The sequence below is a fragment of the Drosophila bipectinata genome, chromosome 2L, assembly GCF_030179905.1.
Source record: "Drosophila bipectinata strain 14024-0381.07 chromosome 2L, DbipHiC1v2, whole genome shotgun sequence".
NCBI classification, from domain to species: Eukaryota; Metazoa; Arthropoda; class Insecta; order Diptera; family Drosophilidae; genus Drosophila; species Drosophila bipectinata.
The window spans coordinates 2,458,352-2,568,452 of NC_091736.1; the positions used below are offsets into that span (position 1 = coordinate 2,458,352).

The following is a 110,101-nucleotide window of genomic DNA, read 5'->3' on the forward strand; positions in this document are numbered from 1 at the left end:
AGGGCCCACAGCGATGCCCATATCTTCCTTAATTCTCATCCGATTCTCAAGCAGAGTACCTTAAACGATTTCTGAATCGATTCTCCACCATTCTGCATCAAAATCCCGAGACGAAATATTTTTTAGATTTTTAGTCCATTTTTCGTGATGGGATCCCTTGAAAATGGGGTTTTCCCCTATAGGTCCCACAGCGATGCCCATATCTTCCTCAATTCTTCTTCGATTCTCAAGCGGAGTACCTTAAACGATTTCTGTATCGATTCTCCACCACTCTGCATCAAAATCCCGAGAAGAAATATTTTTTAGATTTTTTGTCCATTTTTCGTAATGGGATCCCTTGAAAATGGGGTTTTCCCCTATAGGTCCCACAGCGATGCCCATATCTTCCTCAATTCTTCTTCGATTCTCAAGCGGAGTACCTTAAACGATTTCTGGATCGATTCTCCACCATTCTGCATCAAAATCCCGAGACGAAATATTTTTTAGATTTTTTGTCCATTTTTCGTGATGGGATCCCTTGAAAATGGGGTTTTCCCCTATAGGGCCCACAGCGATGCCCATATCTTCCTCAATTCTTCTTCGATTCTCAAGCGGAGTACCTTAAACGATTTCTGGATCGATTCTCCACCATTTTGCATCAAAATCCCTAGACGAAATATTTTTTTGATTTTTTGTCCATTTGTTGTCCCCCTTAAAAATGGGGTTTTCTCCTATATGGCCCACAGTGATGGCTTTATCTTCCCCAATTCTCATCCGATTCTCAAGCAGAGTACCTTAAAAAGTTTCTGGGTCGATTACGCACCCGATTACTCGGATCTTTTGGATTGTTAACTTATACACAAACATTTTTTCGTTTAGAAATGATAGAATAAATTTAATTTAAAAGATTTAGTCTCACTCTTCTGTTACACTTCTCTACATAAACCAAAAAGGTTTGAAACATGGCTATGGGTAAGAGTAAAAAATGTATATAAGATTTAATAAAAGTCCAGGAGTCCTATCGAGAGTCTTTTTGATAATCCAGATAGTCAATTAAATACAATTCCATACCTTGATAAACCTGAATAAATGATTTTGTTTATACCGATTAAGTTTCATACCGTTTATTTAACTCACAAATTAATGTTCCATATTTTACAATATTTTGAATATCCAATAACGACCATTTGATAGACATTTTTTATACAAACGATAAACATAATATCTCAGATAATATGTGGCAATGCCTAATATTAAATTTATTTTATGGAATAATGTGTGCATGTCAATTTTTACTAAACGTCAAACGAAACGATATGCATTTTCTATATACTTTCGATAATATCTATATATTCATGTATATACGTGTGTATACATAGTTTTGTATTTAATTTTGATGTATATTAGCTAATAATAAATATATATATTCTTTTCCTCATGGAGTTTGTTGATTTATTATTTTAGAGACAAAAAAACTTGTCACGCTGTGATTTATAAGAATAGTCCTTAAGTTTCAGTAGTGCCCATTGTAAATATATAGAAAAGTTTTGGTTCCCGATATCAAAAGTACCAACGAATCCAAAAACAAAGCCTGGTGACATTTTGCAAGCCAAATCAAATCATAAATCATTCAACGATTGTATGTACAATGATCTGTGAATCGATTTCAAGAATACTGATCATTCCGATGTCGCTTCTTTGATTTATGGATATATCTTCTTACTTTTTATTTTATCAAATTTTAAGTAACGTTTGGTGCATTGTTTAGGAGGTGGTTCGAATTATCCAATTTCATTTATCTACTATCTTTACTAAAAAACTGAAAACTAAGAAAAATAAAACAGATAATTACATTTCCTGTGAAGTACACAAGACGAGAATGTATTTCGCTTTTCGGTAATCTGTCTTTTACAATGTTTACGTTATAGTTTTACGATTAAAGTGTGTTTATTGATCTCAATATAACTATATCGGTTTTCATTAGTTGCGATTCATTTAGCTGCATCATTCGTAAGCTTAAATAGTTTAAAGTTACTCATGCTATCGAATTCATTTATTTTTTTTTTCTGCATTTTTAAATTATATTTATAAGTTAAGTATAATACATTTTGTACAATTTTAAAAATTAAATTAAATAATAAGAATTGATGTTAAAACGGTAGTCCGCACACTGACACACTGACAAAATAATAATTAGCCCTAAGACATAGAGTTTCCTACATAGCAACGTATTTGTAATCATTATTCCTAGCAGGATATAGATCAACAAGTATTGGAAGGGCATTTACCAAAGTATAATACATGTTTTCGGATTTACGATTAAGTCGATAAGGTGCCATTTGATTTTTATTACTGTGGGTAACTTGGTAGCTTGGTCAATTTAGGATCTGGCCTAGAGCTAAGCGCCATTCAAGGGTGTCTTTACGCGTCTAAGTATCTGTATTTAATGTGGGTTTCTGTTTTCTATTCATAATTCAACATTAGTTATGTTTGCGTTAAGTATCTCTAATTCTCTGATGTAACCGCCATCCGTCATTCATCCATCCATCCATCCACTCATCCACCTCCAGCCTGGACTTTAAACTAAGTTGCGTTTTTTTCAAGCGAACCACACTTTTTGTCCCCCTGGTGACCCCCGCGTTGCGACCTTTAGAGCTGCACCTGGAACGACTGCGCCGGCGCCTTGGGCGGTGAGATGAACGGATTGGTGCTGTGCCTGGCCAGCGGCGAGCGGGAGGTGCTGGCCACCGGGAGATCCGGTGAGAGTTGCTTGGCCGCCGCCACATTGGCCGCCCACTCGGCATCGAACGGATCATCCGGACCGCCACCGGCTGCAGGGGCAAGGGTCTGGGCGCGACCCACATTGGCCAGATAGCTGGGACGCTTGGGCGCTGCCGGCGAAGTGCTGCGCACCACCTGACCCAGCCATTGGTCGGCGTTGGGCAGCTCCGTGGAGGTTTCTATGTTCTGCTCCGAGCGGGTGGGCGACTGCGAGTGGAGCGTCTGGTAGGTGGGCGTGGTGCTGACCACCCGGGGCGTCACCTGCGCCGTGGGCGTGGCGCTGTACGAGATAGAGTGCTGCTGCACCTGCTTCTCGGCGGCAATGATGTTCTGGTTGATGCTGCGATTGTTGTTGAAGTTGAGGTCGTCGCCGGTGGCCATCAGGGTGTCTGACTGGCTGAGCAGCGAGAGACCCTGGCTGAGCTCCTGGCACAGCTGGCTGACGGAGTCGGCGGCCACGGCGGCGGCGGCAGACGGATCAGCGCCTGCTCCGGACTTTGCTGGCGAGACCTCGGCAATGGGCGAAACGCTGCGGAGCGGTGTCTGCAGCGGATTCCCGGCAGCGGCGGCCAGGAAGGCCCTCTGGCGATCGGCGTTGGACGGAAGATCGTTGACGCGCAGTGACATCTGGCGCTTGAACGGCGACTGGCTGCCGATCGTGCTCAGCCGGAACGAGCTCTGGCGCTCCAGCATGTTGGGCGTGGCGTGTGGCCGCTCAATGGCGAAGGGATTGTACGGTTTGACGGTGGCCGCCGGCGGACCCGGCATCGCTGACCCCGGCCCGTCCACGCTCCGCTCGTTGGTGCCCACCGTGGCCATGGCCAGGCGCTCCGTCAGCGTCTGCTGCCGGAAGGAACCGGTCCGTGTGAATGTTGAGTTCTTCGTGTCGAAGGTCATCGTGACGCCGCACTCCTTATCCCGCCGCTGCTTCCGTTCCAGACAAACGGCAAAGGCACAGCCCACGGCATGGCTCAGCCGCTCGCCAGAGTCCTTGCACGCCAGGAAGCCATGGCACATCCAGCGCCGAGTTGTACCGTCCCGACAAATGTAGCTGAAGCCGCGTTCGTGGTTGCGATCCGGAGCGCAGAAGCTGACCTTCTCGATGGTCTGGTCCACAATAAGGCCCTTGGTCTCGTCGTCCACCACCCGCAGGCCATCCCCACTGACATGAAGCAGTCCTCGGACAGGACGACGTCGCGAGTTCTACAAATAGGACGCAATTTAATAAGAAATAAGGACATTGGAGGTGCTAGTCTCACTTACCCTTAGGACCTTGAGGGCCTCTTCGCAGACCTGCATTCCACGCGACTCAAAGACTTCGACACAGCCCAGATACTTGACCGAAAAGGAGCAGGTGGCCGATCGCACGGCCTCCTCGTCGGCCTGCCACTGATGCGGCTTGGAGGACTCGGGGACGCGGTCCTTGCGACGCCGGAAGGAGTCGCGAAAGGAGCGACGCAGACGATCCATTTTCTTGGGGGATTTCTTGCTAAACCGGAAGGAGGCGGATTTCTAAAGGGCACAAACAGGAAGCATTAAAAAAATTAGTTATTACACAATATACAGAGAGAGAGAGAGGTATCGAAACAAGTGCAAGTTCAACCCTATTTCTGGGCTTCTAAACTTTATAAATGGACTGTCGAGATCGGAGCTGGAATGAGGAAACCTACCCCATTTTTAACGTCACCGAATTTTCCGCGTGTGAAGCCGCGCTCGAGTGGTTCGTGCGTGTGTGACGATGAGTTTCCCATGCTTGCCGGCTGACTATATAGTATGTGGTGGCTCCTGCCTCAGCCTCGATCCAGGGGCGTGAGTAAATTGTCGTGAATAACCGTTACAAGCTGGCTATAGAAAGCGTTGCCAGATGCCACTGACAGTCACTCAGATTCTATTATTTTTTCTTCAATTTTGAATTGTATTTCGTTTTATTGATCGATTTATTGGCTATAGTCGGGGCTGCGCAAATTTATTTGTTCATTGAATTTGAGTTATGCTTTTTGATTAAATTAAATTGACGGGCGATCTGGAAAATGTTTAGAGATGGTTATTGTAGAGGGGGGTTACAACAAGTCTTTATCAGCGCTGACGTCTCCAATATGCAGTGAGTCACAAACCGTATCGATGGTACGCATGAAACCACTTTCGTTTATCTTTTCCCAGCTTTTATTTTTTTGTATTTTATTTTATTTATTTTTTCAACGCCCCCTCGATTGTGCAGAGATTTCGATCCATTAGCTATCTGAATATTGGAACCACAACCAGAGAGATACCAACCAACCAACCTCCCCGGCATGGCCCGAACTAGAACTAAAGTCAAGAGGAACAATTAATGCCAACGGCCTCCAATAGCTTATCGCGTCCGGACTCCGGAGTGGGCGCTGCGGGGGCGTGGCCACTCTCGAGTGTCTCACGTAATTGTTTACACACATATTTAATATTTCATTTTTTTTTTTTAACGTTTAGCATTTATTTGCTTTGACTTGGTCGGAGCTTTTGTTTTCCCAGCGCTGCGGCGACACGGTTGACATTTTTGTGACTTTATCACATGCCTCGTATTGCGGTAAACTGTTGATAAACTAAGCGTCCGTAATTATCGCCAAATAATAACAAAATACTGTGTATTTTTTGGGTCTTATTTTCGCCAAAAAACAATCAGTCTAATATCATTATTTCAGCTGACTTTTGATTTTGATGGAGAGATCAACAAACCAGGAGAGGAATCCCAAACCTTCCACTGATTTTATTTCAAGCTCATGTGGCTCATGATAAGCTTGAATAAATATATCTAGCTCTTAGCCAGATCTAATAAATATTATCTAATTATCTAATATTTATTTGATTTAAAAAAGGGGTAATCTCTGCCCCTAAACTGCCTGTCTAAATCTGCCTGTCTAGATCTCTCGGAACTGAAAAGCCCGAGTCACTCAAGACCCAAAATAGTCTGTTATTTTCCTAAAAGTTTTCCCAGCCTTCTAGCCATGATGAATTAGCCCGGTCATGTTAATTGACCAACTCAAACAGTGTCAGAGAGCGAGCTGAACTAATTGGGCTTATTTGTCCAACTTATTTTTGATTTTCCAAACTGAGTTTGGAGCTCCGACGTGTTTCGAATTCCGCTGCAGTGTTGACTTTCCTTGTGAGCCACGTTAAGTGGTAACTGTAAATGTTACGAAACCAGTTTTCGCCCCCCAGTTGGCTGACCAGGCAAGGGCAATCCCACAATTGGTATCTTTGACTTTGGTTTCGGTTTTTGGCTTTTTTCCGTTTTTTTTTTTTAGATTCATTAGAAGAAGGGCGTTGACTTGAGTTCGATGCTGCCCGACTGCATTTCTTAGCTCTGAAAGGTATCTAAACATTCTATAAAGTGGGTCAAAGGTCTCTATCTTATAAGTAGATTGTTCTGGTCAGTAATCTCAGCCATTTGGCTGTGGGAACACCTCTACTAACCACTTTAAAAATCACTAAAAAAGCACTAAGCCTATTCGAATGCCAATAGTGATTCATGGCTTACGCAGAAAAACCACAAAACACCAGATAAAAGCCAAATCACGCACTAAAAGTAAACATGATTTCAGAAATGACAACAATCGAAGGGAGGTGGCGGTGGAGGAGCACCATCCGGAAGGGTTCATTCAACCAATAATCGAGACATAAAACAGGTTCCAGTCGTAAAAATCTGTGTACGTGTTTGTTTGAGAATCAGATCACAGACTGCAGTTGGCTGATAAAAAATTCATATAAAATACAAGAGAGGAGTCTTTATCAATGTTTACCAGATCACGAGATATTTATTTTATTTATATGATATGGTAATTATTAAAACAGCAATCTAAAGGTACTTTCCATGACTAAAGCAAACAGAAAAGGCTTAGTCTTATAGTTATAATGGCTGTTTATTAATTGAAATTCGTCTGGCACTTCATTGACCTCTGACCATTCTTTAAGGCCTGCTGGGACACTCTACCTAATTAATTCATTAAACTTTTTTTTTTTAGAGCCCAACTATAAATCATAGGCCACATGTCTGACCATCCAGTGGGTGACATGTCGTGCCAGAACATGGCAAATATTTCCAGTTTCTCTCTTTATTTTTTTTTTAATTTAGCATTAAACAATTAACCCTGGGATGACAAAACAAGCGCAGTCAACGACACTTCTATATGGGCGGAATATATTGTAGTTACTTTTATTGTATAACCACAATTATCATCGAGCTTTGATGGGTGGGTGGAGTGGGTAGGCCCACCCGAGGTAATTAAATTTCGTTTTTGCCCTCAAAAGGCCAACGACACTTGTTGCATTCCCGGATGATGGATGCTGATGGGTACTCGATGATAGGAACTTGGGGTTATCACCTATATGATGGATATTTTAAGGCCTTTCTAACCTAAGCTCATCACGTACTAGTCTTAAAGATACTTAATATTTTGTTCGAATTATTGGAAGAATACCCACAACATCACTGACACTGCATTTTGTTCACACGCTGCTTTGATGGTCAGAGAAGGATACACATTTTATGGCTTCTTGTTTCCTTTTTTTTGTTTTTTTTTTTTTGCTAGTACTCGATATAAAATTATAATTATTCCAGCCATACGCTTCTGTCTGTCTCTCATTTTTTTCCAAAGGGACTACGGGCCTTATCAACCACCATCGAGTCGGGCATCGACTCCTCGTCCTGTCGGGGGTTGCCCTCTACTACTGGAATTTTTAATTTTTAATGTTCTTCCTTGTGTCGGTGGTCGTGGGAACTTTTCGTTTTTTTTTTTTGGAAAATAAATTTGAAATATATCAGACAACGGTTTGTATGAATATTTAGTGAAGCCATTAAACGGTGTGTGTATAAAGAATACCTTCCTCTTTTATGGCTAGTGGGAGCTCCACGATAATGACTTCAATTAGGCAGCATAATAAGGTGCATTGCGCCGAAATAAAATTAAATTATAGCCCAGGGAGGTTTGCAAAAGGATGTGGGTCAGGGTCAGAGTCAGAGATTTTATGGTAATAAATAGAAGAATTAAATAGCCATGAGTAAGAGCTTTAACTAACTATGATTTAATATCGGATAGAGGTCGAACAAACAGGGCAGAGTTCAACATCTGTGACAACCAGAGAGAGTTCACTTCAGCCATAAATCTCTAGAGAAACCCTCCAAAGAAGTACGCAAGAATCCACAAACCAAAAACCTAAAAAATAATAAAAGAATTTCACAGCATCTGGCCGAGAGTGGCGAACTTCTATAGAACCATGCGAATATTTCTTCTGTGACGCATCTACCTCCTCCCATAGTTATTCCAAAACAATGACAATCCTTACAGAAGCCCCGAAAAGGGTGGAAAATAATTGCCAGGAGATTCTTCAAGTTCATGGGATTTTGGAGAAGGAAAATGCAAAAAGGATCTCCGTATCTTGGGAATCCTTAGCCTCTCGCTTGGGTTACTACTTCTTCATGCCCGAGTGGATGCTTAGATATTTCACACGCTGACCCAAAATGCACCCTTAAGGACCCTCAAGGCGAGGGAAGGGAGGGAATTCCTGTGCATGCACCTATGTGTGTCCTATGCAGGCGAAGTCCTAATTGGCGGGCAAAGGACACAAAGGAGGGCTGGGTGTTGAGCGTTGAGGGGGGTTACTGTGCGCATAATTATTAGCTGTCAATTGGGCGTTGATCAGACCATTATGAGGTGTACTACCTGGGCTGGGAACTAAAAAGTGTGAGAAAACTGATAGAAGGTAGAGGGATGCTGGGGAGATGCAAAAAGCATCTGTTCGCCTGACATTCAAATTCAAACTCCACAGTAAACCAATAAGCATTTCCAATATTCATTTGCCTCACATCCTCCCCAACTCTCTCAACACATCCTTTGAAAAAAACAAACTCCAATCGAGGAAGCACTTGAGAGAGAAACCTCAAAAACCCAACGAACGGAAGTAAAAATGCAGGCACAAAAAAATATAAAAACAAAGGGCATACCAGTATATATGTTCAGGTCTATATACTCCATATACATACTCCATATACACCACATAAGAAGTATCCTGCAGAACAAGAGAACTCGTCGCGAGTCGAAATTGTTTGCATCTGTCGGTGGAAGGACGAAATGCAGCCGCCATTCGTGCCACATCCTTTCTGCCTTCACTCCGACATATGTTCGGTGCACGTGGCGAAGGATACTCGAAGGATTTTGAAAGAGCCTCTGTCTAGTTAGGGTCTCGCACATGCCGCAGTCTGACTTCGATTTGGCACGATTTTCAGGTAGATGCCAGATCCTTGTTATTCCTTATTTGTTTGCCAGCCGGCAGATGTGCCTCAAATAAGGTTCAATCTTAGGCATCCCTCAGATAGTTTTTTGGTTACTTTTTCTTAGGATTTTTGTAGATTCATTATGCAAATGACCATGTCGATGACTCAACTTCGAGTGACACACATAACAAAAGTTATACAAACTTCTTGGACGGGGAACCTGTTTCTTACAACGAGTTTTGTGCGTCGAGGAACATGGTAATTCCATTAAAATATGCAATTGAATAAAGCCAAGAGAGAGAGAACATGTATCTTTCAGAGCCAATCAGTCATTCAAGGCATATTTGTCATTAAGAATTCAAAGCTCATAAAGCGAGGGGAAATCAATGGAGATTTCAAAGAATTTCAAAAGCCTGGTAAACACATTCCTAGAGAAGTTCTAGGCAGGAAAATTATGAAAAATAGCTACTAGGCTGATCTCAAAAGAAAGACGTATAAGGTGTAATGTGCTCCAACGTCATGCGACAGAAGCAAACACTACACCACTTTTATCTGACAGTTTTAAGATCTTTTTTAAAAATCCTACCTCTTGATAAGTCTGACTAGCTTACAAAGTTGTAGTTTTCGTGGAAAACTACGTGACATCACCGAAGCACAGTTTTGTTTGGATAACCGCTAAGTTTAGATGATTATCCAACCGATTTATGGCTGGAAAGGTCGCAGAGTCGGACCCAACCAAGCCTGACTCTCTGCTCTGATTGTCATTGGTAGCCGATAGGCTGTGTTTTCCCTATTTTCCCTATTTTCTATTTGTCAGAGCTCCTATGTTTATTCGAAGCAAATAAACACTCGAACAGCTGTTGGCCAATTGCTTGCCAATTTCCGGGGCCAGCGCCCAAAAGTAGGCTCCGAACAGCTACCCATGGAAATAATCGATAGGAAACTAAACAAACAACCCATATAGAAGCCATTCCAGTGCTCGAATCTATCTATAGTGGGAGAGAAGTAACCAAATACACAAAGGCCTCCCCCTTGGACTGGGGAACAGGTGTGTTGAGTGGGTATTTGAAGACATTATTGGGAATATATAATACACATAAACATTGTCGAAATTATGGCAAATAGAAGAAGGACAAAGCTCCTAAATTAATTACATTTATAGATCTTCCATCCAAATCATAAGACAGGAAATTAAGGGGAAAACTTCCAGTAACTTATTCGCGACCTTTGACATTCAAAGGGCTCTGCGGTTTGGGGTTTGAAGTTTCCTTTTTGAAGTAACCGGAGTAACCACATCCAAGGCCGCGTTACTGCCAACGTGGCGGGTCTTTTTAGCCATTTTCTGAGAAACTTTATGGTTAGTTAACTATTGGCAGGCCAGGAACTTTGATTTGCGAAGCACCCCAGATTCAATTTACTGCCAAGCTTGAGACCATTTGCAAAGTGCTTTTCTCCAGGTGCCGGGGTAATGGAGAGTCTCCCTCGGTAGACATTAATTGCAAGATTTGCCATAAAAATGCGCCTAGTAATCACAGCCTCATTTAAGTATCGGCTTAATGACAAAACGTTTACATGCATAATTATCCAATTTTTTTGCATTTTTAATTTCCTGCCTTAGATGCACAATGGGAGGGAGGCGATGTCCCGACTCCAGAGTCGGCCAAGTTAATGGCCCAGAAGTGGCAGCCATGACTTGGTCTTGGACTCGTTCTTGACTTCTCTGTTGGCTGTTGGCTGCTGCTGCTGTTAATCATCCAAGTTGCTGCATAAAAATAGAAAGGAAATTCCATGAAATTAAAGTTTAATGCAGCAGCAGCAGCACCAACGATCAACTTGAAGTTGTAGCTGAAGTTGAAGTTGAAGTTGAGCTCTCTTTTTGTGTGTTTGTTGAACTTGGAGCTCGGTAGATGGTAGATGGTGAAGTCTCGTCGCGGGTCTTAGCCAACAGTTTAGCGAAAGCCGGGCCGGGCCGTGGAGTCGCCAACTTGAAGAATGCAGTCGGCTTGGCATAATCGAAAGGCATGTGAGAAAAGTTGCCAGCTACCAAACCGGTTGGGCTTCATCTCTTCAGTCCGACTGCACCCAGCCAGCCAGCAGCCTTATGTTCTTACTTTTTTGCCCTAACTTGTTACCAGTTTTTTTATCTTGTTCGTTGTTGTTTTTTTTCTGGCTTTTCTCGGAATGTTTCTGAATGGTTTTCTGCTGGAGGAGCTTTTGGTCTGAAGTTTTTATGAACTGCTGAGATTTATAATCTAACTGAAGAAATGCAGCATAAATCAGAAGGCCCTTTGGTCTAAGAACATTCCAACTAAATCAACTCCAACGGCATGTAATTATGCATAGCAAAAGTATCTCTATCTCATACTTTCCCCCATGTTGGCTTTTAATTACATTGTAATCATAATATATTTTCACCCACTCCCGAGTGGTTCCGTTCTCACCCACCCACCCAACCACCAACACCAATTCATAGCTCATTTCAATGGGAAATTTTTACCATTTCCACTTTTCTTTTTTGTATTTTTTTTTTGGGTTGTAATTTATGCAGTTGACAGTAAAACAATTTGGCACACCGCATACATTAAAATAAATTAACTTTTTAAAAAAGAGACAGGGGGATAACGACTTGAGACTTGCGGGTTTTTAGCAAAAAAAAACTGATTGTAAATATTGCCAATAGATTCGATATTCGAATTCGATATTATACGTTAATTTGACAACCTCTAGCTCGATTTCAATTGTTTATAAGGTTGTTGTAGTCATGCTGGATGAATGATTCATCGTGAGAGTCTGGACTCCAGCCACTCGGAACTGTATAGATACGTTCATGTGATGTATCCGAAAGCAGCTAATTGCGATTCGAATTTATTTCCTTTGTTAGCTTCCCTCCCAAATGGTCATGTTCAAGTGCAAACTCCAGTGATTTATTGAGTTTTAACCTCACTAACTGAATAATTGCCGATAAATATAGCTTTTAGAAAAAAAAACATTGTTCGTTACTAAGTAACTATGTCAGCGTAAACAGCTGTTCGAAGTCAGTACTCACTGCATATGGATAACGTTGTCAACTGAAACTTTAACAAAAAAAATGCCAAATATTTTTCCATTTTCTACAAATGTCATAGCAGTAACAACAAACCTGTCCAAGTCCAAGAATTGTATGCAAACTAGTTTTGACCTGGCCAGAGCTTCACAAAGCTTGGCTCGAAGCTTAGCTTGGGGTTTTTTGTCGTTACTGGTATTGTGATTTTTAAACAAAAATTTACCATTCATATGTATATGGGGATCGGTGTGTGTTTTGTTTCGGTATATATCCAAGCCGCGTAATTAATTAAATAAAATCCGGTTGGGGCCTTATATAATATTTTGGCTCTTTCGGCGTCTCGACGATATTTTTGCCAACGTTTTCAGATTTTTTTTTCAGATTCCAAGAACACCTCACAGCACAGCACACGAATTTGGGGGGAAAAATCGCACAAGTCACGAAGAAAATCGTAAAAACGCGATCCCCAATGGATGGATATACGGATATTGGCCAACAGGAGTGCCCTATCACTGAGTTACCGTTACTATGACCCCCCCTAAGGTGAAACGAAAGTGTCGGATATTTTGTTCACGCGGACATTGGTACAACCGTGGTCTACCGTGGTCGATATGGAATGGAAAACGGTACGCGTTTATCCGGCAAGCGGAAAGACGGTTTGCTCGATTCGGCGTTTCGACTCAAATTGCTCTACTGTACTGGGTAAGCGCCATCGCATCGCTCACTGCTCGCCGAAGAGAGAGTGAGCGTGCGAAGAGAGCGCGAAGAGAGACTTTGCGACAGCTGTTGCAGGGTAGGTGAGATTGTGTGCGTGGTTTTGCTCAGTTCCATTTCCATTATGTTTATTTACTACCAACAACGCAACGGCAACCATAGCCTATGAGCCGCGTTCTTCATTTTCTACAATAAGGGTCAGTGATATAGTACTGGGGATCATGATTCTACAGTCCTTAAAAAATATTATTTGAATAAATACAAGGTTGTTGAAAGAAATTTCTTAAAAATCGATCTTTATAATCCTCTTTTATTGATGTATCTTAGGGGCTTATATACCCTATATTATATATTTGGATATATTTTTTAGATTAATTAGATTATTATATTTCGATTCATTTTATACCTATCCTATAAACAGTGGATTTATTATTTAGATTTTTAACTTTAATCCACAGAGTTTGTACAACAAAATTACTCATACGCCCTGTGAACTTTTGAACTTTTTCCAGAAAATCTCTTTATATCTATGCCTTAAATAGATCAATCCTTTAAAGATCTTGCTTATCAACCTATTGTATTTAATAGTTTTAAAATAAAATATAAAAAAATAAACCACTCTGCGTATGATTAATAACTTTAAAATCCATAGACAGGAATTTTGGTCAAAATTTACTTAAACTTTATTATTCTAAAATATTTATTTATTCTTGTCTTTAGAGTACTTATTCTGATGTATCTCAAAAATACATCTAAAAGATTAATAGCTATTTCGTTACCCTCAACTGTGACTCACCTCCGCATAGGTGATATAGTGGTTGTTGTTGCTGATAGTGACGGCAATGATAAAACTGCGACGCGTTACTGCAGCTTGTAGATTTTGTCGAGAGGGAAAGAGATAGTTCAATACAAAAGAGCAAGAGGGCACATGGGTATCTGGGCTTAGGTAGAATCCCAGGTGCTCTACCCTCAAAGATCGCGATTTCTTACAGTAATCATGGCTTAAAAGATTTGCGGAAATTCTTAGAACTCACGAGCTCGCTTTCATTATGCAAGTCTAGGAATTTTCCCGAAAAATGAGGTGTTTCTGAAAACAATTAGTGGGGAAGGCGGACGAAGGATTAAACAATATTTTTAATTTTATTTTAATAACCAGATTTTGGGTTTTCTTTTAATCCGAAGCTAGTGGGCTGAAAGTGTTGTAGATCTGGAATTTCCAGACAGGATTTAGAAATGTAAATTGCGGAAATAGTTAAAAATTTTAATATACCCTATTCGAATCAATGTAGAGAACTTAAAACCAGTTGTTGGTTTCGTTGGTTCTGCAGCTGCCTTTTTTTTATTTTCTTAACGCGGAGAGTCAAGAGCGCGTGGTTATGGAAGTGATTATAGCGGCCCAAGAGAGTCGGCCAAGAGAGTTATCGCAGCAGATACAATACTTCTTGAGATACAATTCAGTAGAACAACCGAGAGGTTATGAAATGCCATCGGAAATGGAAAATGATCGGAAAGAATAAAAAACTGATTAGGCGAACAATAATCAAGACTCGTTAATCAACGTATTGAACTTATCGATTCGAATTAGTTGCCCAACCTAAATTCCGTGACAACAATGGGAAATGATCGATCGGGCTCTGAGAGTTAGGGGAGCACAAGATAAAGAGCACGAGACAAGGTCGTACTCATTCAAGAGCAAATCCGTACGACCAGGTAGGTTACGAACGTAGTTTGATTAGATAAAGTATATAGATACATTTGCATGTGTGTGAGTAAGCAAAGAGCAGAGAGAGGTATTAAGAGAGTAGACCGCAGTGGAACGTGCGAAAAATTGCAATGCAGCAGTGAGTAGTTTAATCCAGGTAACCTAGGTGACCCATAAAACCAGGTAGTAAAAAAAAACCGATATCAAGACTATTTGGAACAAACCATAGCTACCTACACACGCTATCCAATCAGGCCCGACCCTATCTTCAACTTTAAATGCAGAAAATAAAGAAAATTGCTGCAAACTCTGCAAAAAATAAAACAGAACCCAAGTATCTGTTTTTTATATTTCTCTTATCAAGCTTGCAGTATAAAAATAGTAAACGATTCTCAGCCGTTTAGTTTTTAAAGGTGTTACAGCTTTGTACCTGCAGATAAACCTTAATGAAAACAGCTAGCAGAGTGAATGTGGAAACCCATTTGGATCCCAGACACACCCACCCACGACCAGGCCACCTTCCACCCACCTCCCACCTGACAGTCGCTCGAATGAATAGACAAAAGATAAGGCCAGACAATGAAATGGGTAAAAGGAAAGCGGCACTCCGGGGGACGGGGGGTAAATGACCACAAGCTGAGAAATCAAAGCCAGTCAAAAGGGGGTTGTGGGGTTGTGGGGCAACCAGACAAATGCCACATGTGCAACCTAATCAAAATTTCAATCAAAATGCGCAAAACGCTGCAATGAAAGGTCCACAAAAGGCAACAAATACCCTCTAATGGCTTAGAATGAGTAATCCAATCCAATCCGGCCTGTAATTGTGATTAAGAAGGCAATTGGGCTTTTCGATTACAAATTGTTGGGTCGACAGGATTAACCAATCAATTGTTGGCCAATAATTGAAATAATTTTGTGATTGAAGTTACTTGATTGTCCTGTTTTTCAATAAATAATTCACTTTTAAAAGCTCAATAATAGGGTATTGCACTTGTTTCTTGTAAAATTTTAAGTTAACTTACCCTTAGAACCAATATTCCTTGTCTAGAACCTGTAATTAAAGAATAAAAATTGATATATCTTCAGTTTAAAAAAGCGTTAAATAGTTTTAAAGCTGGCAATGCCTTCTGTAAAGCCTCTCTTAAATAGAACTTAAGAGCTTGCCCGCAGCAGCTACTTGAGTGACAATATCAGTGACGTTTACAAAAAAGTTCCCACAGTCATTAGGGTCATGGTGTCTCTGGCCATTCGGTCTCGTGTTCACAATTTGTTTTTAATTTAAGAATGAATGTTCATGTGCATGTGCATGTGTATTTATATTTATATTTATGTTTGTTTAAAGCCCCTAAGATTCGCAAGCTGTTGCATATAAGGCTGTGCAAATGTTGGCGTGTGTGCTTATGAGCATGGCTTGAGTGGGTTCTTGAGACGTCGCCGGTTTCAGCCGCAAAGCTCGAGGGTCTAGAGGGCTTAAAAGCTTAAAAGCTTTTCAAGTTTAAGCCCGGCTTGCGGTTGAATGAACTTAGTCTTAAAGGGGCTTAAAGCTCTAATATGAATTACTAGAACCTTAAAACAGTGGTCGGCACATAATACATTGATATAATTCATGACGTTTCATACATTTTATACTGTGTGTGAGCAGCAGAGCTCAGGCGGAGAGATTTCCTATGCCCCTGGAATAAGGACCTGCCGACCACTGCCTTAAAACCACCAGAGGTCCTGTTTTTTTAATCAGCTCGATTAATTGTATTTACTCTATCAGATTTAAAGCTAATATTTATCTAATCCGATAAAAAGTGGTTTGCTTTGGGCAATTGCACAGCTTTGTGGGTTTTTTTTCTCCCACAGTTCCATAAATAAAGAGGTCCTTTTTTTATGTACCTTCGAACACATAGGGGTGGACAGTTTTTTGAGTACTTGAAGTGAAACTCACACACATTTCACACCCCAACAATTAGCCAAGGGTTGCACACGCCCTCCTACCCCCTAGACCGCCCTAGCCCGCCCTCTTTCGCCCCCTGCATCCTTCTCGATTTAAACCCAGCTTTCAAGTGCCCTCTGATAAGGCTGCCAATGCAATTAAAAACCATTTAACGGATTAGACGGCAATAAAAAGAAGATTGCTGTTTAAAAAAAAAAAGGGGAATACCAGCATTACTACAGGTCGCTGCTAGCTGGAGGGGATGAAGCAGCGTGTGAACCGATTTCGTTGGAATTTAATTTAATTATAATCCAGAAACTAGGATAAAGTCGGCAAGGAATGCCAGGGCCATGGCCCGAGGTCGAAGGAAATAGTTAACAACTATATTGGAAATTTCTTAAGCAAATCCATTTATCCATTTTCAAGACCTTGGGCCTGAGATATGCCCTACACCCTAAACCCCTTTAAGCCAAGCTTAGTTTAATGTTCCATTGAGGAATATCGAGCAATCTCACTTTCTCCCATTAGGCCAGCTAGAGCATATTAGCCATAACCATAAATATCTCAATTATGGCTCAGTCTTGACTTGCCATTACGCATCCAATTTGTTGGGGCATCATCAGCTTCATGCCCCGCCTGCCACGCCCCCATCCACAAGCTACAAAAATGGCACCTAAAGTTTGTGTAATGCAATTCCATTTTACAGCATTTCTTCATCGGATACTAGTCTGGTTCTTCCAGCTGCAGTCGCCGGAGTCATGTGCCGGCAATTTGGAACCATTCCCGATCCCCCGATGCTGGATGCTGGTTGTTGGATGCTGGATGCAGATGCAGATACAGACACAGATACAGATACAAAGCTGACAACGACCGCGGACACCAATTGGAACGTGCCGTTTAGCTGTTTTTTTTTTTTTGTAAAAATTGCATTAATGCAATTCATTCTTTTTTCCAGGCCAGCACTCACCCTATCCCTCGAGGGAATACCAAATTGTATTTATTTTAAGACTTGCAGAAAACTTTTAGCTTTAAGATTTAAAGAAGGAAAGTTTTATAAAAAGTCTTTTGGATTTCTTGATTTGCTAGTCTGGGTAATTAACTTAACATTAAGTGGATCAATCTAACACTAAATTTAACCTCAAGAAGGTGAACCAGAAGGTGAATCAATAAAGAAAATAGTATCCGGATCGGACACCTTAAGGTGTGGTTTCCTTGATTGGTCTTCTATGCTTTCGTGGCGGGGCATGCCACAAGATTAATGATGGCGTTAAGAGCGCCTAAACTTCTTCCACCGGCCACGCCAAGTCAGCCACCTACACAAGTCATGGATACATCCATACATCTATACTGTTTTTTTTCTTAATCTTCCTCCTAGCCAGAGACCATAAACCCAAAACCGACAGACACTTAATGAGGCAAAAAAAACAAGACCCTTCCTCTTCTATACTTCCTCCTGTATATAGTAGTATCTTGTAGATTTTCCTTCCCATTTCCCATTCGACTGCGACTTCGACCACGCCAAAGTCGTTTCCTTTGCCAACGCAAATATCATCCACATCATGGTAGTACCTCCACATCGTAGTTGCTTTCCATGATGCTTTTGTTATTGTTGTGGTTTTGGCTTTTTCAATTGCACTTGAGGAGCTTCTTCATCATCATCGTCATCGTAGTAGTCATCAGAACACACCTTCAAGGTGGAAAAACAATAATAAGAAGACTAAGCATAATAAAAGCCGGATGTCCATTAAAGCTCTTCTCTCTGCTGAAATTCTATATTTTTTCTCATATCGCCTGTAGGTTGATTGGTTTGGATATAAGGTGGTGTCTGTGGGTGTTGGCGGATGAATTTGTTTCCACTCATCTTTCAGATTGAAAAACCCCATCCTCAAGGATATGAATTTTTAAGGTAAATTTGATTGGAATTGATTGTTTAAAAAAGTTACTTCAAACAGGCCTCATCTTAAAGGATTATACAATATTTATTGGGATAGGACTTTTACTGCCACGCGCCAAAAAAAAAGGAGTCTAACCAGCAGCGTGGGTATACCAGGAAATTCGCACGCCCACGATACAAGATTATATTCCGAGTTCCCACGGGAACACAACCCACATTTGATCCTGTAACCCCCAACCCACCCACTGAAGGAGAAGAAAAGCTGTTCTCAGCAGTTACACTTGTAGTTACAAGCGCCTGCCGCAGCGACGCTTAAGGATAATGTGGCGTACGCTTGAGGCGGCCTACAACTACTGCCAGGGAGTGTCCTTGTTAACCCTGGTCGCCGGAATCCTGGCCAGCGAGGGTGCGTCCGGAAATCATGCAAAAACGTGTCGAGCACGAGCCGCCAAGGAAAACGAAAACGAGGAAAACTTTCCAAGTTTCTGGCAGTTTCGTGTCTGGCGGTGACAGTTCTCATTCTCATTCTAATTGCTTGCCGGTCCGAGGTCCTGTCCTGGGTCCTGCTTCGGAGGCAACAACCCCATCAATCCGGCTAAGCCGCTAACTGACATATTAATTGTTCATAAAGCATAAACAGTCACCACCAAAAATTTAATCCCCCTGATTGGACGTCGGGGGTTGCTTTCTGCTCTGAAACTCGCAATTGTGCAAACGATGCAAATTTTCCCCGGGCTGGGAACATTTTCTTCATATTTCACGCCAAACAACAAATTGCCCTTTGACCTAAGCACATCCCAACGTAGCTCAAGTGTCTGTGGCATTGTCCTTGCCCGGCAGACAGTTGCCTTAACGCTCCACTGCCTCCTTCGGAGTGCTCCTGCTAAATTGCTCATTAGCCGGCTCACGAAGTACAGGAGCAGGATAGGAGCTCCACCAGAACGTGAGAACCTAGGAAACTGTTTTGACTTGGCAGCTAAATTCCTGACAAAGGTCAGATGTCAAAGGGCCGAGTAACAGTTCCTACTTTTTGGAGTTTCAACTCTCTATGTAGAGTATAGAGTAGTGTAGATGCCTCTGCAATGCACTTTAATCATCGTCCCCAGCCCCTCATGGCTGCCGTAATTGGTAAACTGTTCAGCTGATATCACAATTTAATTATCGCTCATTAATTGCGCGACAAACGAAGCTGCACCCAGCACTCTCCCGAAGATGAACATGGCTCTTCATGGAAGAAGTACCATCTGGGAACCGCCTACAATCGAATTAAAGTTAATTTTTCATGCTCTACAAAGAGTTATGCACACTTTGCGATTGTCAACCGACCCAGACACGGCGGAAATATCGGCTATGGGGAGCTACCACCACCACCACCTACCCGGTGCATCCCCATTCACATCTAGTCTCTAAGTGGGATGCAGTGGTGCTGGGCGGCTGGTGTCGTGCTTGGTTGCTCATTTATGACCAACCATAGCGCTTGGGCAGAGTGTATCTGTCAGATACACGTACTCGCCACGCACACAGAATGCAATTGCGGAGCGGAGTGGAATCGGATGTTGTTGATTCAAGGCTCCGGAGTAGCAGCTTTAAGTCACCTTCTGGTCGTTTGATGCTTCAGTGAGCTGCGACTACCGTCGCTTCCTGCTGCATGCAACTGGGCTACCTTTTGGGTAGGGGGACTGACTCTGGGCACTGATTTTATTCTGTTCCCCACACTGAACATGGCCAAGTCGGGGGCTTTCCCGAGGGTCAGTTGGTCATGCTTGGGGAGCAGTTAATTAATGTAAAGGTATCTTTAACTCCAAAAACCTATTTGTACCTTTAAAGTCTTCCATCACTGGATATTGCACTGGAATAGTAATATGTCATGGCCCTCTAGGGTTATCCCACAAATATATGCATATCGATATCCCAGTCGCATTACGTTTCTTGACATTTGCCATTACGCCTTCACGCCTCTGCATTGCCAATGACGGATGACATTTTCCATTTGGATGATTGCTGGAAGACGCATCTGTAATATGCACAGAATGCGCAAGATACAAATGTATCTATATGCCGCGCAGATGTCGCTAGATTTACGACCATCCCGTATAACAAAGGAGCTTTCGGAGGAGGAGGAGGAGCTCCTAGTCTAGTTTCTTCAAGCCAATGCCAGTCATGTCGTTGAAATCTTGATAAATATTTAGACAAACAGTCGCAGCTTTGGAGCCCTAAGTGGGGCTTTATAGTATATATTTTGGTGTTAATGAATCAAAGAGGAAACCCACATAAAAAAAATCTTTCAAATGTTTCCCTAGAGTGCGTTTTTATTTATTTCTCTAGAGAGTAATATTAATTTTATCAAAAATGCTTGAAGGTTTAAGACTTTTGTTTGGATATGATTAAGAAAAAGTGAAGTAGTTATATATAAGACTAGTAAGTATCCTTTAAAAAGACAACTAGAGAGATATATAGACAAAGACAGTTGGATTTAAATAAATATAAATGAAATATCGATTCATTAGAGTTCCAGGGTGTTATTCCTCTATTATATAGGTTACATATAGAGGTTAGAGTTCTGAGGTTCTGAGCTTATATTCCATATATTTATAGCTATAATCCATTCCTCGTGACAATGCCAAATCCTCCAAATGCCTCAATTGAAAGCATGTGCAGAACTGGTATGCAAATTGTATCTTTCCCTTTCCGGATGATGTTTTTCGACCCTACCCCAATAGCATCTCAGTTGCCGGGCAGACCAGAAAGGGGAATAATTCATTCCGAGGCAGACGCCCCGGACAAATTGCCATCTTAAATTATATTTGACATTTAATAATAAAAGTTGATGAAGCTCCAGTGCTTATTTTTCTTAAATATTATCGAATTTCTGTCTGACGCCATTTGTCAGTCGAATTTGATTGTTTTTTTCATCGAAATTTCCAGTTTTTTTTAAGGCTTTAATTAGCAGATTTGTTTTTGTTCTAATTAACACACTCTTTCACGGTTCAATTAACGTTTTCGAGTGCAAGGCACTGGCCATGTCTTATCTGAACTTATGAATATGATATTTATGCGAAGTAAGGTCGTTGTATTGTTGAAAGGCTTTTCGAAAGTAACCAATATACCAAGTTACCGAATGACTAAGAAGAGCTTTACTGTTACCAACCGTCAATGCCGACTAAAGGGGCTTAATATATATGATTATGATTAATAATCAGATACCAAGACAAACAAGCCACTAACGTACATAGATACGGTTTGGTTTGCCACCCGAAGGCGGCAAATGATACAAAATTCAGATTTTTTAACAAAGTTGGTTCTCATTTTTTGTACATGGCCGAAAAGGCTTTGGGGCAAATAATGGAAGTATTCGTTAGATACAAATTCAAAGCGTGGGCTTTAGCCAAATAAGGCGAATTAAACTGGATCTCGAAATGCCAAAAGCACAACATTTTTTAACAAGGCAAGGCATGATTTTTGTTTAAAGTTCTATACAAAGTACATCCAGTATTGGGGTCAAAGGATGTGAAGAAAATGAAATCAAAATAAACGCGTGCTGGCAATAAAAGTCCAAATAAAATAACAAAAACAAACAGACTGTCAACGAAGAAATCCCAATAATGCAATCGTCGCAGGGTCTACGTATAAGTAAACATCCAGAAAATAAAAATAGGAAAGAATAATGAAATGGAAAGCAGAGATTTTGAAAGGGTTTTATAATTATTTAAATACCCTTTATTTGGTTCTTAAAAAATAAAATTCTAAGGGGGTATTTTAAGAGGTTTAAGGGGCTTAAACTAGTCATAGTCTATAAGATTTGTAAAGTATACATTTTAATAAAATAAAGCTCAGTACCCCAAGATCGTACAATATCGTATAATAGAATAATATGTACTCCTTAGGAACAGGGAATTTTTTTGGGGATAGTCAGGACTGTTATGCTTTCGTTATAATAGGAAACAAGGTATCAGATCACGACTATATGTGGCTGGGCGCTTTAAGGCATCTTAGTTTTTCAAACTAGTTATAATATATAACATTTAAAAGGTATTATCATTAATATAATAAAGCTCTACATGCCAGGATCGCATAAAAAAGAATAATATGCCTCATATTTCTACTCTTAAGATTGTCATTCTTTCGTTATTATAGAAAATAGTGTAGAAGATCGCGTTTTTATGACTTTAAAAACTATAATACGTCTTTTTTTAAAATTATTAATAATCTAGGTATAATATTGAATGCCAGACAAGATTTCTACCCATAGGCTTGTCATGCTTTCGTTATTCTAGGAAATAGTGTATAAGATCGTGTATAGGATATCTTAATCTTTGTTTCCCAAACTAATAATAATCTAGTTATAATATTTAGATCGTGTAGAAGACTATAAGACATCTTTATTTTTCAAAAATATTTATAATTTAGTTTTAATATTCAATAAAATGAACCTCAATATGCCAGAATTTAATATCCCAAGTTACATAACCCCTCTGGGAATCCCCTTTTTAGGGTTCTCTGGGAATTTGTCAGGACTGTCGAGCTTCCCCTATTTTTGAGAAATAGGGTATCGGATCGCGACCATATGGCGCTGGGGTCGCGTTGCCTTGGCAATGTGACAAAATGCAAATGCGGCAACCTCTGCTCGGCTCGGCTAACGGTAAGCTTGGGGAGCTGCAGAAAAACCGTTTCTGTTCTTGATTAAATATCCCCACTACCACAACCATACACATACACACACACACACACACACACATATGGATATCCAACACGCATACTGATGGCTCCTTTACGTGAAGGAGGAAATCGCAGGAAAATATAAAAAGAGCGCCAGAACTGGAGCTCGGAAAAGAAAATCGATAATTTGGTGTTTTGGCCATACCATGCTGCCTTTTTTTGTGACTTTTTTTTTTATAGTAGTGCCACCAAAAAAAAAAATTGTGGCCCAGAGAGTAGAACGAACGAGAAATTGGAGCAGAGTAATTGCGATTATTTTCCAGGTGAGTGTGCGTGTGTATGCGAGTGTGTGTGTGCCTGTGAATTATTTCATCCAACTCACCTGTGACGATTTATTTGTGAATTATGACTCGAGCTCTGGGGCTGGGGCTGGTGTGGAGTTCAAGAGCTCTTTACACACTCCGGCGGCTCGAAGCAATTTATAAATATTTTTGTACGAGACGAGGTTGGTGCCGAAATGTGCCGAGAAAAACAAACAAAGCCACAAACTCCAACTTTCGGACTGATTACACAACGCCAACAACAATAAAAACGGAGTCGGTGCGAAGTTTCGAGCGATGGGGCCTCGATTCAATAGTGGCTTTCAATGGATATATCTCAGCAGTACCGAAATACTAAGATCTTCCAGGGTTTCAATCGTGATTTTCATCCTAAAAGTGACACCGGAGTTGTGCCAAAAATTCGCGCACCAAACAAATCCCCTACACACACACACACACTCGCACGCACGCACACATACACGCGGTTCTGGGGCAGGTCCGAGGAGCGCGCGAGAGAGCTCCACCACGCGGCAGCAGTTGAAGTCAACTGAGCTGGAGCTCGGAAACTGACTGTGTTGGGGCTCGGTACACAAAACAACAACAAAAAGAAAGAAACCCGAATATCCATACGAATCCAAAGCAGCACAGTCGACCTCGACGACGAGCTCCCCAAAGAGAGGGACCGAAACACTCGCCACAACGAGCGCGAAAAAGACGGGAGCTTAGGCCTGGGGGGTGCGTTTCTGTGCGCTCAGCTGAGAGAAGCTTTGAAACCATTTTGGCCGAAAGTTGGTATAATTTTGGGTAATATAACGGTAAATGACAGAAGGGTGTTTATGCATCCCTGGTATGGTAGAGCTTGGCGGCAAGTTTGAATTTTAATCGTTATTGTTCTAAGTTTGTAGAATAGAAGGGCTTATAGCGGTAAGGAAGTGCTGGCACTCCGTCTAAAATTAATTTTTCGTAATATCCTTTGTATTTTTCATTAAATCTTACTCTCCACAATACCATAACATTTATAATTTAACTAAAATTCTTTGTTATCCATTCGGGATTTGGAATTAGTTATCAGCTTTGGGACCCTTGTCACCTTTGGCACCCATGTCACCTTTGGCGCCCTTATCATCCTTGCCACCAAAGCTGCAAATGGTTTTGAAAGAGGGTTGATTGTCCAACTCGGTGTCTTCGAAATCGACGATGTCTCCAACGCGAACAGGTCCCTTCACGGTGCGCAGAAATTGCATCTTTGGGAACTCCAGTAGCTGGACACGAACTTCGGTAAGGATACCCCGGGCTCCAATGCGTCCCAGGACCTTAATAACACGAGCTTTTGAAGCGACTTGTTGCGACATTGTTAATTTTTGAATAAAATTCGAAGAAATTAAGACGTTATACCTCAGAGGGTGTTGTTTTAAATGATTTTCAGAAATACTCAGAATTATAAGAACTGACAGTATCTGCCAAGCATTCCGGGTTAGATATTTTATTTAAAACCTAATTATTAATTTTGAACACTTTCAAACTTTCCACGCAGCAGGACATCCCTCATAATACCAGCGAGTTCCTCGTTCTTTTGAGCTCGCATCTCGTCGATGAGGGACTCCTTGAACCCCGGATCTTTGGCAGGATCTGAAGTGTCCTGTGTTTTCTTCTTCTCCAGCTGCAGTTGGGGCACTTCCACCCCGAAAGTGGCCCCAATCCGCTCTACACTCTGAGCTCCCGTGTCTCCGATCTTCGACCAACTGTCCGTTCCAAACCAAATGCAAAGGGGTTCATTGAAATCAGTCACCTGGCTTCGGAAAGGTTGGGCCGGGCTGCCAAAGCCCAGGTGGCAGATGGTGTCCTTGAGAACCTTCGCCAGCTTGGGCATACGTTGGGAATAAAAGAGCAATGCCCCACCGATCAAGTGGGCCATGGAGCGGAGGCACCGGCAGGTGTGCTTCCTAACTGCCGGATCCAGGCCAGCAAAGATATCGTACTTTCCACCCACAATCACCACCGGGAAGGGCAGGGGCTCCTGATTGCCCAGATCCTCCTTGTTCTGTTGGCCCAGTCGCTCCAATGTTCTCTGTTCTATGATCTCCCTGAGCTCTGGGGACAGGCTCTCCATCATCTGCTGGGCCGTGTCCTTCAAGCCCTTGTACGCACACTCCAAGTCAGTCCAGAAGCGCTGGGGCTGCGAAAGGTCCAGCATTATGAAGACTGCGAACTGATGCAGGCCATGTGTCCTCATGGGGACCTCTAGCAGTTGATCGGCATTTTCCAAGGATCCCAATTCCCAGACATTCATCACCTGGGGGGTTTTTCCATTCCCTAACCTTCGGGCGTAGCTGTACTCCAGGGCCAGGGTGGGTCGCGTTGTGTGCTCCTCGCGATCGAAGAATTTGTTGATGGCTGTGGTCTTGCCCTTGAAGAAGCGTTTAAGGATATCACAAAGGATATTTAATAATAAAGTATCATCTCTTACCACACATTTGCTTCCCAAGATGAGCACTGTTCGCTCCTTGGGCATTGTGGTGGCCTCCTTTTGCCTCAGCCGCTGCTGCTCCTCCGCCAGCCTGCCGGCAATATCCTGGATGCTGGGCGTACCACCATCCTCCTGGTTTTTTTCAAACATTTTTTGGAGACGCTTGTGGAGGCTATGGAATATCTGCGGCAAACGCATCCCAGGAGAAATATGATAAAAAAGCCGAAACTCGAGGGGTTGTTGTGGCTTTTAAAAGGTTGTCAGGGGTAACCATTGTAGGTACGGTAACGCCACCAAAAGTGGTAATAGAAACCGTTAGTAGAAGCCTAGATCTAGGCCTCTATGGTCTAAGGTTGGCCCACCAATCAATATAACACAATTCTGTTTATTTTCTATATATTTTAATCATAAGCCTTTCCTCCGACTTTCCACTTAGGGTTATTGTAAAAAGTGTGCAACAAAATAGAAATACTTTCCAACATTTGGCTAAAGGGCGGAATAGGAAACTACCAGCAATATACAGTGGCGAACAGGATATAGACACAAGAATACAAGTTGGCTAAAGGCTAAACGACAGTATGCGGCATCTGGGGTTCTTAAAAATAAAACAAGGTTAACAAGAATAGAATGTGGAATACTTCGGAATGCTCAATAGAGCCAGATCTCTTCCAGGATTCCGTTGTCCAGCTGATCGGCGGGCAGAGCTTTAAGCGTGCGCAGCGTCTCCATGTAGAAGGTCAGCTCCGAGGTGACCACCCCGTGCTGGGGTCCTCCGTTGTTGTTGACATTCAACTTGAGCAACTGTTCCCGCAGCTTGTCCTTAAAGTTACGGTGCACCACACCGTAGATCTCGTGGATCTGTGCTTCCGGCAGCACTCCAGCGATGGCTTCGTGCAGCTTCACCAAGTGCCTGGAGATGTGGCGGAAGGTCTGCGAAGGAATGGGCGGTCTGGCCTCCCAGGCATCCAGCTGGGCAGCCAACCTCTCGGACACGATGCCATGGATCTTGTTTTCGATCTCTTTGATGTGGCCCTGGTAGTCCCGCTCGATGGCCTCGTAGCCGCTCATCGCCTGGAAGTGCTCCTTCAGCTTGGGTAGCAGCCACAGGACCAGCTGCAGTGCCCGGGAAACCAGCGCCAGGTTCGTGCTAGTGATGGTCTTCAAGCCCGCCACCCTCATCGCTCCTGCTCCGATGATGAGCTGGCAACTGCGCGAGTTGAAACACCTCAGCAGGTCCACCACGTTCCGGGCATGGTAGCTGGCCAGCAGAGGCAAACGGTGAGCACTTCCCCCATACTCATACAGCATCCGGATGAGCATCAGCGAGGCGCTGACTAAGGCATAGGGCTGCTTCCCCTCCACCAGGAGCACAGGATTGCCCCCACCATTGGCAATGTAGGTGCTCGGCTCCGACTTGGCGTAGTCTCCGGCCGCCATCCGCTCGATGATGCGCTGGAACTCCTGCGGTATGTCCACCTGACGCCAGCGCTCCTGGTCCAGCAGCAAAGAGAGCTTCTGCTTGCGATCCGAGTGGAATCTTTGAGCGTAGCGCGACGCTTGGACTTTCAGGGCCAGCTGAAGCGGCACACTGGCCACTCCACAGATGCTCCGCGTCGTCTCACCGAATTGGTCCACAATTTCCGAGAGCTGGGTGAGCTCCTGCTCGCTGGCCGAACTCTTCTCCAAGCTCTGCGGAGAAACAATGTTGGCGCAGCGTTCGTGGCAGTAGTGGCACACGGCCTGAAGGAGCTGTTGCAACTGGGAGCGCAGCTGCTCATGATGTGCCGGGCTGAGGAAAGCCTCGGAGTCTATCAGATTAACTGCATCCTGAGCGCCCACAGCTGCATCCGCCGTTTGCTGCATTATACCGACCACAGCCTTGATGCGTTCGAGAATGGAAACCAGCGCCTGGCTGGAGCGCTGGAGCAAGGCGATCCACTCGGGCAGGGTGAGCTCCAAGGCCTGTTCGCCGTGGCCCGTCAGACTGATCTCCTGGTCGCTGTCACTCCGCGCCAGGACCTCGATCAACAGCTGCTTGATGATGGCCCTGATGGTGGCAATGGCCTCCTGCTGGTACGACTGAACGAAAGTAAAGTTCTGCTTTCGCAGAAGACCCATCACTATGGCCACCAGCTTGTCCTCCTCGGCGCACACGCTGTCCGTTTCCCTCAAGGCGTCGGTCAGCGGACGATTCAGATCCGAGGCAGCGTAGCGTTCGAACTCCGTGGTAAGCATCTTGTCTATCAGCTTTTCCATCTCGCTGAGCTGCATTGGAAGATGCTTGAAGCAGTGGACGCCTAGCAGTTCGGCGGAAAGGATCTCCTGGGTGGTGCCGATCAAATCCAATGCCGCCACATAGTCTTGGGTGCCCAGCAGGAGCTGGAGCATGGGCTGCGTCTTGTGCACCGTGGCCATCAGCCGGAGCTTGTCCAGGGTGAGGTTGTAGTGCTGCCTGCGCTGGGCATAGCGCAACACCTTGAAGCTGTCCACCACCGAGTGGCTGTGCAGCTCCGACAGCGCCGCCCTGAGCTGTCGCACTTGCTCTGCAGCTTGCTCCATTTCGGCCATTATGGCGTGCTGTGTGGTCATTGCGTGGAAGAAGGCGGCCGACTTCTGGGACACCTGCTGGGCAATCCTCACCTCCACCATATCCAAGTAGTGACTCAACTGCTCCTGCAACTGGCGCCCGGTTTGCTGGTGACTTTCCGGACTAGACGCAGATGTCTGCATATAGTTTGGAAAGACCTGCTTAAATGTGGGCGGGTGGTGCAGTTGCAGCTGAGATTTTAGGAAGATCTCTGGCACAGAGCCCAGGTGGGAGGGCGACTGAGAGCCCAATCCCGATACCGGTGTCCCTGGGGAACCATTCTCCAAGGGTTTGTCCCTTTCCAGCTGCTGCTGCCTTCGCTCGTGCCACCGATACCGTTTCCCAATGCTGCCCAGATAAACGGCGAAGTCGGCATGGGTTATATCCGGCAATCGCGGAGAGGCGGGTATATGGCTACGTTCCACGAAATGCTCGCCCCACTTCTTGGTGAATAGGTTGCTCTGCTTCCCTCGCGACGGATCGTTCAGCACAGCGGGCAGATTCTGGGCCGCCGAATAGACTCCCCACTCGGGCGGCATCTCCCGCGTTTGCTGATTCACATGATACTTGGCGACATGGGCGTCGTAGTCTCTATCCGATACTCCATCCAAGGGCAGTGAGGCACACACGCCATTGAAGCCATATCGGCACACAAAGGAGCCTCCTTCACGCGTGCAGTGTCGAGATCGCAGATGACTAAAAATGGAAGTAAAATATTATTTTGTTTTTTTTATTAAAATTCCAATGGTTTCCAGGCCAGATTGCGTATCTCGGAGTCATATTTTTTTTACGGAGTCAAACCACAACAAATTCCTTTCTTATCAGTGACCGAGTTTGGTTTCTTTTGAAAGTCTAGCTTACTAATTTTTACAAAACAGCTTTATACATATCACACTTTGTGAAAGGCAACTGGTTATCTACCATTCCTAGCTGCTCAGCATGATTCACATGCCACCAGCTGACCTTTTATGGCTGCCCCAGAAGGTGGGTCCCTCGAACTCCACTTGAAACTGACTCGGAGGTGGTAATGAGGCCTGGAGAACACCACTCACTTGACAAACTCGCCAATGGACTTGAAATGCTCTCGGGTGCAGTAGTAGCAGCTCTGCCAGCTGGCCGAAATTCCGCCCGCAACCCCACCACTTCCACTGGCGGTGGATAGCTTCCTGGAGGCGGCGGATCCTGGCTCAGGAGCGGCAGCTGAGTCGCCGGCTGGTCGCGTTGTGGCCATTACACATGCCCCGCGGTGCTGTTCCCGCGCCGTATGCTTCTCCACCGGATATTTCCTCGCTCGTCTCGTCACCCAATCGTTGACGTGTTATGTCAATGTTTGCTCTCTATCTGCGCTCTGTTCGGAACAGTGGTATATGTTGCATTTTGGGGTGCTCCAAGATAGCTCCACTCTCGTAGTTTATTCACAGTTGTAGGGCCAAGGCCGTTGACACCACCATTTGGGTGTTTTCTGTTGCTCTTTTATAAAAAAAAGTTAATGTTTTGGTGCGGCTGTTGATGAGGCACCAGTGTTGCCAGACCACATAAATGCAATTATACTAAATCTCTGGAGAAACTAGTATTTTTACAAGACAACTTAGAAAATATATATTATTTTAGTTATATTGTATTCATAGTCTTTATTTTGTCATTTATATTTTTATTATAATTATTAAAATAAAATATTTTTCATTTTTATACATATTTTTATTTAATTTAAATCCTTATCTAGTCCTATCAAACGTTTACCAACACTACCACCTGCCAGAAATCAGCTGTCTGTCGAAATTCAACGGCTCCCAACATTTTGCGGGATTCCATATTTTTAAATCTCTAAAGAAGCAGGACTACGGACGTTCATATATCAAGATTCAGTTTTCAACCAGTGGAATCATGCGTTTGCGGCGCCGTTTCATTGCTGTCGCGGTTGCCGTAGTCGTCCTGTGGTTTATATTGCTCCTCATGGGCTCGGGTATAATTATGGACTTTGATAGTCCTGGTCCTGGCTCCCAGGATGAGCCTGTGGAGTTGCTCTGGTGGTCTCGTCACATGTCCTGGAACTACGATGTGGAACGCCAGTGCGGCATATACACTTGTCGCATCACCAACAAGCGGAAACGCTTGAGAACATCCAGGGTTTGTGTTAAAACCTCATCCGGCTGAGATTTTGATAAGAATACTTGGGGGACGTGTAGTATATATGGGGGCATTATGTTCAAATTAAAGCTGAGATAGTCAGTACTGAAAATAAATATATTATAAACATATTTTCGCAGGGAGTGCTATTCTACGGCTCGGATTTGGATGTTGGAGACTTCCCACTGCCTCGTCGCCCACAGCATGTATGGGCTTTGCTGCACGAGGAGTCGCCCAGGAATGTGCCATTCGTACCACACAACGAGTTCCTTCGCCACTTTCACGCCACCTCCACATTCAGTCGCTTCAGCACCTTTCCCCTAACCACCCAGTACCTTCCAAGCGCCATGGCGCTCACCTCGAAGGACTATTTTGTTACGTTTGCCGGGAAATCTTCATCGGGATATCGCCCATCAACGTCGGTGGTGTTCCTGCAGAGTGATTGCGACACAATGACCGGACGAGAGGACTACGTGAAGGAGTTGATGAAATATGTGGAGGTGGATTCCTACGGAGCTTGCCTTCAAAACAAGAAACTGCCAAAAAGGCAAGTAGGCTGAGTTAATACTGTGCCCAGTCCCCCATCACATATCTCTCATTACTCAAACGTAAACTCATAAGCTCATAGTATACAGCTCACAATATATCTAGAAATTTAAATAATTATGGAGTCCCCTGAGTCCCAACAACTGCCACAGATTTGCTGCACCGAGTGCTGGGAGTCGTTGGGTGGTACCTTGCCTTCTAAGAAGCCTTCCCCTGTTACTTCAAGCCAAGCAATAGTTAATTCTGACGAGGCTAAAAATGGACAACAGGGCTCTTCTAAGGAAAACGATTCTGAAGAGGAAAAACCGTGCTGCTCCCGTTCGACTAAGCAACAATTTAAATTTTAAGAAGTTAAATATTAATCCAGAGCCCCATAGTTTTGATAGTAGAGCTGTTATATATTTTTTAATATTTATGCAATTGATCCAACACAAAAGTAATGTTTAGTTTTGGAAATCAATACTTTAATATAACCTATAACTTTTCATTTCTTACAGCCTCCAAAAAGACTACCTAAACAATCTATATTCGCCGGAGCTGTTAAAATTTTTATCTGGCTACAAGTTTATGATTGCCATTGAGAACGCTGCTTGTCCGGATTATATAACCGAAAAGTTTTGGCGTCCGCTGGTTATGGGAGTTGTGCCTATTTACTTTGGATCGCCTACAATAAAAGCAAGTCTAAGCCGAAAGAAACAAACAATTTATTAATATTCAACTTATATTTCAGTATTGGGAACCAAACAAAAAATCTGCCATTTATGTGGATGACTTTCCACATCCACGGGCATTAGCCAAATACCTGCACGAAGTGGCCGATAATGAGACTGAGTACGATTCGTACAGATTCCACAAAATTAACTGGCAAAGCCCCATTAAGAATAATAATTTAAACTACAACTTGTTAACTCGTCGATACCATATAGGAGATACCTCTCCTGGAGGAAGTCTCTTCGAAAGATTTGAGTGCTCAGTTTGCAGATATGTGATAACCACCGCCAGGAACGTAAGGGCTGACATTGCCCACTACGATTGCCCCATAGAACCGATCTACGCCCATTTGGAGTCACAGCAGGAGCCTGAGAATGTTGGCGACTGGAGATCCATGATGCAGGTGGGAAAGTGTCAAGCAAAAATCCTAGACACATTCTTTCGTCGCAATTACAGCTATACCAGAGCGGACTTTGATGCTGAACTCAATCGTAGAATGGACAAAAGCGACTGCGCACCTTAAAAATGTGTTTCATTTATTTAAATAGTTTGACTGACGGCGACAAATAGTTAACTCTGGTTTAAACCAAAAAAATTGTGATAATCTAGATTCTAGAATTATAAACTGGTATATTGTGAAATATTTTCACTCCTTCTCACTTTTCAAGTGTTCGTAAATACATTGACTATTTCAACCTCAAATTTATTATTTTATTGGCTTCTGGTATAGGTTCTAAAGAGGTCTTTGCAGACAGACAATTTAAAAAAAATCTAAAAAATATTTTGTTTGTATATTTTGATGCAGATTTACAGAGAATTGATCTACAAATCGTTTAAGGTGTGCCTCAGTAGAATCGGATGATTTTTGGCCAAGATATGGCCATTGCGGTGGGCCGAACGGTGCCCCCATGCATTTTTCAGGATTTTCAAGGGGACCCATCATGGAAATAGTTTTTTGATTTTTTGTCAAATTTCCTGATGGAAATCTAAAAATTGTTCAAACAAGTAATTTATTTTCATGTTGCTCAATAAATCTTGTCCTTGATCTCCACAACGGACTCCATTCCGCCAACAAACTCTTCTTTGTCCAACATATTCAGTTTCACCTTGATGAGACCTCGGGGCGAGGTAACGGCCCAACCCGAGGTGTCGAGCATCATTTTTTTTATGTAGTATTTACCCTTGGGTATCGGACAAACGGTTCCGCCCTCCAAGTCCAAGTCTGTGTTTACTCCTGGTATTAGAGATCCCTCCAAAAATCTATCGTAGTACAGTCGGATAACGTCGCAGAATGGCATTGGCGGCACCTCCAATGGCATAAGCTTGAATCCACTTGTGCCAGCATCCGAATACACACTCACTGAGCCGAAAATTTTATTAGGAATATCCTCTACGAACTCAATCGTACCGTTAATAGCTTTTTCTCGGCCAATGAGTTTCAGATCAGTCTTGAATAATCTCCCAGGATAATTGTTTACAGCAACACTTACGTAATCATACGGTTGATTCCAACTCTAAATATTAAATTAATATATATGTAGGTATGTTCCCAGAGAATATAGTATTCCTTTAGCTCACATTAACTGTTGAATTCCAGGAGAACACAATAATAAGCAAAAAGGATAATCTACAAAAACTGAAACAAGCCATGTTTAATTTTATATTTTACACTATTCTCGTTAGCGGTATTAGCGTTTTATTTATACACAATATCCAGTTGATATTCTTCTATAATTAGGAGGATTGATTTAAGCGATTTGATCTTTTGTCTCCGCCAATTTCATGTTTTGTTTCTCCACCCATTTTAAATAAGTGAACTGGCGATAGATACATAGTTTTTGTCACGATTGCAAATAAAAAATCTAAATACGACACCTATAATTTTACACTCTTTTTACTTAAATTATTTTCAATTTCATAATCGTACTGTGAATAGTTTCAACTTCACATTCAGTTATTTATTTAACTATAATCTGATTCTTCTTGGCCTTTAACAGAAGACGTGGGTCGTTCTTATATCGCACAAATATTTCGCTTTTGAAAACGTCAAATTTTCTCCGATTGGCATTGTTCTGCTGCTCAAGGACAAAAAATTGAAAGTGGAGAATCGATCTAGAAATCGTTTAAGGTATTCCGCTCAAGGATCGGACGAAAACTGGCAAAGATATGGACATCGCAGTGGCCCATAGGGGTACTCCCCATACATTCCCCAGTTTTCATGGGAGTCTCCATGGAAAAATTGACAAAAAATCTGAAAATATTTTTGCCTTGGGGTTTTGATGCAGATTGGTGGAGAATCGATCTAGAAATCGTTTAAGGTGTTCCGCTCAAGGATCGGACGAAAACTGGCAAAGATATGGACATCGCAGTGGCCCATAGGGGTACTCCCCATACATTCCCCAGTTTTCATGGGAGTCTCCATGGAAAATTGACAAAAAATCTGAAAATATTTTTGCCTTGGGGTTTTGATGCAGATTGGTGGAGAATCGATCTAGAAATCGTTTAAGGTGTTCCGCTCAAGGATCGGAAGAAAACTGCCAAAGATATGGACTTCGCAGTGGCCCATAGGGGTACTCCCCATACATTCCCCAGTTTTCATGGGAGTCTCCATGGAAAAATTGACAAAAAATCTAAAAAATATTTTGTTTGTAGATTTTGATGCAGATTTACAGAGAATTGATCTACAAATCGTTTAAGGTGTGCCTCAGTAGAATCGGACGATTTTTGGCCAAGATATGCCCATCGCGGTGGGCCAAACTGTGCCCCCATGCATTTTTCTGGATTTTCAAGGGGACCCATCAGGAAATTTGACAAAAAATCTAAAAAATATTTTGTTTGTAGATTTTGATGCAGGTTTACAGAGAATTGATTTACAAATCGTTTAAGGTGTGCCTCAGTGGAATCGGATGATTTTTGGCCAAGATATGGCCATCGCGGTGGGCCGAACTGTGCCCCCATGCATTTTTCAGGATTTTCAAGGGGACCCATCAGGAAATTTGACAAAAAATCTAAAAAATATTTAAAAATGAAATTCAAGTTTAATCTTCAGTTTTAAAATACATTTTATAATTTTGTTTTGAATCTTGCGATAGTTGTTGGACTGCTGCCTTGAAACACTCCAATAATTCGTTCATTCCTTTATTACTGGGACGAGCTTCAAAAATCCTTTCCATTCCCTCTTCTGCCGGTTTCTCTCCACAGAAATATAGTCATTCTTGTTCTGATTGGGGTACAGATAGTATGTCGAACGTACTGTCTTTTCCTCCGAATCTATATTTACAGAGGACGTCTTTGGAGAAACAACGCAGGACATGAATTTTTAAGAATCGTCCTTGTCGGTGCAGCATGTTTCCAAGGAAGATTGGGTTGGTTTGGGGGAGAGACTTATAGAGGATACAGAATTCTTTGCTGAAAGATTTGCTTAAGATTTAATTTTTTCGAGAATATTTTGAAAATAGGATACATCATCAGTCACATTCTTTGAAATTTGACTAGATTTTGAGTCAATTTCCATGGAATTTTCGATCATATTTTCCTTAGAAATTTTTCCTTGTGATTTCTCTTGGCGTACTTGGCTTGGTCCAGATCTATCAGGTAAAAGATCATCCTTAGAGTCGAAGTTTACTTGAATTTTGGTATGTTTCCTGAAAGGTGCGATGCCTTTGTTGGCTGCCTTTTTGAATTTCTCGGTCGGTTGTCTCCCCATTCGTTCCATCTCCCTAAGTAGTATTTTCTTGAAATCCCGTCGATATGGTGCCGCCGAATCCTTATTAATTATCGCTATCCGCCTTAAAAGTTCCTTCCGGTCTTGAGTGCACTGGGCCTTGGTTTTAAGTTTGCGACCACGGCCCTTCATGGAGGTTGCTTTAAAAGAGGTCTTGCATCGGGGCTTCCTGAACTTGGGTGTAATCGTCTTTGCTTTGCATCGAGGCAACGGCTGTCTTTTTTTAAAATCACCGCAAAATACGCATCTACTCTTGAATTCACAGAGCATTCGATTTTTTCTATTAGCCATTATGATGGTTGTCTGTGTAGAAATCACAAGAAATTTTACTTCGTTAAAATTAAAAGAAAAGTGAAAGTATAAATATGGGGTCTCATTTATTTTTGAGACCTGATGTTAGCAGTTGTTGTACACGACTGAAGTTTTTTTCGATAAAGTTTCATACGTGAGTTTGACAGAAATTTCAAAAGATACCAGAAGATATGGTTTATTTTAGAAATACTAAAACTAAAATTTTTTCTACAAGTATAACGTTGCGATACAAGTTAAAACGATACTTTGAATGAATTATATTTAAAATTCTAATTTCAAATAATGGAAAAAATCAAAACATTAAAAAAAAAGAAAACTTGATTTAGAAACCTCATAAAAAGGATTCTAGTTGTTTTTCTCTGACAAGATCCAAAAATGTCGTTTGTGGGTACTCTCCACAGGGGGCTAGATTCACAGATAATTATCCATCAATTGTATTGGAAATATAAATATTGCAACCCCAGTTTTTAGTCAAGTCAGAATTAAAAATATTGTATTACAATTAAGGTATATTTTATTAACAATTAAACACAATAATCAAGCATTTATTTGGAGTATTGTAGTTCTTTATAAGGTCCTCCTCCTAAGGCTTAAAGTTCTTGTCGCAAGTACCTTTGGAACGTAGAAGTGCCTCGAATAGTCCTTCGAAGAACTCTTTTAATGCTTCTTCTCCATGATTAAGGGAACCATATACGATACCAGTTTCAAATAAAGATTTTAGAACGGCTTTTACTTGTTCCTCAGGGAAAAATTCTTCTTGATTCCGCAATGATAATAGAAATGATATTGGATCTGTTACTGGAAGGGATGTATTGGGAGAGAATACGGCTAAGGACATCGAATTATTATCAACCGTTTGAAAGCCTAGGTTTGGCATGGATAGTGAAAATTTCGGGAATACCATATTCTGGGACATTATATTTTGCCCGAAAGTAATATTCCATGCACTTTTTCCCTGGTTTTGATTGATCTCCAACTCTGTCCTCGGACCACAGCCCTCAAATAAAATGTCTTCCTGGGAGCTTGAATTTCCACATGGAATAGTAAACTGAATAGATTTTCCGCTAGGTTCGAATGACTTTGCCATAGCCCGTTTGAAATCTTCACCAGATTGTCTTCCCAGTTGATCCATCTGATTCTGGACTTCCATTTGGTCAGGCTTTGCAGAGATCGCATTTGGGAGAAACTCATTCAAATAGGACCATCCAAATGGCCGACTATTTGGAGGAAAATCCATGTTGGATGCCATGGCAGTCTGGTCCGCCATTTCGACATCCGATGGTAGTCTACCAAGTCGATTCATCTCCCTATGTATTACTTCCTTGTAGTTGCGTTTATTTGGGAAAAACTGATCCTCCACTTCCATTCTTTCAGGCTTTTCGGAGATCGCATTTGGGAGAAACTCATTCAAATAGGACCATCCAAATGGCCGACTATTTGGAGAAAAATCCATGTTGGATGTCTGTTGGATGGCAGTCTGGTCCGCCATTTCAATATCTACCGATGATCTACCAAGTCGTTTCATCTCCCTATGTATTACTCTCTTGAATTTCTGTTTATTGGGGAAACACTGATCCTCCTCTTCGACTCGACGCTTTTTGGAGATCACATTTGGAGGGAGCTCTTTTAAATAGGACCACTAACCATACAGCATATAGACAACCCATTTCATACAACGAAAATGGACGCGAAAATTTCTTGCGACAGGCCCCAGCAGGCCCCAGAGCGGATTTCTTACGCTCTTTTACGCTCATCGTTCGTTCATCTTACGCTCATTCTCGCATTAAATGTTTTCTGTTTCTCAGTCTCTAAACGGAGCGCGATGAAGAAGGTTGGCCTGCGCTTCGGTTGATCTTTGTGTGTATGCGTGTCACACATTCACATACACGGGTGTATGTGTGCGTGCGATTTCGTTTCGAAGCCAGCGCACAAAATTTTGATTTTTCTTACTTTTCAGGCTTGCTACCCTAACCAAATTCGGGTATTCGTTATTTGATGAAATGACGAAAGAAATTATATTATTTTTTATATTATATTTTTTATTATTTCAGCATACATTTTTAATTTATTTAGGAATAAGATTGAGTGTTAGTAGTAAATGATTACTGTATATATATTTTTACGAATCATTAAAAATGAATATGAGAAAATGAGAAATGAGAAAATTTCAGAGTATATTTCAGTCGGAGTTACTCAAAACGCCTATATCCTTTAAGTTTTTCTTGTTCTGCAAGAGGTATCAGAAAACCAATGTAAATATGTATGTATATATATACAAATATATGTATATCTGTAAAAAATTCGAGCGGCGACTTTTTTAAAGTTCCAAAATATATAAGGAAATTATTAAATTGACGACAATAATTTAATTAAATCTCACAATAACCCAAATTAATAACAAGTGCCTGAAAAATTGTAAACAAAAAAGGTAAACAATTCCATCAGCTGTTTTCGTGTCTTCACCCTCCCCTAAAAATCATTCCATCGTTAGAGTAGGCATGCACAAGCCTCTTGCAGAACAACAAAAACTTAAAAGCAATCGGCGTTTTAAGTGACTCCGACTGAAATATACTCTGAAATTTTCTCATTTCTCATTTTCTCATATTCATTTTTAATGATTCGTAAAAATATATATACAGTAATCATTTACTACTAACACTCAATCTTATTCCTAAATAAATTAAAAATGTATGCTGAAATAATAAAAAATATAATATAAAAAATAATATAATTTCTTTCGTCATTTCATCAAATAACGAATACCCGAATTTGGTTAGGGTAGCAAGCCTGAAAAGTAAGAAAAATCAAAATTTTGTGCGCTGGCTTCGAAACGAAATCGCACGCACACATACACCCGTGTATGTGAATGTGTGACACGCATACACACAAAGATCAACCGAAGCGCAGGCCAACCTTCTTCATCGCGCTCCGTTTAGAGACTGAGAAACAGAAAACATTTAATGCGAGAATGAGCGTAAGATGAACGAACGATGAGCGTAAAAGAGCGTAAGAAATCCGCTCTGGGGCCTGCTGGGGCCTGTCGCAAGAAATTTTCGCGTCCATTTTCGTTGTATGAAATGGGTTGTCTATATGCTGTATGGTTAGTGATAGGACCATCCAAATGGCCGACTATTTTGAGAAAACTGCCTTTTCTGTGACATGGCAGTCTTGTCGGCAATTTGATTCTCTTTAGTAGGCTCTCTACCAAGTCGTTTCATCTCCCTAAATATTATTCCCTTCATATCCTGCCCGTTTGCTTCAGTTTCCATCATTGTTGTTGCTTCCCCATGTTGCTGCTGGAATAGATCATTTGAAGAAGCTTTTTTCCGATTGGATGACATCAAGGAGAGAACCGAAGATTCAGAATTCTTAGCCGAAATATTTTTGACAGTTGAAATTGTTTTTGAATCGATTTTCTTCGACTTTGATGTCCATAGTCGAAAGCAACTAGGTAAATATTTGTTGGAAACTGCCTTTGGTTCTTTCGCAGCCTTTTTGAAGTTGGTTGAAGGTTGTCTCCCCAGTCGATTCATCTCTCTGAGAATTACTTTTTTGAAGTCCTGTCCATTTTCCAACATGGTATCATTCTCATTCTTAATTATTTCAATATTTGCTAAAAATTCCTTTCGCTTCTTAACAAGCCTAGATTTCATTTTTAGATCCCGGGCCTTTTGGCGCGACATGTAGTTCGCGAATGCAGCCATCTTCTGAGACTCGTACTCCCCGAATGCAGCACGTTTGAAAACTGCGGTAGGCTGTCTCCCTAGTCTCTCCATCTCCCTAAGTATTACTAACTTGAAACATGGTTCAGAAGTCGATGGAGTGTTATCTGCCAACATCATATCTTGCTGCTGTGGAGCAAGCCGTTTCCATATTAATGAAGCCCATGGGCACTTCTTGTAAGGGACCTTGAAACGAAAGATGCTGGAACTTATTGGCTTAGAGAACTTCTTCCTCCCTTTTTTAATTGGTTTTGACCGTGTTCTCTCTTTTTTAGCTCGCATTGTTCAAGAATCAAGAATAATAACGAAAATTTAGCTTTTTATAAATTTTAGAAAGGTTTAAAAATTTTAACTAATTCTGATTTTTTAGATTTGGGAAAAGTTTTAGGGCTTGTGTGTTACCCGGTCTAGTTGTTGTGTACAAGTGAAAATATTTAGAATAGACTCTCCTACTTCATTGTGACAGAAAGATCAAAGCGACTTGTTTTTATTTTTAGAAATAGTTTATCTTTAATTTCTTATGCAAATAGGTTTCTTAGACAATCACAGATGTTTAGTTTACAACGATGCGTTCTATGGAATATATACAAATGCTAGAGAAAAAGAATTTCACGAAAAAATTAGGCTTTATCTCGAGGTTCTACCATCGTCTTCAATAAATAATCTCTGAATTTCGTTTGGCAAGTTTGGGGTGCTCTCTTTCTGGGTGATCCATTATCCGAGGGATTTCAGCAAAAGGACGAAAATAGGTATTAGAACCAAAGTGGGCTTCAATCCATAACTGCCACCTCCGGCATTGGAAGGACTTGCAGTGGTTGGCTGGCCTGGTCCTGTGATGTCAGTTGTGGGTCCATCCGATTTGGCGTCTGGATTGTAATCTCCGCATGTGGGGAAGTTCTCGGGTACGGGGACCATTTGGTCGTCGTTACCCACTTTGAAGACCAGGGCCATGCCAATCTCAGCATGGAACTCAATGTGGCAGTGGAAGAGCCAATATCCCGGGTTAGAGGCCTCGAATCTAATGATGGTGTAGCCACCATCTGGAACGGTCACAGTGTCCTTCACAGGCGGATGATGAAAGTTGCGTTTGAGTAAGTTAAATTGGTCTAGTTGTTTAACCTGTTAAATGATAAATGGTAAGTGTTAAATAATAAATTATATAATATTACTCCCTCACCATTTCGACGGTCACATTCTCTCCCAACCTCTCCAATCCCATGACTCTGAAGGCATTGCCGTGCAAATGGAACGGATGATTGGCATAATACTGGAAGCCCTCGTCCACAATGATTAGCTCCACCACTGCCCCAAGGTGCACCTGTAGCACATGGTGGCATTTGCAGAACTCCGTCCGGCAATCAATGCCCTGATCCGCCAGGCTCGTCTCGTTACAGAAGTCCGATTCCTTGAGCTGGCTCCTCGCAGGCAGCAACGCCAGAGATGGAAAGTCCAAGGTAATGTGATTCAACTGCGGAGTGTAGAGACGGTTCACTTGGGTCATTTCCATGTCCATGGCATAGAGGTCTTTGTCGTGGAAGTCGGGATTGTTTTTCGTATAGAAATCGTAGTAGACAAAGAACTTAAAGTCGGCCTCCGGCTTGAGGGTGTCCTCGTCTATGCCAGACACATGGTCATAGATGGGCAGGGCTCGCATCTCGGCCACAGTTTTGGTGTCCGGATATCCAGGACCTCGATTCATCACATTCAGCTCGATGCCGTCCGCCTTGTGGGCATAGCTGAGTTCTGCCGAGGGCTCCTCGTCCGGAGCTCCCTCATATCGGAGAATGGCCACCTGGAAGGCCGAGGTGAAGACCTCGCTGCAGTCCATCAGGCCCTTCAAGCGAATCCAGTAGTTTCCCACATCCATGTTGGCATTGAGAACAAAGTCGAAGCGCTCTCCGGAATATGTGACTATGGAGCCCACCTCCATGGCCTCGATATCGAAGCCATCCGAGTTTATGGCCGTAAGATTGTGGTGATCTATGGACACAACAATAGGACAGTTGAGGTACTCAGCATTGATGATCCTCATGCGGTAGCGGAAGCCCTTGCGTACATGGTAGACCTGATGAGGCACCAATTCCAGAGGGATCTGGTTTAGATTGCCTCTCTTCTGGCGGGAGTGCACTGGAAAAAGCTTGGTGGTCTGATTGTTCTTGGCCAGGCGAGCTTGACGCGGCAGCGTTTGAACGAAGTCCACCTGGGATTTGGGCAGTGGTTCCAGAGGCTGGGTGGTTCTACTCTCCTCAGTACGACGATGCATTTGCTTGGCCTCCTCCCAAATGCGATTGTAATAACGCCCTCGGCCATTGATGAGTAGGTTGTGTGGCTTGTTGTCACCACGGGAATGGTGGTGGAAGGCAAACACACTAACTCCCGGCTCATGGATCCAATCCTGGACAACCATCACATGATCACTCAAATCGAAATCGTAGAGTGCGCCATGGGGCTCGGCGGCTTTGGGTTTCCGGATGATGAGAGCTCCAAAGACCCCATCGCCGCGCTGCATTCCCGTGTGCGAGTGCCAGAAATGAGTTCCCGAAAGATCGGCTGGGAAGGAGTACCGGAACGTGGCATGCGGCGTGATGGGACACTGCGTTATGTGCGGCACTCCGTCCATATAGGGCGTCTTCTTTTGGTGCAGACCATGCCAGTGGATGGTGGTGCTCTCGCCCAGCAGATGGTTCTTCACATCCACCACAATCTGATCGCCTTCGCAGACTTCTATAGAGGGCCCTGGCATCATGCGGTTTACCACAGTGATGCTCCGCTCGAGGCCGTCGCCCATGACGCAGTGCGGCCGGGAGCAGTCTGTGAGGTTCCGAGGGCAGTCGAAGCAGGCCTTGGAGAAGGTCTGGTACCACTCCACCACGAATTTGTACCGGCAGGTCATGGGCTCAGCTCCCATCTGGCAGTCTCGGTTGCAGGGATGCTGGCGATAAAACTCGGCGGTCCAAATGTCATCGGAGGACTCCGCCGCATCAGCTTCCGCGATTTCTTCCACTCGGGATGCCTTTAAGGGTCTGCAGTAGGGACAGCAGTTTCTCTCCTCCAACCTGGATGGCGGACAGTCTTCGGTCAAGGCGGGACAGTTCCTCTTGTAGGTGTTTATGATGATCTGTCCATTGGCCAGGCGGCCACATTCCAGCAAAGTGCAATCGGCATCATTGTGCCAGGACTCACCCACAGCATACAGGGAGTGATTGTGCTGGCAGTGAGTTCTCACACATTCCCCGCAACAGCTACCCTCGACACTACGCAGCTCAGAACCCTAAAATGGAAAAATTATTAATATTAATTATTACAAATTAATTGAATTACTAACCACTTCGCAGTAGAACTCATTGCAGTCGACCTGGGTAACCACTATATGAGCCTGAGGATCCTTGGCCACTCCCGCTGCACAGGAGTATACCAGACAGGGATCCTTGGCAGAAAACCACACAGCTCCGAGTTCCTTGCGGTACGTATTATTGTGTTCCTGGTAAAGGCATATGGTATTGTCAACTGAAAAAGAATATAATATTTGTCTAAACGTTGAGGAAAATTGTATCTGAGTTTTTAATTTATTTATTCTATTGTCATCGCAAACAATTGCTTTTGTGTCTCTAAGCCATTGGTAAATACAAATCTTATGGCCATAAACAAAAGCAACCAAAACGGAAAGACAAATGCAAACAATTTGGAGACCAAAAGACCATTTTTTGTGCCGGCATATCACGCGCCCGAGATTCACAATTTATTACTCATTTAATTGAATGTATGACATTATTTTCACACTTTTGTATTCTTTAATCTCTTTGTATGGCTTTCAAAATTCAGAGTGCTATTATTAGTACTTAAATGATCATTACACGTGCTAATCGCCCGTCTCCGGGTGCCTTGAACTCGCTCCCAGTTTGAGTCATGAATTGGACGACAGGTGTTAATTAAAATGAAAGTGAGAATTGTTGTGAAACTTTACTATTTTTGACATTAATAAAATATCTTAATCTTAGATAATCTTAGATTAAGAACAAGTTCTCATTAACCAAACACTAATTTGGCTTTAAAAAAGTTCCCAATCTATTAATTTATTGACTGAATCGTTTAAGAAATGCGATTTCTAGTGCAAAATCTGACAAGTGCCGACATTCGTATGCAAATCAGTGCACACATCAGTTAAGCGGCGATAAAATGCAAATTAAAATGCCATCAAGATCCGGATCTGGTGGAATTCTCTGACCCGGTTATATGTAGGTAGTAGTTTATTCCGTAGACCAGTTAATTATAATTAAAGTGCCCTTTATAAAAGCTATGTGACTAAGCGTGACATAGCAATGGCCGATCCAATTGGGGAATATTCGAGTGGCCGGCTAATCTAGCAGACCTTGCCATTGGCCCATAAATACAGTCGGCCATAAAGGCGGCTTAGCCAAACAGCACGTCTCAAAGAAAACTTAGTTGATTGGCAAATCACAGCTAAAAATACACTCAAATTAAAAAACAATTAACTTTACGACAACAATCGACATGAAATGGCGATTAAAAATCAGATAAGCTGATAAGATGTTTTTGTTTTGCTTCCAAGAACAAAAAAGATTCCATTACTTGTGAAGTGAAATGTTTATAAAAAAAAGAACAATATCCATTGTAAAGTAATTTGGGGTAATGTTATAATTTAAGATTTAGGAGGGGCTATAGAAGATACTATTTTAGAGTTTATTTTTAGACGACCATTTATCTATTTCAAGTAGACTTTTAAGACTGAACTAAACTCATCCTGGTTTATATTTTTATTTCCCATTTTTAAAAGGGCGACAGCAGCTGCTTGGCATATAAATTATATTCGTATTATATGCGAATGTTGCACGTAGATATCACGTATACGTAGTATGTACACACACGTACTTTCATACATTTATTTATAACCAGATCCGTTAGGTGGCTGTCTGTCAGTTGAGCATTAAGGCCGCGTTTATTGACTGTTTTTTTTTTCCTTTTCTGTTAAGACCGTGCGCGGGTTTTGGCGGCGGAGCTGCATCGTTTATTGGCTCGTTATGTCCATTATTATGATTGCCTGTCGTTTGTTTTAACCATCAAGCACTCGCTTGATTATTTGCCGGACTTACGCAAAGTTACAGGCTTCTGCCAGGTGGGCCGGTACTTAATTTTCGCATGGGAGTGGCAATCGTTATTTACATGTATTGTTTAATTGTTAAGGCTAACACATGGGTGTACATTATTACCAAGTGATAATGATTTTGCCGGCAATAATGTTGGTCAAGGTTGGAACCCGTGAAATTAATAACTCAAGCTTTTGAAGCAATATCTTTTCTTGTAAAAACAAACATTGATCATTTTTGTATCAGATAAGATCATTTTGTAATATATTAAGTGTATAATTAAATTTTAATAAATAAATCTTTAAACTTACCCTTTGTTTCATTTACAGTTTGCAAGCCACTGGCCAGCCCCACACACATGGCTGTTAGGACTGTTAACGTTAACAGCGTCGCGTTTAATCTGCTGTTGATGACCCGCATTTTGTTGCTGGTTTTGTTATTATTTATGATAATGCTTGTGGTAGTTGTTGTTTTTGTTTCGGCCAGGCTCATTTGGTCATAATTATGGCTTACGCTTATTCAATTTGCGGTTATTGTTTTTATTTCGACTTTTTTTTGGTTGGATGTGACTGTCTCTTATTGAATATTTTGGAAGTTATTGAATTTTATGCGGAAGTTGTTGTTTATTTTAACCACCAATTGCCTGCAAATGAGAGAAATAAAACGAACATTGACTATTATTACTACAAGTTGGGTCTGAAATTACACTTAATATGGCTATAATATGTATTTATTCAACTAGCGAATTTTAGCATTTAATTGCAATGTTTTTCTTATTTTTACCAATTAACTGAATATTTGACTTGCTTGGCAGATGGTCCAGTTATTTGTTTGCCAAAAACGTGTTGCTTTGTCATAAAAATTATTGAATTTATATTATTTAGCGGGTTCTGGTTCAAGGCCCAGGGTCTGAGGCCTTGAAATTAAAGCCACGTTTGTCCTAATTCATTTAAGCCTTTTTTTATTGAATTAGAAATTCTCTCCATATGTTTACAAACAAATTGGCCAGGCCGTGGCCCAAACAAGTTTTCCCCCAATTAACAATAACAATTACAGAAAATTGCTTTACTTCCCTCTACTCCCAATCTCAATCAATAGAAATTCGCACGCCTAGCCCTATAACCAGCCCAGCAGCCTTTATTGACCTCCTTGGCCAGAAGAATGAAGCACGCACATGGCCAGAAAGGGCAAACATATGAGGGAATATATTGTATATTAAGTTAAGTATGATTTACGGCCTGACGGTAAATATCACTCATACGCTCCGTGGTACCCTTGCTGGTAGCCAGATGCCTTCGATGTGTGTGAGTCCTTGCTTGGTCCTATCAGCACATGGCCAGCACATGGATTCTCAGGCTCAACTCAAGACACTGGACCAGCAACACACTCTCATAAAGCACGTACAAATTTAATTAATTAGCACGCTGTTTCTTAAACACATACACACACAACACTCACGAAAAGCCGAAACTCACGTCCGGCGCGAGTCCGCCGTCCAGAAGCCAAAGTCCGCCGGAGTCCATGGAGACACTCCACCCCCCCAAGGCTGCCCCATATAAAGAAAACTGCGCATAAATTATGAAAAGCAAAAACACAAAAATGATGCCGGCAAGAAAAATACGAAAGAAAAGGCCCCATAAAGTTTTCTCAACGCTGTCATTATGCGAACTTTAGAAATACCATTAAAATTTTATTTTATTAAAAAAATTAAATAAGAATAAAAAGATAAGATAGAAAGGTTTGTACCATTCAAAAGAATAATTTAAAATATTGTTTTATAGAGTATTCAAAAATCTATTATGTTATTTCAGGTAAAAATTCTGGGACCCTCTCAAGACTATCTCCATGACTTCCAGTTTTATTTGGCAACACTTGAAACATCTTAAAGATTTATGTACTGTGAGTACCTTTAGGGCCCATGGACCCAACGCACTTCCGTTAATTAGGAATTAAGTGCCCTGCCTACATAGCACTTAATTCAAGTCTAAAAAGAAAAAACCGTAAAATGTAAAATTCAATAAAAAGCTATTAAAAGTATATAAGTAATTTGGCGGGGAATTTAATTGTCGAATAAACTTTGCTGACCCGGAACTAAGATCTTAATGACTGAAGCTCCGGCACGGACAAATCAATAATCAATCAAAATATTTCGATGACGACATGTCTTTTCACAATTAGGGCTCAAGAATGCTTCCCAAAGGTGGCTTTATTAATTATGATCGGCTTTCATGATATTCTCTAGTGGTCTTGACTGGTTTTCTGACAAACTGTAAAATCACTTTGAGCCGCAATTACATTAATACTCTTTGATTCGCAAACTGCGAAAGCCACGTGACATGACTCATGTGGACTAGAAGTGTTCATTTGATTTCGAGTTTCATTAAAATCCCACAGGGGTATTCCCTGCAAATTAGCACTTATGTGTGTAAAATGTGTAACTTTGTGTTTTCTTTTGCGGTAAGTTTATGAATATTTATATATATTTTCTTAGAAAATAGAACTTGGCTTGGGTTGCGGTTCCTCTTGAGTGGCCACAGTAATTGGAGATTCCCCAATCAATTTAAATATTTAATCTTGAGAAAGGGGAACAATCAAAATATAAGATAATCGAAGCCTATAACAAAGTTCCAAATGTGTGAATTTTTTTTTTAAATAATCTCGTATGACTAAGGGGGTCAGCCCCTAACAATACTCCTTCTAAAGTATCTACTTTGTGTTTATATGTTCCCTTAAGTGGACTTTCAAGTTGGTACTTCAACTTGAAATATATTATTTAATCAGACTTTTTCCCTTTTCAAGAGCATTCTGAGAGGTATTTATGCCTTCCATTGATTCAACATAATCAGATTACCAATGTTTTTGGGTTCGCTTTATGGCCAATTTCTTTTTAAATAAATTTCACCGTCAATCAGAAATTGTTGTTATGCAAAGTTGGCTTTTATATATTTTTGCTGAGCTACTTGTGTAGATATTTTTTTTTTTCTGTTAAGTACCTACTGCCGAATAACACGTTCATAAAAAAGTTGCATAATTCCCAAAGAGTCTTCCGTTTCACGTTTTTACATATAATTATCGGCTTGTTTATTATAATTTGATTTATTTGAGACCGTTTTTTTTTACGAGTATCTTCTCCGTTTGGCCATTTATTTTGACAACAATTAGCCGATGCTGCTGCCGCTTGACCGCATTTTTGGTTTTTTTCGTTATTTTATTATTTGTTGGCCATATGTTGAGGTAGGCAAGGGAAGAGTGAAATGCGATAAAAATTATGGCAATAGCAGAGATGGAGTGGAAGATTTTTAATCGGCTTATCGTTGGGCCGGAGATACTCGCTTGAAACGATTGGCAATCGTTGGGGGTTTCCCTACTACTCTCCTTGGGAAATCCCTGACATGTCAGGGATCCGTCTTTAAAGCCATGTTCTCGCCAACATCGTTGACCACTCAAAAGACGGTTTTCTTCTTCGGGGGAACCAGTATATGAAGAGGTGCTTTTCATTACAGGTCCGAACCAAAACAAAGAAACCAAAAATCAAAACAAACTTTGAATTGTGTTACGTGCCTTGGAGCTTGGAGAACAAAAACAGAAACCTTTTTTTTAGATTTGTATATGTTTGTGGAAAAAATTCAGAGGTAATTTATGAATCGTAAGTCATGTATTTCAAAGATTAATCTTGAGGGTTAAGTAGATTTTTCTTGTCGCTGATTGTAGTCTGTGTGGGTAAATGAACTGGGCAATTGTTTTTTGTTTTCTTGACTGGGCCTGGGCCGCCGACATGTTTTATCGGATTTATTTTCAATGTCAAGGCCATTCGTAAACGGTGGGAAAATATTTCAAATTATTCAACTTTAGAAAAGGTATGTTTGAGACACGCTAACTTCAATAAATTTTGGACCCTATTACTTGAAAAAGTTAAAGATAAATAAGCTTATCGTATGAGTCTATATAGTTTAAAACTATAATCTTTGTTTAGAAATTACGAAATGTTTTGTCTGTTGAATGTATATATACGAAAGTGAAAATTCAAACAAAGTGTAGTTTAATGAGAGTAGGAAAATATGTTTTAAAGGACATCTTGAGGTTTTTAGTCTAAGGACTTGTAGGTCTTTTCAAGAAAACTTAAACGAATTCAAACCTTATAGTGTTTTGAAAATTACAAAGCAATAATTTCGCCACAAAACGATCCTCACCGTGTTATATCAAAGTTAATGTTTATAAAAATTTTTATGGAACACACTTAATAAATTTATGGCCTACGTGAAGTGTGTTAGTCAGTGTCCGCGGTGGAGATCGCTCTTTCGTGGCTTTATCCCAGCAGGTTTTTGCACTTATCACACGTCGCTGGGCATTATGATATCACAAAATACTATTTGCTTAGCACCGACGCGATTGAATTTTATTGCCTGGGTACCAGACTGGGGTCTGCTTCACGGAATTCTCTCGGATCCCGATCACACGACGGAATCGGCTGGGCAAAGTCCTTACGGGAAATGGTCCGGGAAATCGCACCGGAAACCTATTCGTAACTCGATGCGTACCGCTCGCCGTCTAAACTGCAACTAACTCGCGACAGATGCAGCTAAGGCGCTTTTGAAGATAGCCAACCTCGGCCGAAGAAAACACGCTAAAACTGAGTGCGATTTTAGCCCAGTTCATGACGAAGTCGACCCTTTTGGCCCGCTCGTTTCGACGGCTTCGGCAGCTGATAACGCTAAGCACGATCGGCTAAGAGAGTCAGCGAAAGAGCGAATCGAGCTCTCTCTGTTTTGCCGACTAATTAAACCGCACCTGTCGCTCCGTGTTGGCCATGTTAACAGCGGTACTTTGTTACCAGAGATCTCTATTGTGCTTATCTCCGCTGATTGGTCGAATGTTAAGAGCTCTTTTCAGAAGCTGCCGACATGCTTCCGTGTCTTGATTAGAATTTTTCGCCTGTTTTTCTAAGGCATTCCATGAGATCTTTATTTTTGACTGCACTTGGAAAAAATAAGAGCATAAATTAGAAAATAAAAATAGAAAATAATAATAATCCCATTTTAAAAACAGTTTATAGGTATTTAAAGTTAATTTTTAAACCCTTTTTTATGAAACATATGATTTTATAGGTATAAACCCTTTTAAAATTTATTTTCCAGTGCTAAGGCTTCCACCGATCTTTGCATTTATTAATAAACAAACTGGCTGTAGTTGTCACAGCATATTTGCATTGATATTTTAATTTCAGACATCTGCGTCTAGTCTGCTCAATGCTTGTTCGATTTGATTACTTTTTTCCCCTTTTTGAATAAGAGTCTTAACTAATATTGGAAATCAAGTTGCCGGTTGGCAAGGGGAAACTGGATTTTTGCGAAATTGCTATATGCGCTCGACTTGATTGCTTCTTGGCTTTAAATAGAATATGAGTTAAATGAGTTGCCAAGCTGATAAATTTATGTTCATTTTTGCAAAGGTTATTGAACGTTTAATCATATATATTTGAATATATTTTGAATAATTATGCCCAGTGCATCTAAAATATATTCACCACACTTTGAGAGGAAAAAGCTCCGGCTCTCTGGGTCTCGGCAACTCCATCCGGCAGCATCCTGTTGTTTGGTCCTGGCTGGCCGAAGACACGAACTCAACAGCCGACGAGTCCTTACTGGCAGAACGGCATGTCCTTTTCGCTGGCTGCGCGCTGCGTTCAGTTGCGTTTCGGTTACTGGTTCACTTAATATTCAGTTCGCTTGAGGACGTGCGTGCGGCAGGACTTGTGAGCGGAACCTCGATACGGCACTTGCCTGGCGGTCAATTGGTTAATGTGGCAACAATCGAACGGCCATCGCCCGGATGGGCGAACGGATAGACGGATGGATCCTGTGGAATGCTGAATATGTGCCAATATGCCAGTGGGCCTTTAATATCCGTGTCGCGTTTGCGGGTGTGTGCCAGTGAGTCAGTGGTGTGAGACAGTGTCCTTCGGCGGACTAACAGGTTCTCCCGTCCTGTCGAGTGTTAAAGTGCGGCCAAAAGTATTTCCGAAACAAAAAAATACGGCAGAAAGTTACAAATCTGCTGTCGCCTCTGTTATTTTTTTCGTCGACAAAAGTTTTTGGCCGAAAGGATTAAAGCCCTGAAACGGACCTACTGGAAGGTAAGTTGTCTAGTTTGTTTTTGTTTTTTACGGGGCTTCTGTTTTTTAACTCCATTTGGGTACTTTACCGGAAGAAACTTCAGTGTTGTCCCTTAGTTTTTCCTTTTGTAAGTGTTGTTTCGGGTTCACGCACTGCCCTGGGAGCCATAAAATAAATCAGCTAACATGTAGGTGGCCCTTTGTGCCGACTTCAATTTATTTTGGTCTCCGATGTCCCCGTCTCTGGATAGGGAGATAATCTATAGTAATGGCATCTGTCGGGTATAAGTTATGGGGATTATGAAATTAGAATTCATTTTTTGGGTAAAAGATTACAAGCAAGATAGTTTATACAAAAATAATATAATTTAATAGAGAATTATGGATTTTAAAAGAGGTTTCTTTTTGCATTAGTAGTTTTTTTATAACTTATCATAAAATTTATTAGGAATTATAGAAGCATGTGCCAAATCCTTAGTAGAACTTTGACCTAATAAAACCACACATTGTTTAAAGGGTCAACTACTTTAACTCCCATTCTTAGGGTACTCTCTTTATGGAATATTATTTAAAATATGGATTTTTTCTCTCAAGGGTCATCGTTGGGCCACAGTCTTTTGTTTCTCAGTTTCCCCAGACACTATCCATTGGCTTGCCCTTCTGCCCATTGTAGTTGGCTGTTTTTGGCCAAAACCAACAGCAAAAAGGTTTAATTTATGGTCCTTTCAGATTGGCCCTATGCCCACGATACATTTGCGAGACACTCATGCAGTGCCGAAAAGTTTTTTGTTGGCTGTCAGCTACGGTGACATTTTATGTGGAAGGACCAACACCAACACCAACACCAACATAACACAACAAACACACACCAAGAGCAATAAACATAAACTAAAAATAGTCACAAGTGCCCAACAAAAAAGTGCCGTAAAAGAAGTCGCCAAGGAATGCCAGTTGCCATTCCTCTCATTTATCAAAGTTTCACTTTTATGCGAGATTCGTGCTAGCAATGAAAATCCGTTATGCTTGGTAATTGAGTTATGAGCCGCCAACCAGAAGACTAACCCAACAAAAAAAACACATCAGGACTGCTTAACACTAACTTACCCACGAATACAGACAACAGCAAAAAACAGTTGCATTTATAGAGCAGACGTCACAGATGCCTTAAAGCCTGCAAAAAGGACATAAAACAGGGCAAGAGACAACCACGAAGGAGTAAAGCTCGAGCCCGAGCCACGAGAAATGTAATTAAGGCGGCAGAGTGAGAGTGAGACAGTAGGGCCATAAAACATGTACGCAAACAAAAATTAAGGCATAAACTACAATTGTTGAGATTATTGCACGTCGTGAGCTTAATGCAGCAGACAATGAGGACTGGAAGGACTCGTCGTTGCGTCGGCAAATGGGATGTCCTTTAATGGCTTTTCGCCTGCTTTATAATTTCGCAATTGTCATTGTCGTCACTGGCATGTAATTTCGCTTGATCGAACAGCTATTTGCCAGCCCGGGCCTGGTGTGGCTTCTGTTGCTGTCTCTCTCTCTGCTTCTTCTGCGGCAAATGGGGCGTATACACGATATGAATAATTTATGTTTAAATTGGAAAATGACTCGCAAACAAATAAAATTCTAATTGCCGGTTAGAACACACGCAGAAATGAGGTTAAATTGGTTTAAAGTTAAAGGAAAAGCCACAAAAGGGTCTACGACCTACACTAAGAAAATGGAAAAATAAAAATTGAGAAAACGTAATAAGTAACTTTATATTTTTCAAATTAGTCAAGAGGCTACTCGAGTACCTATTCATTTTCATATTTGTTACAAATTAAGTTTCAAACTCGACCGCATCGGCTCAAAAATGCTTATAAGTTTTCCTTATTAATTTATGCGAAAACCATGAAAAGTTTTAAGCCCTTTTCTTTATTGATAAAAATGGTATAAAGTTGGCAGTTTTTGGAAAGTTTTCGCCCACCTTGATTTTTGATGACAGGTTAAGTCAACTCAAGATTTAAAAAATATAAAAATAGAAGAAAATGTCAGTAAAGGTAAACTTTCTTGAGTGGAAAGTGGTTAGGAAAATGAACCCAGTGGCTTTAGTAATGAGATTCCTAGAAAATACTGCCAGCTAGCCGTGGCCTAGGAGGAGTAGCAGTAGTAGTCTAGAAAAATATTTCGCTAGGCTGCCTGTGGGGACAGGCCACCAGTCACCATGTGCAGGGAGGCGGGGGTTTTTGGTGGCTTGGTTGGACTTTGGCCCCCACGGGCATCGGAAAATAAGCGGGGGCCTGCCATTGACAACAGCTGCTTTCATGTCTGCGACCTACTGACTTGTGTAGCCTACTTTCCGGCGTCGAGAGAGGAGGGGCTACCCCACACTTTCCCACTCGCACACTCCTTTTTCCACGCTCCTGCGGAAGCTGCGCTTAATGGCATCGCCGGCCTTGCTGCACTTGCCGCCCCGTGCCACGCATCAGTCCAACAATTTTACCCTGACGCTGACGTTGACACAATTAAGTGCATGAAAAATACTTTGAAAATTTAATTAAACCGCCCGCCATTGACGTCACCACATAACCGAGTCAATATACATAAGTATGTGGATTCCTTGTCGGCCCCCAAGGAATGCGCTCCCGAGCATCCAACTCCGGGCCATTTGTCATGTGCGCCGTGATCTCATCGATGGGCTTGTGGTCTGATTGCCATTCCGCATGACTTAATGACGGCTTGATAAGAATTCCCAGGTTTCGAGTACCCTATGTTAGTTATAAAAGTTGATAGCAAACGACAAGCAGCAATCATTCTGCAGATCGTTTCTGAAGGCAATAAGGGCAACCTATTTTCAAAGGTGTTGCAGTAGAGTGACTTTGAAACTATTTATTCGGTTACTCTTTATTTCAAATATTGACATATTGTGACTAATCATGTGGCATACAATTATGTCATCAAGTGTATGAATATTTTCCAGTTTTTCAAAGAAAATATTATTTTTTAATTACTATTTTAAACCGATAGTATTTCCCCTTGGGTAAAATGATCTTAGAGTTTTATTGTGGATTTATTTGTCCAAACCATAAAATGTGTTTTACATGAAGCTCTGCCAGGTTAAACACCACACAAAGGACTGATGTTTGAACAATTTAACAAAATCACATACATAAGATTCGACAGAAAGCAAATAATTTAACCAGAAGACCCAGCACGTGATGCAAACACACGGGGCGAGGCCTCACCTGGGCGAATGGGCTGGAAAATGCTCTGCCGAAATGTAATTTAAGTTCGTAAAACATTTACTTTATGGCAAATAAAATGTAGTGCCCTGGATGGGTGGGGCTATAAGGGGCTGTGTTTGCCTTGGGTTTTGCCGGCAAACATGTTTGCTTTTAATTAAAGGCCAGCAGGGACAGAGGCTGAAACTAAGCAAGCTTTTGCCAGCCCAACGAATTGCGATTTCCGATGCGAAATGAAATGAAATATTTTTCAATATATGTAGGGGGGGGTGTGTAGTGACCCAGAGCAATATAAACAAGTTGAGGCTGAAATAGGGTCACTGAAGGATCTGTTTCGCTCTCTGTGTGTGCATATTGCATAGCACATTATTTATGTGAAATCCATGTTCCATTATATTTCATAAGTGCAGTGCCGGCAATGGGAAATGAAAAGAAAATAGTTTCTCAGACAGGCTGCCAATGCCACGCCTCTTTCCACTCTGGCTGGCATAGTTCAAATATTTTTACATGTCAAATACGGAAAAAAAAGGGAGGAAATTTTCTAGCTGTATGTTTGCATTCAACAAGAAATAGTAGTCAAGGATGGAGGACGGAAAAAAAATAAGTTATACTCGAATGTGTACGCGTACACACGGTTTCAGGGCCATTATGTTGAAGAACTCCCAGGCAGTTGAAGAGACTTTCAACAGTTGCATAGCCAAACTAAAAACACAGCCCAGAGAACCCGGTCCACAGTCCGGGCCATAACTGCCAATGAGAGTTGACTGATGCGATGGGTTTTTCAGCCAAAAAATAGCAAGTAAGGCTGAGTGGAGGGGAAAATCAAAAGGAAAACATAAATCCCACTCTGTGCTGACAGCTGCTGCGGATGTCGACAATAAATCTTAATGCTATGATTTCACAATTCTATACATTTTTTGTGTGTATTTTTAAATGTATTTATCGAGGAGTGTTCCAGGCGAAAATTGAAGCAAAACGTGTTTTCAATTGAAACATTTATCTTTTCTTTACACGCTTCTGAAGGATAGTGTTTTTGATTTATTATTCAAGATTACAATTCCATTCGTGGCTCTATTACGGAAGAAAGAAGCTTGAGTGATTCGAGCTTGCTATTTAAAATATCTTTCACTGAATCATTTATTTCCTGCTGATTACTATCAAAAAGCATCATGTGTTTTTTGTTTGTTTTCCTAATAAACTGAATGCCCTCCCTAATTATTTATGCATCCATCAAGCATATTTCATATGGCTTTGTTGGGTGGGAGTGGAATAATAAATCGCATAAATTACAATTCAATTTCTTAGGGCCTATTATTTAATGCCTGACAGGGGGAGTGAATCCCCGAAGCAGCCACGCCCCTCGCACAGGCTCCGACTTTAGGCCCTTTTCGCTTTCCGCCCTGGCATGTGGGACTGAGAGCCATAAAGCTGAAGCTGCTGCCAAATAGTAATCATATTTTCGGGCTAAAAGCAAGCTGAACAACAAACGCGCTAAGGATAATCCCATTCGGTACAGGCCAATGATTTCAAATGCGCTGCATGACGCCGCCACCCCATCTCACCATCCTGTAACCATCCAGCACCCCTACATCCTTGTCTTGGCGTATTCATAATTCGATTTTTCATGCTTTTCCTCGTTCCCGGCATCTACTTAGGCGCCCCATTTGCTGAGTCGCCTTTTGCCTTGGCCAATGTTTTTGCGATTACGTCGGGTCCATCCCCTCACGCCTGGGGATGTTGTGGAGCTGGTCAGACAAACGAATTATGGATTCCTTGCCATTATCATGGCCCAATGCTCCTTTTGCTCTTCTGTCGGATTATTGGAGGTCCTTTTTATTGTCCTGGAGGAGCAGAAAGAATGCCCTTTTGTTGTTCATTGGCATGGGACTCATGTGTTATAGCTGGTTTATTAATAAAGAAATTGAGATTCATGGCTAGTTTTCGGTTCTACCGCAAAAATAAATGTATGATAGGTATGTATGGCTACAAAATTATTCAATCCTAGCTATATCTTATAGGAAACTTTTGTTACAATTCCAACAATATCCGAAATGACTGCAGCTGTCCCTTTTAATTTTCATACTTTTCCCCGAATCGAATTCACAAAGTTTTGTGAAAGAATGCCACGTCGAGAAGTTCTCTGCGAACTGATAAATAATGCATTCTCTAGTAAGTCAGAGACAAACAACAAGGATGACATCTGACGGTGGATTGTTTGTCGTTTGGCTTGATTTTTCCTGCAAACATGTCAGATATAGTTTCCTGGCTCTTTTATGACTACTTTTGCAGTTAGTTTTTAGATTTCTTTAACTTTAAAGGAAGTAAAAAGGGTAAATCCTCCAAAACATTAGTAGTGTGAGGGATTAAAGTGTAAGAATTTTACCCAAAACTTAGTTCTATCTAAATTTAATTTTTATTACAAAATAATTAGCTTGAAAGAGTATTCAAAGTAAGCTAGTGGTTCGACACAACTTTTCTCATTTCTTGCCGTCGACCAGGAAAATGTCTTCCCTGTCTCCTCCGAAGATCTGCAGTCCTTTGCTGTTTGTCCCGACAACTTTCCGCCAGTCGTCCTTTTTTGCCTTTTGGCTCTGCCTGTTTCCGCTCTGGACAATGACTGTGCTGCTGACCTTGTCCACTGCGCTTTTCCCACGCCGCTGCCGGAGGGACGACCGAGTTCGCTTCCTGGCCATTGATTTTCGCCATCATCAGCGCCAGTTCGGCCCCGTTGCCTCTTTAATTTACAGAAAAAAACGCAACTCGATTTATGGGTTTTGTGTTTTACTATTTTCCGTGCTCTTCTTCATTTGCACATTATTTGGTTGCACCGAAAGGGAAATGTTTTGTTTGACCCGAAACTTGCCCGGTTTTGTTTAGTTTCGTTGTAGTTTTCTGTTCACTAAAAGTTTCTCGTTTGCTGTGATTTCGCTTTTCCTTTTTTTTCGATTGGGCTTTGGGCAGCATTGTTTCGAATTTTCCCTTTTCCCGCAGGCATCAGGTCACATTCCGCATTCTCAAAGTCAGAGTAGTATCTGGGTTTATTTTCATTTAACTGTTTGGTTGGGCGTGCCTCGTCCTTCAGCCTTTTGTATTTTGGGGCCAGCTCGGCTAATGTGGCGTATGAGTGACGTGGCGTATATATGCAATTAAAATGAGAATTCTGAAAAGTGCAAACTTTCATTTTAATCAGGTCACTTATTTATTCTACAGATTGTAGATGATTCAGTTTGATTTATGTCTGAGAAGTGCTTTTATTTATGATTTATATGATACTTTTATTTATAGTGCAATTTCCCATATCTATCCATTGTCTTTTCATCCTCAATTAAAATTTTCACATGCTTTCTTTGCCAAATAGATTCACATATTTTTACTGGCAAGCTCGATTGCCTCGCCCCTTGCTTGACACACAAAAGTGAACATCTCTCCAAGGGATTTAAATAAATCGCCTCCATCACAATACGAAATTGGCAAAAACGTATTATTCACTTTAACACACATTTGCGCACGGCACTCGACGGCAAACGAGCCAAGGACTTGATAGGACCCATCCTCGAACATGTCGGGCCTCAGTGAACAACTGATTGATTTCGGGGGGAGTTTTTTGGGGATGGAGGCTTTTCATGGGAATGGAGATGAGGCTGGGGCTGGGGCCTTCCGAGAGGCAGCTGAGAAGTGCCACTAACAGGCGGTGCAGTCGTGAAGTGGCGCCGCAGAATTGGTGCTACGGGAGGGCGAAAGCCCAAAGACAAAGCGCGAACCGAAAGCACTCAGCGATGAGGAACTGCTCCCCAACCGCCACTGTCAATCCTCTATGGCTGAGGCAGAGTCGGAGGTGGTGGCTGGTGGCAAAGGCAAAGCCAGTAGCAGTGGCAGCCACTTAATGAATGGAAAGTCTTTCTAAACGCCGCCGAGATTGATGACGCACTTGATGCTCCCTCAGTTGGCTGTCGCTGTTCACTCGGAATCTCATTCCCATTGCGACTGCAAAACTTTGCCGCTGTCGAGTGTCCTTTTTATATAGTCAGTCAGTCACTCAGTCAGTTGATCGGTGGAGTGGTCTTGTCACTACCTCTTACGTTCTTTTTTTTTTTTTTTTTTTTCGTTGGTTTCAGCCTCTTCTCTGGGTTGTCTCAGCTCTCGCGCTACTCTGACTTTTGTGCTCCGTCGCACTTAACCAACATTTTGTCATTTTGACAGCGAACACATGGCCCCTCGGCCTCCACCACCACCGCTCCTGTCCTGGTCCGAACGCTCCTAAAGTGCGGCCAAGTAAAAAATTTGCATACTCAGCTAAAGCGACCGAAGCACCAACCAAAAATAAAATGAAAGTGTACTATATACAATGGAATATATATGTATATATATTTTTACGAATTTTCGATGCAAGTGTGTCTCCAATTTTTGGCCACAATTTCGTTCCACAAAACTGCCGCAGTGATGAGACACAATATTTCCCTCGACTTTCCTCTGCCTTAACTTTTACTTTTTGTCTTTTTTTGTGTCGATTGTATTGTATTCGTTCTTTTAGAAATTTCCTTCAAATTTATTCAGCTTATTGCCTGCTGGGGCTAACGTGGCGTATGCGTTATTTTTGTCAGTCTTTTCATCAGGCTAAAATCACTTTCTGGCTTGACAAAGTGAAACGATGAGTTAGGTTTTACATCACAAGAGGCTCATTCATCTGATTTGCAACATTTTAGCAGGTTTATGACACGTTTAAAATTCTTTTTAAAAACAGATGCGTTAAAAACTGGTATATCCTTGAAATAAAATGAAAGAATCTCACTTCAAACGTCAGCTATCAATCAAAGAACTAAAATATACTTTATACTAAAGCCATAGCATAAATTTTATCAAAGAATTTATTTTTGCCTTAATGGCTTTTGGAATTCTTCAGAAATTTCCCACCCAAAAAATATCTAATTAATTTTCGTTTGTCAAAGGAAAATATTTTCAATGCTGCCGCACTTTGCACATCCTTTGGGGGTTATGGCTGAAGTATTTGCTTTGCATAAAGAATTTTATTTATAAGTAGTTGGGTATGTATCTCGGGGGCACACAGCGCATTACTGCATTACTGCAAGGATATTAACCCACACTCGGCATCCAGCTTACTTGAACCTTTCTAAAGTCCTTGGCAACAATTTTTTCCCTCTCCTCTATTTTCAGTCAAAGGATAAGCAAAGCGCCGTGGGCCACTGCCTGAGGAGCAGAGGAGCAAAAAGGACGATGGAAGCGGAAGATATGCAAAGCTAACACCATAAACCCAAAGCCGGCAAATGCGAGTGCAGAACAAACTACGAAAGTGCAACCTGCGCCCAAGTCTAATTAAAAAGTCCCGCGCTGATTCCACGGATTGCTCATACGCCGTGTGGCACGAAAGTGGTTAGTGTGTGATTTAAGGTTTTAAAGCTGAAACTCTTGAATATCGGTCGAAGAGGCTCGAAGTGTGTGTTTCGATTTGTTTGTGGGCCGTCAAAGAATTACTCTGGCATGCGGCTGTTGTTGCCACAACTGTTGCATGCAACATGGATGGCGAAAATCGGATTATACTCAATGTGGGCGGAATAAGGTGAGTTACTATTTTCATTATAAATGTATTACATTTTTGAGTAAATATCTGTAAGTTTTGAATGGTAAATAGTCGAAAGCTTACAGAGAAATCTCCCCATTTTTGTACAAAAAATAAAACCTATATTTCTAAGCTTACTGAATATCAACCATCCATTTTATGAACTCTTCAAATATATTATTTAGTCTCTATATATTTATCTAAGCAATGCCTAAATCACGTAGCATATCCTGTTGATTTAATATTCTCCATAAATGTACACAATAGCACTCGACCCAAATTTTGAGATTGGTCTTTTAGGCTATCGATACAGTATTGGCTTTCGTTTATTTGCTATTTTTTTTGGTTTGTTTGGAAGGATATTGGACCAGGAAAGTTCAATGTATTTCCGTCATATTTTTGGGCAGAACAATAGAGGCGTTACGGAGTCGGTTTTCCCTGCCAACATAACAAAAACAAGAAATAAGAAAAACAAAGCTGAACTAGGAAAATTGTTCACAATTTGTGTAACAACAGGAAATGTTGGCTCTTGCCTCTCAATGTTTTTTTTGTTGCTTTTTTTTGAGGCAGAGTCAGTGTACGTATTTTCATGTAGATAACCGTCCTGGCTTTGAGTTGTAAGCTCCATTATCAGCATCGTCATCGTCATCATCATCGTGTGTGGGAGTGCTCTTTCATTTTTTTTTTTGGGGATACTTCATGTATCCCCCAGGCTACTCGGGCCCTGGGCCCTTGTCTGCTTGAACGCACTTTTCTGGCTGAGGGCCTTTATCCAGCTGCAGATTTTCGTGCCTAGTTAATAATTTATGATTCCGTTAATGGGCATTGCGAGAGGGGCGATTAAAAGGAAATCCGGTTACTTTTACCCAATTTTTTAGTTCGGACTTAATGAATGAAAATACCGAATGCGTCCTTAAAGCTTTCAAAATGAAATGTTAAGCCTACACAGTTTGGCCCAAAGCGAGTTAATTTTATTGCTACTAACATATTTTAAAGGCTCGGTTTACCGCACTTTGCAAAATTAACAACACAATTGAAATTGCATCATCAAAGTATATAGTCTATCTTGGTCCATTTGTGTTTCAAAACCACAGCCCTGACCACAAAAAAAAAACAGTATAAAACAAACGACAAAGTTGTATTGCTTTGGGTGTTTTTATTTTGTATTATTTTTCAAATCCACCAAGCCCATGAAGCAAGCCATTAAATTGACACATTTCTGTGGAAAAATAAAATATATTGTGGTAAACATGGAATTACTTGAATAGGGATTCTAGCAGAATTTTGTGGGTAGGAAATATAGCTTTCGAAAACATTGTTTATAAACTTAAAACTATGTAAATTATTAAAGATCTGGAAGACTTTTAAGTTATGTATACTTCTCTTTTAAAAATCTTTAAAAATGTGCATTAATTTTTAAATTTCCCTTTGTCTTTAAATATAAAATGTTTTCAGTGCCTAGGTACAAAAGCACCGCTTCTTGCCCACTTAAATATACTGAAATCTCGCCCAGAGCCGACATTTGCCATCAAATGGATGAAAGCTTTGGTTTCAGTTTCGCTTAAAGTTCTGTGGATTGCAATGGAGGCAGCAAGTGGGTGCGGGATGGGGTGTTGTAATATGTCACACTACTCGAATGCTTGTTTAAGCCCTGCCTGTGCCTGTGCCTGTGCGCTTCGTGGTGGTCCTTGGTATGTGTATGTGTGTGCTCCTTGGACTCCTTCCAGACACATACATTTTTGTAGCATACTTATGCGGGCCATGACTGGCATCACGCTGTCAGCTTGCCGACGTTTTTAGCACAAATAATACATGTACAATGTACATAGATACACCCACATATATACACTGGGCATTGTTCGTGTGAGCATTAAATAGAATACATTGTACTGTGAGTATGTTTGGCTGTAAGCTGTTTGCTATTTTCCTAAGTTTCGCATTCAAACCGAAAGTTGTCGCCTTAAAGGGAGCACACAGAAAATACGCTTAAAATACGTTTGGTTTGGTGAAGTAGATTAAGTTCTGTTAAGAGTTTGTTACTGAGAAACTTTAAATAATAACTATGATTAGTGAGATTATATTCCAAATATTCTGCAGGATAATTGGTAGAAAGAAGTTAGAAAAAAGGCCTTACTTTTGATGGTGTCTAATTCAAAAGAAATCGAAGAGGAATAATAAGGCGTTTGGGAATATTAGATGGTTGACTTGACTTACTTATTAAAATACTTTCAAATAACCAAATCCTGCAGTAGTTTAGTAAAATCTTCTAAATTAACATACCATATCTGGCAAAAGAGTGACCAACTGAAAATCATTTTCCCAGAGCAATCATAATAGAAATTATATACATATATTTCCCAACCGCCCATCATCAGTCCTTCGGAATAGCGTGTGTAGCCGAATGTGTGATCATAATCATTGTGATTACGCGGCATTTTTTGTCATAAAAAAAAGGAGAGTAGAGTAGGGAGCTGGGCAAATATTGTATAGGGGAATGTCCTGGGAATTGGTCGGTTTAAGGATGGGTGATTCTCGGATCCAGCTGCTCATCAGCGCAGACAATTGCGCACTGATTGTATCTCAGATACACGCACACACACATCACGCACACAGGCAATAAAGTTGCCGCTGTGGTTGCCTTTCAACACAAATACATTATACTTAGTGCCGCTGGTTGTTTGTTTGTGTTGCTGCCACTGCTGCTGCTGCTCTTGTTGTTGTTGATGCTATGTATTTCCGCTGGCATTTTCGCCAGCCATTGTTGGGATTTGTTCTGATGCCTGGCCTCTTCCACTGCTCTTTGCCCCTCAATCTCACGCCATTGTGTGCGAATTAAACGAAATGGCTAATGAAAAGTTTAACAGTCAATAAATAAAGCAGGCTAAACCATCAACCATCACAGAATAGAAGATGAATGTTGATTCCTTCCATTCAATTTCATCTTCAAAGCACCCATTCGTTTATTGGATTTGACTGTATATGGAATAGTCTACGTACAAATCTCAGAAAAGTCATTTAAATTTAAGGATAATTAAGTAAAACTTTCAAATTGAATTTTTTTTATAATCTGGAATGGAAATTGAATTCCTATTACGCGTTGAACTGCCAGACGGGATGGCAGTATCCCGGGAAAGTGTCGCATTGTCCTGCAACTTCAAAGGGCTTTGGTGTGGTTGACAAATTGCTGACAAGCATTCTGCAGCATTTACTGCAGCAAACAAAAAAAAAAAAAAAGAAGAAACATGAAACCGAAACCAGAAAAAAAAACGAAAGACTGAAAGCAAAAGTAAAATGAAAATTCTCGTGCCAGTTTCATTGCTCAAGTAGCCGCTTAGAGGCAAGTGGCAAAGACAATGGCTCAAACCGAGTCCTTCCCCACTGCCTCGCACACACACACACTAAACACACACGTAAACAATAAAAGAAGGGAACCGCCGACCACAACAACAATGCCATAGACGGGAAAAAGCTGACAAAACCACAGCCAACACGGCGAACAACAATTTAAAATCAACAGCTGCGCGTGTCCCAACAGAAGATGCCGGAAAAAAAAGTTTAAGTAGCAACTTGAAACGCTTCTGGTTTTTTGTTTTAAAGGCCAAGAGAGGATAACAGGATGGCAGGATGATGCAGGAGTGCTGGGCGGAAATAGCAAAGTAATAAATAAATTTCCTGCTCTTTTGCTGTTTTATGTTTGGACCGCTTTATTGCGGCTTCGTCTGCAGCGCCTAACGCTTCATTAACTTTTTGGGCTTTTAATATACTTCGGCCAGGACTTCCGAATTTCCGCTGCCTATTTACCCCGTCTTCCGCCCAATCATCCGCCGCCCACTCAGTCCACCCAGCCCCTTCGTCTTTTGGGGAGAGTCCTTGCCGCTGCTGTTGTCACTCAGTCAGGCGTTCATCGAGTTTCGTTTCTGTCTGTTGCGGCCACAAAATTGGAAAATATTTTCGGTTTCTTTTTGTTTGTTTTGACTTTTTTGGTTTTTTTGAAACTTCAGCAAAAAAAAGGGCCATAAAATAAATAAACACTGGAAACAAAAACCGCCTATGGCCTTAGGAAAGACAAGAAAAAATGCGAATACCGCCGAAAAAAATGGGCACTTTTTAACCCTTTGGGGTGTTGAGGTGTGAGATTTTGTGACACTTTGGCTGACGAGAATCCTTTGTGGCCAAAATAAATGCGGGAACATGGTTCTTTCAAAACAAAACATAAACAATGTATAGTTTGTTTTTAAAACATTTTATAAAAACGATTTAAATTCGATTACCATCCTAATCTGAAAACCAAACACCACTATTAGGGCTCTAACTTTCTTCCAAACTTGGTAAATATTTCAAAGTTGTGTGGTGCTCTCTTGTTCGGCAGTTAAATAAACTCGGCAAACTATCAATGCCCCAGTTGCAAGAACTCTCGAAAACAAAAATAAAGAAATCCCCTCAAAGCAATGGGTTAACTCTTCTGCCATGAGTACGTTGAATGTTGTGTTTATATGCGGGGAAGCAATTTTTTAACGTACAAGCTAGGAGCTGGGGGTAGGAACTGGGAGGTTGGGGAAAAAAATGAACAGAACCACAAAATCATATTGTAAGCCTTGTCAGTTGGTACACGCACTCACAGAACACAAACACACACATACACTCGTGCGAATCCCTAGCTATTTCTATACGTCCTTGTGCAAGGACCTCCACTTCCGCATCCTTACCCCGCTGCGTGTGCGTGTGTTATTTTAACAGCAATTTTAATGAAGCGCGAAACCGTTGAAATACAATTTGTAAAGCTGAGGGGCTGTGCGGATAAGGATGTTGGAGCGGGGTCGGATGTCTGGCAAAGTGAAAGATACCAAGGGGAGAGCACGAGTAGGATTGGTTGGGAGCGTGGTGGTGCCTGGAAATATCTGTTTTGGCCAGGTCTTTTTCTGCCTCTGGTAAGGCCAAATAAAAATGGCTGGCAAACGCGTTTTGGACCCGCGCCGCTTGCTGTTACTTTGTGACTCGCAAGCGTGTTTTGTTCGCGCGTTTGTGCGAGTTAATTAAAAAGGGTTTTAGAATCAGCGCACAAAGGGGTCCCCGGAGGGCTCGGAAGGAGCCAGCCGAAGGCTAAAGGAGAACGCAGAAGTCTTCATATATTTCAATGTAATTTCGCCTAGGTCTTGGGGGCATTAGGAGTTATGGCTAAATTTGTTTCGGCGGGCTGGCCTCATAAAGAAAACTTGGGCGCTACTTTATTTTCAATTGTGAGAAGCAGCGGCCCTGAAGATTTTTTAGCATTATTTAGAGATCTTTATTTAAACCTTATTTTGTGAAAAATCACTGTGTACCTGCTAGTATAGCACTGTACCACTTTTAAGTGGCCACCTATTCAAAAAAAACTGCCTAAAACCCCTTGTTCCTTTCAAGCTACCACACTTGTGTATAGAGTCATGTTGTTGGCTTAAAGGACACTTTTCCCCGTACCAGGCCAGCGCTCATTTTTGCTTTTTTTAAGGACCTAACCGTTGTTTGCTTTACGCTGGCTATGTTTGCTTTTTTTAGCCGTCTAGTGCAACGCGGGTGCCTAAGCAAATATTTGAGCAAGTTAATAGCCAAGAGCGCTGGCGATGCCGATGCTGATGCCCATGTGGATGCAGCTTCCAGCGTCTGTGTCTGGCTTTGGTGGCGCCTCCGGCATGTCCCCAAGATTACAAAGGGGACGGCGATAGAGCCGAGGACCAGCCCATCAATGGCTCTTCTCACGCCAATGCGCAATACACTTCCACTTTATGCACATTTCCGGACCAACGCGGCAAAAAAACGAAGGGCTTTTGGAAGGCAAGTGCAATGGGGATTATACGAATATAATTATACACTATCTTGGCTTTTAGTTGGTTAAAGATTATAGATCATTTTGATGAAAAATAAAAGATTTTCTAACTAGTCTTACATGTTTACATGTTTTATAAAATTTCAAAAAAAGAGTTTTAAAACTGCCAACTACATAGCCATATTTGCTTTTGTGACATGTGTAACTGTGGGCATGGCCAGGAGCCGTGCGCGGAAATGCCGTTGCTCTTGGCCAACAACAAAAGGCCCGCAATGCTCACAGGCAGTGGTTCTTACAAACAGACGGCCGCGTGGATGATGCATCGGAACGTTTCCATTTGAAGTGGCATCAAAGCCATCATCGTTTTCGCATTTGCGGCAGTACTAGTCGTAGAGGAGTAGTAGTTGCTCTTTGTTGCTGCCACTGTTGTTGCAGGTTTTGGCATCACACGGCCACCATTTCTACCTTATTGACTGCAACAGCATTTTGGCCCATTTTCATGCGATTAGCGGCGATGGCGTGAAAATCGATAGACTTTGTGGTGGGAAAAATTCAACGGATGTCGGCCCCAATTACGGATTATGTTGAATATTTAATTACTTGGTTGATTTTGTCAGTGGTCTAGATCAATTAGAAGGCTTAAAATAAAAGCATCAAACGAAAATACTTTTATTCAGGTTAAATGCAGTGAAAAAAACTAAAATAAATATTCATTCCTCCATTTTTTAAAACCAAGGATTGGAAACCACTGTGCATAAATCGCATTATAGCCATAAAATGGTGATGTGCTTGTAAAAGCATTTAGCCTGGCTGGGGGAGGCGGTAATAGGCAAACGGCAGAAAAAAAAGGAAAAATCCTGGCTTAATGCTGACACGTCTCACTGATCCTTTCGTAGGCGGTTTATTGGGTTAAGTGTGCTGCATATATATTCCTGAGTGTGTGAGTAACCGAAATTTGATTTTTCACTTATGTTTTGAGTGAAGGGCTTGGCGGGCGTTTGCGGTGCGTTTTTGATGCGTTTCTGGGGCGGTTTTCTAAGCTCTTAAGAAATTTTGATTGCATACTTTGAGGCTGACTGAATTTAAAGCTCCTCCATCTCACTTGTCTGCGGAAATGTCTTGATTCGGGTTACACTGCTAATCCGGGACAGAAATCCTTTTGTTTGTTTGCCCTGTCATTTATGTTGCTGTTGCTTTTTTCGATGTGTTTTCTTGTTGGCTTTGCTCTTTTTCTTTATTTGTCCTACTGGCTTATCTGCGCCGTGTCCATGGCCATTTTCCGGCTAATGATCAAAGTGCTGGCATCGGTCCGAGGTCCCGACGGGTTTCGTTACTTTTCCACTGATTCTTTGGCCCTTCTTGTTGGCTGCCAGCCTTCGGACGCTGCCATAACAATGTAATCGAGTGTAGACACTGCGATAAAGTCGAATTGCCAGGCACTTAGTGGACCGGCCGCAAAGAGAAAAAACTGGTCGAAATGTGTCGGGAAATTGGCCAACACGGTGGCTTTCTCCCTCCCCGGCAATGGAGTGCAAATGCTGAGTTATAGTTTTTGGGGCAGGATAATTAAAGTATAGCGGTAGTTTATAACATTTTTCTGGCTGCCATTAGGTCCGGTGAAAAATGATTTTCAATTATGGCCCGCACTCATGCCTGAACTAAAAACAACAACGCTCGAGCGCACCTGTGCACGCGCCTCAATGCGCACGGCTGCGCTTTTGGCAATCACCCGGATCCGGCTCCTGCCAGAGCACCTCCTTTTCGTCCTTCTCTTAACTGACTTCTATGCCGGCTCTTTCAGTTGGCCACCTGCCATTTGGGGTATTAAAATTGCCCATGGATCATTTGCAATTTTAACAGTTTTCGCAGCTCTCGCACTCACTTGCTTTTTGCCCATTTGCCATTTTTGTAGTTTTTTCACACTCGAATATATATGAAATGGTTGCCACCAAGCGAAAATCAATTTAAATCAACTGAATGGCCAAAAAATAAGAATAATTCAGCTGCCGGCATACAATAATTGCGTATACGCCATGTGGACTATTCTGACTCAAATCGAATCAAGTGCGAAATGGCATAAAAAATGGAGTTGTCTATTGGGAGAAAGGGTTATGGTTAAATGAAATAGAACAATACGATTTAAAACTCATGAATCAAAAACTAAAGAGTGCTACGTGGTTCTATCAACCAGAATTTTAACAAAAATTTTAATAAAATTTCAACTATGTGAGCACTTTGGCAGCTTTGCATCTATGCCAATCTCATAAATAAAACAAATAGCCAGCTGCACTTTGGCCTTTGCCGATAGTGCAAAAAACAATTTGCTGGGAATTGTAAAAATTGAAATACAAATTTTAAATAAATTGCATACAAATGCGCTTATTCAATTTCAAAAACAACAAAGTGGAAAATAAGAGAAAAACTTTTGCTTCTAACCGCAAAGCACTTGACACGCTCAGCTGCTGTCCAATCTAATGGAAAACTTTCAGTTCCCCTCTCCTTGTTTGCAATGATGTCGGATGAAAGACGACCTGCTGTGTCCTCCTGTGTGTTGTGTGTGTCCTGGGTGTGTGCTTGGCCAAATCCCCAAGCTATGCAAATACAGATGCAGATACGGTTACAGGAATACTCACACACTCACTCTGACTAAAACAAAACGTTGAAAAATACCAATAAATGCAAATAAATTTAAGCTTATTTTTCCTAGATGGACGAGCACGTCGCAGCGTCGGAGAGGTCCTTGTTGTTGCTGCTCACTTTTCCGTTTGCTCTTAGCTCTGCGGAAAACCAATCAACGTTTTGTTCAGTGTAAGCTGTGAGCCAGTGCCGGAGTATCCGAGTATCTGAGTGTTTGTTCTGGCTCGGTGTTGTTGGATAAGCAAAATAATGACATTCAGTTCAGAGTGCGCCATAAACAAAGCCAAGAATCTATTGGCAAACAATGGGATCGCACATAAATAAGTCCTCCTAGTGCACGGGAGAAACATTATAGATGTGATGGATGAAACCATTTCGAAATTGGCTGTACTTTTCTGCTTGAATAGATGTACTCTTAAAAAAATAACCAAGTATTTTTGTTTATAACTATACATGTTTCGAAGCCTTTATTTCAATTTAGAGATGTACACTTATTTAATTTAGATATTTATAGTAAAAATTTTAAATCACCTTAACAGGCAGAACCGTTTCACATCCCTCTCGGAGGGCATAATGTCTGGTGCTGCTTAGGAATTCTTCTGGGCCACCTTGACGACAACGCTCTTGACCTCCGTGTAGTTGGAAAGCGCGTACTCGCCGTTCTCACGTCCGTGACCGGACATCTTGTAGCCGCCGAAGGGAGACTGGGCAGCGAGCACGTTGTAGGTGTTTACCCACACGGTGCCGGCACGCAGGCCGTTCACAAGGTAGTTGGCCTTGTCCAGATCCTTGGTGAAGATTCCGGCGGCCAGTCCGTATTCGGAGTTGTTGGCACGCTCGATGACCTCGTCCAGCTTCTTGAAGCGGATCAGTTGCTGCACAGGGCCGAAGATCTCATCGGTGGCAATGGTCATGTCGTCCTCGACGTTGGCGAACACGGTTGGCTCGACGAAGTAGCCGGGCAGGCCCTCGGGGCGTTTTCCACCGGCCACCAGCTTGGCTCCCTGCTTCTCGCCAGTCTTGATCAGGCCCAGGATCTTCTCCATCTGCTCCTCGTTGACCTGAGGACCCTGCTCGGTTTTCAGGTCGAAGGGGTTGCCCAAGGTGCGCTTCTTGGCGCGCTCGGCACTGCGCTCCACGAACTCGTCGTAGATCTTGTCCTCCACAAAGGTACGGGATCCAGCGCAGCAGCACTGGCCCATGTTGAAGAAGAGACCAAAGTGAGCGGTCTCCACGGCGTAGTCCAGGTCAGAGTCGGCCAGGATAATGTTGGGCGACTTGCCTCCCAGCTCCAGGGTCACGCGCTTCAGGTTGGTGTTGCCAGAGGCCAGCTGGATGAGCTTGCCCACGTCAGTGGATCCAGTGAAGGCCACCTTGTCGACGTCGCAGTGGTTGGCCAGGGCAGCACCGGTTTTTCCGAATCCGGGCACCACATTGACCACGCCCTCCGGGAAGCCAGCCTCCTTGACCAGCTGGGCAATGTAAAGGGCAGTCAAGCTGGTTTGCTCGGCTGGCTTCAGGACAATGGTGTTGCCGGTGGCCAGGGCAGGACCCAATTTCCAGGCCATCATCAAGATGGGGAAGTTCCAGGGGATGATCTGACCGCAAACACCCACGGGCTCGTGGCGGGTGTAATTGAAGAAGTCACCGTCCATGGGAATCGTCTTGCCGTGGATCTTGTCCGCCCAGCCTGCAAAGTAGCGCAGGTTCTTGATGGAAAACGGCAGATCCACATTGTAGGCCACGCTGTATGGCTTGCCATTGTCAAGGGTCTCCAAGCTCTGGAAAGATTTGAGAATATTTTATTATTGCTTTAATTGGTGTAATTGATCAATAGAAGATGTGACCTGGAAGGTCTTTTAAAAGGCGGAGATAGTTAAACATCTTCAGAAAATAGCATCCAAATACCAGGTTATACTTACAGCCAAGTAAACCTGATCGCGCTCCATCAGATCAGCCAGACGGTAAAGGAGGCGACCACGGTCGGAAGCGTCCATACGGCGCCATGGGGAGCCCAGCCTAGTTGGGAAACAAACAATAAATTAATAAAAAAGAATGTAATAATATCCCAGTACAATACTCACTGGAACGCCTGACGGGCAGCCTGGACAGCCAAATCAATATCCTCCTTATCACCGGACTGGATTTCGGCAATACCCTCCTCTGTGGCAGGGTTAACAGTGCAGAAGGTTTTGCCCGATTTGCTCTTGTGCCACTCGTTGTTGATGAACAGCTGAAATGATTACCAAACATGAATAGTACCATGTCATCTCCACAATCGGATATATTGCATTTCATTTCATTTACAAAGCTTTGTGAAGTGGCCGAGCCAGGCACTCCTCAACTTGATAAGCCTTTGTTGTGATTAGCCACATGTGCGTGTGCTACCCCATTGGCCGATCGCTGAGTTAGCATGTTAGCTGTCAGTACCCCAACCTTTCGAGCCCTCCTCCTCCTTGTAATCAGAAACGTTTACCGGCTAACTGATTAGAATTGAAATGAAATGAGCTCCCCTCACGTATCACGTCATCTTTGAGTCGGCTTCTGTTTATAAAATTATTTTATGTGTTTTGTTTTTGTTTTTGGTCTTCCTCTGGATTTCACAATCATTTCGCGATTATATGTATAAAAATTTCCACCAGACGCTCAAACATAAATATAGTCGAAGGCTGGCGAAAAAAAAGAGGCGCGTGTCAGACTTTTTTGTTGCCTGGTATGGCCAGACGTCTGGCGAGACGATCGAACTAGTTTGGCCACAAAGCTTAATTTTATACACAAAGTGTGTCATGTTATCTTTATAATAAAGACCCCCAAATATAATCAAGCTACTTGGTGATAAGGAGTGGAATCTGCCTAGGGTTCTACAAAATATGAGGAGGCGTGTAAAATGGTGATTATAGCTTTAGATTTCTATCCCAAAGATTATAGGACTATTTTTGTGCCATGATTAGTTGTGAAGCCGGTGTGTATGAAAAATAGTACAGCTTTATGTATTTTCTATATTTTTACTTAGGAATAATGATACTTTATTTTGAGTTCCATTATGGAATAGTTCCATATCGTCTCGCCACATGTTATGATTTGAAAAAATCCCTAGCTTAAGTCCAACACAGAAAACCCATTTTTTTGCCACTAGAAAGCCATTTATCCTTTTAATTAATTCTACACACAAAAAAAAAAACACGAATCCTTAGGAAATGTTGGATTTTTTTTTTGTAACCTTGAAAGAGACATCTCCGATCCTATTAAGTATATTAAGTACAAATATGTACATATATATATTATTGATCAGGGTCACCTCCTGATCTCTCAGTCCTGTCAGTTTTTCTTTTTCTATGCAAACTAGACTCTTAGTCCTGACGTTATCCTGACTTCAAACTTCGCATACATCTTTTTTTCATTTTAGCACATTATATAAGTCGAAACGGGTATCGATAAACCATATCCCATTTCCATAGAACATCATATATAAAGGATATCATATTTTACGGTTAAAGCTTTGAGACATTCTATGAATTCTATTTGGAACAACTGATTTGATCTGCCTTATGTCTTAGGGAGTTGCAAGGATTAGGTGACTATATCCTATAGCTCTTATAGCTATAATAGAACTATGAAAAATTCTATCAATTTCTTATTATTTTATAAGGGTTGCCTATTTATAACATAACTGCATATCGGAAACAATACAACGTAGGTGTTTTTAGATGATAGAAGCTTGGGACTTCTTCTTGGGAATTTGTATTATATAACCAATTGTATATTATTATATTATTAATATAATTTTATAATGAAATTTTAATAATGAAGAATCGGACTATAACTTATATTTGCGATACATACTGAAACATACATATAATAAAAGCTGCTAATTAACGGCAGGGCTTATTTTCAGTATATTTTAGAGCAATATAAATTATAATTTTCATTGTCAATAAATCTATTTAAAACTATCTAGATAGAAAATCTAATACAGTCCTTAATTTTTTTGTTGTTTATTCTTTTTCTAATTGCGCCACTAATGGAAAAAAATTAAGCTTGCAAATTTGTTGAATTTATGCAAATTTCCCCAGCGGCAGCGACAAAACCGCAAGATATAAGAGAAAAAGAGAGAACTGGCATTAAACAAAATGGTTTTTGTTGTGTGTACTATATGCTGCTGTGACATAACAATGAAACGACAAACAACGCAAATCGAAAATAACAAAAACAACAGCCGGCTACCCATGCTTGCTATACTTGTTTTTGCTTTCAATTTAGCTTTTATCTATTTTTTATTTGCCGGTTTTTCGGCTTGTTTAAACTGGCTAATACCCTACACATTAAGAAAATATATTAGAGTTTGTAAAATTTTAAAATTTAAAATTTAAAATTTTTTTTAGCTATAGAAAAGCTCTTTTTTTTCTGTGTACTTTTTTAAAACTTTAAGAACGATAAACATGTGGTGTACGTGATCTGAATGTTGAGAGGGTCTGATTTTGTTCATTTGCCAATTTCTTTGTTAAGCCCAAGCCATAGGGAATCCTAAACTGTGAAATCTTAAAAACTTGATTTCGCATATGTGGGGCACATGGTGAGGAACCGGGAGGGGTCTCTCACCCCCCGACTTTTGAGCGATAACAGCTGCAGTTGCCAGCCCCAAGGTCAACTCAAAAACACGTTTAGTGTGTGATAACTTATTGATGATTTCTTCTTCTATGCAGGCTGATAACTTGCAATTATTTCTATTAAATTTGAAAGACTTACCCCAGTGTAGAGAATTTCGGGCTTGGTCTGGGGCTGTGGGAGGTCGGAGTAGTGCGCCACAGCTGCGACAAAGTTCTTGGTCTGGGCCCGCAACAAGGCACCGGTCTTTAAAACGCGCAGCATTCTGTTTTTTTTTTTTTCTTAAAAGCGAAAACTTGAAACTAGAACTGTGTGTTGCTGCGGTCGATGGGCAACTGAGTGTTATACGCCCTGTTGCCGCTCGTGAAACCTACGGACGTATTTTTCAAAGGTATCGGGGTGAATTCTCAGCAAACTAGTGATGCTAAAAATATCTAGCTATAAAATAAAAATAAATATATATATACACTATTTTTTATGAAAAGATAAATTTAAAATAAAATTATTTTAGAAGGTCTACATAAAAATAATGCTAAAAAAAACAGATTTCATTAAATTAATAAGTAAAAAATATTAAATCTAATTTTTCTTTAATTTTTTTCTGGCCGAAAAAAGCTAAATACCCCAGGAAGTAATCAGTAGGCAAGCCAGAGCTTGTGAGAATTATATAGTGGGGCTACAATCTCTCAAGTAATCAGAACCAATAAGAGAAAGAGCTCTTCAACACATTCAACAGTTTCAGTAAACAATAACAAAATAAAAATAAAAATATTACTAAAAAATACATTATACAAATTGCATTTGCGTGCGGTTTTATTTGATATGCGAAGGAGGGATTATTATAATATTGTTTATCAAATTGCCATGCTCCGATATGAGAGGAATATATACATACATATAAGCATGGGACCAGGCGTAGAGGCATAAATTATCATACGATTCTTGTTTATAGAGAAAACGTTCCAGAATTAGTTTCTTTGTTTATTTTGTTTTTTTTCTTGATGACTTGCAAATTTAAAATTGTATTTGAACGAGAGTGTTTGTTGAATTTCATGATTAAAAGAAATCAAATGGAAAGCAAAAGCATGAAATGGAAAAATTTCAGGAAGACTATAGCAATCAGTGTTTTTTTAAACATGTATAAAAATTAAAATAAAATGTGTACAATGCGAGATAATGAAACGTGAATTGTAACACTGAAACCTCATCCATCACGACGAGTTCTTAAAAATAGAACACGCTTATTTATTATAAAAGTGTCCTGTAATTTTATCATTATATTTCTTATTTTTATGCCGATTTTCTCCGGTCTTCCACTCCATCAATGTACATAGCTGACTCGTCAACATTTCTCACATTTTCTCTCACCATTCGGACAATATAAATTATTTTGGCATACTTTTCGGCTGTCAGCCATAATACAAGCACAAAATTGATGGCCGAAAAGAGGCCGAAATTTATTTGTACATAATTCATTAAATACGATTTAGGCCAATTTGTCAAAATCCGTGGAAATGGAAATTCATTTCACTCGTAAATTGAAAGCTCAGCCCAGCTGTCAAGTGAATCACGCATACGCATCGTTGGCCACAATTACAAAAGCAACAGAAACCAATCACGAACCCAAAACTAATTTAATACAATGCTCCCCAAAAATTGCATCCAATTCGAATGGGAGCTGAGCAAACATTTGTTTCAGCTCATCCCGGGCCACTACAAAGCTGCCAAGCCCAATTACCATCGTCGAACCATCGGCCGAATAAACTTTAATGGCAATTGTTATGCGGTGGTGCCCGTTATTGATGATTCGCCTGTTGTTTTTACTGCGGCTACGGCTGCTGTCCTCAGATGTATGAAATATTTAATAACCGAGAGCAAACAGTTTGGCGTAAAAAATAAATTGCATATGGACAGCTCAGCTCAGCACAGCACAGCAGAGTACAGCGACGAAGGATAGCCCAAACGGCTCCGCAGGACACGCACTTAAATGTCACTGATTGCTGCGACCGTGTGTGCGGGTTACACCATAAATGCGAAAATGAAATTTACAACAATTTGTTGGAAATTACTTGCAATTGAATTTAATTATGCCTGGTGGGAGTTGTTGGGCCCTCCTGCTCGTATAATTTTATGGATGATTACGTAAATTAAGTTTGGTTTGTGGGCGGCGGAATGATATTCCCATTCGGGCATAATGTACGTGAAGTTAATGTGGAAATCTGATTAACACGCAAATAATTTGCCTCTGTAGCTTTCAACAATGTATTTTTTGGCCTTATTTGTTATCATAAGTATATGGAAATGATGGTTTTGATAAATTCTTTCCAAGGCAAACTTGTAAATTGACTTTTGTTTGGAAAACAAATATTAACAAACGTCAAACTGGATGAATAGAAAATCCATCAATTTCATTATAATGATCTCTGTCAAAGGCCACATCAAACAAAGGAAACCTTAGACCAGAGTCTACGTGACCCATTTTGGACTTTGGCCAGAACCATAACCGAAAACCCTCATACTTTATGCTTTCGGCACACAAGAAAAAACAGGACAGTGGAAAAAATGAAAGGAATAGAGAGCCATGGCAGAGTCAGGGTAGAGCCATGGGAAAAAATAAAGTGAAATGTATGCAAATGGCTTATGGCTGGGTTTTTGCTTACACTTGCTTGACCCTCTCCCTTTTTTTTTTAACTTTTACCCTTCCCTCTTCAAAACGATCCACCTTTTTTTATCGCTTACTTTTTTTGCCGAGAGCACACTGTCTCGGGTCGGGTTTCATGGCTCGATATAATGGCGGAGTGGTCAGGCAAAAGGGTAGAAAGTTATGGCTTAAGTAATTTGTTAAGTTATTATCCAGCACACATGGCGTATGCGCAATGCACGCCAAAAGTAATTTACATGCAAATGTTAGCAAATTTATGCTCATCCACCCTCAAATTTTGCCATTGCAGATATGAAACCTACAAGGCCACGCTCAAGAAAATCCCCGCAACACGTCTCTCCCGACTGACCGAAGCCCTGGCCAACTATGATCCGGTACTCAATGAATACTTCTTCGATCGCCATCCCGGGGTCTTCACCCAAATCCTCAACTATTACAGGTAAGTACCTCAGTACACCGGGCCGGGCTAATTAAGCTGCTAAAAGCTGTTTAGACGTGCAACGACTGTGAATGAGGGTTGAGGGGACCTTTAAGCATGGTAATTACATCATTTAGTTCCGGCAAAAACATTCCGAGTAGAGACATTTTCTAGGGAAAATTGTGCCCTCAGTCCCCTTCACTTTGCTTATTTAATTTTCAGCTACCTTTGGAATTTGAATTTGCTTCTTGCCTGCTATGATTGCCCTGATTAATGGCGCTTAGCAAACATATCAACAGTCAGCTTCCCTTATAGATGGCTTGACGAATAAACAAACTAATAATTTAATTGCTCTGCAACCTGCAGGGACCAACTTGGCATGGCCATTAATCTAAAGTTTTTGAGCTGCGAAAGTTTATTTAACATTTTTCGGGGTCATTAGCGGGCTCATTTATCTTTGCCGTGAGCTGTGAAAGCCCGACTGGAAAGCGGAGGTGCTGCTCCTATTGCGATGACTTAAGTTGTTTAAAATTAATGAAAGTTTGTTTTGCTCATCACCCATTGCCGCTAGCCATCGCACCTAAGTCTGCTTGCACCGACTGATGAAGCTGTTGTCGGATGAAGCAACGCTGTCAGCATCTCACACAGCTCGCATCTTCATTGATTGGGCAGGACCTTGCTCCAGCCCGGCTTCCATGGCTCCGGGGGCTTTTGGCCAAACAGTTTCCAACTCAATTAACCAGGCACCACAGCCAGCCAGCCAAATGGTGTCAAAGAAGGGCGGCAACATCAGCAGGAAGTAAAAAAATAATGCAGCAACCCGCGTTGATTGGAAATGAAACCGAGTCCCCCAGGGTACTGTCGGTGCGACCAGGATACCCCGACACTGGGGGTCTGGTATAATCAAATTATGCACGCACCGAAAGCTTCAGACAATTTATGTGTAAAGATTTTATTCAGATAGAGAGTGCAGGAGAGTGCAGCAAAATAACAAAAGGAAATGGAAATGCAAATCACGGCTCTAAACTTTCAACCATTCATTGTCCCACTTAAGTTCACGAAAAGTAATTATTATTCATTGACCGAAAAGCCCATAAAAGTTCTTCGGTAAATCCCTTTAATATCTTCCCTATTTAAAATGCAAAACCAACAGACCGAATGTGTGAAGGTTAATCGATATTCTTACTTATGCACATTTAAGCGGGAAGAGACTCCTTTATGCGGCTGATCAGCCCTGGTCCTGTTTGAGGTCAGCTATAAATATTGATTGCGACGGTTGCACGCTGCGTATGCGTAATATTTGTTATGCACACTTGATGAAGGGCGAGGCGATTCCGATAATGGAGAAAAAAGGGAAAGCATACCAAAAATATTGCGGGGACAATGGAAATATTTTTAAAAGGCGTAAAGGCAGTGTGCGGAGCTGAATGGGATTGCGGATTTTATGGAGGAAACCAATTAACAATCCATACAAATGTGCCGCAAGGATTATTTGCAAAAGCCATGACAACGACTGCAGTGCATTTCAAAAAGATTAAACACAGAGAAAAATATTATTAAAATGTACAAAATAAATTAAATTTAGAAACTTAAAAGTGTAAATAAAATAAGGGTTATATAACCAATTAATCTCTCAATTTACGGTTTTAAAATCTTAAGCCTAGACCAGGTTGAAAAAAAGTCTTTCCCTCGAAATAACTCTATTTTTCCAGCCGGCCGTGTGAAAATGTCAAAAAAAGTCTGTTGCGGGTCCTATAGACATGAAATCGAACCGGATCCAGATTGTTGAATGAAAGCCGTAATTTGCAAGTTCGCAGGCAGGAGGGAGATAGGTTACGGGTACTTTATTATACCCTTGCAGAGATTATTATAATTTAGGTCAAAAGTGTACAACGCTGTGAATAAGAAAATTCCGACCCTTTGAGGTATACATATATAATCTTGATCAGGATCACCTCCTGAGTTAATAAAAGCATGTCCGTCTTAGGGTGGGTGAGGTGGCGAATCGATAGAAGAAATCGTTTAAGGTACTTTGCTTGAGAATTGGATGAGAATTGGGGAAGATATAGCCATCACTGTGTGTCATATAGGGAAAAACTCCATTTTGAAGGGATCGCATCACAAAAATGGACAAAAAATCTAAAAAATATTTTGTCTCAAGATTTTGACGCAGAATGGTGGAGAATCGGTCTAGAAATTGTTTAAGGTACTCCGCTTGAGAATCAGATGAGAATTGGGGAAGATACAGCCATCACTGTGGGCCATGTAGGGGAAAACCTCATTTTCAAGGGATCCCATCACAAAAATGGACAAAAAATCTAAAAAATATTTTGTCTCTGGATTTTGATGCAGAATGATGGAGAATCAATATAGAAATCGTTTAAGGTACTCCGCTTGAGAATCGGATGAGAATTGGAGAAGATATAGCCATCACAGTGGGCCCTATAGGGAAAAACCCCATTTTCAAGGGATCCCATCACGAAAAATGGACAAAAAATCTAAAAAATATTTTGTCTCTGGATTTTGATGCAGAATGGTGGAGAATCGATCTAGAAATCGTTGAAGGTACTCCGCTTGTGAATCGGATGAGAATTGGGGAAGATATAGCCATCACTGTGGCCCATATAGGGGAAAACCCCATTTTCAAAGGATCCCATCATGAAAAATGGACAAAAAATCTAAAAAATATTTTGTCTCTGGATTTTGATGCAGAATAGTGGAGAATCGATCTACAAATCGTTTAAGGTACTCCGCTTGAGAATCGGATGAGAATTGGGGAAGATACAGCTATCCCTGTGGGCCATATAAGAAAAAACCCCATTTTCAGGGGATCCCATCACAAAAATGGACAAAAAATCTAAAAAATATTTTGTCTCTGGATTTTGACGCAGAATGGTGGAGAATCGGTCTAGAAATCGTTTAAGATACTCCGCTTGAGAATCGGATGAGAATTGATGAAGATACAGCTATCCCTGTGGGCCATATAAGAAAAAACCCCATTTTCAAGGGATCCCATCACGAAAAATGGACAAAAAATCTAAAAAATATTTTGTCTCTGGATTTTGATGCAGAATGGTGGAGAATCGATCTAGAAATCGTTGAAGGTACTCCGCTTGTAAATCGGATGAGAATTGGGGAAGATATAGCCATCACTGTGGCCCATATAGGGGAAAACCCCATTTTCAAAGGATCCCATCATGAAAAATGGACAAAAAATCTAAAAAATATTTTGTCTCTGGATTTTGATGCAGAATAGTGGAGAATCGATCTACAAATCGTTTAAGGTACTCCGCTTGAGAATCGGATGAGAATTGGGGAAGATACAGCTATCCCTGTGGGCCATATAAGAAAAAACCCCATTTTCAAGGGATCCCATCACGAAAAATGGACAAAAAATCTAAAAAATATTTTGTCTCTGGATTTTGATGCAGAATGGTGGAGAATCGATCTAGAAATCGTTGAAGGTACTCCGCTTGTAAATCGGATGAGAATTGGGGAAGATATAGCCATCACTGTGGCCCATATAGGGGAAAACCCCATTTTCAAAGGATCCCATCATGAAAAATGGACAAAAAATTCAAAAAATATTTTGTCTCTGGATTTTGATGCAGAATAGTGGAGAATCGATCTACAAATAGTTTAAGGTACTCCGCTTGAGAATCGGATGAGAATTGGGGAAGATATAGCCATCACTGTGGACCATGTAGGGGAAAACCTCATTTTCAAGGGATCCCATCACAAAAATGGACAAAAAATCTAAAAAATATTTTGTCTCAGGATTTTGGTGCAGAATGGTGGAGAATCGGTATAGAAATTGTTTAAGGTACTCCGCTTGAGAATCGGATGAGAATTGGGGAAGATACAGCTATCCCTGTGGGCCATGTAGGGGAAAACCTCATTTTCAAGGGATCCCATCACAAAAATGGACAAAAAATCTAAAAAATATTTTGTCTCTGGATTTTGATGCAGAATGGTGGAGAATCAATATAGAAATCGTTTAAGGTACTCCGCTTGAGAATCGGATGAGAATTGGGGAAGATATAGCCATCACTGTGGCCCATATAGGGGAAAACCCCATTTTCAAGGGATCCCATCACAAAAATGGACAAAAAATTTAAAAAATATTTTGTCTCAGGATTTTGATGCAGAATGGTGAAAAATCGGTATAGAAATCGTTTAAGGTACTCCGCTTGAGAATCGGATGAGAATTGGGGAAGATATAGCCATCACTGTGGACCATGTAGGGGAAAACCTCATTTTCAAGGGATCCCATCACAAAAATGGACAAAAAATCTAAAAAATATTTTGTCTCAGGATTTTGGTGCAGAATGGTGGAGAATCGGTATAGAAATTGTTTAAGGTACTCCGCTTGAGAATCGGATGAGAATTGGGGAAGATACAGCTATCCCTGTGGGCCATGTAGGGGAAAACCTCATTTTCAAGGGATCCCATCACAAAAATGGACAAAAAATCTAAAAAATATTTTGTCTCTGGATTTTGATGCAGAATGGTGGAGAATCAATATAGAAATCGTTTAAGGTACTCCGCTTGAGAATCGGATGAGAATTGGGGAAGATATAGCCATCACTGTGGCCCATATAGGGGAAAACCTCATTTTCAAGGGATCCCATCACAAAAATGGACAAAAAATCTAAAAAATATTTTGTCTCAGGATTTTGATGCAGAATGGTGGAGAATCGGTCTAGAAATCGTTTAAGGTACTCCGCTTGAGAATCGGATGAGAATTGGGGAAGATACAGCTATCCCTGTGGGCCATATAAGAAAAAACCCCATTTTCAAGGGATCCCATCACAAAAATGGACAAAAAATCTAAAAAATATTTTGTCTCAGGATTTTGACGCAGAATGGTGGAGAATCGGTATAGAAATCGTTTAAGATACTCCGCTTGAGAATCGGATGAGAATTGGGAAAGATACAGCTATCCCTGTGGGCCATATAAGAAAAATCCCCATTTTCAAGGGATCCCATCACAAAAATGGACAAAAAATCTAAAAAATATTTTGTCTCAGGATTTTGATGCAGAATGGTGAAAAATCGGTATAGAAATCGTTTAAGGTACTCCGCTTGAGAATCGGTTGAGAATTGGGAAAGATATAGCCATCACTGTGGCCCATTTATTTCAATAAATTGGTTTCATAATTAAATAAGGATCGGCTTACTTTATGCGGTTTTCGCGATAAATATCCAATCTTAGCTGCAAGAGTATATGAATTTCGGCTCCGCTTTCCTTTCTTGTTTTATAAGATTTTTTGCCATTCAATCTGGGTACGTAATGATTTTAACAAGCACAAAAGCGCGGCCAGCAGGAGGAAGCAAAAAAGTAACGCCAAATATGTTGGGCTCCTCCAAAAAAAAGTAAAGGACATTCAGGATGTGAACACGTGGCACTCACACAAAAAATATATATGTATATTCAAAGGGATGGTGGTGGCAGCAATGGGGCGGAGTGAAGATATCATCCAAAAATAAATGCAGCCAAGGACTCGTCCCACACTCGGCAGCTGTCCGGCAGCTGATATGGCATTACAAGTTGGCCAACAACTGTGGACAAGGACGACCGACCCACTCAAGCCACAGCTGCCTTCCCTGGCCAAAAATCCCACTATTTTCCGGAACTCCCTTGCAGCCATTTACTGCAATTTGCACACACACTCCCCCACACTCGCACAGCAACAACGAGGGCATCAAAAATTGTTGCACATGGCCAAGAGAACGGAACAATGGCCGAGCAGCATTATGAATATTCCCAGGGTTGGCACGAAGGGTTAAGAGGTCCGGGTGCAGGCGGGCTATGACCATGTCTTTTTCTCCACCAGGTGCATGGGCATCCACCCACTTACCTGCCATGCATACGCAAGTGAAACGAACCGTTCTCATAGCTCCACACCCAGTCTTTGTGTCTTTTCGGTTGTGCAATTTGCAGCCGCAATTCCAGACGTGCCGTTTCGACCATAATATTATACAGCCTGATGTTTAAGGTCACTGCGTGCATTTCGAAGTCCATGAATTTGTTTAGACAGCTCCAGACGCCCAGGGGGGCTGTCGACGTTTAGCCACAAAATTCTTAGAGCTTAATTACGGCGACTTAATGAGATTCTAAGAGCCTGAATAACTTTAACTTTATTTAATTTTAAATCCTTAGAACTGGAAAACTGCATTATCCAACTGACGTGTGTGGACCTCTTTTCGAGGAGGAACTGGAATTCTGGGGCCTCGATTCAAACCAGGTAGAGCCATGCTGTTGGTCGACCTATAGCATACATCGCGATACGCAAGTAAGTTTCAACTGCGTCCTCTTCTACTTAAATATTTTAAAAATATATTAAATATTTTGTAGAACACCTTAGCCATATTAGATAAGCTAGATATTGAAAATGAAAAGCCCACGGAGGAGCAGATAGCTCGACTTTTTGGCTTTGAAGAGGCACTGAGCAATGGCGAGCTTAACTGTTGGCAGCGTCTGAAACCCAAGATTTGGGCCATGTTCGATGAGCCCTCGAGTTCCACGGGTGCCAAGGTGACTTGACTTACCTTTCAACTACCAATTACGCCTTTTAATAACTATTTGTTCTGTTAGATCGTTGCTGGCATGTCGGTTTTCTTTATATTTGTTTCTGTGATATCATTCTGCCTGAAGACCCACCCCGGCTTCCGCGTGGACCTGCCCACCTCAGCCGACGGCAGCCACGGCCCCGGCTCGGGAACAGCAGGTGGCCTGCCCCACGGTCACGATCCGATGGGAGAGCCCCCACCTCCGCCACAGACGCACCAGTACCATCAGCACAGCATAACGCCGCCGAGCGGCAGCATCGGGCCCACCTTTCGCGTCACCAACTACACCAGCTATAGTAGCAGCAACTTCACCGCCCCCGGCCAGGCCACGCCCATTGCCACCATCAAGGGGGGGCAGCGGCAGCGGCTGAGACGGGACGTGAACGGGAGCAGTCTGAACGAGTTCATAGAGCAGCAGCTCCTGGGCCACAACGGGAGAAGGAAGCACGGGTGGATCGAAACGTACGGCCAGCCCCACGAGGCCTTCTTCTACGTGGAGCTGGTGTGCAACGTCTGGTTCTTCATCGAGGTCATCATCAGGCTAATAGTAAGTACCTAAAACCATGGCCAAAACAAACCACTAACCAACCATCCTATCAGGTATCGCCCAATCTCTGGCAGTTCATAAAGTCGCCGGTAAACATAATCGACTTTACGGCCACATTGAGCTTCTATACGGACGTAATGCAGCGCATGGGGGAGTACACAGGTCTCCTGGAGGCCTTCTCAATCGTCCGGATAATGCGACTGTTTAAGCTGACGCGGCACTCGCCAGGTCTGCGAATCCTCATCCACACGTTCAAGGCCTCTGCCAAGGAGCTGACCCTTCTGGTTTTCTTCCTCGTCCTGGGCATTGTGTTCTTTGCCAGTCTGGCCTACTATGCCGAGAAACTCCAGGTTAGCTTAAATAAATAATAAATTAAATAAAAACTCTGGATGGGTAAAATTGCGGTCAATAAATGTGTGAGAATAATTTAGCAACCGCAGGAAAGTAATTAAAATAATAAAAGCAATATCCTGTTCTCGTTCGCAGGACAACCCGGACAACCAATTCAAGAGCATTCCCTTGGGTCTGTGGTGGGCCATTGTGACTATGACCACAGTGGGCTACGGCGATGTGGCGCCCAAGACCTATCCGGGCATGTTTGTGGGCGCCCTCTGTGCCCTCGCCGGTGTGCTGACCATTGCCCTGCCAGTGCCAGTTATCGTCAGCAACTTCTCCATGTTCTACTCGCATACTCAGGTTTGTTGGGCCATCGAAGCTACATATTTTCACACCATGTTTACCCGAGTTTTGCTACCAATTCCCAGGCCCGATCCAAGCTGCCCAAGAAGCGTCGTCGGGTCCTGCCCGTGGAGCAGCCGCGCCGCAAACGGGAGCCCACTGTCCCGCACCGCGGGCGAACGAATGCCATTAAACAGACGCCACCCACTGTGCCGGGATTGGTGGGTGGAGCTGGCGGTAGTGGAGCTGGGGGTGGTCCCGGGCCAGGAGGTGGTGGGGGAATTGGGGGTCATGCGATGGGCCACCCAGCAGCAGCATCGCCCATGTTCAAGGATGCATTTGGTGGCGCGAAAATAGGTGAGTCCAGCAGATGTTTGTTTTTAATGCTCTTTACAAGGATTATGGCGTATTAGTTCTGAAAACCCAAATAGGACACTACCAGTATTTAACTAAATGTTTAAAAGAATATTCTTAGTAAAGGGTATTCATAAGGTCGGATAGATCGACCATTATCTGCTATTCTATCTCTCTATTTGGTATTTTATAAAATTTATTTTCGGTTTTGTTGCTTTATTTTTTGGCCTGCAGATGTTTAGAGCTGCCTCAGATAACGCCACAGACCAAGATGAAACACACACAGCATATACACCATATACCACACTTATACATAAACAAAGATATATACCATACATATATGCAACAGACACACACTCACACAGAAATTCAAATGCTGAGAGCTCTTGCCATAGCTTTTCCCTCGCTCCTGGGGCCAAACTAATTTCATTCAATTTCTTGTTTAATTATTTTATTATTTATGCACCCTTCACTGAACGAGTCAGCTGTTATTTAGCATTTAGCATTAGCCCCCATAGCCCCCGGGGGGTTGTCTCCGAGACCCCCCTGGGGTAGGGTAGTTTCATGTGGTAAATTTCCATTTTACTGATTATTCAAAAGCACCGAAGGCAGCATAGGGCCGGGGACCTCTTAACCACATGCGAGCGAGTGGCCTGAATGATAATGACGATGCAGCCCCCAGGGCCGAAAGGATTTAAGTAGATATATGCACTCAACCAACGACAAGACTTGCCACTATCCTCTTAGCTCTTAGCTCATGGCTCATAGCTCATAGCCACTGCAATTGCGGAGCAATTTCAAGTTCATTGAAAGGTTATAAATTTAATGTCGTACAAGGATTTATAATCGTTTCAGTGCTGCCTTCAAAGGGCCCTACTTCTTAGTCAGTTGAATTAACAGAGTCCTGCTGAGTACATTAATATCCGAATTGGTCAGGGATAATCCAGATTGTTTACTAAGTATTGAAGAAACAAGTTGAAAGGCTACAATTTATGGTAAGGCATTCGTATTCAAACAGTTTAAGCCAAGTTCATATGGGTATTTGAGGTTTCTTAGCCACAAGTTCTTAAATATTAACTCACATAAAATATCATGCTATCGTTCAGTAGAAATTGAAAGGCTTTTTTAATATATATTTATTATTTGATTAAAACCCTTTTTAAAATAAAAATTAATAATTTTATGAAATAAATATATTGGCCTTAATTCAAGGAAATAATGGGTGTACTTTATTTACTTATTGGCTTATTGTAAAAAATTATCCTTTCATTTATATATTAATTTTTAATACATTTTTAATCAATTTAACTAAAAAGCTGAGTGCTTAGTCATTTATTCGTATTGATTCGTGTTTTTTTGTGGCTGTATTCAAAATTGAAAATATTTTTATTCATCGCCCTTCTTCTCGATATCCCCCTTTTGGTGTTTCTATTGTTCCTAAATTATGTAAATTGTTTTTATATTTTAATGGTTGGTATATATTGTATTTTTGTACTTTGTTACCTTGTGTGTGTTGGTGTAACGACATGTCCACGTATGCGTGTGTCGTATATGTGTATGTAAATGTAACTGCATCCGTCCGATGTTGAAACTGCAATCGTGCAACCGTGGCAACCGCGGCAGGCACCGTGAACGTGAACGGCGTCAATGTCATTGGCCTGCACCATTCTGCGCCACCGAGGACAACGACGATGCCGACGATTCCGATTCCGAGTGCCGATCCGACGGCCATGTCGGCAATGACCTACCAAGTGCCTATGCTCCAGCCTCCGCCCACGCTTTCGCATCACCCGCCCGCCCATAGTCACGGCCATGCCCATGGCCACGCCCATGCCCATGCCCATGCCGTTGCCGGGACCATGTCGGGGTCTGGGTTGGGTTTGGGGGCGATGACGTCATCGCCGGCATCGCTCACCGGCTCAGCTGCCTCGGCAGCCGCTGCCACAGCCGCCGTAGCCGCCGCAGCCGCACCCGCCGGTCCCTCATTCATCAGTTGTAAGTGTTGTTCCTTGTCTTGTGTCATTCCCCATTTCTTTCTCACTTTCTCTCCTGTCTCTCTTGTCCTGTCTTCGTCCTGGTCTTGGCATGCTGCACATGTAGAAATGCTTGTTAACCATTTGCCTTTTTATGTCTTGAAATGCACTGAGAAAATATAAAATAAATATTTAATTATATTTAAAATTAATATGAATTTTATTAAAATAAGTGAAATAAGTATTTTTATAAGAAATCCCTTTCCTATGACTTTGATTTAATTTAAAAAAAAATATATATACACCCCCTTTTCTCTGTATAATTTCCCCTTTAATGTCTGCATAAGATGGTTTATGTGTTTGCTACAATTAGTCCTATGGGTGAGCCATTACACCCACATCTCCGCCGTGTCACTTCACCCTTGGCTTGTTAAAATTTATCGCATGCTATAAATTCTGCCCAAACGCCATAACTTTGTCACTCCGAGTCAGTCAGTCAATAAAAGAGCTCGCCTGCAACAAACACAAAACGAAAAAAATAAGGAAAAACTTTTTATGTTTATTTGCATATTAAAAGCTTTTGGAAACTCCTTTTTATTTTGGGCATTTAACTTTAATTACAATTTTATTATGCTAGCCGAAAATCCTTTTTATGTCATATTTCAAAATGGCCGCTCACACACTCCCTCACCGAAAAAGAAAAACATTTATATGCACAATCTAAGCACTTCAACATATATAGAAATAAAGTTCATTTATCGCCAAACAAATTGAAAAACTTTTTCCATTTGCCGTCCACCAAAGCACTGGAAAATCGCTCAAAAAATGAAAAGTGTAAAAATATGAAAAGGAAAAACCTGTCGGGGCATACGAGAAAAAAAAGAATATAATGTGAGGGACCTGGTCAGGAAAAATTTCTGCATGATGTGCATTTTAATTAAAGCCACAAAAGCTCAAGTGTGCAAGCTCGAACCTCGACTTTTATACTTTTTTTTTTCTTTTGCCTTTTGACCACTAAAAAGGAGGTGGGAAACGGAAAGCAGTTTGCGGCTCTCAAGGCGATTAATTTCTTGAGCCACTTGTAAGATTGTGAAGAGTGCAGAAAGGAAATCCAGTCGAAAGTTTAAACTTGCTTAGCTGAACTTGCTTGCTTGTTTCGCTAAAGGATTTCAGGGGATGCGAACTTTAACAGGAAGTGTTAAAAGAAAAAATACCCATAAAGGTTAATGCAAAAACTTGGTCGGATTTTTTAACTATTAATAACAACGTAGTTATATGAGAAGCTTTAACAACTTTCTTGTTTAGTTTTAGAAAGTCATTTATTAAAAGTTTAAATTTTATACAGAAACTTTAAATCTTTTTTTTTTAATAAATAATAAGTATAAATAAGTAAGAATAAAATTAGACGTAAAACTTTTTAAGTAAAAAGTGGTAAACTGTGGTTTATGGGTCGTATACGTAATATATTGATCTAAAAAAATACAAGCGACATTTCATTTGTTATTTTAACACAGAAAGTGTCAAAATAACCATAATTATTAAATACTTTTGTACTAAAATGTGTTGTTATTTCAAAAGCTCCGTCCCGCGTAACAAAACTTTTCATAAGCCGCTTAAAAAACACAACCTCCTCCATTTCCCTGCACAAAAAAAAAGGATAATAAAAGAAGTTTAAAAGTGTTGCATTCTTTGGCACGTTCGGAGACGGGGCAAATGACATTTCTATGTTTGCCGGAAATGCAGGAACGCTAACATTTGGCACGGGTGTGCTCCCCCCACAAATACAAAGCAGCTTTGCATTATGCCAAGGCTTTACGCCCGAGGGAAAGGCTTTCTTTTCCTCACTTTCGCATGCAGAAGGCGGGTCACAAAAATGGCAACTAAATCATTAGCAGGCCAGGTTGCTGCAGGAGCTCTGGCAGTGCGCTAAAGTCTTACTTCTAGGACCTTCTAGTGGTCATTAAACGCCAAACTCACAGCCGTGAGAGGAGAACGCAGCCGAGAACAATTTATGGCCGCAGTGGGGCAAAAGTGCATGCCAACAGCAGGCCGACAGCCAGGAATTTCAATTAAAGTCGGCGTGGGTGCCGATGCTTTTTAAAATTCGCCCTCCCACAGGCATCTGGCTGGCGTAACCCCAACCCTTTCTACGGTGAGCTGGCCGTGCAATTTCTTTGCATTTTTTTGTAGCACCACCAATTGGTACGGCATACCTTTACTCACCTGGCCAGAGCTCGCGTTAATTAATTTTAATATTTAAACTTGCTCCAATGGCACAGACACAGACGGTTAAAGTTAAATACTTTTGGAGTCTTCCTGATGTTTACTAAGGAAAGAACAACTCAACTTCACAGAGCTTGTCAATTTTAGGTGAAAGTTTGTCAGAAAAGATGGCACTTTGATGGATTGTTTGTTCAATAAAAATTAAAAATACACAACTTAAAATTGGTTAAGTTTTAGATGTTTGACTTTTGATGTTTTTAAGCTTAAGACTAGTTTAGTTCTTAGTTCTTAGCTAAGTGTGTGACTTAAGCTCTTGTATAGTATTTCTTCCCTTATACTTTGTGACATTGACTTTTATCTCCAATTGTAATTTAAAAGTTGTCATGTCCTGTTTTTTGAGCTTCCTTTTTCGTAGAACCATTTATGTCTATAGAAATATTAAAAATGATTTCACAACTTTACACTTTTTTTTGGTGTCTTGCCGCAAACTTTTTTCCAAGAAGCTATGAAGCAAAGAACATTTTTGTTGCGTGCCTTTTTAAAGTTTTGTAAACCCCCGACCCTTTTGGGTTGCCATTCACTTTTTATATATTTTTTCTTTCCCTACATTCGTGTTTGTTTTTCTTTTGTTTATTTTCTTTATTTTTTTTTTGCGCTGGGGAAACTTTTGCCTTGCCTTGACTTGGCCACCGTTTGCAGCGACGGCACTAACGCATTTCCACGGCCTTTCCGGCCACCTCCTCTGACTTTGCAGCGGACTATTTGAGCGTGCCGGCGGTGCAGAGCCTGCAGCCTCGGGCGGCGACGACGGGCCACGACTTTATGCTGCCGCTACAGCCGAAACTCCTGGCCCCCCTTGGTGAGTTGATGATGGGTTAGCCATGGGGGCCTCCGTGGCCTCCGTCTCCCGTTTTGGTTGAAAGTTTTACGGACAGATAATTGCGTGAGGGGCGAGAGGTGATGGGCTGCCGGAAAAGGTGATGCCCACACAGTTGAACCCACTTGTAGCCATACACCCACTATAGTTTGAGAGCCATTGTATGGCCAGGACAATGGTCCGACAGAGGACTATGGCCGGGTGTCACTGGAAAGTTTCGAGCACCCTGTGGAGGGGCAATTGAAATTTCTGCTCGAGTTTGTAATTCTTAAAAGGGGTTATCAACATGTTCAAAATGTGGGCAGTTTACAATTGTATAGAGTAAAAAATATAAATAGTTTTTTTATTAAAAAAAAACTGTTAAAAATTATTTTATAAAAACCATCCTTGTTTTTTAAGGAAAGTAACTTGTTTGAGGACTAAACTGCTGCTACGTATACTTCATTTTTTAATTAAATCCATTCAAATATACTATCAGATCTTTCTTACTTCAGTAAAGAACTATTTTCAGGAGAATTTGTGAATCCTAAAAGTAATTACTAAATTGAAACTTATCAAGGGTATTTCTCATCTTCACTTGTTTTAATTTATTTTGGTTGGAAAAATGTGTGACAGGCGGAAGTGGGAAAGGACGCGAAGTGCTCTCAGCTCGTTCATTCACTCGAATCCTTTACAGATGCCTGCACAATGCCGGGCGATAAACCAATCGCTGACATGTCCTCGAATGCACTTCCGCTTCCGTGTCCTCTTCCGCATTCGCATCCGCATTCTTCAGATACTTTACAAATTGGAGTGCTTACAGTAGCCACCTTTTCTCTCCTCTTTTCTTCCACTTGGCAGAGCGCAAGGATCAGCATCCCCTGCAGCTGACCGCCCACAACTTGGCCTCCGATACGCACCAGCTAATGTACACGAGCCACGCCCACAAAACGGCAGGTGGTGGTGGCGGTGGTGCGGCTGTACTGAGTGTCCCACCCACCTTGAGTATGACGCACACCCAGATGCCACCGGGAATGGCCAGCATGGGCCAGCGGACTCCGAACCTGAGTTTCCGGGCCTCACACACCGGCGGTCAGGTGGCCACGATTCAGCAGCCCATACCGCACGCCCATGCCTGCCACGCCTCCACGAACTGCAACATCAAGATCTCGGTGGCCTCCGCCTTGGGCTGCCCAGACGAGCTGCGGGGACCGAAGGTGACCCTCCTAGACGATCTCAGCGACGAAGTGAACTCCTCGACGGACGACTGCGGCGATTGCTGCCTGGTGGAGGACAGTGACACCTACGAAGGCGGCACCACCAACAACGGATCCTGCGGCCAGGGAACAGGAGCCATTCCGATCGGTGGGCTGCTCGACGGCGGTGAGGAGGACAACGACGACGGAGATGGCAGCTGTGTGGGCGGCGATAGTGGCGACAGTCTGGGCGGGATCTACATCGGGCCCACGCACTAAGCACCTGAAGCCAGAAAATTGAAAGGATAGGAATAAATGTTTAAGGATAAAGTGTTAAAGTTTGTGTATTGTGTGAGTGTCTCGTGTTAGGTGTTTATGAAAACTTAATTCTGAAGAAAACTAAACACTTTCTTAGGTCAGTGAAGCACAAATTTTTGAAAAGTTTCAAATCTTTTGGTCTTGCCAGGTTTAGTTTTAGTAAATTATGAAATAGACTTTTCAAAATCTTGAGTCGGTAAATGAAGGACGTTTATTTCCTATTTAACAGAAAATATTTTAAATATCCTATTTTATATTTTCCTAAACTTCAACACCTTTAAAATATTAAATGCTTAAAATTTCTAACGAAAACAAAGCTTCCCAGTGAGTGAGTCTATAAAGCTGCCACTTTAATATTTTGAGAACAAAATAATTTAAAATTTAGCCACTAAATCACTGCCTTTCTCATTTAATTCCTTACTGCAACAATTTTGTATATTTTTTGGTGGGAAATCCATTTGCAGGACTCATTTATCAAGTGTTTTAATCAATCTCTGCTCCCGGCGACAAATAACATTTCTTGTCTGGCCAAGACAAACATCCGTAACATTTGTATCAGTGTCCTTATAACTGTCATGTTGACAACTGCCATTGACAGTGTGCTGTACACACACACACACACAGTCTGTGTGTGTTTTCTTATGCAGCCGGGCACGTCCGGAATTCTGTCGGAGTCCGGCCATTTTGCAAACAAAGAGCGACAGAAGAGACAGAAGTTACGGAAGAGCGGAGCAGCATACCCGCATACAAAGCAAACATATCGTCCATATAAATGTGACCACTTGTGTGCAGCCAAGCAGCGATATCCCTAGTCCCCCCCACACCCACAGTCCCCCATGAATCCTTCGATCCTGTGGCTGACACATCAAGGTGTTTATTGTCCAAAGTCTTAAGGACAAAACTTGCATGGCCAACTATACATTTCTCGACTCTCTCGTGCTCCATTTCCCGGATCAGACCCTGAATCATGGCGAAAAGTGTCACCGGGCATGTTTATCTGACACATTGACTGCCACCATTTCAATGAACTTGCGAGCAAAAACTATGTCGACAAGTCGCACACACCCACACACAGAAACACAAAAGACGGCGACTGCCAAAAAACTAAAATGTCCTTGGGTGGGAATCCTTCCTCGGAAATACATAGATAATGGTGTGTGCGTGCGTGTGGTTCACCTTGTAAATAGTATTTTGTGGTCGCTACTATGTATGCCAAGTTTTCTTCGACATTTATTCCTATGAATGGTAATTTATTAATTTATGGTCGGAAAACGCAAGAAGCTGTAAATATTTAATTATGAGAAAAAATAGAAAAGAAAAAAAACACAAAAAGTGAAAATAGAGACGACTTCAAATAAGGTTCAATGGTAATTTTTGGTCCAATACTTATAGTTTTCTTAGATGTGCTAAGAGATTAACCAACAGGCGAAATGTTTCATTCCAATTCTTATGTAAATGAGTGTTTAAAATTTATTAATTAAAAGTCATAAGTGAGTGTGAAATAATGTTAGTATAGAGACTACAAGCCAACAAATGATGGTGGTAAATGGTTAATAATGCTATTTTGTCAGTATAATCAAATCTGTTGGTCTGAGTGTGTATCGTTATAAATTTAGTCTTAATTCCGTAAGTAACTCAAATTAAATTGTTCAATATTTACCAATTTCTAGAAAATATTATGTAAGGGTATTCGTTGCATCGGCTTGCCGATTCTATTGTTTTTTTCCTATTTTTAAAATAGATTCTTTATTGTATATGAAAATGTTGCTTTAAATACTGTTCAATTTAGATAAAAATCAAATAATTTCTAAAATTACAAAACCAAAAGTTTTAAAATTAGGACAGCTCTGAAACAAAGAAGATAAAACGAAAATGTTATTTCAAAAAAGATAAAATTTGCATAAAAAACAAAACAAGTTAAACGATTTACTTTTTGAATAAATTAAGCTACAGCAGGCCAATGATCATTGAAATGAAAATTGTTTCAATATTAAAAGTTAGTTTGAAAAACACCAGTGAAACTAATATTAAAATTTTGCCTAGCAAACAACATAGTTTAGTCCGGACATTGAGAGAAGAAAGTTCATGGAAAATCCAATTCTATAGAAAATATTAAACCTTTTGAATGAAATCACCCACCACGCGGCAGGCAACAGGAATCCGGCTGAACAAAAAATGAATTAAAACAATTTTCAAGCTAAACTCTGAGTGTATATAACTAATTTCAAAGTAAACTCCATTTGATTACCTAAATGTCGAAATGAAGTGGAAATGGATACATTTCTATAACATTTATTGTAAGTAACGTGTGAAAAAAAGAAACCAAAAACAAAAAACCCATTTACAAACAAAGCGAATTTTTAAATGTTGAAAAGAAATAACAAAAAAAATATAAATGAGGTCCTCGAATGGCTAATAACATATTAAGAACAACATTGTGGTGTGTGAAAAATTCCAATTTTAACAGAAATAAAAATAAAAAACTCTTTGGAAAAGCATTCAAATTTCAATGACTTTTACTCCGCTTCTACAAGGGCATCATCATCAAATTTTCCAGGCCGACCAAGACACGTAGAACATTTTATGCTAATCAAACCGGGACGAGGAGGAAATTCAATTTCAGGGCCGCCCACACAGCAGCCATGGGCAGGATTTTTAATTTAAAGAGCCGACCGGAGGTAGGAGCAACCAATCTGAATGGGAAAATGCGGCTCCGACTCGCACTCACTTTTCATTTGGCATGGCCATAAACAGGGGATCAGCTTTGAGGCCGCCCTCATAAGGCCATTTAGAGGGAAATTTATGCCTGCCACCTCTGCAGTAAAATGGCCCAAAAAGCACGGCCCAAAAAATACCCACGTGCGCCCACAAATGGGAAACTGCAAGTGATGGCGTCTAATATAGACACTTAACCACTTACAACCAGGCCGAAATACACACTCACATCTACACACATGTATGGCACAATACGATTTTGATACACGTACACGCAGTTGGCACATCAAAGCGCAAATCCATTAAGCATTAAGGTGGCCAACTATGCGGGCCAAGGTGTTTAAAATTCAACAAATTGGTTAGAATAAGGGATACTCTTTTTTAAAATACGTTCAATATTTAATTTTGATTTTTATTTCAAGAAAATAATGTTATTTCTTTCATTTTACTCAATATTATATACTTTATATAAATTATGACTCATATATTACTCATACGCACTGATGTCCTAAGCACACATACCAAGTTATGTTACTCATACGCACTGTTGTCTTTTTTCAAGAAAAGATTCCTTAGAGAAGACTAAAAAAGTTTCATTGAAAAAAATCAAAAAAGTCACCGACTAATAAAGAAACTAACCAAGCCCAATCTCCCCTACATGCAAAGGGTATTATATGGCATTGAAGCGGGCAAAGGAAATCACAAGCCGGATACGTGAGCTCGCTGCAAGGGCGGGGCTTATCTGCAGTCCCGGCTCCCAGGAGTGTGCTAAAGCAGTACGGCTGGAAAAAAAAGAGGGAAAAACGCTGGCAATGGAGGCCTGGAGGGGAGAGGTAGTGAAGCGGTGAAGCAACACCGCTCATAAGCGAGCGCAAGATTAATGAGCACCACCTGCCTGCAGACAAATTAGATGGCATAATTCAGTGTGACCCGCACACGGAACATATTTCGTGCTCTTCTCCGGCCGGAGATTGAGATTGTGGGGGCTTGGCTTCCTTGGTGTCCTCATAGGTGTGCGGCGTAGATCTGCCACGTTAAGTGCTGGCAAATTTATGCAAAATAAATTATTTGCCAGTTTGAAACATGCGGGAACAACAAAGTAAGTGTGACTCGGGCAGAATAAAACTTACCCATCTCTCGAGATGAAATCCAGCGTAAGCTGTTGATTTATGCTCGACTTGATAAAATGTCGCATATCCGGTTCCGAAATGGCAGGCCCAGGCCCAAGCCCTGGAAAATGAAATACAATTTTTTCCCTTCGCCTTCTATTTTTTCTCTGCCAGCTGCCTTCTATTTCGGGGAAATGGGAAATGGCAGAGACTGGATAAGGGGATGCGATAAAAGCCAGAAGAAGTAATCAAAGTTAGCATATGGCGGCGATTGCTGTCTAGAAATGCATGGCAATCCCCAAATGTGTTCCCTGATTGTCTGCAACTCCTCTGACACGCCCATTTTTATTCATTTCCAGCTTGGCTTTGTGTATAAGTATTTTCCAGCGCAGTGAGTGTTTGTTATGGCCTGGCCTGGCGGGGCGCATGAGAAATGCGCTCTTCGATGAATAATACGGACAAGTTCTTGGTGAGTGTTTTTGTTTTTTCTTTCTTCATAAGAGTGTACATATGTATATACATTTTTCATAGGCATAGTATTTTTGAAAGTAAATTACATTTTTGGAACCTTAAATTTAGTTGTTGGGTTGCTGGTTAAAAAAAATACTACTGATGACACCTGGGGTTCTTTCTGGACTTTGCCGTCCACCCTCATGTCTTGGGCGGCAATTTGGCGGTGGCTTACAGTCTGGAGCACGTTTGTGAGGCATCCTGAAAGTACGATATGAAGATGGCCTTGGAGCCGGACATCGAGGTGCTGGGACTGGGCAATGAGGGGATCGACGCCTCACCTGGCTTAACTTGAAGAAGCAACGCATCATTCGAATCGAGTTGTTCAGGTTGGTCCGCAGGAGCCTGAAGAACAACTGGATGTAGAAGGTACTGTCGGTGGCTTCCAGGACAAACCATAAGACTGTCCCTCCAGCCAAGCTGGTAACCAGACCGGAAACCCAATAAATGTGAGGCGAGGGGTCGCAGCCGGTGCAGCTCTTACCGAGGAAGTCTTCAATCAGCCCATAGAGGAACCGCTCTATTCCACACCATATGATAATGGTTGCTATCTCAGCCACGAAGATGGTACTTATAGTCTCGACCACCAGTTGCCAGATCCGGTTACAAGGGATAAAGCGTCTCGAAATAATGCTGACATCCCAGAGGAATCTTAAAGTTGCCAACAAGAAGAGCCAGCTGCCCAGGATCGGAGACGGCGAACAGCAATCCTTCGGCTGGACAAAGAAGAAGGCGAAGCCCAGGAATTGGAAAAACGCAGCAATAGTCACGGCAATGATATCCATTTAAAGATATTTCGGTTTTATTATTTTTTAAAGTTTATAAAATAATTCCGAAATATATTTCGTAAAAAAATTTACTTCGTCTTGTGACTGTTATACTAGTTCAATTGAATTTTATGGTTTAAATTTCACTGAAATGTCTTTAAAAGTCTACTGTGTTTCAGGACCCACTTTGTTGAAACATGACTGACAGCCCCTGAGTAATTAGCCTTCTCCAATCATCAGCAGGAGACTAACCAACAGAGAGAAGACCCTCCAAAGCCGAACTCATTATGCATGTATTGCAATTAATTAGTGTTTGTCAACCCATACAAATCCTTGTGCACACGCATAGTCCCTCTGGTGTGTGACAGGATTCGAGAGAAAATTAGTTTACCGACCCGCCCACTAATAGCCTCGCATTACGCGCTTATCTAAAATCAGTCGACAGGCAGACAGACAGGCGGCTGGCTGGCAGGGAGATGGCAGGCTTTGGCATCGGCAGCCATCCAAAAAAGTGCCAACAAATTAACATAACATTTACCGCAATTAATCAAAATTAAATCGTTACACCATCACACCGATACCACCAGCTATGACCATGTCAATGTACCGCATGAACAGACTTGGGTCTGGGCCTTGTTCGTTGTCCTCCGGAGAGTGTGCCAAAAACAAGCCAAGACCGCCTCCTTTAGAGTCCTTCGTGGGGGGGTTGGGAGGAGTGATGAATGACCTACCTGGCGTCCGACTGCGAACTTGAATCTATCAAAGCCATTGGCGTCGGGGCAAGTGAAAGTGCCTGAAACTGACAGAGGGAACACCTTTTCGCCCCAGGCCATTGCACAGTGGTTCAAAAACGGTAAATTAAAATTCAGAAAATTAATATTTTACTTTTAAAGAACTGTCTTATATGCTTGGAACTTCTACACATCATATGCATTTTTTTTCTCCTCCTATAATTACAAATTTTGTTAAATATTTTCTCAAAATCAACCACTGTCAGAGGATACACTCACATGCCCTTTAAGCTCACTGATGAAGAGGGTTCATTGTTGTCAGTCCTAGGGTCCTGGGTCCTGTGTTCCCGGGTTCATCTTGTCTATTTAAAAATTGATTTGTTGTTATTTACATGCGACATTATTTATTTGGGATATCTTTTTAAGCGATTTTATGCCAGCACGGCAACCGATAATTGTGTGTCCTTCAGGTCCTGTTGGTGCTGTCGAAAATCCAATTTGTAAGTGTCACAGACAGTTTTTCGGGAGTGAACGAGACAGATTCCCTACACCAGAGATTTTTTTTTTTATTGGTGGATTCTCCAGTGAAGCGAGAATCACAGTTGATTTCGGATGCAACAAGTTGGCAGGGGTCAGGATCGAGGACTTTGGGGCATGACTGGAGGTGCCACAGCATGACATTTGTTATTGTACTCGGTTGGCGAATACATGTTCATTTTGAGGTGGGAGATGGGGCCAAAAGAGATAGGGCCAGAGATAGAGGCCTGTAATTGAAAGCATTCGAGTAGAAAAATCAATCAAAATTGTGCGATTGACATTTAAACGGGTTTGGGTGCAAATTCCTCGAGAGTTGAGGGCATTTTGTCCACTGAGCTGGAAGCTTTTTTTGCATAAATACTTGCTTGTTACTCTTGTTACTTCCATTTTAGGAAAAAAATAAATAATTTGTAATTATAATTTGCATTTTCTGGCTTCCTCCCCGCCAACGCAAACGAAAAATGTACACAAAGGAAGCACTTACATTTCAATTAAATAATAAATCAGTTGAGGAAGAAGTAATGACTGCAATGGCGGCAGCAATTAAGCGTATAAACCATCAAAAATGTCTGGGGAAAATAATTTGCACTTTCCCTGTGCCTCTGCGTCTGTCAGTCTGTGTGTCTGCCCCACCTCGTTTCTCGCCTGCTACCCAGCTAGTCCCTCCTAGCCGTTCGGTTTGTGGCAGGAAGCCCAGAGCAGTTGGGAGCAGACACGCGGCCAAGTCGTGCACTTAAAATTTCATATAATTTCGCACGTGAAACTTTAATGAACTTTTCACACTCATTACACACACGCACGCAGATCGAGATAGGATACACAATGAGGTACCATGTGGAATCGGGATATATTATATATGCCAGTGGCGTAGTTGGTTATAATGAGGATTCAAAAATGTATGCTATAATAGGCAATAATTAAAATAATTGGTTAGGAATGAGTAGGTTCAATTATTCTCCAAACCCTTTCTAATAATTTAGGTCAAGTAAGTTTCATGCCCTAAAGACTTCCTATTTCATGACCTAATTTAATAATAATTAGAACTATTTTGAGGTAACTAATTCCCCTTAAATATATAATAACTTAAACTGCGCTCCTGAAACTAAGAACAAGTGATTTCCTAAGGGATTCAAAATAGAGAGAATAAAATGGAGTCTAAAAGGATGTAAAGGTGGAAGAGGTAACCCTTAAGTTTGGATTATCGGGTGTGCCTTTGTAGCCACATGCATTGTGTGGCAGCTACAAGGGGATATGGGGTGCAGGGCACAGGAACATGGGGCAACCAACTTGGGCTTGCAACAAAAACGAACTTGACTTGTCAAATCGTGCGCGTAAAAGTTTTAGCCATGAAAAGTTTTTTGCTGCTACCTGTAAGGCATTTATTTTTACCTTTATTTTTGTATCTAGTTTATATGCTCTTTTGCAGTCACTGTAAAAGACACTGACAGCTTGCAAAATTTTCAGATAAAAGGTAGAGATACCTGAATACCATTTAAAGAACTTGAAGAAAAATTAGTAAAATAAAAATAATGATACAAAATATTATAATGTCTAGTAGGGATACCCCCAAGTGACATATTTTTAATGACTTTTCCAGTCTTTAAATTTGAATTTGATCTCTTTAAATCTCCCATACCCTGAATGTAACAGTGCAGCAGCAACAAAGTTGTATGCCAGTAGCTGCATGTTGCACACGTGTCAGGCGGCAAGTTGGATAGAAGACAAGGAAACGGTGCAGTATCCGGGGGCTTTTTACGTGCCACAGCCGGAGCCAGAGCAGGAGCCGGAGCGACTTGTCAAAGGCAGTCCCCATCAGTTCCGCTTCTGAAAAGTAGATACTACACCCGTCCCACCCTGCCCCGAGAGACAAATTGAATTCGTTGGGATTGTTGCAACTCTGCGGCACACGAAATGCGGACAGGCAGTGTCTGCCACTGCGGCAGTTGGCGAGTTTGTTTGTGTGGGGCTGTGTGGGGGCAGGGCCCGCTTGATTTGCATTTGCCACCCAAGCGATTTTCGGTGCCCCATCAACCGTTGAAAATCACGCTAATTGTCGGCGACACAAAACACGGAAAGAAAATGTAATCAGAAATGGTGAGTGGCAGACACAGTGGCAATTAGGACTTGAAGGATAAGGGATTAACTTGCTAATATCATAAATATCTCTAGGATCTTCAAGCTGAAACCTAATTTATTATTTAATTTTTATCAGTGCATGTTTAGGCGCAATGCAGCTGTTGGAAATAGCTGACGAAAGTAAAAGTATCTTTTGGAACACTTTGCCGGAATTTGCATTAATTGAAATGCAGAAAGTCAATGGGGACAGGTTGCACAATTTGCACTAGATGAAGTAAACTTCTTGAAACTGCCTTTTAAACGGTTGTTTTTTTTTAGCTGAGACTTGGATTTGTAGATTTTCAAATACTTTTCGGATAACAAGCTTGTGCCAAGAGCAGCGACAGTATCCAGCTTTGTCATGCAAATCTGACAACTCTTTGTCAGCTGCCCCGTCCACATCCTGACATCCTCCGAGTCCCGGCTGCCAAAAGCTGTCCGGCTGTCTCTGGTCCTGTTTGGTGACAAGACGCAAACGCAAACACAAATACAAACAAAAGTCAATGCTCGGAGCTATTAGGGAAACAACAACACGGCCCCGAATCAACACTGGCCCACTCACCAGCCTTTTAGCCAAAAAGTGCAGCTAGTTACGCCAAATGAAGGATGAACAGGAGGATGGCAGGTTCTACCGTGCTGTCTCTCTCTCAACAAAGCAAGAAAAAAAAGGACACCTTGCATAATTAATAAGCATTTCCATTTGCAACAAGGAGGAAAAGCGGAAAAGCTGCTGGCCGCGACATTTGCATTTCAACGCAGTTTTAACACGCTCATGAGCAGCAAATAGCAGGATAAGGAGGACCAAGGACACTGGACCAAGGAGAGGGGAATTAATTTCCATCTGGCCTGCGGTCGGGCGACTACTAATGAGTGCACTAAAGTCCTGGTCTTCAACAGAGTTAATTTGGAGCATTAAGTAATTTCATTAGAAAAACAATTGAAAGGGTAGTAGTGCTTAATGATAAAAAAACAGATGGTGGAATCAATTTCTTAATTGAAGAGTAGCCACTAGAAGATAATTTCTTGGATATCCTTGATCTTTTACCTTTTCTTCAACGCTCTTGAAATACAATTTGACAATAAACCTGAGCACACTTCGATTTCCTTAACGACTAAGGCAAACTTTATTTTCTAAAGGACACTCGGGGCGTCATGGTCTCATGTGTTATGGTGTGACCTAGGCAAACATTTCAATTAGTTCCTTCGGTCCTGCCAGGCCGACAAATTTCAAATTGTTTTGTCAGCCCGAGCCAAACTTGATAAATGCCAAAGTGTCGAAAGTGTTCTGGTATGGCATTGTCCTGACGTTGAAAGCATTTAAAACACGATTTTCACATTTACTTTTCAATTTTGCATTGTTATCGCATGGGCTGCTATCGACCCTCTCTTTCTATTAGTCATTCTCCATCTCTTTCGCCGGTTGGCCCGACCCACTTGTCAGACAATGGCGACATATTGGGGAAAAGTGTCTAGCAAGCCAGAATTGAATCACACTCTGCGGGACCTCAGATTCGATTAACTTAAATCGAATTTTTTGGTTTTGGTTTTCGGTTTTGCGATAAAAACATCAACTAAGTCACTCAGCTTGGGAAGAGAGGGTGAAAGCCAGCCTTTGGTAACAAAATCAGGATATAAAGGGAGTCTGCCATCCTAGCCGCTAGCTGCGATTTCCTCTTATTCTTTTTTTTTTTGAGCATAAACAAGATTTATATCGGCAATAAAATATTTCACGCTCCACCCAAGCTCAACTAAGAACTCACCTTTTCACAGGAACGAGGTGTGGCAGTCACTTCAGGACATGGGGGTCCTGTGAGTCCGCGCCCCCATCGACAGTCTCGTTTCTGAGGAATGTTCCCGACGAAGTGGCTTCATCAAAGGAGTGTGGATAATTTGTCATGCCAATACAAATTCCTGTGCCAGACATTCTATGATCTGGATAAGCCAGAAACGTGGCTAATGGGGTGATAATAGGGATTACTTCCAGAAGTGGCCATTTTAGATATCTATTGGAAGCTTTAATTGCATTACTCAAGACTTTTCAATTATACACTCTAAAGTCGACAACATGCTAATAAAATATTAAGAAAAGTTACTCTCAAGCTCTAATCTCTTCCAGGATTCATAAATCGTGTTTCCATATCCCTTAACTCCTGCTGCTCCTGCTCACATGGCTTGTTGGAGCCTTTGTTATTGTTATCAAGCAAATAGGCTGACTTATAGCCCGCCTCCTTTTCCTTTTGTGTCGTCCTGGGTTGTCTGTTGCATGTACAAACAATTTAATGCCCAGGATAACAAGGCAGCAACACACACGCGAACACACACTGGCACGCAGCAAGTCACATGCCAGAGAGCACCTTGAGGCCAGGAGGGGCCAGGAGGAACACCAGGACATTGCCGGGCAGGACATGCCAGAAGGATAACCTCGCTCCGTCGCTCCCTCACACTAAGGCTGTGTGTTTGTGTGAAAATCTGCTTTGCTCCCATAAAATGCGCTCTCAAATGCATTTTCTGTCATTTTTAATGGTTTTATAAGTTGCACCCGGTCATGTTCAACTACTGTTTGTGCCACCAACACACGAAAAATAATAAAAGAAGCCAAAAAATATAGATCTCAAGAAAAAACTATCACAGATTTCCTATCGTAAAATAAACCCAATAAAGTACAATATTTTTTTCTGAGATTTAAAGCAAAACAATATTTGTTTTCAGTGCACTTATTTATTTTTATATGTACGTACCTCGAAGTACTGTCTGGGATTGAAGCAGCACCTGCAGCTACGGTGGCACTCCATGTTGTTATCATTATAGTGGCATTTGTTGGCCATTTACCCCCATGTTATCACCGTGACTGCTCATTGCCTGGTTTCTTCTCCAGGTGACCAGACACTGCATTAGTCAGGTATTAAGTTTGTTTGCTCTTTTAATGAGCGAACTGAACCAAACAGGACATAACCAGTCCACCTAGTCCTCCCTCCTACACTCCTTAAAGCATCTCTCCTGTGCTGGCAATTAGTGAATCATTTGTGCCACAGGTAACCTGGTTTTACCCTGATTAGTCTCAGTTAATTGCTGGACATCACAGCGTGTTTGTGCCAAGCTGTTGGGAGTGCATTTTAGAGATTATCGGACTGGTATTTAATCAACAGGGATTGACAAAAGGATTATCTTGCCCAATTTGGCATCAAGTGGGTTTGAATTAGTAGTTATTAAATAGTTTTACATGACTATTATAAGATGTCATTTAATCTGAATTGTCCCCAATAGTTTTCTTGTAAGTAAGTAATTCTTGTAAGTAATATTTTTGTAGTGTTAGTTCTTTAAAAAAATGTGAAGCCCTTGCAACTCCCTTGATTCCCAGCATCTCTCGGATTTTTCTCCCAATTCCCAAGGCGCATGCTCACCTCGGAAAAGTCGCCTATTTGCCAAATGCCGCATTTGGGAAAAGCTCCTTGGTTCTAGGCAGACCGGATTGGGCAGGGACCAGGCAAACATGCGGATCTCGTACATTTCCAAAGTAGCCCGGCTTTAAAACTATGCGGAGTTATTAAATGCTATGCGAAAAGTTTAATTGAAAATGTGCTGCCGCTAAGCCTGCGGGAGTTGCCAAGGCAGACGATGCTATTTTGAAGAGGAAATACTAGCAGCTTTTTCGGGGAATGGGGGACTCTAAATGGAATGACATTAAATGTGCGCAATTGGAGGCAATTTAGCTATTTTGGACTGTGGCGAAATTTACATAAATGTATTTAATATTTAAATTATTTCCATTGTTGAAAAGTCATGCCTATAAGTTGGGACGGTCATGGCCAAGGAAACAGCTTTAAAGGAATGAGATTAGATCTGATATTTTGTCACGGAAAAATAGTTTTTCCTCTTATTATTTGGATAATTTATAAAGATATTTAAACCTAGTATTATATCTGAAAGTGCTTGTAAAAATGATTGTAAGTAATATTTTTAATTTAGAAAAATGAAACGACATTGTTAACCAATTTCTTTAAATTCCATACAAGTATTTTCTTACTGATTTTATCACCTTAGAGTATGTACTAACTAGATCTAGCAACATAAAGCCATTAATGAGCATGCCAAAATATTACGTATACGTAACACGTACTACATACGCCGACAAGATGTTAATGCCGTTTCCAGATAAAGGTGAGAATGCTCTTGACTGGAAATGTATGCACATTTCACTTATACCTGTACTCACCTGCCTCTGACGTTTCGTTTGTTGTTTTTTGTTGTCTTTGAGACTCAGTCTGAATCCAATCTTGTGCCACTGCCCCTGCTGTTGACAACTTCAGTGACAGTTTGCCGAGGAGCTAGACTCCACTCCGCTCCTCTTGTCGAAGGGGCGACTTTTGCTTTCTGGGTTATTCTCTTTCTGCCACTCGAATGCCCTCGCGGCATTGCGCATATTTCCATCTTAAGTATTTTTATAGCTAATGGCCCTTTTAGCTTAATATCAACACACAAGTGATGCCGCCCCGAGCACATACGTACTGGCACGGGCTCGGGACTGACTGTAGACCTGGTCGACTGGCGGCGGATATGGCTCACGAGTCACGGGCCTGGAGAATTTTTAAATTTTTATGTGTTTTCATAACGATTTTTATGCCTTGCTCAGGTTGGGCCCCGGCCCAGCTCGCTTACAGTCAAAAAATTGGAACGGATCTCGGGGAGAGGCTACTGCCGGCTGCCTCGGTCGTTTCCTGTGCCAACGCCACCTGTTATCAATTGATTTTTGTGTGCCTGCCAATTGCCAGAGATGCGTGACACACAACAGGAAAAATGAAACAGCAAAATAATACAGAGGCAAATCGAAGGGGGTGGAGTGTCATAAGCCGAGCGATGGTCGGTGTCACAGCTTTAAGGACACCCCAAATACCATTGGCTCTTCGGCTTCCCTTCTCTTTTTTTTTTGTGCTTTTTGGCTGCAAACACAATTTCCCATTTCCCTTTAACAGACCCACCTCAAAGTCCGGGCAGTGCAAGAACAACATACCGACCAAGTTGCACACAGTTGTTGATTGACATGCCAGTGGTGCAGAGTGGTGGAGTGGCGAAGTAGCGGAGTGCCATTCCCCTTCGTACCACACTGCGTATACATTATCTATGCGCTGGCATGCAGCATAAGCACACAAAGCCCTTTCCCTTTTCATCCCGTCCCAGTGTGTGTGTTTCGAAAATGGTTATTGTTATGTCGAGTCCCAAACGCACAGACACACTCCCATTCACACAGGATGTTCCAACAGCTGTCGGTTGGTTGGCCAAAGGGCCAAAGGATAAGGCTGCACGTAGCCATGTCCTTTGACATCGCACAAAAGGCGGTAGAGAGTGGTTCGATATTCCTTTACAGCTTGACCCCTAATTTACCTAAATTAGGTGACATTTTTTCATCCACCCCAATGACCAATTATGTTTAAAGTTTAAACTACCAATTTTCCAGTCATTACTCATACTTTATGTGTCGCAAGAAAATATCTGAAAGCTACACATTATGTGTACGTTGATGCAAAATAAATTACCGAAAACGTTCCCCCAACTAAAATGCACTTTTCAACTATATTTTTTCTGTGGCATCCTCGACCGTTTCGCTGTTTTGCATATTTTTACAATTTTCATGCTGATAAAAGTGCTTTGCCAGCACACGCTTCTTTTGCCCTGTTATTTTTTCACTCTGCTTTCCAGCGAATTGATTTAATGACTTAAACGGTTTTAGTTTAAATTATTTAATTGTTTCAGTTAAGCTCAGTTCCTGCCACTGATGTTGCAGTTGATATTGTTGCTACTGGAGTTAATTGAATTAAATAATTTAGCGGTTGTTTCGAGCTGGATTGTTCTGTGTGTTTGGAAAGGGGTGAAACCGGAAGGGATGATTTCAGATAAAACAATATTAGAATTATACAAATGGAAGTTAAAAATATAATAATTAATTGAAGTTCTAATTACTAATTTGTTCATATCAAGATTATGCTGAATGGATCTAAACGTCCCAATTTATGAATTGATTTCCCAAACAAAGTTCGAACTTCCTGTTTCGACAAACTGTCAAAGTTCAAATGGGGCGTGTAAAGGCGTGAAGCTGTCAGTTTCCAACACACACACTCCCCCCTCGGAATATTTACCCAGTGGAATATACATATTTTCCCATAATTATGGGAGGCGAGTGACTGGGAACAGATGCATTAAAGCCGCTTAGTTTGGGGCCGTGACCGTACATCCCTAAATATGCTTTAAATTTCATTTTTATTATCACAAAAATGTTTTTAGGTGTCCTTTTTTTAGGGGGATAGGAGCGGCATTCGGTTTGGAGCAAAGTTATCACAGATGCGCAGCCATTTGCAAAAAGCGACAAACTTTCACACACCATACACACACAAACACAAACACACACACTGAAAGAGGAGAGTCCTGCGTATGAGTTTCGGGTTTTATGGGCTTTTGCTGTTAGCCGTAGCATGTCGCTGCTGCCTGTTTGTCTGTTTGTTGTCTCTTGTTGGTTAATTTACATTTTCTTGGTAATTAAAATGTGTCTTTACAGTGCCCCCCACTCCCAGGCCATCATCCCATTTACCGCCAATCGTCCTGGATGGGGGGAAAGGGGAAAAAATTCATTTACATAATTATGTGTGGCAATTTCCAAGATTTTTCAGTTCCGGGTGCGAGTATGTGGCAAATAGAAATTTATTATAACTGCTCATTATTCACACGTTGTAAGTAATTTTTTCATTCTCTTAATTAATGCCTAACAGCATTAGCATATCAACTCTTTCCTGTTTTTGGTTGTTGTTCAATTAGTTTAACAGGTGGGTTTACTTTGAAATATTTATTCTCTTTATGTAATATTTATGAGAACTTTCTTTTAAATCGATAATGCCAGGAAGAAAATTTCCTTTCAGTTTTCCTTTCAGTATAAAAAATATTTCTCCTCGGCTGTCAATTGTTTTGCTTTAATTTATGCGATAAACAGTCAAAGGATGCTTACATAAATTATGTTCTGCGCGAAATTAATATTTATGATTGCTGGAAATGCAATTAATATGATAATAGGTCATGTAATTAAAAGGAATTTACTTTAGCCTTTCCAGTGGCTGAAAATTTGATGTAATTGGATGTTTTGCATTCACTTTTAAACAAATTTAATTGGCTTTCATGTACTGTGGAATAGTAAGTATACGCCATGTTGCCGTTGAAATAGTTGGTACAAAAAAGCAGCACAAATCCATTCCAGAAATAGAGGAAAAAAAAGAAATAAAATTATTCGAAGCGTGTACAAAGTCAATGGGCAGCAACATAAGTCAACACTAATGCCGGCAAATAATGAAAAGAAATGGCCAGTCCTGCTAACTGGAAGGATCCAAAACAAAGGACGAGCCTGCACTCCAGCCAGCCGGAAGTGAGGCAGTAGAGTGGCATTAGGGCCGCTTAGCAGCCACGTTTCGAGTAATCCGCGTGTCGGCCTTAGAGACCGGCATCTATTTGGCCCAAAAACCCAAGGAAACAGAGGAAATTCCCAGCTCTAATTATTGACAGCAACAGGAGGCAGCCGGAGGAGGAGGTGTTGTGGGAGGGACGATACTCCCAGGAACAATTAGGATGGCCCGACAAAGATTGTAAAGTTTTGGCCACAGTGGAACCAACTTGAAGCGAATTCCCACTCCTCATCCAGTTGGTATTTCTATTTGTCACGTTGCTCTTGTCCTTTGTATCAACATTTTGAGAAATGCGACTAATTAAAGGTTTTCAGATTTTTCCACGCCTTCTGTCGACTTTCGATTCGATTTATACGCCCAGCACTTGAGCAATTTTTAATTTGTTGAAAATCATTTTTTATGTAAATGGTGGGATCCTTGGGGATACCAGAGACTCCTTGGAGGGCAATTAGCAAATGTTTGGCGGTCTTTTTTCCTGCTTGTCTTCTTTTTGTCATCGGAAAGTTTCAGCATCAGGCGACGGTCCCCGGGAAAAAAATTTAATCTTGGGCATTAATTTAAAAGTTGAGCCAGGCTCATGAATTTCATTTGGTCTTAATGATCGCATTAGGGCTTGGAGCTTACGAGATGGACAAACAAATAAAACATGGAAAGTGAGCCATCACAGGAATTTATCCTTTCGATCTGAAATACCAAAACGGACTACACTTCCGCTGCCACTTGCCAGAAATGTTAAAAGTCAAAAGTAACCGGTTTGTTGCCGCCTGCAGGCCACATTTAAATTTGTAATAAATTATTACTAAAAATTCCATTGGCCAACTTCCGAATGGCAAACGCAGAGAGCCAGCCAGGCCAACCAAAGGCCAGAGAACAACCAATTAAATGGGAATCGCCTCGAGGAGAAATGCAAAAGTTGAGAAAATGGGAAATTGTTTAGAGTTAGAGAAACGGAAATCTAATTACGAACAAAAGAGACGCAAATGGACAGCCAATTTATGTACACATACTTCTTGCTTTATTTAACCTGAAAGCGCCCCGAGTCCGGCTTCGATATTATACTTTGTATTCTTCCTTTGGACTCCCTCCTTGCCGATGTCAGGTTAATGCAAAATGAAATATTTTTATTTTTTATTGAAGGTCCCTGGCACATCAAAAGCAGAGCAGTAAAAGTCTGAGAATCGGGATTGAGAAAAGCTGTTCGACGAAGGAAATTCGTTTGTCGATGAATTTTAGTAAGGAAAAATGAATGCTGAAGCGCAATAATTTCGCATCCGAGCGAAACTAATTTCGAATTCAGCACACACGGCTAAACAAGTCACGGAAGTAGGGTCTCCCAAGGCATTCGACTGCAAGATACCCATCTTTAAGATATAATTAAATTAGGGCGTCCACAAGATTGAATATTAGACTTGAATAAGAAAATCCCACACTGAAGGCCTTGGTAGGATTCATGTCTGAGAGGTTTATGAAACAAGAACAGTATACCCCATCTTTAATCAAAAATGTTGTGTTGAAAAGCTGTTAGCTTGTTGCTTTTCTAAGCCAAACAGTGCCTGGCTTTAAACCCTGTCGAACCCCACAAAGTTTTTGGGTGTAAGTGGCTATGAAATATGCACAGGCCACAAAGTGCAGCTTCTGTGAAGAAAGTTTTCCCCAGGAGCCGGGTGTTGAGCCTTCGCTTAGGCTGCTTATTAAATGTCCTTGCCCGTCCTGGCAGCTGGGCAGGTAAACACCTCAACCACGCCCTGTTTTACGGCCGCTACGTGGTCTGGGCATTGATGATGCTGGTGGGGGCGGAGACCAGGGGTAAGCATAAGCAAAAAGGATTCCCATGGCGAAGGAAGCTTTATAAGAAGTTGATTTTGTCTGCTTTTCGGTCTCTTGGAATTTCTATTTGTTTCTTGGCTTTCAAAACGAAAGTGAAAGCTCTGCGTGTGCGTGGGTGGGTTTTTCCTTTTTTTTTTTTGTCCAAATCGCCGGAATAAAACCAATTGAAAAATTTATTTGCTTTCATAAATGAAATTGAAAATGATTTTCTCGGCTCTGAGTTGGGTTCAATTCATTTCGGTTTTGCTCTTATTTTTTGCACACTCGCATCAGTTGCTACGATATTTGCTGTGAGGCAATATCATTGGTAACACACACAGAGCAGAAGTGTGTGAAATATTTATGGCGGCAAGGCCAAAATTTCGGGCTGTGGTTAATGAAAAACAGAACGGAAAAAGCATATTGTGACCCATTTTTACGACACTGTGGAGTATTTGACATCGATAAACACTTAAACTATCAATTATACTAATTGGTTGAACTAACCAAACTGGGATATAAAATACTTAAGTGCTATATATAATCAAAAGTTTCCTCAACATCATGCCATCTAATTTTAACCCACTCCTTCTAGCTAATGTGATAAATTGTATAAATGTCATTCCTTTCCATTTCCCATTCGATTTTATAGAATTCCCGCCAACTTTCGTTTGCAATAACTTCCAAGAAGTGGTAATGATATTAAATAACAATGGAAACACCTGCGAAAGTCACCTGCCACCGCCTGTAGGCTGTCTACCTCTGCACTTCTGGGACTTTAAAAACCGCTGTCTGAAAGGGATCCTACTCCGCCCCGACGGACAGCCCTCCACATCAATTCTCCAAACGAAACATAAAACTTTTTCCTATGAATGAGAAAACCAAAAGTGGTTGGATTGGGTGGCCTTGGCGGTTCGGTGGGTGGTTTTGGGAAGGTAATGAACCACCGACCGAGGGGCGGAGAGAACGAACAACCGATATCAGTATAATATAACAACATAACTTTCTGAACTTTATGAGCGCCGATTGCTGTTGTCATTTCACTTGGCTGCCGTTAATGTTGCTCCTTGATGTCCTTGTTGCTTTTGCTGTTGGTGCTTTTCTTCCTGCGGCTAAAGTTGAAGAAGTTTTGAGCGCGGTTTTTGAACAACTTTTGTCTTTTTGATTTTGCCTGGCAACCCAGAATCGTACACGACTTGAAGAGTTTTCTTTTGACTGAAAAGTTTATGTCGATTTGTTGTGGTTGGCCCGGATCCGACGTCTCTTGTTTATATTGCGGCTTGACTTGGTCTGGTTTGGTTTCAGCTTCGTAGCCATAGCTATCGATTTACAGCTCATAAAATTGCAAATTTATTAGGATTACCGATGCCATATTGGAATTCCGTGAATATCCTTGGGAGGAAAACCCATCGCCTGTCTGCACAAGTAATTAATATCGTTTGCATGCGCATTTGGTTTCCCTGGATGCACGTATCTCTCATTTCCAACTCATATACATACACAGCGATGAATATCCACGCACACACCCTCACTCATAGTTGCATGCCAGGACATTGTCAACAGATGGAACAATACTCGATTTTTCATGTGGATTTCGTTCTGACAGTTTTGCTGAAATCCAATGCCACACAGATGCGTGGACCCACACTTTTGTGGGTGAACTGTGTGCTCCATATGGCTCATTGCCCGATTTGATTGATCCAACTGGTGACACCTCCCTGGGGGGTCATATGCCAGGATCCAAGGAGTGGGGCGAACATGCCGTGGGTAATGTTTTCACCAACTGTGTCGCGCATTTGCCTAAAATGTCAAATATAAATATTTGTTTGGTTCTTGTTTGAATTACGTTTTCGGGTTTCTAATAAACATTGCGCTCAGAAACCGTAGAGAAATTACGGTGATAAATCGAGGGGGCGGTGGGCGTGTCACGTTTTGCCTATTTAGAGACACACACACACATGCACAAGCTAGCAACTGTCTTTGTATTGGCTGTTTGTACTTCTCCTCCTGTTGCTGGTGTTTGCACTTTGGCCCGAAATGTTTTGGGTTGCCATTAATTACAT

General features: G+C 41.5%; 10 protein-coding genes and 2 long non-coding RNA genes across 20 annotated transcripts; 2 read left to right on the plus strand and 10 right to left on the minus strand.

Moving 5' to 3' along the window:
- Nucleotides 1-1,827: 1,827 nt before the first annotated feature.
- numb (NUMB endocytic adaptor protein) lies at nt 1,828-23,803 on the minus strand. 2 transcript variants are annotated; one of them, XM_070277752.1, is made up of 4 exons: nt 23,317-23,803; nt 15,486-15,514; nt 4,024-4,272; nt 1,828-3,963 (listed from the first exon to the last, which is right to left on the minus strand). In XM_070277752.1, exons 3-4 carry the CDS (start codon nt 4,228-4,230, stop codon nt 2,629-2,631), a joined length of 1,542 nt encoding a protein of 513 aa, XP_070133853.1. In that variant the 5' UTR covers nt 4,231-4,272; nt 15,486-15,514; nt 23,317-23,803; the 3' UTR covers nt 1,828-2,628. The 2 variants fall into 2 exon arrangements, with proteins under 2 accessions (XP_070133853.1, XP_017105602.1); XM_017250113.2 differs by lacking the exons at nt 15,486-15,514; nt 23,317-23,803 and adding exons at nt 4,431-4,783; nt 12,271-12,740.
- Nucleotides 23,804-24,215: 412 nt separating this feature from the next.
- RpS28-like (Ribosomal protein S28-like) lies at nt 24,216-24,693 on the minus strand. The gene has a single exon (XM_017249914.3). The coding sequence runs from the start codon at nt 24,604-24,606 to the stop codon at nt 24,316-24,318; it is 291 nt and encodes a 96-aa protein (XP_017105403.2). The 5' UTR covers nt 24,607-24,693; the 3' UTR covers nt 24,216-24,315.
- LOC108131364 (cytoplasmic dynein 2 light intermediate chain 1) lies at nt 24,651-25,975 on the minus strand. Its single transcript, XM_017250223.3, has 2 exons — nt 25,722-25,975; nt 24,651-25,661 (listed from the first exon to the last, which is right to left on the minus strand). Exons 1-2 carry the CDS (start codon nt 25,917-25,919, stop codon nt 24,756-24,758), a joined length of 1,104 nt encoding a protein of 367 aa, XP_017105712.2. The 5' UTR covers nt 25,920-25,975; the 3' UTR covers nt 24,651-24,755.
- Nucleotides 25,976-26,100: 125 nt separating this feature from the next.
- On the minus strand, nt 26,101-29,838 carry scat (VPS54 subunit of GARP complex scat). The gene is made up of 2 exons (XM_017250222.3): nt 29,361-29,838; nt 26,101-29,004 (listed from the first exon to the last, which is right to left on the minus strand). The coding sequence occupies exons 1-2, from the start codon at nt 29,537-29,539 to the stop codon at nt 26,370-26,372; spliced, it is 2,814 nt and encodes a 937-aa protein (XP_017105711.2). The 5' UTR covers nt 29,540-29,838; the 3' UTR covers nt 26,101-26,369.
- Nucleotides 29,839-30,062: 224 nt separating this feature from the next.
- FucTB (alpha-(1,3)-fucosyltransferase 10) lies at nt 30,063-32,394 on the plus strand. Of its 2 annotated transcripts, XM_017249830.3 has the most exons (4): nt 30,063-30,435; nt 30,576-30,982; nt 31,479-31,656; nt 31,712-32,394. In XM_017249830.3, exons 1-4 carry the CDS (start codon nt 30,193-30,195, stop codon nt 32,213-32,215), a joined length of 1,332 nt encoding a protein of 443 aa, XP_017105319.2. In that variant the 5' UTR covers nt 30,063-30,192; the 3' UTR covers nt 32,216-32,394. The 2 variants fall into 2 exon arrangements, with proteins under 2 accessions (XP_017105319.2, XP_017105320.2); XM_017249831.3 differs by lacking the exons at nt 30,063-30,435; nt 30,576-30,982 and adding an exon at nt 31,015-31,417.
- Nucleotides 32,395-32,713: 319 nt separating this feature from the next.
- LOC122321791 (uncharacterized) lies at nt 32,714-33,590 on the minus strand. Its single transcript, XM_043212706.2, has 2 exons — nt 33,271-33,590; nt 32,714-33,206 (listed from the first exon to the last, which is right to left on the minus strand). The coding sequence occupies exons 1-2, from the start codon at nt 33,340-33,342 to the stop codon at nt 32,718-32,720; spliced, it is 561 nt and encodes a 186-aa protein (XP_043068641.1). The 5' UTR covers nt 33,343-33,590; the 3' UTR covers nt 32,714-32,717.
- A 1,794-nt stretch (nt 33,591-35,384) lies between these two features.
- On the minus strand, nt 35,385-36,232 carry LOC108131146 (uncharacterized). The gene is made up of 2 exons (XR_011441923.1): nt 35,807-36,232; nt 35,385-35,719 (listed from the first exon to the last, which is right to left on the minus strand). It is a non-coding gene; the product is annotated as an uncharacterized lncRNA (long non-coding RNA).
- Nucleotides 36,233-38,401: 2,169 nt separating this feature from the next.
- Nucleotides 38,402-49,138, minus strand: Mco1 (Multicopper oxidase 1). Of its 6 annotated transcripts, XR_011441922.1 has the most exons (6): nt 48,691-49,138; nt 44,867-45,198; nt 42,776-42,957; nt 40,628-42,721; nt 39,637-40,569; nt 38,402-39,579 (listed from the first exon to the last, which is right to left on the minus strand). XR_011441922.1 is itself a non-coding variant. In XM_043212682.2 (5 exons), exons 2-5 carry the CDS (start codon nt 45,045-45,047, stop codon nt 40,165-40,167), a joined length of 2,862 nt encoding a protein of 953 aa, XP_043068617.1. In that variant the 5' UTR covers nt 45,048-45,198; nt 48,813-49,138; the 3' UTR covers nt 38,416-40,164. The 6 variants fall into 6 exon arrangements, 5 of the variants coding, with proteins under 5 accessions (XP_043068617.1, XP_043068616.1, XP_017105674.2 ...); XM_043212682.2 differs by having other exon boundaries at nt 38,416-40,569; nt 48,813-49,138; XM_043212681.2 differs by having other exon boundaries at nt 38,416-40,569; nt 48,793-49,138.
- Nucleotides 49,139-50,217: 1,079 nt separating this feature from the next.
- On the plus strand, nt 50,218-90,270 carry Shawl (Shaw-like). 2 transcript variants are annotated; one of them, XM_043212673.2, is made up of 12 exons: nt 50,218-50,688; nt 59,064-59,466; nt 75,463-75,612; nt 81,755-81,887; nt 81,950-82,129; nt 82,190-82,711; nt 82,765-83,061; nt 83,198-83,407; nt 83,476-83,746; nt 85,367-85,738; nt 88,694-88,798; nt 89,657-90,270. In XM_043212673.2, the coding sequence occupies exons 2-12, from the start codon at nt 59,423-59,425 to the stop codon at nt 90,268-90,270; spliced, it is 2,898 nt and encodes a 965-aa protein (XP_043068608.1). In that variant the 5' UTR covers nt 50,218-50,688; nt 59,064-59,422. The 2 variants fall into 2 exon arrangements, with proteins under 2 accessions (XP_043068608.1, XP_070133461.1); XM_070277360.1 differs by lacking the exon at nt 85,367-85,738 and having other exon boundaries at nt 50,223-50,688.
- Aldh (Aldehyde dehydrogenase) lies at nt 68,352-72,854 on the minus strand. Its single transcript, XM_043212672.2, has 4 exons — nt 72,653-72,854; nt 69,991-70,139; nt 69,829-69,925; nt 68,352-69,687 (listed from the first exon to the last, which is right to left on the minus strand). Exons 1-4 carry the CDS (start codon nt 72,773-72,775, stop codon nt 68,494-68,496), a joined length of 1,563 nt encoding a protein of 520 aa, XP_043068607.1. The 5' UTR covers nt 72,776-72,854; the 3' UTR covers nt 68,352-68,493.
- A 4,557-nt stretch (nt 90,271-94,827) lies between the features above and the next one.
- LOC108124352 (uncharacterized) lies at nt 94,828-95,540 on the minus strand. Its single transcript, XM_017239967.3, has 2 exons — nt 95,128-95,540; nt 94,828-94,988 (listed from the first exon to the last, which is right to left on the minus strand). The coding sequence occupies exons 1-2, from the start codon at nt 95,426-95,428 to the stop codon at nt 94,969-94,971; spliced, it is 321 nt and encodes a 106-aa protein (XP_017095456.1). The 5' UTR covers nt 95,429-95,540; the 3' UTR covers nt 94,828-94,968.
- A 783-nt stretch (nt 95,541-96,323) lies between these two features.
- Nucleotides 96,324-107,508, minus strand: LOC138925856 (uncharacterized). The gene is made up of 3 exons (XR_011442097.1): nt 107,240-107,508; nt 103,007-107,125; nt 96,324-96,905 (listed from the first exon to the last, which is right to left on the minus strand). It is a non-coding gene; the product is annotated as an uncharacterized lncRNA (long non-coding RNA).
- Between the last annotated feature and the right edge of the window lie 2,593 nt (nt 107,509-110,101).

Bases quoted from the DNA above. Each gene is read 5' to 3' on its own strand.
- numb (XM_017250113.2), bottom strand. From the start codon at position 4,511: ATGGGAAACTCATCGTCACACACGCACGAACCACTCGAGCGCGGCTTC. The intron at 4,273-4,430 runs GTAGGTTTCCTC...TGTGCCCTTTAG, and splicing joins TCGGTGACGTTAAAAATGGG to AAATCCGCCTCCTTCCGGTT. The intron at 3,964-4,023 runs GTAAGTGAGACT...TCCTATTTGTAG, and splicing joins AGGCCCTCAAGGTCCTAAGG to AACTCGCGACGTCGTCCTGT.
- RpS28-like (XM_017249914.3), bottom strand. From the start codon at position 24,606: ATGTCGCAACAAGTCGCTTCAAAAGCTCGTGTTATTAAGGTCCTGGGA.
- LOC108131364 (XM_017250223.3), bottom strand. From the start codon at position 25,919: ATGCGTTTGCCGCAGATATTCCATAGCCTCCACAAGCGTCTCCAAAAA. The intron at 25,662-25,721 runs GTAAGAGATGAT...CGCTTCTTCAAG, and splicing joins TCTTGGGAAGCAAATGTGTG to GGCAAGACCACAGCCATCAA.
- scat (XM_017250222.3), bottom strand. From the start codon at position 29,539: ATGGCCACAACGCGACCAGCCGGCGACTCAGCTGCCGCTCCTGAGCCA. The intron at 29,005-29,360 runs GTGAGTGGTGTT...TTCCATTTTTAG, and splicing joins TCCATTGGCGAGTTTGTCAA to TCATCTGCGATCTCGACACT.
- FucTB (XM_017249830.3), top strand. From the start codon at position 30,193: ATGCGTTTGCGGCGCCGTTTCATTGCTGTCGCGGTTGCCGTAGTCGTC. The intron at 30,983-31,478 runs GCAAGTAGGCTG...CATTTCTTACAG, and splicing joins AACAAGAAACTGCCAAAAAG to CCTCCAAAAAGACTACCTAA. The intron at 31,657-31,711 runs GCAAGTCTAAGC...CTTATATTTCAG, and splicing joins TTGGATCGCCTACAATAAAA to TATTGGGAACCAAACAAAAA.
- LOC122321791 (XM_043212706.2), bottom strand. From the start codon at position 33,342: ATGGCTTGTTTCAGTTTTTGTAGATTATCCTTTTTGCTTATTATTGTG. The intron at 33,207-33,270 runs GTGAGCTAAAGG...TTTAATATTTAG, and splicing joins CCTGGAATTCAACAGTTAAT to AGTTGGAATCAACCGTATGA.
- Mco1 (XM_043212682.2), bottom strand. From the start codon at position 45,047: ATGAGCCTGGCCGAAACAAAAACAACAACTACCACAAGCATTATCATA. The intron at 42,722-42,775 runs GTTAGTAATTCA...TTTCCATTTTAG, and splicing joins ATGAGTTCTACTGCGAAGTG to GGTTCTGAGCTGCGTAGTGT. The intron at 40,570-40,627 runs GTGAGGGAGTAA...ATCATTTAACAG, and splicing joins AGAATGTGACCGTCGAAATG to GTTAAACAACTAGACCAATT.
- Shawl (XM_043212673.2), top strand. From the start codon at position 59,423: ATGGATGGCGAAAATCGGATTATACTCAATGTGGGCGGAATAAG. The intron at 83,062-83,197 runs GTTAGCTTAAAT...TCTCGTTCGCAG, and splicing joins ACTATGCCGAGAAACTCCAG to GACAACCCGGACAACCAATT. The intron at 83,408-83,475 runs GTTTGTTGGGCC...ACCAATTCCCAG, and splicing joins TGTTCTACTCGCATACTCAG to GCCCGATCCAAGCTGCCCAA.
- Aldh (XM_043212672.2), bottom strand. From the start codon at position 72,775: ATGCTGCGCGTTTTAAAGACCGGTGCCTTGTTGCGGGCCCAGACCAAG. The intron at 70,140-72,652 runs GTAAGTCTTTCA...TAATCATTTCAG, and splicing joins CCGAAATTCTCTACACTGGG to CTGTTCATCAACAACGAGTG. The intron at 69,926-69,990 runs GTGAGTATTGTA...TTTCCCAACTAG, and splicing joins GCTGCCCGTCAGGCGTTCCA to GCTGGGCTCCCCATGGCGCC.
- LOC108124352 (XM_017239967.3), bottom strand. From the start codon at position 95,428: ATGGATATCATTGCCGTGACTATTGCTGCGTTTTTCCAATTCCTGGGC. The intron at 94,989-95,127 runs GTAAGAGCTGCA...GTTGTTCTTCAG, and splicing joins GCTGATTGAAGACTTCCTCG to GCTCCTGCGGACCAACCTGA.